The following is a 116,389-nucleotide window of genomic DNA, read 5'->3' as shown; positions in this document are numbered from 1 at the left end:
CAGCAATTCCAATGACCTCTGCACAATACTACTCAGAATGATCTTATTTGCCTGATTTCAATAGCAGAAATTTCAGTGCTTTAGTATCATAGAGAATTAGATGCAAGACAACACTTTATTTTTTGTACTTGGAGAGCAGTACCCTGGTTTAACATACTGAGTGGATCCACAGATGTCTCCAGGTTCTGGGGGCAAGTTGTCTGCACGCCTCGGGGTGGCTGCGTCTGCCCACAGGACCCGGAGACTGGATGTGGCAATTGAGTGCTACTGACAGTCTGCACGGGGACTGTCAGTCCTACTGGAGCCCAGCAGGATGCAGGGGTTGGGGGGTTTTGGGTAAGGGTGAATGGGGAGGGAGGGGGGCGAGGGGCAAAAAGAGGCAAATGGGGATTCAATCTCTTTAAGTTAATGAGTCTCTTATGTGCAGGGAGGAGACCGCTTTTATCTGAGTGTGTTGTGCTGCGAGGGAGCCCAGCTCAGACACCCAGACCCCCCCCCCAACCCACTCTCGTCCTTCCCCATCCAGTCACGCCTTTGTCTTTGAAGTATGTCTCAGGTGTTTGGTCTGCTGTCCCACTCTGTCCAGGGAGACTCAACTTTCCATAGAGACCAAACTGTCACAGGACAAACAATCCAAACTGTGTTTATAGATAAACGATTTTAGACAATAACTACAGCAGCTCCACAGTGACGTGTCCTTGCTGGATATTAGAGCATGGAGACTTTCAGCCTTGTGTAAGCAGTACTGTTGTGACTTATTGTGCTCATAGAATATTTGAGATATCAGAACTTATGGCTGTAAATCAGAAATCACCTCCATATCTCTGCCATGGCGTAAGTGTGATTATTTCACATTTTAGTTTGACTCCAAACGATAGCAACAGATAGTCTTGTTTCTCTTTATCAGGTTAACAGAACATTTCAGATTCACAATTTAAAACTCTGCAATATTATAGAAATATAATGAATTGAGCCTTAGAATTTAAATGATGCATCTTATTTTTTTAGTAAATTTCTATATACTAGTCATCACATATACAATCGAAAATAACACTAATGTTCTACCTGCTGTCACCTCAGTCGGCTGCTGTTCAACATCATTCATCTTTCTGAAATGTTTGTGTACACAAGAATGGAAGTATCAAACAGCTTGTTAGCGATTTCGAAACATACTCTGTACAGAATGACAAGCATGGGAAATTACTTTCCAGTTTATAAATTTCACCCAGAGCAGGATCGCATTTTGAGCAGGCAGGTTGATCTGTGAGTTTTAGGTCAGAGCTTTAATAGTTGGTGTTGTCCAGTGGTTTTTAGTATTTTTAAATTTCCTGAAATCTAACTCTGAATCATTTTATGGAAGCGTCAAGTTATAGAAAAAACTAATTTCTATCTTCCAACTGAATCATTACAAGACAAAATAGTATAGTTATTAAAGATCAACAACTATACTTGCTGCAGACATTTATTTGTAATAATTTTCATGTACCTTTTAAAAAAAAACAAATCACTGCCTCGACCAGATTGTCTACGGATGATGCTCGACTGCTCGGGTGAGAAATGAACACTGAGCCACACTGTCTGATAGAAATAACAAATTATTATATTTTAGGGTGAATTTTCCCTTAAAGATTCCTGCAATCATTCTGGCAGTGGTGAATCAGACAGCATGTCCTGCACCAGCAATAAAATCCAATACTTGACAATACTCATCAACTTTGGTTGGTCGATAGTTGTGATTTTGTATCTAAGGATTTGTCCTGTTCCTCCAGCCATGGGTTTTTTCGACCAGACTGCTCTGTGATGTCTGTTTGACAGACAGGTGCCCATCCATTCAGCTCGTACTCTTATCACCTTCTCATTAACTGAGGCAGGGGCAGGCCACACATTACCAACACAGACACCGTGTCTACAGTGCAGCCATTAGGCCCAACAACAGACCCCTGCTGGGTTCCTGGCAGGGGGAGCTTGTTAAATGTGTGGCCTTATTGTTCTCCCAAATTGGTCTGTGACTCTAATTGCCCAGTTAGTCCCCTCTTACGGGCTGTACTCGTCTACCCAAACTGGAACCAGCCTCCACTCATCAGATCGGGCCGTAAAAGAAAACAAAAAACATTGGCTGAACTGTGGCCGATGGAGGGCTGTGGCCGGCTGGGAGTCTGGCCAATCAGAATGGGCTTTACTGTGGCATGTCTGAAGCCTGTCTGAGGCCGCAGGCTGGGTGGGATAGAGACCTCTGATTCATGAGGGCCCAGAGGCATCAGGAGCAGATCTGCATCTAAATCTGGAGACAGACGACATCTAAACAAACGCGATGATGCTGTAACGTGGTTGTTTTGTTAGATTAAGAGGCATAAATACAGGAGACAATAGAGTACGAGACAAATTAGCTCTTACGTCTTGGCCGCTGGTCTGCGTCTCAGGACGGGATCTGTGGAACTCTTGAATGGGATGTTGGGAGTGTGTAGATGTTGCCCCGGTTATTTTAAAATATGAAATTCTATTGAAAGAAATCCCGTTGAATATTTTAATATGTATTATTTCAAAAAGAAAGGACAGAACTGATGCATATGTCCTTAGAACATCGTTTGCAGCAACATTTTAAAATCGCATGAACCCATTTTAGACAGTATAACACAGATCTTTGTTTTCGTACAAGCGCCAGTTGTACAGTAGCTGATGCTGAAATGTCTTTGCATCAAACAGGCAAGCGAAATAAAAGCAGCCTCGTGGTATTTTGCATGTGGATCTGAGTCTGTGTTATTGGCACATCAAAGCCAGGTGAGCGGGAGAGACGCTGCTTTGCTAATGAGAACCGGAGGCCCTGCCGAAGAAACCCTCCAATTAGGAAGCAGGAGCACATGAAAGGGACTGGCAATATGAAGGAGACTGTCTGTCTACGTAAAACATCAGATTTCTCTCCAAAGGAACTCAAAGATGATTGTGTTGTCTTATTCTTCTCTTCATATCAGCCTACGGAGAAGGGGGTGCATTTTATTTTTCTACCTTTTTCAGAAAAGTTATTACGTAAGAAGCGAACAAAGTAACACAAACGCACAATTGACTTTCGCTGGAAAAAGTCACGGGGTGATAAGCATTACATGTCAGCCACACATTGAATTCACACACAGAGGGTTAAGGCTGTTAACTCCTTTTTCATGAGTTTACATTACTGTCTCATACCTGCTGCCCTTTAAAAGCAAATGAAGCAGATTCAGCCCTGTGTTATCCTGGGCCTCAGTCTCTCAGTGAAAGCTGGGGCTGTGATTGCCCCCCCCCACCCCCCCCCCCCCCACCTCTCCCTTCTCATTCTCACAACACCCTCCATCTGCTAACGGCCCCCCTCTCTGTCTGCAGTCATCTCAAAACAAGCCGTTGTCTCCAAACACATCGTCTCGGTGTCTTTGATAGGTAGTTGATAACAGACGAGAGACTTGATGGGGCTGGCTCAGCACCTGTATATAAAGCGAGCTGCAGCAGTGACAAAGCCATCCAAGGACAGCACTGTCTCCTGACAACACCATCTGATCTTTCCATCTCCTGGATTCCCTGGATTTTTTTGCGCCAACTCTTTCGGCATGGCTCTGTTCTTCACCCTGGCTCTCCTGGCTGTGGCACATCATCCTTTAATGGCATTTGACATGGGGCAGTCCACTCGCTGCGTCGCCATCCCTAACCAGATGAAGGTCTGCAAAGACGTAGGATACTCGGAGATGCGTCTGCCCAATTTCCTGGGCCACAGCAACCTGGAGCTGGAGGTGGTGCCACGGTCCGAGGACTGGAAGCCCTTGCTGCAGACAGGCTGCCACCCTCAGGCCCAGGCCTTCCTCTGCTCCATCATCGCCCCTGTCTGTCTCGATACGTAAGTAGATTCTTTTTTTTTTACTTATGTTTGTCCATAAATTGCCCAATAATTCACTCCCATGCTTTCCTGTGTACATTGTTTGACATTCTGTCTTTCTCTCCCTCAGTTTCATCCAGCCCTGCCGCAGTCTGTGTGTGGCAGTGAGGGACAGCTGTGCCCCAGTGCTCGCCTGCCAGGGTCACCAATGGCCAGAGGCTCTTGAGTGTGACCGATTCCCTGCTGAAGAGGACATGTGCCTCACTCCCCATGCAAAATTAAGTCACTTCGCCAAAGGTAAGGACCACAGTCTTATTATTATACTGTATTATTACTTATCCCTCATCAAGTGCTTGACGTTCATGTTGCATGTTATTACTTCACATGCCCTGTAATTTTACTAAATTATGTTTGCTTTTTTTTCCCCAGATCTACCTAAACCTGCTTGCCAAAACTGTCCAGCAGTGGAAGAGGCTCCTGCAATGGAAACAGTCCTGGAGGCTTTTTGTCATTATGACTTCGGTAAGAGTCCGAATTCTCTCAGAAAGCTGTGGCTTGCTGATGTGTAATAATGTTAGTTGAGTACAATTTTTCAATCCTGTTTATTAATTTATTTTTCTCTCTCTTCTCCACAGCTGTGACCGCCAAACTCCATCGCCATCGCCTTCCCACGGGTGAACCAGAATTTGAGGTGGGGGGCCGGGTGGAGTTTATCCAACAGGGACCTCTGCTGCCCTACGACACAAAGCTCCTCCTCCAGCAGTGGCTCCTCATCAACCTGCAATGTGCCAAAGTCCTTGTGCGCTCCGGACGATCCCAGCTGTACGTGCTGACCGGCTCTGTGCAGCCGGACGGAACTCTGGCTCTCACACGGCTCTTCCCTTGGCACAAAAAAGACGCAAACATTGCTGTGGCCACTCGGAAGTGGAAGCACCACAGGTGTTAAATGGGCTGATACTTAACAAATGAAAACTAGAGCTCTGAATCAATGATTGAATTGTAGAATCACATAACAGTTTAAGATTATATATCAAGGAGGGGTTTTGGGATGGAGAGTTTCTTAACATTGGGTGTTAATGAGAAATTGTCCAGCCAGCTAAATGGAAAAAGGACGAGAGCTGGACTCAGCTAAACATCAGCACTATCTGCTTCCCTCTGTAGCTCTCGGTCTCATCTCCGTTCTTGCAGCACATTGGAATTAAATGCACTCAACTCTTGTACATAGTAATAAGTAATGTAATGTAAATTGATTGTAAATTCTATTTTCTATAAGGATATTGGTGTATTTATGACATCTTTTTGATGTGTATTTTTATAAGAAAAAGATGACAATAAAATCTTTGCGTTGTTAAACTATCTCTGATGGCTATTTGTGATTATTAACAATGTTGCAAATAAATGCACCGTATGAATGTGTGTGTTTGTGAAGGGATGAATGGCAAAACTAGTGCAAAACATTTAAGTGGTCGATATCATTTACCGTTTGTTGTCGATCATATTGAGTCGTTATTTAATGCATGCAATTTCATTTTTAAACATCAAAGGGTAGAGGTTATTTATAGGTCTTCTGTGTCTGTTGCTTTCTTCTCCCTCATTTCACCATGAGATGGCACAATACAGGAGAACCAGAGCAGCACAGCACTGTTTTTTCTATTGTGTTGCCATACCAAGTATTAGTATTGTACTCACAAATTGGTCTCCCCATAATGTAGAAAGTGATTCAAACTGGTTGGAATGACTGGAGACTGTATTCATAGTGGATGCGTGTGGTGCTGATCGTACAATGTCGCACTAATGAGAAGATGAATCACTTGCTTTACATTTGAATGGGCCTGTTTTCATGACCAGGCTGAACAGGTCTAGATGGAGTTACTGGACAATGGGGTCATTCAAAAACGCTTTTTCACAATACTAGTTCCCTGCACAGATAATGAGCTGTCCTGCGGTTTCAAATAAATGATGAATGCTTTCAAAGTTCCCCCTGTTGGCCGTTAATTAGCTCTGTATGAGTTTGTTCCGGGGACATGTTTTCCCTCGAGCGACAAATGAGTAGCAGTGAAGTTATGGCGTCTTTATTCAATAGCATGCAATAAAAATGGTATTCATCACGATTTAGATTTTACTGCTAAAGCCAGATAAATGCTTTGGAGATTTAAATAGGACTAACTTACACATAATGTAGACAGTTACCAACAGCCTGCATCTACTTCTGTATTCTTTTATTTCCTAATTATCCAATATGAGAATTTGTTGTCATTTATCCCATACTGTAATGTTGTATGTAATTTTAAATTGACAAATTGCCCACGTCCGTCTTCCGTGTGTTAGACAGTTTCCGCCTGGAATAGTTGTTTCTGCTCTGGGCCGAGCGGATAACTAAGCCAAGCATATGACGTGCAAATTCCGTTTTTTTTTTTTTAATCACTTGGTATGCTTTATAAAGTCATCAGTGACATCATTATATGACTTAGCCCCTGCTAGACTTACTCTATTAGCAAAAGAGCTCTTCTCGTCATCTCGTGCATCATCTACAAAGGAAGCATGAAAAAAGGTAAGATGAAATGTCAAATGGAATTTAATTTTAAAGCAGTGTTATCATCTTGGTTGACTTAATTTTTTTTTTCTTCCCCAGTTTGGTTTACCATCCTCACACTGGTGTACCTGGAGCATTCCATGAGGGTTGGCTCAGCTCCGATCTGTGCTTACGGACAGGCTGGATGTCTCCTCCCTTCCCTGGCCGAGCTCTTTGATAGGGTCATACAGCACTCTTCAAGAATGCATGGCATCTCCAGTGATCTGCACTCTGAATTCGTAAGTCCTTTTTTTCAACTCTGGTCTTGACATCACCATCCATCACCCTTCATTCAGGCCCAATTCATTCATCATCAATCATTCCTGTTTGGGCTGGCCATTTTTTCAAGCTAAGATATCACTGAGTGTGTGTGATTTGTGTTTCTGTCTGTGCAGGAGCAGTATTTCCTTCCCAGCAAAAACCTCATTGGTAAAAGGAAATGCCACACATACGGAATACTGACGCCAGACGACAAAGAGAATGCCCAACGGATAGGAGTGAGTGTTCATTAAGTATGTCATGGTTCATGCATGCACAGAAATGATACCACTGCATCTTAACATCAAGACCATGTTATTTAAAGGTTCCCTTTGTAAGATTTAGGATTAAAGGGATCTATTGGCAGATATTGAAAATAAAATAATCCTAGTGATGTTCTCACTAGTGTGTTTTATCTAAATTGTACGAATTGTGGTTTTCTTTACCCTAGAATAGTTTCCACAGGTTCTCGTTCATGTTTTAGAGTATATTCAGCTGCAACATGCAACTTCACCACTAAAGTCCACACAGTGAACCATTAACTTTTGTCAATTGCAGCGAGAACAACTGACGGAGGTGATCCTGAGGCTGCTGGGGGCTTGGGGTGACCCCATGTCCCAGTTCTACCAGAGCATGTCTGAGGATCAGGATCAAGATTTCAACCACTACAGCTCCAACAAGGCACTGGAAGTCGGTGATATGGTGCACGAGCTGAGAGATGGAGTGTCTAAAATGGCTGAAAGGGTAAGAACAAAATATATAACAGAATATCAGTAGAAAATATCTGTTATTTAAAAAAGTTTGTGTATATTTAAAGTTCTGTGCCATACCGTATGCCTCTTTATTTGTGCTTTTATGAAATGAGTTGTGTCTCTTGAATCCCCCCCCCCCCCTCAGATGAAGCTGCTGGGCGTGCTTGACAACACTGTGGGTTTCATTTCCCCTGAGAGTTTTGTCCCCCTCTCTGGCATTTCCTTCTACAAACGGGGAGAGCTCAGATCAATGGACCATCATGATCTGCTCTCCTGCTTCCGCAGAGACTCCAACAAAGTCAAAAACTATCTACAGATCCTGAAATGCACCACCCTCCCTGGACTGGACTGTTGATAGTCACTGCAAAACAGTGAAGTACGATGCCTTTGCTTTTACCTACAAATCGGGATCTTACTGCATGTCCTCCTGTCCTTTGTAATGTACGAAATTAAATGTCAAAAAATAAAAGCTAAGTAAACCTACTCTATCATCGTTTGTCATCTTATGAATCGGGAGCTCTGCAGGTGTGCTGCAGAGTGCTTATTATAATGTAAGAGGTTTTGCCCCAGAGAGACACAGCAAGAATAATTAATGAGGACAACTGGATTCACTGAAATACTTTATTTACAACCGATCTATGCATTTAAGTTCATGAAAAGAAATATTTACAAAATATATCATGAGTAATTTGACTTCAAGAAGGATTTTGGGTAATATTGTAGAGATTACCAAAGATGAGACATGCAATGAAATCATTCAGAAATCGCTGTTCGCCGCTTTTCTCCACAACTGCTCAACCAATTGACTTCAAACTAGGTTGTTTCATTGGACCTGAGGAAGTGCAGTGTTGAGAGTATTTTGGCTGAGCGGGTTGCACATTTTAAACCACACACGTGGTGCACAACTAAGACACCATCAGTGACATTGTAAAATGATGCTATGATGATGCAATGCTAGTTACTAGATGGAAAATAGTCTAATTTGTAAATGCAGTAAATGAAGTGACACATTTTCCCCTTTAACTGATTGTAATTATAATTGGAGATTAGGAATCCTCCTGGAAAGACTTGTCAGTGTAATAACCATGAAATTGATCATCCAAAGCCAGTGAAACGCAATTATTGACCAAGCAGTTAAGCCTAATCATATTTATGTTTTAACAAAACAATCCCTTGCCTTCTTGACAGAAAAGTTAACATTATCAGTGTTAGTTTTCACAGACAGCATATTCCATCCACATTTTTTAAACAATCCTCCTGTGGAAGTCAGAAAGTCCACATTTTACTCTCCACTCATCACAGCCCCTCATGTGTCTCTGACACTCTTGTGTGGTGGTGATTTCTGTGTCTTTGCACCAGTGTTATTCTGAGGTGTTTCTTCCTCTTCCTCTGCGAGACCTCGGGCCATGAGCTCATCCATCGGGGAACGGGTATTATGAACCTCCTTCTCCTTACAGTTTCTCCACTTCATTCGTCGGTTCTGGAACCAGATCTTCACCTGAAGTGAAATAATCATTTTAGTTAAATTTCTGTCGTCCAGTCATTGTTAGCCATGCCAGTGGTGTAGATCTGTCTGTCTACAATTTAGGGACACTCGGAAATATCTCAAATACATGCAGACATTCATGTTGGCCGGTGATCCTGAGATTTTCGCTCCAGCGCGACTATAAAGTTTCTATTTTTAGCTTTGAACAATTGTGTCTCAACAGTTATTGCCAAAAAATCTGGTTTAGAAATTCAAAGACCCCTACAAAATCAATTGTCATAACTTTGGTGATCCTGACTTTTTATTTAGTGCTGTCATCGGTTCAAAATTTCAGGTTGACTTATAATTTGGTTTATTAACAAATCATTACAAACTAATGAAATTTGCTGCAGCTTGAGCTGTGCTTAAAATGTTCGTCTTAAACAGCTAATCATCAAATGTAAACCAAATGGGGAAATGGTTAGTATTATACCTGATTAGCATCAGCACGCTAGCATTATTAACACCTTACACAGCCTGTTAAAGGCAGCAATGTTGCACGTTCATTCAACCTAGCTGTTCTGTATAAGAAGTGCAAATAGGGAATGGGGAAATGTTGTTGTTTGGCCTGTATGCCAACCAGGGAGGTAGTCACAGAGTCAAATCGATGAAATGAGTCTGAAAAGTGGGACACACGCTGACGCTGTTGTGTTACACATCATTGCTCTGATCCTAGAGTGCCAAAATGCTATGGGTCAATTGTGAGCATTTGATTATGTAGCTTAGCCAAGACCACCACTAGTTTAAGCCAATATTTATCTGGATGTTGCTGACTTTTGTCATGCTTCTGCCCCCTCACATTTACATGCATGTCTTTTAGCTAATGGGCAGTCTTCAATTGTTCGTCCCAAAGTGAGATTTAGGTTCCCTCATCAAGATTTGATGATGAAAACGAGCGGCTGTCTTTCAGGATCTGATATCAATCATGCAAAGTTTCAGGTAATATACACATTCGATTACCTGTGACTCTTTGAGACTGAGATCAGCTGCCAGTTTGTTCCTGTCTGTCTTGCTGATGTACTTCTGTCTCCGAAAAGTTCTCTCCAGCTCCTTCCGTTGTTCTTCTGAGAACACAGCCCTCCTAAGGATCCCTCTGCGAACTTTCGGGCTTACATCAGCAGACCACATCCGAAGATTTGCTCCCTCTTTAAGATGAAAGTGAAAAACAAAACTTTATTATTGTCAGTGGGAACCATCCTGCCGATTTTGAATTGTCAGTAGTTGATGCGTCTCTGGGCCATGTGCATGTTGTCACAATAATAAATTAGAGTGTAAGGGGGAGAGAGGGTACATGTAGCAGCATGGAGAATACAAACAGCTAAATTAATATTTAAACTGCCAAGATCAGATTATTTACGGATCATTTATACGGGATTTAAGTCAATTGAATTCCAAAGTAAAAGATCAGATTCGGTCAACAACCGCCCTGTATACATTTTATACCAACCATTACCCCATTTCCTTCCTTTTCAAGCCAAGATGATGCCTGTTTTTGTCACACTCACTTTATCACTCACTTTCAATTCCTCTCCCTCTGTTTGCCCAATTTAACAAACTGGGGGTGACTAAAGAGAATAGAAAGCCATTTCAACTGAGAAAAAAGCGATTTGGTGACCTGTGAGGAGCAATCCCACGCTGCTTCACTCACAGGTGCACTCACAACAAAAGTCAAGTGGAACAATTTATCCGATCCATTCAACGTTGCCTTTTTAATCTGTACGACAAATCTGCACATAGACCACCTCTAGGGAGCACATAAGAGGTTTCGACATGCTTCTCAATTCTCTATTGGGACTCAATGGCTTTCACTTAAATAGCTGATTACCAGGTCATTCCTGGGCAACGTGTGTGTCTACCCTAGTGGGCCAACTATAGAGCCCTGGGGGACCCCAACAATAGAGCCGTTCAATGGAAATGCCATTACTCGATGAACACTAAATCTTTTCACTTGCAGGTATGAAGCAAGTTTGTATGTGAAGATGAGCTCGAATAAGTCTATAAAAGTCACTTTCATTGAATGCTTTATGTCCTAGTCAAGAGGTCTCCAATGGGAAGGAATGGGAGTTGAGGGACAGGAGAAAGGAGGGGGGTCAGCGAACCAAACCCTTTAGCCACACAATGGCCGGGGGATGTTCCTGGTCCATCCCTCTTCTGCAGAGAAATGGGCAGGTTTTTTGTGCTTGGCGGAGTTCATTGCTGCAATGAAAAATTGCAGTGAGGTCGCGTGTGGATGGTGGAGTGAATGTGCCAATTGGTCACAGCCTGACTTGGCATTGTTGTGTTGCTGGGCACTGTGGGAAAGTGTCAGCCTACTAAGGCGATTCCAGGGACCTGTGGGATGAGGCCTTTCTGATTTGTGCTTTTCTCCACAACTCTTGACAGGCATCATAGGATGCAGCAAGTAATAACTTCCAATTGCTTTGGGACAATGCCAAAATAAGACAGCTGCTAGTCTTAATACTACCCAAGTATAATGTTGTAACAGTGTACTTCTACTACACAAGTCTTAAATTAGATGCACTTAAAGATTTCAAGAAATTTTAAGCATTTCATTGTTGCTTTGTCCAGGATGTTTTCAATTTTATGGCAGGCTTAAAATCTTACTTGAATCTGTTTAAATGTACAACAAAATTCATGAATGTGCTGCGGGAATATTAAACTTTGGAGCAATCTGCCTTACTCAGCAGTAACAATCTGCACCTGGTAATTATGATCTTCATATGACAGAAGACAAGATGTTTATTAGCTCTGCATATCTTTGCCAGTAAAAGTCTGTATTTGCAAGTGCAAAATAGGGGGCCCCAGTGACTCAAAAGCCTTGCAACACAGCCCCCCCGCTCCGTCCTGAACAGCCGTGAATGGTTATGAATAGAGCTGTGCAGAGTTGAGTGGAGAATTAGTTCTTTGGTATTGCATCAGTAATTAGCTGTGGAGAGCATGGGAGACCGGGCTGATGCTAATGCTTAGAGAGTAGCTGAGGCATTGCTGATGAGGCATAAAACACTCACTGGAGAAGACGGGAGGGGGGCTGGACCCACCGCAGCATGCCAGCAGATACTGGGGGCTCCGCAGGAAAACACTGTTGAGTACACCTGCAAAGACAGATAGGGACAGTCAGATATGGTCATGAAATATCCAGGTGTGACATATGGTCTTCAAGGGACTCTACCTGGTTCGCTGCCAATTTCTGAGGCAATATTAGTCCCGCTCTGCCTCATTTTATTGGTTGTTTTTTTTAATCTACTTTTTTAACAACAGTGCTGAGCTTAAGGCGACGAGCACAGATGGACCTTCTACTTTTTTGAATTATGGAATTTTGCAAAATTGTATCTTATTTGAAAACTAGCTGCAGAGGAAAGATAGGTAATCCAGTCTGATAATTATTTGCTTAAATTATGCTTAGGCAATCAAAAGGAACATGTTGTGATTGGAGGTTTCAACTATTTCTTGCATATCTTTATAGTATTCTAATAGAAACATTTCAATTTTCCTTTTCAAAACATTTGCAGTTGTTGTATTGTTAGAATTTGGCTGAGATAATTGGATCTATTGGATCAGTACATCCAATTATCTTGTCTCTACTGAATCAATTATTTGTTGATACTACTGGTATTTATTTAAATGTATTACCAATTTCAAATTCCAAATTTAATTTTTTTGAGTTTATAACTAATTTAAAATATTTGTTTTCTTAAATTTGCCACACATTTCAATGTTTAAAAGGAATTTTGTAATTTGGAAAATGAATGTGATAATAAATTATACACGGATTACATAAAAAAAAGGGAATAATGGTAGTGTGTTAATGACTCACGCCATGTGTAATTGTGATCTCTCTTACAACATAGCCCTCTTACAAGACATGTAATCTACCTAATTTTAATTTAAGAGCTATAAATAATTTCCAATCTAAAATTGAAGAAATGCCTGAAGCTAAACATTTTTTATCTTTATATCAAATTAGAGCCGTTTAGAAGGAAGAAATAAAATATTTGTAGAAGCCCAAAATTGTCATTGTGTTAAAGTATAACATTGTAGCGCCACACATTTACAACCCTGTCATAACCCAAATATATTAGACTTAGTTTAAAAAGTCTGTTTGCTTAGAAAGGAAGAAATCAGTTCACCTGAGTGTGGAAGAAGTTGTCCTCCTAGGTCTTTCACCTGCTGGGGACATTGGGCCTGGCTTATGAAGGCTCTATGCTCATGGCCCCAGGTTCTTCTGGGATGTTCACATGCTGCTCGTCTCAGGTGTCCCCCGGTTGTCCCTTCCGAGCGGGCTGTAGACGTCTGCAGTAGATTGTCAATGAGAAAGCTCTTCCCCGAGCTCCCGAAACCCGGTAAAGCGGGAGGAGAACCAGGCATATTCCTCCTGGTGTAGCTCTGAACTGAGACCATCCTGTTCACACAGTGACCCGAACACTCCAGCTCCCTCTTCAGCAGTCACTGCCCAGTGACACTAAATTCTCCTCTAATCCCTTCTTGAGTGACCAGGCCAACTTCATTAAACTCTGGAGAAAACAAAAGTTCTCTGCTCTTCCTCTTTCGGGCCTGCACTTTGCTACAGGGCTGCGTCGTGATTGGCTGAGAGGGTCTAATGTGCTTCTCAATTCAGATAAGGCTGGGGTCCTCTCTGGAGTGGCAGAAGGTGGGTCTGGTTCATTCATTATGTCAACTAGCCTATTAAATGATAGACACCAGAGACAATGAACTGCTGGCAAAAGTTTAACATGCACCAAACAGACCTTTATAGTAGTAAATAGTTTTCTCTATTCTCCGGACTCCTCAGAGCTCAGTCGTGCTTTAGACTAACCTCACAGAGGTTCATTAACAATGTGCTTTTATGCTGTTTCATTTCAGAAACATTTAGCCTGTGAGAGCTTTCTGAATTGTTAAATAATCCAAGGGTGACAGAACACATTATTGTGAATAAATGTGTTGACAAAATAACGTGTTTACAAAATAACATGGTAAAATTATAGGAAAAGTTGCAAGAATCTAATAAAATAAAACTTCTAATCTTTTTATCTAAGAAAAAAACCTAACCTACGGTAACTTCGTACTGCCTTACAAGATGACTTGATTTTTTTAGTTGGATGCATTGCATCACAATTTTATTAATAATACCACTAAACAGTGTTTTTATTTTTTAAAAGTATTAAAAATAAAACTTTTTTAGAACATTTTATGAAATGCTAATACTGAATTATTTTAATAGATGTAAATTCCTCACACTACTCAGACTTATTGAGTACATTTTAATTTTATAACATGACAGCATTATTTTATATTGTAAATGTCATTTAAAGTGAACAAAATTGATTTAACAAGATTTCATTAATGAAACAACCCTCCTAACCATTACTTGTAATAATAATTTCATTTAGACTGTGAAAGGCTATGCCATAGGGTCAAAACGTATTGTACATTTATAGAGGGATTGGTAGGATCCTGGTAGGATTCAGCTCTAGGTTGGCAGTGGTAGAAACCTGTGGCTCGACAGGCAGCAGATCAAACCACCTAACACTGATATTTGAGGTTACAACTCGGTCACACGTATGCATGTGGTGATGTTTTGGTACAAACATGTCGAATGAGAAGCTTGTGTAACCTTTCACACTGCAACTAATGATCCTCAACATCATAATAGAAAGTCCAACAAGAGAGGCGACGGACCTGGAGTTTAGGCACAGTAAACAGGCATATCCGCACTGGTCCGGGGTTCGTGTGTGTGCGTGCGGGGGGGTGTTGAAGCAGGGAGCTGCAGTCTGCGCGTGTAGATACCTCATGCTGAGCATGGAAATTGGCCCAGACAGCTCAGCCCATTGTGTGATGGCCAGGGAGCCAAAGGTTGCTTGTAATCAAATTTGAGGTTTTTATTCCTCAGACTGGTGGAGAAGGCATAGCGCTCTGTCACTTGATGAGTGTTAGCAAATCTGTGTGCACTCTCTACTTTTGTGTAGCGAGTGTGTGGTAACATGCAGCACATAGTCCTGTGACAGTGGTAGGTCCCAGGCTTTTTGTGTGGTGGACTCATTTGTTTATATGCCACACATGGAAAACAGGAGGGACAGATGGCGTTTCAGTGCTAGTAAATGCATTTGTTTTTAATTTGAAAAGTTTTATGTGATGACTTTTAGGAGTTTTGTTTAGTTTATTTGTACAGTCACACTCTCTCCTATTCGAATAGCTTCTGAACAACAAATGAGAATCTGTGGCAAGTTTAAAAGTTGTTCAATGCACCTCAAAACTAACGACCTGCCTTAAATGTTCCTGATAAATCAGATATCTCTCTGCTTTCCCTGATGTATTTTTGGAGGGAACAAATCTCACACGACTGTGTGCACACTTTAAAAAGGCACAGCTAAGAGCGTATCATCATTAAGATTCACCACTTCGTAATTAGTCAGATTCCAATAGAGCTCTCCAGGAGAGGGAGGTATAATTAAGCTATTCTTAAACGGTAGGTCTTGGAAACACCCTGAAGCAAGTTCATGTGAATTTATTTGATGTCCATCTCTTTTAAGAAATGGAGGGAAAAAACAGGGGTCCCTTCTTTCAGAATCCTCACAATGGCCCTGTTGAAAGCTCGCACTCTGCAGTCCGGCTGAGATCCCTTTTCTCTCTTTTTTAACCCCACTAAAGCTCTTAAAAAGATACCGGCCCATTGCACACGCAATTGATATTCCACCACTCGAACTTAATATCGTGAATGGAGGGCCAGGCTCTATGAATCAGGAAGACAATGCGCTTAGCTTAGCAGCAAACTGGCACTTTGTGTGCGGTGTCTGTGCCCCTGAGGAGGAAGTTTCTAATGTGAGCCTCACAATTGTGTGTCTATAGAGTTCTAATGAGCTTCTGTATGCTGAGTGAATGGCCGTGGGCCTTTCACTACGAGGGCCCAATGAGCCAGCTCACTGCACACATTCACAATAGGATCCAGGGGGAATGGGAGTGGCTGTGTGGAGCAACCGCACTGCCTGGGCAGTCTATAAAAGATCAACCCACGTAGAACCAAGTTACGATCAAGGCTTTCTTCATGTTAAGCCGATTACGGTTTAAAATACATATTTTTTTGCCAATCTTCGTTTCGTTTCCTGCTTGTTTATGTCTTTTTCTCATCCCAAAAGGTTGCCTTTTTAATATGGTCTTTAGAGTGGTAGAATGTTTTTTACTGTTTACTAAATGGAGCTTTTGCAAATCAATGACGTAAGCCAGCTCAGTCCTATAGCTGGGGGGTTGTACAGAAGTTCATAAAAGAAAAAAGTACCTCAGCTTGTGGCCTCTGCAACAGTGACACAAATATTGAGCAATTAATAGCATCGATATTTAGCTCCTGCATTGCTGGTGCGCTTGGTAAAATGTTTGGAAAAACTTTAATAAATAGCTACTATCAGTCCATTCTTTCTACATTGAGGGTAGCTCGGGACGGGAGCCAATCACAGCGGACATCATGCAAGTGACAGGCCACCTCCAGTCCATCCCAGGGACGACATGTTGGGACAAACAAACATACATTTTCAAATGTACAATTATGAGCTATTTAGAGTCTTCACTTGACGTCACAGTCATTAAATCAAAGACACATAAACTAATAAAAGATACACAAAACCCATATAGACGAGTCTTGTTTCACCCTTTCCTTCCTTTTTGGGTATGAATTTCACACATTTAATGATAATAAGGCTTTTTATTTTAAGCTCTATGAATCTTTTTTTTGCAACATGTGGCAGATTTGTGATCAGGAGAGTTTTACCACTTTACAAGTATTTTTTTCAGAATCGTCTTCACAGTTTGGGTTTTTCACAATATAACAGTATTATATCCCTGTATACCAAAATAGATAATGCCACTGTTCTAATATACAAACGCAAATCATCAGGGTACAGATAAACACTTCCTTGGTCCCAGACATCCACAAGTTGAAACGACAATAAACCAGTAAGGGAGGTCCTGCGCTATACAGCATTTCCTTTCTTTAATATTTTTACATGATTCTTTTCGATCAACATTGTCTGTGCACTAACTTTCTTGTTGTCCACATCTCAGCTCATCATGTATTAAGGCCTGAGATGGTCCCAGGGTGACACTGTCTGTCTGACCTCAGTACTGCTCCTCTGTGGCTGCAGTACACTATCATGACCCCAAGATGGCGCTGGGAGAACGAGAACCGTCTATTTTAGAGGATTAGTGTGGCGGATGATTTAAAAAAAATCTACTTTTAGAATCAAACCTTTGTTTAACATTGTCTTATTTTTTAGTGAATGACACATTGTGCCTGAATTACAACTTATACATTGTGGATTTGCAATGACACATTTCCCAATGTAGTCACTTAAGTCACATTTCCCTTTCATATTCAAATTAATCTTATGAAGTCAAAGCCGGGCTCATGAATATGAAACACATGATATAGCAGTTGGATGTACGGATCCCTTGGGCACACATTTTTTAATATGACTCATGGATGTCAGATTTGAAAAAGAGACAAGGTCAGTATAACATGGGAGTTATGCAACAGATGAATCGCAGGAGAGCCCTGTGGGAACAGTAGCTTCTCTCTGCAGTTCATTTAAACCTGGCATGGCGACTGTGAGCCATTTCCATTCTATCTGTGGCGTGTCTGTGTGGTACAGCTATGGCTCTAAGTGATGAGACGTTTGTAATGCATCACCCATCTGGATCTTCAAGAGCAGAGGAACAAAAGGACTCCCACTGTCCCTCATGTCCTTGCCCAGAGAGATTTGGTGTGTGTGTGTGTGAGTGTATGTGTGTGTGTGTGTGTGTGTGTGTGTGTGTGTGTGTGTGTGTGTGTGTGTGTGTGTGTCTGTGTGTATTTGCAGGCACGTGCACAGCAAGTGTGTGTTATCACTGTGTGCTTTTATAACTATTCATTCCTGGCTGGGCGCTTACTTTAATGACGCTTATTTTCCTGATGGCACTTTAGAAAATGACAACTTGTGGGCAATAAAAAGTAATTACATTTCCCCACGTCTGGACCCAGAAGAAATCTCGTAGTATTAATAATGAAAAGATGGGTGGAGGGCCCCTCACACAGCTGATGTGACATTCTGCACGCAGAGCAATTGGCTGCCTTTGTTTTATCCACAATAGGCATCCATTAGCTGCTCACTGTTGAACTACGAGCAAGCTTTAGATAAGAGCCTGTTTGCCAATATATATCCGTTTTAAATTAATTAAAACAAAACCTGTTTTGGCCTTAATGAAAACCGTAAGGAAGTGGAGGCGGATTGATATGACAAATATGTTGGTGTTAAATGAGGCGCTCAGCATGGAGCTCTGCACCACACGCTTCTGGAACTGTCCCTATAATCATATCTGCTGGCCTTTACTTGTCAGCCTACTTCAACAGAGCAGCTCAGCCAACAGAAGAGTGTTTGATCCAGGGGTTGGCCACGGTTGCAGGCAATTGATTCAGTGAAAATGTAACTGTTTATCACCCTTCAAATAATCATCTCTAGCAGAGCGTGGCTGCTGATAACACAGCAATGTTGAAAAAAATTTAAATTGCAAGTGCCTCCATGGATGAAGAAGATACTAGATGAATAAACAAATATTCAAAGCACAAAGCATCTGTGTTCTATAAAAAGACATTAACAGGGGCTGAGTCACACAGGCAGCCGAGCACTCACTTTTCATTCGTTTTCATACCACCTGCCAAACAGGCAAACTTGGACTTTACAGGATGACTTAACTAATTGAAGAAAGGGAAATGTAAGTGTACAGGAGGTCGTAACTCTATGAAGCATTTATGACACTTCGGGTGGACTTGATGCTTGCAGACAATTATTTTCTCTAACCAGCTTCTATTCTCACACGAGGACGGAGAAGACAGATGGTTGAAAAGAGCAGTAAAGGAGGCCATCCACTTCAAACTGGAACAACCATTTCTGAACAGAAAAGAGGGGGGGTTACTGATCAGCTGCTCATAATGCCCTCACCCTGACACCCCTTTCCAAGCAGTTAAACCCACATTTACACTTTGATTCATAAGACTCTACAGATGATTGTCATGTGACCTTGACCTCTTCTGTGACCCACTGGTGAGGGCTAAATGCTCGGGGAAATAAAGTGAAAAATATTAACTATCCTTCCTAAATTACTAACTAGTTAGTTAAAGACTGGTAATTTACTAAATAAAGGTGCTTCTTCACAACATAAATTCTTCTCTGGTAAAGGCTTAGTTAAAGCTTGGCTATGAGATGATAAGTTCACCAATGTTCAGCAGCTTCAAGAACTGTGTGGCTCATGGGATATATAGGCAAATGAACTTTGTCCAATGCAAATTTACAAGCCAGGTGTGGCTTGATACAACTCCTCTGTAAAGACTCTTCACCCTGATCCAAGTATAGTCTTCTGGTGAGGGTTTGGGTTTCAAGGGACTCGGCTCTAATGTGGAGAACTAATTCCTACCCTACCTCTTTCTGCAGAAATACATAAAGGTGATTTGAGTGTATGTGCACGATTCTGTGGAATTCTGTTCAAGATTCAAAATTCAAGAGAATGTGCCATCAAAAAAGCTTATTTCTGATTGATCAGGGTTTCAATGGCTCCTTGAAACAAAAACAAAAAATCGACATTGTGCAAAAACAAATTTCTACTTAATCTTCAAACCGCAAAAATAATAAAACACTTTTAATGAAAGAAAAAATGCTTTCCATCCAAAATTAATCAAGAATTGTCTGTTTGATGCACACATTGTTTGATTGAGGCAAAACCCTTATACATGTCACCAACACAAAGGTAGTGCTTGAGGGGTTTTCTCATTAACCCACCATCTCCACAGGACTCAAAGAAACCACCAGGGGCAGATCGCGCATGAGCTCTATTCCAGTGCATTTTTAGGGTCCTCTGTTTCCTCATATTGCCGCAAATGCACATGGCTTATTTCTGTGCTTGTTGTTTTCCTTCTTTTCTTCTTTTCAAGCAAGGGCTTGGAGGAAGCTCCAGATGGAGGAAATGTATTATTTATCTATAAGAACTAGAAAATTGAAGCTCAAATCATTATTTATTTCGTGGAAATCTTATTCTAACTAAATGATGTGCTTACCTGAGGACAAACGCCCCAAACGAAGACATTTCTTAAAATTTTGAACAAACATTTCACTTGGACTCAATGATGACCTGATTAGAGCGTGGAGATCAAAGGTCACGGCCAATGTGACCTCACAAAACTCTTATGCCTTGATAACACCTCGAGAGAATCCTGGCACAAATGTTCAGTTAGACTCACAGATTAACCTGTAAGGGACCTTTGATTAGTCAAAGGTTGAGGTCTCTGTTCCCTCATGATGGTTTTAAGTCGGTCTTCAGGAATTTTTTCACATTTTGACCAGTTGTCTCTTGGACACAAAGACGAACTGATGAGATTTCAGGTCACAGTGACCTCATATGATTCTGGGCAAAAAATGTATGTAGCCAAAAACCACAGGAGCCACAACAGGGCTTACATGCAGTGGCAGTGGTAATTATTTTTACCTGTAATTTGAACTGGTTGTTTCAAAAGGAATTTACAATTTTTGCTCTGTATACATTTTCTTCTCCTTCCAGTAGGCGTGGTTACAATCAACACCAGCAGCCTGGTTTTGGATCCACCAAGGCTTTCCTCGCCTCAGGCCACAAGAGGGCTTCATTGTCCCTCTTTCCGCCTCTCTCTCTCACTCCTTCTCAGTGCTTCTCTTCTCCCCCTCCTCCCTCCCTCTCCTCTGCCTTCCTCTCCCTCCTCTCCTCTGGTGCGCAGCTCTCGCTCTCTTGCTGCTGCTGCTGCTGGAGCGTCTGCTTTGTGACTCCTCTGTTTTCCACCTGTGCCGATGGAGCAGACCGCGCTTTACATGGACTAATCCACACACTCGTGACGCTCCTTCTTCTTCTTCTTCTTCTTCTTCTTCCATCTGGATTTGCATTGTTTTTCATGCATTTTGCATCATCTTAAAGTTGTGATGATGCCTCCGCTCAACATTGGGGATTGGTAGAAGCCGTCGGTGTGCGAGCAGGGTGACAGCATCGGTCGCATGTGATTGAACAATCTACCGTCTCTCGGGAAGTGGATAAAACATGGACTAATATCTTTTTTTATACATTCACCATGGGATTATTACAGCTATTTCTGGTCCTCGGCATTTTCTGCGCCTCCCCAGGTAGGACACGATGCTGTCATCACCACGCACCGACACTCTCTGGCAACATGTAGCCAAGCAAAGATCTGATGCATGATTTAATGATGTGTTGTTTTTGCGTGTGTGGACACTGTGTGCTTCTCACAGACAACCAGACCTGTACTTGATTTATTGTTTGTGCATTGTACTGAACACTGTCCTCTCCTCCCCTGACAACCCCTGTGTTTTTTATACAGCACCACACGTGTCCTTGCCTGCTGTTAACAATGACAATAATGTTGTTCTGTCTGTCTCTCTGTGTGTGTGGCTTGTTTGTGTGTGCACATTAGTTGCAGGTTTTGGGGTTGACCCTGCCCTGCGCATTAGCGTGTTTGATGAACTAACACTTGGAGAAGGGTTTGATGGAGTTACTCAGGTCCAGGGCTTCCACAGCGAGTCCAGAGCTTTCCACTTCCAAGGTACAGTAATCACACACTCACCCACACACAAACACACATACACACTCCTTGTGGTTTCCCCTCATAAATGGAACATACAAATTGTTGACAAAAACAGCTTGAAATGAAAACTGACACAAAATCTGCAGTGCTGCTAATGTTTTTGTTTTAACATTTTCTTGCGAGACTAACAGGATTGCATAAATTCTCTGAGATGCCTGATGAAGGGATCGCTCTCATAATGTCAGATCATGCGATGATATTATTACCACAATATGCCTGCAAACGGTTATTACTCTCCCTAGTTTAACTGTCAGGGGGCCAACATACATACATACAGTGGGTTTTCAGTTTTCCTCGGGGGGGGCCCCATGCTGCCACCTGCCTGAACAATAGGCAGCGGGTTGGTGGGCTGAGCAGAGAGGGGGGGGGGGGGAGATGGGTGAATCACGCAAAGAATCATAAAGACTGGGGCATAATCAGATTAGGCAGGGACAAAACCCTGTGTTCGCAGAGATGTATGATGTGAGTCTGGAGGGTGAACGGGTCCCCTGCCACAATATAGCCATGGGTGATCCTCTGGAGTGTGTGAACAGTTTCTATACCCAGAAAGTATGAATGTGCGGAAGAGTGAGTCAGATGCCCGTGGTGTCTGCTGTAAGGCAGGCTACATATGTTCTATATGTGGCATTCAGCTGTGGGCATAATGAAGTTTTCAAAGCTGCGCCCGTGCTTTATCTTTTCTATCCGCTGTTTTGCCCGTGTTACATCATCGTCATTTAATGTCAGACACTTATTACAGTCCGAAATGAGAGTGTTAAACGGTGTCCTCACAGGGATGGAGATGTCTAGCACAACCCCGCTAATGGTAGCAACAGAGGAAATTGCTTTTGGCTCCCAGAGCAGTGGGAAACCGAGGATGTGGCAACACTTAAATCCTCACGAGGAGGATCTCGACACGGAATCGCGAGATGTACCAAAGTGACAATGTTGTTTTTTTTTGGGGGGGGGGGGGGGGGGGGGGTCAGAGAAACACCACAAACATTTGTTGACATGTCTCTGCTTCTCCTCTCCTCCATGCGGATGTATCTTCTCATTCCGCGGCACAGCGGCTGAGACAGCTGCACTTCTTCTGCACGGAGCAGCAACTCCAGCATCAGGCCATTTGATGTCCTCCGCGTAGACAACACTCAGAAGTGCTGTATAACACAGTCAGGTGGTGAGAGGCAGGGAGGAGGAAGACCATGAGGAAGAGTTGGAGAAAGAGACAGAGCAACAAAGACAGCCGTAGAAAGAAGCTCCCACCGCTTTTGTCATAACATGAAAAAAACAAGAGGGCTTCGCAACTTGCACCTCTCCATCATTACTCTCTGTTTTCCCTCTGCATTACCTTTGCTAAGTACATTCAGTCGCCGAGGCAGAGCAGGCGGCGTGTTATTTATGGCAGTGCTAGCCTCCATCCTTCATTTGGGATGTCTATGTTAAGTCAATGATGCTGAGTGAGGAGGAGGAGGAGGCAGCAGTGAGAGGTGTACCCGGCAAAGCAAACCTGGGCCTGCTGCTTGTTTGTGATCAGGAATAGACAGGGACACACAAACACACACACACACACACAAACAGTACTGTAGATATGCAAGGGAGATAGAAGGAAAATGAGGGAGAATGGAAGAGAGAGAGAGAGAGAGATAGGGAGCAGAGCTGTCTGGCAGCTGTTTGATAGACTGTGCCGATTCCACATGTGTGGATGCTTGGCTGCTTGGGACCAGGAGACAGGCCCACAGTGACATTCCGACGCTCATTAGATAGCAGGCAGAACACATCCACGGCTGTCCCCTGCTCTGCCTGCTGCCTGAAGGGCTGGCTGCTATCTCTGGGTGTGGAGGCAGGAGGAGGGGTTGCTGGTGAGAGCTGAAAGTGAAGGAGAATGTTATTCACACTATAGGAATGCGTAGATGGATAAATAATTGTGGACGAGCACAATGCCGTTCGCTACAGCAGCCGAAGTATGTTGTTTTCTCTGTCGAAGTCGGGGATGAGGAGAGCAGCGAGCGGGGGGGGGTGATTGTTGTTAAGCGCACCCCCGCTGGTGCGTCTGAAGGTAGCTGTCAGTTGCTACATTGCCCGGCATGAGGAGAGGTGGACCCTCAGGGAGAGAGGGAGAAACGCCCCGGGGCCGTTCGCTCCTCTCATGTCCCGGTACCAGGTGATGCTCAGCCCCCACCGGCAAAAGAAAAAATCACGACATCATTAGCACCCCACACCCGCCCACCACTTTTTTAATATCGAGTCATTGAGATATCTATCTGTCTCTGTATAAACAAGCAGGGGGGGGCCACACCCAGAAGCACTCCCTTCCCCCAACAGACATGCACCAACACTCTGCCTCTCTGGCTACGAGCAGATGGACCAAACTCAGTCGAAGTGCAAACAGCACAATTGCTAGAAGCATCCATTCAGCTGCAGCACAAGGCTCCCTTGTAATTGTATCTCTCCGTGTGTGTGCTCGTGTGTGTGTGTGTGTGTGTGTGTGTGTGTGTGTGCATGTGTGAGTCCTGTCTGTCTCAGAATCCTGTTTTTGCTCAGACTGTTTGAACACACCGAGGTGAGGTGTTTCACTGTATGTTGTGGTGATTATGTCGATGACTGAAGTGTAACAGGATGGAAGAGACTCATCTATAATATAGGAGCAGATCTTTTTGTGTGTGTGTGTGGATGAAAGAGGACAGAGGGACTGTGTGTGTGTGTGAATGTGAGTTATTCTGCTTTAACGTGGGTGTGTGTGTCTGTGGACAAGTGTTTGAATAGGAACAGCAAACGTGGGTTTCCAGTGTAGATTCAAAGATTCAAGCTCCAGTGTAGATTAGCAGCTTCTGAGCACGTTGAGTGGCCAATGTGTAGCTAACACCAGACTTAAAGAAGGACAGGAAAAGAAAATGGAAATTTACCAATAAGAATCAACGTCTCGTGTAACTCTCATTCTAAACTTTATGCTTAACGGAGCTTTGAATAAGCAAGTGTTATATTTTGCTGATTGTAATGTTTCAGGTCCTGGAACATGAGGTTCTGCAAATCATTGCAAATCTCTCCCAATAGAAAGTAGAAAGAAGCTATATGTGATGTAATATAGAGAAATGTGGTTGCATCATGCAAAAAAATGCACATACATGAACAAAGTGAATAAAGTGTTTTGTGGGTACAATGTTTGTTTTTTAAAGCCTAAAGCTAAAAATCTATCCTACAACAGACCCTTAAAACTATTTCAGAATACTTCAAAAGCAGTTTAGTGAAGCAGTTTTATGCTGTGGAAGAGAGAAATTAGAAAACTGCAATCGAAAAACCAAAGTGGGCAGCTTGTAACAAAGGTTTGATATTTGAACATGTAATTTGTATTAACTAAAAACCAAGCTAACGTGGGTGATATCACTGTAATACATGACGAGTTAATTAACCTTTTCTTGTAAACTGGGGAGGATTTCAGTTATTTTCAGATATAAGCAATGAGTGACAAACAGAACTGTGTTTGAAACTGTTTTGCTTCGGTTCAGCCCAGTTTGGGAGTTAATATTTTATTCCCTGAAGGTGAAGAGCTTAAAGAATGGGCTTAAAACAATGCTGACATGTCCAAATGTGCCTCAACTATAAATACCCAGAACACACAGTAGAATTGTTAGCAAGCAACAAGGACCTCAAATTTGTGAATTGTCAAGGATCATATCGATCTTTTTGGACAATCTTCCTCATTATGTCTCATAAAAAATCAACACCCATTTTCAGAAAAGTATGACATTTCTTTGCAGTTGTAAACTTAGGACTTAATGAAAGACGGAATAACTCTGTGTGGCCTTGTGATGGGTCTTTTGTGATTAAACAACTAGAAGGACACTCAGTGGAGTGCATTCCTCCACCAAGGCCTAACAGTTGCCTTAAATTCAATAAAGCTGCACCCAAATTCCACACAGTCATAACTATCTGTTCCCTAACTGGGACAGATTTTTTTTATTATCAAGAGCCATGAATAATTCCCTGGGAAAACAAGATAATCACAATTCTCTATTTAAATATAAGAAGATCACACTTCCTTTGATTAATATACTATCGTTTTTGTGTATATTGTTTGCGTCATAAGCAGCACACCCATTTTTCTCCAAACTGTTGACTGGCATCATCCCCCAACTCCCCGTGGTCAAAGTCTGTTTTGCTTACCGCCTTCTGAGGCAGCCTGATCCCATGTTCCACACAGGAGCACCGGTGACCATGTAGAGAGAGAGAGAGAGAGAGAGAGAGATATTTCTATCCCCCCAGGGCACTTACACAGTTGGGTGGCTGGGAGCCTGTCATTAGCTCTGTGTATGTGTGAATGACAGGTCACAGGAGGAGGCGATCTGAGAATTGGGGGGAGAAATTGCCGTCCAAAGCAGTCCTGGAGGTGCCCTTGGCTCAGTTTAGTATTTGTTCCAGGAGAGTGGAGACACAGTGGGGGGAGAGGGGGCGCCGAATGCAGATTGAGTGAGCAGGGTGGAATATTCAGGAGCTGTAATGACCAGTTTTTTGGGGTCGGCCTATGCAGCAGTGTACGTATACGTGCGTGTGTGTGTGTGTCTGTGTGTGTGAATGCATTCATCTCTGTGGTTTTGTGGTAGCCCCATGTTGCTGCATATCTCTGCGCCCGTCTCTCTCTATTTGTATTGACTCACTGTTTGTGTGGAGCTGTATAGGCTACAGCCAAAATGTCTGTAGTGCCGTATCTTTCTTTGTTTGTACATGTCGTTGTCTACACCTGTTCACTAATGTGCACATGTGTGTGTGTGTTGACAGTAATGAAAGCTTTGCAGTTTGCTGCCGGAGGAGAATTCATCATTAGTCTAATCCCTCTGGAGAGATATTTCTCTGCCTAACCCTCCCACATATATTCCTCTCAGCTCAGGCCAACAGATAAAATGTGTCCTTTGGAAATATGCTCTATCATTATTTTTTTTAAATACAAAACATTATGCAATCAAAAAATTTGAGCATTTCCACCCGGTTTATTGTAATACGGTGCTTCTTCCTCTGCTGATTGGATCACAGTGTTTATCCTGACCCCTCTTGGCTCCCTGTGTTTACTGCGTTACGCAACGGCTCGCTGGTGGAAAGATGACTTCTTCGCAAAATGTTATTGAAGAGTTGTCGGGGAGATGTAGGAGGTGTTATTTTGTACTGGAGTCCTCATTATTCACATCTGAAAGTGGCTATGATCTTCTTCTAGTATCAGCAACACAGTTTTATTAGTCCCAGTTTCCTCTGGAAGTTCATTAAATTAGAAGCCAAACATGTAATGCAAATAAAAATACACTTCAGACTATGTTATTTTTACTAGGGGGGGGGCACTAGCTCTTTCCAGTACAAAAACTCTCTCACTCTGTAAGCACAGGTAGAAGTGAAAAGCAGTGTGTGAGAAAGGGATTGTGTTAAAGCTCGGTATAGCTGCGCTCTCAAGCTTTGCTGCAGGCACCTGTTCTAAATACTCAATGTGTGAGCAAGCGACCGGTGCAGCACCGACACTATATGTACATGTAATACTGAGTGTGGGGGTCTTACAGCTGTGTGTGTCCTAAGGGTCAGACCAAATAAGACCACATTAGACCGGTTAAGATTAGAAGTGATGCTGAGGGATGGAAGTTGTGGCCTGAGTGTGACCATTAAAGCACAATGTACCCAGGAGATAAGATTAGGCTGTAGCCCAAAGCTGCCCTTCCTCCGGATGCTGTTGAGCTGGAGGCTTTTTGGAAATCCCTCTAGTAAAACTTTTTACGTCTCTCTGACAAGAGCTGTGCTGAAAATCTTTTGCTGATTGGAACTGTATTGCTCCATCATCATTTTAAAGCTATTTTGTGTCAATATCTCACATCAGAGTGGTGGTTAAAGGAGCAGGTGGCTGCCCCAGCCAGGCTGCTGCCAATAGATAATCGACCAAAGGCCCCCCCCTCTGCAGGGCCACATTGATTTGGAAGGTGGCCCCCTCATCACTGCACAAACTAATCTACTGCTCCTTCATGTAGTTTTTAGGGAATGGAGAGCAGTGGCGGTTCTAGAATTTGCCTAAATCAGGGGTTGTAAAGGGGCCATCATTTACAGGGAGGGGCCAATTATGTTCAATATCCATGCACACTTTTCATTTCTTGTTTACTGTTATATCAATACAAATATATTGAAATATCTTTCTTGTTTTAAGCACATTGTGGAAATCAAAAAAATGTGTAGAAAATAATATGTTTATTTTTGTTAGTTTTAATGTTTCTGGTATATCTGATTGATCTTTGTTTGAAGACCAGATAGGAGTGTTGAGATCAATACGCTTTTTCCTACAAACAAGTCTACAGACCAATCTCATGACTCCATCCAAATGATGCCGGCTCCGCCCCCTCTACAACCCCCACAGACCCACTTGAAGCAGCCCCTTCCCCTCAAAGTACAAAGATTGGTGATGAGAGTTATCCGCTCGTAGATCAAACGTGGCGGCCGAGCTGTGGAGCAGCCCAGTGTAGCGGTTTTCTTCAGTCCTCCCCATCCCCCCCCCCCGCCTCATCAACCGTCGGACCCCGCCCTGACACCTGCTCCCACTGCGCTCATTTTGCCCGTGATTAAAATGTCAGCGTTCCCTCTGTTCAACACAGCACATTGGGGTCAGACTGACCAGCACGCTTTGTTGCCGACGTTGTGAATCCTCTTTGGCTTGAGCTTATCTTTGTTCCAAAAGTGGAAACTGACTAATTTCACATTTGTGTAAAAAATGCTCAAATTTAAGACAGACCGTTGAAGCTTTCATTGCAGCTCAGTAAACACAAAATGATATCCTATAATTATCTGCGGTTACTGTCACCAGTGGTCATTTGGATTTGGTTATTAAGTGGGATCTGTTGATGGAGGCAGATTACTGCGAGGCAGAACTCGTGCTACAGTCATCGGACCATCTGTCCCGCCTCAGCCAATGACACTGGAATGATTCTCTGTTGGCAATGCAAGATGCATGAAACGTGCCCTGTGCATCTCTGCTGCTGAGAAACAGATCCACTGAGCAGTTTTTGTTTAGACAGAATTGACTCTAAATGTATTCCTGATGGGCTTAAAAGCCTCCATCAGGGAAGAAAGGGCTAATGCTAGCACGATTAGTGCTTTGCTGAAGGTTTAAGAAGAGAAATACGAACACAGCTTCCTGTTTTTTCAGTGTCGTCATTGTGTCGCACGAAAGCGATGAGCACACCAGCCGTGGCTTTTTCTTGCTGTTTCATGTTGCATTGTGTTAATTGGCTTCTCTCACCAGCTGGAAATAATGTTAATACACTGAGGAGAAGCTGCCACGCTAGCTTCCTGGAGCGCTTAAGTGTGCCAGGGCATCTTGCATGCATCCCATAGCTGGAAGTGAACTCTTTGATGTGATTGCTTCTGAGAAACGTCATCATTTATTGATGCCTCCATTAAAGTAGCATGGAGGTCTGTGTGGAGTCGGGGAGGAGGAACAGGAGCTGACGAGCGAACAGCACAGAAAACGCCCTCGATGTCCGCAGCATCTGACTTTCAATTCACGTCAATTCATGTCAATTCATTTCAATTCATTTCAGTTCATGAGGCTGTAGCGCTACACCCTTGATCAGATATTTTATCAGGTTTTGTCGTGGGTGAATGAAATGATGTCATGTGTGACGGCACTTAAAGGGATAGTTCAGCCAAAATTAAACATTCCCTCATTATCTACTCACCACTATGCCGAGGGTGGGGGGGCTGGGTGGGGGAAGAGTTTGTGTCCACAAAAGAATTCTGGAGTTTTAGGGGTAAACAACGTTGCAGCCAAATCCGATACAATGGAAGTAAATGGGGACAGATTTTTCAAACGCAAAAAAAAAAAAAAATGCACAAAAAAAAAATAAAACAGCCAATTCCTCCATACTGCTCCTGTGGTGTCTTCAATGTGTCTGGAAACCCCGGATATAAAATGTGTGGATGTATTGACAATGTATGGGAACACATTGTCCACACATTGTCAATTGATTAATTATTCACGCTATGAGACATTTTAAAGGAACTTTTCTGTAGATTTTTGTTCATGCCACTTAGTGTGTTTCGGGGCTTCAGTGTTGAATTTTCATTTATGAATTCAAATTTTTCCAGAGAGTGAAAACATTAAATATTTAGAGCGTATGGCCTGTGAAATCCCAAGCCGATGTTCAGGAGTTCTGTACAGCTAATTCTCCTGTCCGACGACTTGTGTTCCCAAACTGACTGACACGTTTTTGAATTTTCCCTACAGGGTATTTTAACATCACTCTGTTAAATTGGTGTAATTAACAGTGACATAATATGTGTCTCTATCTAATCGGTGTTTTCATTCCAGAACTCTGTTGTTTAAATAGAGTAATACCAAGGAAATGATTACAGTTGGGAAAAATCTCTTGATTTTGATAAAGATATTGCATTTTTATTTATTCTCATAAATTATTGAACGCATCATCTGTATATTTTGGTTTGTGTGATGTGTTTAAACAGCTTTTCAGTGGCATCACCCTGTCATCAATATATTCATTGTCAATCTGTACAAGACGTGGTGTCTAATAATACCTGATCTTTCTGTCTTCTCTCAGGTTCCTCCAGGGAAGTCAAGGCTCCCGCTGAGGTCTCTGAGCGAATGGTGCACAAGCTGAGAGGCAAGAATGAGTTTACTGTGCTGGTGACCCTCAAACAGGATCACCTCAACTCCGGGGTCATCCTCTCCATCCATCACTCCGAGCACAGGTAGGATCTGTTCCTCTTTCACAGCACATTCTGTTTGAATTATATTATTATATACAGGAAGTGTATTCCAATATTAATTTAAGATGTAACGCTTGGATATACCATTGATTGTTTATAACTATATATGTTGATTGATTGATTTATTATTTATTTAAGCCTCGGAAAACACATTGAGGAATTAGACCCTCATTTACAATGGTGCCGAGGGTACAATGAAGAGTTAATACATTGAAAGAAAAAAAAAAAAAAAGAAGAATGGAATAAATATGCATATATATATATATACACAGTAATACAAGGGAAAAGGTCATAAACAATCATTTTTGACGATTCAATAAAATACTATGGTTGAGTCAACTAACAGTTACAATCACTGCAGGAGAAGTCAGTTGTACATGAGATAAGATTTGAGAATTCCCTTAATGAAATAAATAAGGATGCCATGACAGATTTACAGCTGAGACTGACCCACGATTGGTCGAGAGTGTGTGTCGGCACAACCTACATTCTAAATAACAGAAATGCATACAGATGAAACATATTTAATTGGTGTTATATAAAATATATACAAATGCATTTTGGAAATGTAAATATTGTGAAGAAGAAGAACTATGGTCCAAAATGTCCCATGGAGTACTGTAAAGCTGCACTGATAAGCCATAATTTAAGCTTTTTTCTGTTTTGCCACATCAGCAGTAATCTGTAATATGTGGATTGAAAGCTGAATATTTGTATTCGATGAGCGTTTAGTTGCGTTACATACCAGTCGAGTAAACAAAGCAAATCATCCTGTACGCCGGCGTATTATTCACAGGCCATCAACGATCCGAACATTGAGTCTGTAATCGTGGTTCGAAAACTAATGGCGTACTGTATCTGCAGTTAGCATGCTAATGTTTTCCATCAGTTTGTGGCGGCTGAGCCGTTGGATGATCAGGACCGAAATCTGAATTCCACATAATGCATTGATGGAACAGTTAGTGCATTAAAGTCAGTGCTGAGCGTGCGAGCTCAGAGGAATGTTAATGACTCTCCCCTCTCTGCTGATTAGCTTTCCCAGCCGTTCATATGTAACTAAGCAGCGCTGCATGACATAGCCATTGCATTTATGGAGCCAGGATGAATGTGCATGCATGGCAGGGGGAGAGAGTACATCCATTAGATATGCTTTGCTGATAAATCAATTTTATTGCCTCACATGCATGAATCTGTAGTGTATTCTTTCCTTTTTTTCACCGGCAATAGTTTAACTAAGTCTTTGAAGGCAGACGTGATGGGTGTATATCGGCAGCTCTCTCCATCAGTGAAACTATGCAGGCTGAGTCTCACTGCTGTGGAGAAGAGGATTCTCCGTGAATACTAATACTCCAATGTAAAGAGTTGAACCTCTACATGTGGGCCATTATTCTGCGTTGCTGATGTTGCACCTAACAGCCATATAGTGCCATTATGCTTGACTACTGATGTGATTAAATTCTAAATGGTGTTGCAAATCTGGATGGATGTGAGTGTGCGCTGCCTGGAAATGAGTGATGTGCCGTCTCTCCACACGGTGCTGAGAGGAGCTCTGGTTTAGACACTTAAATGGTGCGTGCAGGTTTCTGTGTCGACAGACCCAAGTATTTTGCTCAGACTATTGAGACTATGCTGCATCAATACATAATGTGCAATGTAGTTAACACCAACCTTGTCATTGTGCGGCTGTTACTTGAATCAGGATGCTTGTATTTTGTTATTCTCCAGGTTTCTGGAGCTGGAGAGCAGTGGCCAGCGCAGCGAGGTGCGTCTCCACTACCGCACCAAAGGGCAGCAGGCCCACACCGAGGTGTTCCCTTACAGCCTGGCCGACGACCAGTGGCACAAGGTCTCTGTGGCCGTCAGTGCCTCTCACGTCATACTGCATGTCGACTGCAATAGGTAAGAAGCTGGAAATTTCTATGCAATGTGCGCAGCAGTGAAGAGGAACTCCTCCTCTTTCAACACATCCTAGTCTATGTCTCGTGGAGAAAAGTTGTATAAGCCCTGGTTGCGGCTCCTGAGGGAGATATGTGAAACCTTATGTTTTCCTCAAGTAATGCCATTTGAGTCGGTGTCTTCTGGGGCTGAAGTCAACGAGTTTAAAATGAAAAACATGGAGGTGTGTAGTGAAAACAGAAATTGGGTTAACCCGACTTCCTTAGCTGCTCGTCATCTCTGCTTGAGGCGAACAGCTTAGTACTAACACACCTGAATGAATCCCTGACCAAACTGCTTGTGCTCCAGTTAATGTAGGTTATTGACAAAAAAGAATGAAAAACCCCATGTCAGATTCTCTCTTTTCCATATTGGTTTTAAATTCTTGAACATAACATATGTTTGGTTTTAGAAGGATAGTATTAATGGGGAAGGTTCTCTGATTTCATGATTGATTAAAACAAATTAAAATGAAAAAAGTCAATGTCATTGTGTTAATGAGGGATGAGCCAATCCAATCCACTGGATTAGTATCAGCCACAGCATGACTGATCCACTTTAAGTCCAGTTTCTATGTCAACATCATTATAAACAGTCAGTGTTTTCACGTGTTTTCATTCATTCAATGGGGAAAGAGACACCAACTCAGTTTTAATACATTTTCTTTACATCATTTTTTTTTCCAATTAGTCACAAAGTGAGAGGTACAGAATTTGGAAAAAGAGAACACTGGTATTTGTAATTGGCAAATTAAATGCCACATAATTTTGTAATGTTTTCATGAAGCTATTGTTGGTCAGTAAGCTCTAAATGGAGAATAAACACAACACGTATATCATACATGCCTGTACATCCATACATATATGTTTAGCTTGAATACAACACATTTTCTGTCTCTGCTGACAACAAAACAGTCCTTTGTGTTGATGTTTACAGTTGCTTAAATGTTGTAGAGTCATTTCTACACATCCTTTTCACCAGACGTCATGCAGACTGGCCTCGGAATGGGTCAACAAATGTCAGCTTCACTACCTTCCTCTCAGTCAGTCAGTCTTTTTATCAGGGATCCATCATATTGCTGTTACTAAGACCCCTCATCATTTCAGCTTTAGTTGTTTACATTCAACTATTAAAGGCAGTATAAAGGCAGCATAAACCATTTTTATATAACACGCCTGTGTTCTGAATTCAGAGGCGACGTCAGCATCTGGCCGACCTTCACTTCTCTCCCTTTAACAACGATCTGTGATCATCTCCACTCTAAGCTTAGTGCCGCAAAAACAACACGCCTCCGTTTGTATCTTTTATAAAGAACAGCATGAAAGAATAAAGGTACATTAGAGCTGTGCAATAAAACAGTTTCAATAATGTACTGATATTATTGCAATTTATTTTGAAAGCATTATACTAAAATCTCAACATATATCATTACAATGCTTATTTATTGTGCGAGGAGATATAACACATTACGGTTTAACCCTAAGATTTGTAAAATATGTTGCTGTTGAAAAATAGAACCTTCACTCAGGAGCAAAAATCTGTCTTAAAATTTAAAATGAATAATAATGTCACATTTGTGACGGTAAATATCAATATGGAATAATTTCAATATCTAACATTTTTATCTTGATATCATTATGGCCATATTGCCCAGCCATAACTTGCATCATCCCCGTCTTGCAGCTGAATAACAGGGAACGGAGTTAAATGAGGGTAATTTTTATCAGAAATTGAAAAAAAAATACATTATGATATTTCACAACCTCTGCTAGTATCTCTTTGAAAGCGAGAGGGAGGAAGTAAAAAGCAAGTGTGCACATGTGTGCAGGCGAGAGAGGCTGTGTGTGGACTGAATGACAAAGCTGAAACCAAAGCTTAATTTGGTGATTACTCTGTGTAATTGAGTGTATTGTTGTTGTTCAGCAGTTAAATGCACGGGGCTACACTGCAGACTGTCGTCTCTGCTGACGGCAGGCGGCTTGGGTCACATGCACCCTGAGCATACCAGCATCGCACATGCATCTGCTGTAGGGAAGGGTTGTTACTGTTTATGTACGAGGATCTTCCTTGGCACAATGAATGAAGCAGACGGAAACACCATGTGTATCACGGAGAGCATGCGGCTATGTATAGCCTCCTCGGGAGAAAGAGTTAACAGAACGATTTGACAGGGCAAGGCCTGCAGTGTGGTGGGGACATGGTTGTTAGAAATCAATGAAAAATGGCGAGGGATTGAAGATGAATACAAACTTCCAGGGATTCCTCCAACAGCTCTGCGTGTGTTTTGCAGGATTTACGAGAGGGTGGTGGAAGCGCCGTACATGGACGTACCTGAGGATGCATCCTTCTGGCTCGGACAAAGAAACGCCGCTCACGGGTTCTTTAAGGTCAGCACAAAACTTTCCCTCTCTGAATATGAATGTCGGTGCACGTCCCTATCTGGGTTATTAGAAAACAACAAATTATGCAGAATGGAAAGAACAAGTCATTTGTCGCAATCTCGGTTTATTCTGTATCTTCTGCTTCTTCTTTGTTTGGCTTGTTTGGGTTTTATTTATTATAGCTGTTGGGTTTAATTGCATGCATTTCTCAAGGCTTACCATTTTAATTTGAGGGTTGTTCTGCCCGTCCTAGGAATTGACTTTTTTCTTCTTTTTGTCATTGTTGCTCCCTTTCCCTTAGTCTGCAGCTAAGCCCAGTGCAATTATCTCAGCAAGTCCCACAACGCTGATCTGGGAGAAATCATTAAATAGCTTCTGGACCATGCTCATTAAGCTTAGTCTATGGTATTGTTTATGAGACTGAAAGACACACTGTATATTGCTTCTCCCAGACTGCTCCACACTCCCAAAATTTCCCACCTGGGGAGACATGTTCGGGCAAAATGTCACCTCGCCAGCATCTATAACAATTTTAATCAGCGTCTCGCTCTGTGTTTGATGGTGTGTAGATGTGTACCTTTGTGTGTGTGTGTTGATGCTATACACATTGTGTCCTGGCCGTTGAATTTCCTCTGTGTTAATTGGTAGATGAAAGAAGCCTCGGAGGTCACCCACTAATCTTGTCACGTAGCGGCATCTCTCCACGCTGCTCTGTGAAGCCGTGATTAGTTGCTAGGACGCCACATCTCCTTTAAAAACACACTGCTTCATTAGCACACATGCGCTCACACACACAGAAACAGTACGATTGTATGTGTACGCTAGTGTGAGCCGAACCCGAGGAAAATCTCAGCCGTAGCATTGTTAGTAAAGATTTTAATCAGAACTTGCATACCTGTACCTGTGCTTCACAACCTAATAAATACACATATATATATATATATCTTTATAGTCTACACACACAGCTAAATTACTGTATCTTTCTAGGGACACATTTGTTGAATTTCATGAGAGATCTGTCATTTACACTTGATTTGTAAGGTAATGTATCCCAATTTTAAAAAAGCAGAAAACATTTTACATTTTGACGTAGGCAAAACTAAATGTTACAAGAAACATACAAACCAGAATTTGTTTCTCAGTCAGATTTCATTCCAACATTATTTCTTTTTAGCCTGGCAGGATATTTCCTCTCATCATTGTTTGCATCGTGTAGAAAATTAATAGAACTTCACCCAAAGTGATCCAGCTTCAATTCTGCCACTTGCTGTGTTGGACAAATTCACATTTCCTGTGCAGATGGGGCGAGCGTCCACGTCCCACGTCTTACTTCCTGCATGGTGCTATAACAGAAAGTCCCTGACACTGAAGGATCAATTTGGAAAAATTGTCTCTCTTCTTCTCACTTGACAGAAGGTGCAAAGCAAAGTCTGGCAACTGGTTGTTTAGATGGTGGTGCGCTAGAACACAGGCTCTGCTTAAAGTCAGTTAAATATTGTGATTCAATATCCCTTTGTTAGTGTGTTTAATTATCTATTTTTATTTGAAAATATATTATTTTCCATTATTTGTAAATTTGTATTATTCATCATATTGTGTATTGACAGACTTTTATCCAGCTAATAAACATATCATTAGATTTTCTGAGAACTGTTTTCAAATCATTAAGTCCAAGGATAAGAACAGAATCATTTTAAGCCAGTGAATTTGGTGGAAATAATGATTATCCATTTGTGAATATGAAATTTACCCCACAAGACCAGCAAGTTTATAACAAAATAAATCATTATTGTTCCAATTAAAATATGTTATTAAATTCTTGCAGTTAATTTCAATATTGTAATTTTAATCAATATGATTTTTTAAAACTGAGACCAAAAGGAGTTGGAACATGTGCAATGATAAAATGAAATTATCACAGATTAAGTAAGATCAGATCATACCAGATAAGATACGGTGTGATACAAAACAATACGATAAGAAACGATACAATATGATGTAGAAATGCAGTTACAAAAAATAACAATCTGGAATAAATTAGATACATATAGAAATACTGTATACAATAGTAGGCGGTTTTTAATATGTGCAATACAAAGGTAAAAGGTGAGTAACTTGGACACAGAAAATGTAGTAGAGCCAAACCATCCCTTTAGAACAGCCCAAAAAGCCTCTTGGCTGAATTTCAGTTCAATCCATCTTTTCCAATCCAATGCGATTAGGGATGAATAACTTACTACATCTACACTACACCATTAGCTAGTGGATCATTAGAGGGTGGCTTTTGACTGTCAATTATATGTAGCTGGGGTCAAATCTATAAAAAGAAAAGACTGACATCTCCCTACTTCTCTTCAGCTCTGTATCAAGACAGAGTCGCCATATGCTCTCTTTACAGTGATCCAATCAAACCTAGAGGTTTTCATTTAAATCCCTTTATAAGTAGCTAAACCTCACCCATTTATATTTCATTTCCCTCTGAGATACACGACATTACTGGAGATAAAAGCATACATAGTAAAAGCACAGTAATAATTACAGTACGATAAGGTGTTCTGTCGAGACGTTGTGGGACCAGCGGGCGATGGCTGCAGATAAATATGTAGCTTTATAGTTTCATTACAAGTTTTGATAGACACGGCTCCTATCTGCTTCCATTTCAGCACGTCGCTGTGACGAATCAGCACATCATTTCTACAGGATTTTAAATTTACGGCCGGTAAATTGAAGTGGGAAGACAATTTAAAAAACAATTTCTCCTAAGTTGCCCCACTCCACTTCTGTAAGAGAAATACATGCACTCAAGGAATGAAATAGGCCAGGTTGCCATAGCGACGTAGCATTTGTGTGTGTGTGCGTGTGTGTTTGGAGTTTGTACACAGGTCGAAAGGCTGCCGGTCAGGGACTTATGAACCAAATTGAATCTGTATCTTCTATTTCTGCTCATCAGAGGAGATTGGAGAAAAAATGTATGATAAAAATCCCGTCTACCTGCTGAAACCTGCACGTCACTCGCTCTCTCGACTTCCTGTTGGTGTCCAGTTAGGAGATGATTCATCTCACAATTAACTTCTCCCTCTCTCGCTCCCAGACTGACTGCTGTGTCACTGTGCTCCGCTTTATGATGCAGCAGTTACCAAGGCTTCTCATAAACAGGGTTGTTGGTTTTGCGTTTGCTCGTCCGGCGCATGCTTGTGCTCCAAGTTATCTCATGTGGAAAATGCACCGCGAGCACGCTAAAGACACCACCCCCCCTCTGGGTCCTTACCCACTTAGTACACATTAACATGCGCCATCTCATTTCTTATCGCACTGCCTGCTCTCTCCGTTCGGTGTTATTCTCCGTCATTAAACGATCTGTTGTGTGTGTCTGTGTCCAGGGGGTGATGCAGGACGTGGAGATCGTGGTGATGCCACAGGGTTACATCTCACAGTGTCCGGACCTGAACAGAAGTGAGTGCTTACTCTAACTCTTACTTAACACAACCCAAGGAGTATTTCGCTGAGTGGCTAATTTCATTTAAATTACCCCTGGCACTTATTTTGTGAGGCTTTGATTTGTTTTTTATTTAAATTCTTGAAAGGCTCTTTACTCACTGGAGTAAAACAGCTTTAAAAGGGCTTTGCAATTAAGAAGCAATTTTCCCTCAAAAAACTTTGGATAATTTTGCAAATAGTCGATAAATCAGCAAGAGGGGGAGATTCCCGCTTTTTGCCTTGATGCCTTTTCGTTTAGATTCACTTGTGCTGTACATTTCACAAATGACAAACTGTATTTAAAGAGGACTTTTTCAAAACAGATAAATGTGCAAAATAAACTAAAGAATATCATTGAACTCAATGTGTTATATGTGTAAAATGTATAATCTGTAGCTGTTGGAGGAACCAATCACACACACACATATTTAAAGAAGTAATTAACATACATCAATTAGATAATTAATGTATACCTTAGTTTACCATGATTTTAAGTTCTAATTAGTGAGACTCCTGAGAAGCGAAACATTTTGACATTGAGCTTTTTTTTTTGATTCAGATATTTGTCAATGATTTCAAGAAGTTGTTGCTCTTTTCCTCCAACCTTCACTGTAAATTTTGGAATTCTATATAAAAAAATCTACATTTTGTTGTTATCTTTCAATTTCAAACAACTTGACACATAACATGGTTCTTCCTTTGGTTCTGCCATATTAGTTTCAAGTGATTTCAAGCGATGGCAAGGTTACAAAGTTTGATTTGTAATAATAACATCATTAGACAGATTTCAGACATCATCGGGTGCACTAAATGAGTCTGTCTCTTGTATCTCAGCTTGCCCAACCTGCAATGATTTCCATGGACTTGTGCAGAAAATCATGGAGCTGCAGGACATCCTCGCTAAAACATCCAGCAAGGTACAGTAGTGTGACGGGATCTGTCCCACTTTGTCACAGTAATTTATATTTTATGGTTTGTTCTATAAAACTGTTCTGTAGCATAACATTCACTGCAACAGGCAGTCAGGGCCATGTTAACAATAGACGTAGGCAATTGTTGAAGTCTGTTGTGTTATGATGCAGAGAATGTGATTGTGAGTGTGTGTGTTTCTGTGTGTGTGTGTGTGTAAAACCTGTTAATTTTCTGCTGCCACTCGATTACACTTGAAGCTCCTTCTATGACACACATGGAGGCCCACACTCATCCTCGCTCATCTTCTCTCCTTCTTGCTGTTGTTTTTGTTTTTTCTCTTTTCTTTGGGTGGGGGGGGGGGGGTATCACGAGCAGCTGTCCAGGGCCGAGGAGAAGATGAATGGACTGGATGGCTGCTATTGTGAGAGAACCTGCAGTGTCAAGGGGGTCGTCTACAGAGAGGACGAGGGCTGGACAGATGGCTGCAAGAACTGCACATGCACGGTGGGGCGTCACACACACAGGATCGACTGTGTGCGTGTTTGTGTGTGTGTGTGTGTTTGTATACTAGGTACATGAGTGTGTATGTTAGAGTAATATAGAGCAAGGCTGGGAATTGTGTTTGTACGTGTGCGTGTCTGAATCTGGGATTAATGTGCTTGTCATACTGTGTGTGTTTGTGTGATTGTATGTCTACAGGCATGTGAATGTGTCATAAAAGAAATAGATGTGTGTGTCTGTGTATGAATGTGTGGGTAAATGTGATTGTATGGGAGTGTATATGTTGTCGTGTTTGTGTCCAATGTGCGTGTCTGTGAGTCTTCGAAGAAAGAGAAGGAAGAAAATGTATTTTTCATCCAGTCTGCATCGTGGTTTGTTGTGTGTTTGTGCACGGCTCAGTTTGTGTGTATGTGACTGTCTACATCCAACACAGACACTGCTTCCATTGTTTTCATTGTCTTTTTTTGTTTTGCACCCTTGTTCATCAAGTGTGTTGAGGTGGGGGGTGTTTGGGCATGGTAGAGGTGCAGAGTGCAGGGTCCTCTTTGTCAACAGCTTGTATTTTCATTATTTCCTTGAATTAGAGGTTGCCCCAGTTACCCGAAAAATACAAAAAGATAGTGTCTTTAAAACTTGTGCGACAGTCTTCAGGATTAGACATCAACACATCAACCACAGGGTTAGGGTAAGATCCTCTCATGGGCGAACTTTGTGCTGCATAAAGTTTGAAAAATTGCCACAAAGAGAATTAGAAGCTATGGGAGATCTGGGGCTTGTACCACATCAGCAAACAGATTTCACCCCCTTTCAGTCTCCTCAGCTTTTGGTACATGAGACTCATTCGCTGCAACTGAAGTCCTCCGACCAGCCAATCAGGAGCCTTCGCGCACCGCTACCCAACGTGCAAAAAATAGGAAATCACATATATCTCAGTGCACCGCACCTAATTGCTCTTGACAGATGATAATTATCATCAGGGATTTGTTCTGCCCACTCATCCTATGAAATCGCTCCATCGCCAGGAACGGTGTGTTTCCATTCCTGGGCTGCAATTAAGAAATTAGATGGGATATGTTCCTTACCTTATGTCGGGCAATTAGCCGTGACCTTTTAAATTCAAAGGTCATGCATTAAGATGTTATCAATTATGTGCATAAGGTTCAGAGATGTTGCTGTCACAGAGCTTTCATCCGTGGAGGCAATGTTAATTATAGGCACAGCCGGGGAAGAGGAGATAACATTTAAGACTTTTACATGTAGGAGTTCCGGTTGAAATCCGCTGCAGGTTATGAGTCAATTTACAACGGGGACTTCTATTTTAAAGAGTAAACACACCCTTGATTTTCTAATAGTATCCTCCTCTACTGCAACTCAGGAAATATTTATATATGCGCCTTGTCACCCCAGAATTTGCAAAAGAAACATTTACACCAAAATCAATGAGTTCTAATATAATTCCAGTTTGACGTGCACATTTGTACAACTGACTAACAACAACTATATCTTGTTGCTGTACTGCACTGTACCAACGAATGAGGGAATCAGATCCAAAATGAAAGAGGTTTTCATATTAATAGTCCTGCACCACTCAGTTATATGTAGCCTTGGTACAACCTACTTTAAGCTGCAGGCTGAGACTATATAAAGATGGATGACAAGTTTCCACTTCCTCTCACTATATAGAAATGAATCTAAAATATCCTGCTTACTAACGCGTACAGCTTGTGCATTTGGAACACAACATACGCTGACCAATCAACTGTCATCATGACATTTCACCTCGTATTAATAGCATCAACTAATCTAATTAAGATCAATCTTATGAGAAGCACTTGAACAAACATCAGTGAGATAAGGATGACCTAAATTTACTGACACCATCTTTGAGAAAGATTTACATGACGTGTACGTTGACCTTTTAGTTTGGTCCCATCCATTATCATGGAGGAGGCATGAGTTACTAAGAGATGATCACTATGCCACTGTATGTCACCAATTTCAATTTAATCACATATGTACAACAAGGAATTATGTACTGATTGACTTTTTGAGAACAAAACATAATGGCAAAGAAACATTAGCATTCCAAATTAAAGAAAAGAGAATACCACAGCTGATGTCTGTATCTCACTGTTGGATTGTCTTGCATGAATCTCATTCTTCTTAATTTGAAAATAAGAGCTGAATACTGATCATGACAACAAATCTGCACAGATGTCTGATGAAGATGGCTGGATTTCTAATTGGTGTTCACAGTGGTGAATCAAAGAATAAACTCGATGAGCTTCAGTTGTCTTTAGTTGAATATATGAGTTTATTACATAAACAGTGATCTGTTTACAGAGAATATTCTTGATCCGACCAACACGTATACCAGCAGTCAAACCCCAAAAACGTATCTCACGTAATCTCTGTATTAAACCTTATGGGAGGGAGCAGATAACAATCTTATCCCAAAGCTTAGGACAGGATGGCATAAAATATAAAACATCCTTATGTTCCAATTCTTTAAGATTTCACATACACAATATTAAAGGTCGTAAAAGATTTATCAGTCACACATTGCCTGTTAATCAATTGTTCAAAGTCATTGACCTGTCTGCTATTATACTGAGCATTTGTTTTTGTACAATCGTTCTTGTACATATGATTCATCTTAGTTGAATATCATCTGCAGGTGTCACTCACCTGGATAAAACACTATTTTTGTAAACAATGTACATGCTATAAAAAACATAAAATCTTTAGCCTAAGTCCACTAACTAGCCTTTTTGGGTCTTTCACCTGTGGTATTCTTTTTTATTTCTGTAATTTTTATTGACAAAATAAGATTGTTATATAAGATAATTTATATATATAAATATATATATATTTATATGTATATATTTACAGTATACCTATTGATGGCACCAGGTAGATACATTAGGAAATAATATTTTATAAATAAATAAGCATGTACAACAACTCAAAAAGGAATATCTGCCGAGATGATATCTTCTTTTAAAAATTCCAGATATTGGTGAAGCATCTCTTGTTACCTTTAAATAACCTGTTCCTCTCCCTCCTCCAGAACGGCACGGTGCAGTGCGAGGCCATCTCCTGCCCCCCCCCTCAGTGCCCGGCTGCCACGGCGCCTGCCTACTTGAAGGGTGCCTGCTGCAAGGAGTGCCAGCGTGAGTGAAGTGCCCTTAACCCCGTCACCCTCCCACACTCTCACAATCATGGACACGATTGCGCACCAACACGTTCGCACCACAGCAAAAACAACCTCCACCGCCGCCACCGGATTTAGAGTACACACATCACGCCTCCACAAGTGCTGCCTAACAATTGACCAGGGCTCTGCTGTGTTGCTAAGTAACCTCCTAACATGCCTCTTGAGATGGGTCCATCCTTTTTGCATATACATGGGCCGATCAATTATTCACTAGTGGGCTTCAAAAACACAGATGGCCAGCAGTCACACAGACGTGAGCCAATGAATCTGTGATGCCTGCGTGCGATGTGAAGTGCTTCCTGTTTGTGACGGACGTGACTGTGGGAAAAGCGAAGAAGAAAGAGACGTTAAATGTTTGAAATGACGATCACTGGTCTTTTTAAATGTCAGTTTTTCTAACTTTTGAGCACAGGCGTTCTTGCTGGATAAATAATGCCGTTTCATCACATATCCACATAGAGGGTCTGTCTTTTTTTCCCGTCTTTTTTTCTAACAGCAGTGAACTCCTATTAGCCTCTTCACAGCGACTCTCTGCATCTCCTATTCGTTCAATTCCCAGCTCAATAAAAATAGATTTTAGGGGATATTAACTTTTCTCACCCCAATATTATTCTGATGTGGACCCAAATGAGATGCGATGTACTTGCTGTTAAAATGCAAAGAGAGTTGCGGGTCAACGTCATGAACAAAATCCAGCGTAGATATATATTTATTTATATATTAAGTAAAGGTGGATTTATTATTTTGTTCTGGTTTAAATAGCTGATCTTCTCGCCTGTGTGTTACTGAGGTTACACACAATATGAATGATACAAAATTTTTGCAGAGTTGTGTGCATGCCGACTCTAAATGTAGTAGATTGTGTGTTTATAGTATTTATTTGCAGATTTGACTCAAGCTTCACTTTCTCACCACACACTCCCACACACGGTTGCCACTTCCCTCGCGAAGAAAATAAGAGAAGAGATTTAACTCTTTATCAGAAAGACGCCGTTAGTCTCAGATTCTAATCAGCCGAGGTCGGCATCGCTTCCCCCGACCCGAGGGGTCACAGCTGCAACGCAGGGGTTTAAAGTATGATGCGGGAATCTGCCGCCGTGTTAACACAAACCTAAAAACACACAGCAGGTAATCCCCTTAAACTCAACACCCCTATGCTCACTTATCTCCAGCGAGGTAGACAAACACACACACGGCTAATTACGCACGCTCCGGCTTTGGAGTGAAGAGGGCTGCAGGTCCCCCCCCCCCCACTACAAAGACATGATTCGCTCTCCAAATTAAAGCCTTATCTGGCAGCACAAGGCCTCACTGGGAGGAGTTCTGAGTCGGTTCTTCTTTTTTTCTTTCTTTCTTTCGATGGTCTGTCAAGTCAAACGTCAAATGGCTGCTTCAGAAGTCCTTTGCTTTCATGATGCCCCGGTTTGTGATAGGGCCCAAACCTGCGGTGTCAATCATCTCTTCCCCGGTATCGGTCGGAATCTGTCTGGCCCCAACTTCTCATCGAATGCATTTTTCTGCCCTCGTTGTTAGTTCGGCTCCCATTTTACATTTCTCTCTGCTCGCTCTCTCCTCACGTGTGAATTATCTCGACACGTCCTCAGTAGCGTCGCTCATCTGGCTTTGATGATAGGCTCGATCTGGTTTGACTTTATTTACCTCAGGAAAAAGCTGAAAATATCAAGGACAGATTGTATCTTACAATTAAAAACGATGTTATATAAGATTCCTGGTGTTCATCCAGTGTTTGTGTCCGTAAGCGAGAGACAGTTGTACTAAAATATGGAATAATGGAATACAGACAAATAAGTTAAATTAATGATGAATGAATTCGAATGAATGAATGGACTTCCAGGTGTGTATAAGTTGAATAATTCCTTTACCTCATTTCTGGAAATGCAGAAGCACATGGACATCAGCACAACGTGGCTGGACACTGTACTCTCTCTGTCTACTGCATGGTGCACTAGAAAAAAGTCTCCTTCACATGTGAACTTACATAAAACACACATCTCTCCAAACGCACTCCCACTGACCATATACGGCACAATCACACAACTGACATTACAGGCTACTGCTCAGTAAAGCACAATTACACTCTTTACTTCGAAAACTCTGATTTAAATCCAGTATAGTAGCATTCATAATTCAGTATTCACGCACAATCATTATACTTCTGTTTCGCTACTTTTATCCATCCTATTACTGCTTATGCATACTAGTACTGCTCGTGATCATGGATCATGGTGGCAGCTAATCTTGGATTATGATCACAATACAACATGATTGCCGAGACATACAACATGCCTACTTACATATACTATCATTATAGAAAATGTTAATAATTACTGCTCCCCTCATCTCTGTCAGACGCTCTCTTTATATAAATACTTCAATGTTACACCTCTCCATTTATGTCAAACCCCTGTCTTAACATTTGTTATTCGGTTGCAATGCGCTGCTACACGTCGCCTCTGTTGTATTTCTGTCTGTCCTGGGAGAATGATCCCTCACCTGAGGCTCTCCCTGAGGTTTATATGTCCCCCCCCCACCCCCCCCACCCCTTGTTAAAAAAGGATTTTTGTCCTCACCCTTGCAGAGGCTTAAGGGCACAGGATGTCGCACCTTGTTAAACCCAGGGAGACAGATTGTGATTTGGGAATACAGGCTGTACAAATTCTGTTAAGTTAAATGATTTTGCTCACCTGGAAATACAGTAGCACATAGGAATCAGCACAACGTGGGTACACACTCCTTTTGTTCCTGAATGGTGTGACTTTCTCTGAGAACCCACTACGATTCCCCAAAATGCCTGTGTGCACCTTAGCGTAACCACCGATTAACCTGCTAATGTATTACAGTTCCCGCACATGAACATTTATCAGCTGAACCCCATTGAGATTATGAATGAACAAAATGTTAACACAAAACGATTGCTCAGTAGCTGTCTTTTTTGTCTTTCTCTTTTTGATTGTTAATTGTTCACTTGTTTTCCAGACACCACATGAGGCATCATCCATTACTTTGTGACGTCTTTCAGGCTCAATAATTAATTGACATTCTTTGCTAAATAGTGGAATATTAAACCGTGAATTTGTTCAGCAGCAGATCACATTTGAACATCTTATGAATCTAAGAGCAAGACATATTTTTAGACAAGCTCACAATCATTTATTTAGGACTGATGCATTAAAGATGAGACGCAATCATTAAATAGAACAGAAACCCAGACTACTATCTCACAAAGGCTGCCGAAGAAACGCGGTTTTTCAAATGAGCAATGTGCTTTTATGTGTTTATCTATTTTTCATGTGTTTATTCCTATGTGCACTGATGGCGTGTCTGTGTCTTCTTACCAGCTGTCTGCATGTTCGGAGGAAGGGAGCTGGTGGAGGCTGATCGGAAGGCTGTGCGCGACTCCTCCGGCCGGTGCCTGTTGTTTGAATGCAGGGTGAGTCATGTCAACAACACACACAGAAAGAGTTAAAACACATTAGCCCGCATTTATTCCAAAGGATTCCGATCACGATCCTCCCTAGGAAGAGACACAGTAATAACTGATGTAACAAAGCACTCCAGCAGCTCTATCAATTTCCATGTTGCGGTGCATGACAGCTTGCTAAATACTCATTCCACAGCTACCTTGGCCCACCCCGGGAAATATAAACCAAGCCCCAGCGAGCCGGCATTCAAGACTGTCCACTTCTGCTGAATCTCATTGATCCGACTTGTCATTGTTACCGCCACCGAGGAGGTTATGTTGTCGTCTGCGTTTTCTTTGTTTGCCTGTTAGTCAGCAGGACTCCACAAAAACGATTGAAAAACTTGGTGAAGGGATGTTTTATGGGTCAGGAGAGATTTCCTTAACATTGGGACATTTGTGCTAATTTCTCAGAGAGCAATTTTGGGATCTTAATGAAACTGGTATTTGGTGCAGATCAAGATAAGAATGAATCTACTGAATTTGTATCTGGTTTCATAAGAGGACTGTTGAGCTTTGTCTGAGGAATACGCTCTCCACAAGGAGCCTTTCTATTTTTCTTTGTTATCTCAAGAAATGGGTTCAACCCCCTTCTCATTAAGTTTACATTTGGGGACCAGAGCAGTGAGCTTGTCAATCACAAGATTCCACAGCCATTCTTCAGCACCAATCATCAGACATCATGGGGGTCCCAAATCATATTTATTCCCCAATTATTCAGATGTGTGCTTTTGTCTTCCTGACGCACCAGATGGGGGGGTCCATCGCTTTTGGGAGTAATTCGCTTGATGACATTACACCAGGCAGGCCCAATCAATCACTGGGAAGTGATTTGAAGTTTTTAATCGCCCAGCTCGGTCATATCAAGCAGCTCTTCCATGAATTCTGCAAAGCTCCATAAGTATCAGCCGTTTCAGAGGGCCGTATGGCTCGCTTGCCCACACCTGGCCCATCTGTAGTCCCAGTTTACTGACTGGCATTCTGAGGCAGATCAAAGCAACGAGGATGGGGAGCTCTGTCAGTCGGCCCGCTGCTGCACATTTCTGCAGGCTTCCTCTGGCAGCTGCTTGTCACATCTCTGATCTTCTGTCTGCCTGCTGGCTGCAAGTGAGGGAAGAGGTTTTTGGGTGGTGGGCGGTAGAAAGGTGAGGCTTGTTAGGAGGGCGGTTTCAAGGCTTTTTATTTTAAAAATGGCGTTTTCAAACTAAAACTATCTCTCTCCCCACAAACATTTTGAACATGACCAATCACGAATACTGGGCATGCGTGTCCCTGCATAAACTAGAACTGTCAGAGGTTGCTGGTATAATAGCTCATTTCCTGCTGCTGGTAAACAAGGCTAACGCCGGTTGTATTTTCTTGTAGAAAAAGGCTTTGTGACCCAATCTGCAAACGGTGAAGATCTGCTCATCCAGAGTAAAACTCAGCCCCGGAGTTTTCAAACTAGTCAGCAGCATTTACAAACTTCTCAGTTGAGGCTGCGCTACATCTACAAAGTCGTGTGGACTCCCGGTGTGTCCGTAGCAGAGTTGATACGCTTTCAAATGAAAGTATAGATAGTATGGATGTAGCCTTGGGGGGAAGTTTGTCTGTGATTCCATGTGAGTGTAGAGATCGTGACACCTCGTGGAGCTGGCAGCTGTATAGGTTGGGTTTGAGCTTTTCTCAAATATTTGTGCTCCACAAATACGATGGAGAAGGTCTATTGTTTTTGTCCAACTGTGTCTGGTGTTAATGTCTCTAAATTAGCATCAGTCAGAGGGACATGGATGAGATCATTAGAGAGACCTGCCAAAGGCATGCTGGGTAAAGGACCCCCCTAATTAGGTTTTACACTCTGACTAAACACACATGCAGAGATAATCCAGAAGATTGATTCAGTGTTTGTATAATAAAGATGTGCTATGAATCACAATGTAAATCATTGTGGAAAACAGGAGGGAGGAAGAAGAATAAGAATGCCTTTTTCTCTCTCTTCCAGTGAAGTAGTTTTGGGGGGGGGACTGCTATTGACCATATGAGTAATTGGCCTGTAATGAAAACACAGGGAGGAGGGAAACGAGGAGAGCGAGGGAGGAAACAGGATAGATGAATAATTAGCTTCATAATTACATCCAAGCCCTTAGTGACCCAGAGGAGCCCGGGAGGAGCTCACAAGGATTTTGTCTCTGCTCATCACAGGACAGGACGATGCATCGAGTGGTCCCCAGCGAGCCGTGTCCTGAGCTCAACTGTCCCGAGTCGGAGCAGATCACCTTGAGTGACAGATGCTGTAAAGTCTGCAGAGGTATGGAGGGAAACATCGACCTACGCTGCTATGTGACTATACCACCCCAGCTAACATTATTGCAAGGCAAAACAGAAGGACATATATAGGAGATATATTCATATCTGTTATAGTTTTCAACAAGAAACCTGTCATTATTTAATGGGCATTTCTTGAATGGCAGCATTCAAAAAACATATCCAAGAATTTACGATTGTCTCACAGACAGTAAAGCAAAGTTAAGAAAAGCAACATCCTTTGTGCACCAAGGGAAAATAATACAAATATATATATATATTAGTAAGAAGTATAAAATGCATTCCTTCAATAAAATATGAATAGCAACTTGATAATAATAATAATGATAATACATTTTATTAGTATAAAGCTTTTCAAGAAAATTCAGACACTTAATATACAAAGGACAAAGGATATACAAAGGATATAAAGAGAATGACTAAAATACACACTTAATGAGGGAAGATTCCAAATTCTCATGACCCCTTTTACAATATCTTTATGTGCTCAGGTGTTTCTCTCAACATTTGATTTTTTGACAGAATAAATCAGCATCTCCAAATTATTGTTTGTGCAGAAAGGAACTGAAGTCAATCAATTAAATCCTAAAATAATAGCACAAATAATGTTTGATTCGTAAGAAATGGATTTAACATTTAGGAACTAACGCTTAGTTCATAGTTTAATTATTTTATATTTCCAATAGGATGTGTGTTCTTTTCATGTTGATGAATCAGAGATGAATGTTCATTTGCCGTAATATGCCAAGGAAAGAGGCCACAGTCAGGCTACTTATGCCACAATAACATAACCTTTCCAAAACCCCCAGCATGCCTCCTCACTCGTCTCCTCTTCTCTCCTCTGGGTCTCAACCTTTTACTTTCCCATCCCTCCTGCAGGTCATGACTTCTGCTCAGAGGGCCATGGCTGCGTGGAGCACTCAGACTGTGTGAACCTGGAGGCAGGAGACTGCTGTGTCTGCAAGGACGGCTTCCGCCCACTACGAGACGATAATGCCTACTGTGAAGGTAAGGCATGGCTCTGAATAACAAACCCCTGACTTTTAGCTGAAGTTGATTTGCCCTCTATAGTGGATATGTGGTTGTTTTCTTTCTGTCAATGTGCCCGGACCGGATGAAAAGGGGTCATAAGGGGATCCTGTCCTTTGCTTTTGGGACATGGTGGTTTCACCTCTGGGTTATTTTTCTTGACAGAGGAAGAATTTACAGTTGTCGGGGTGATCTGACTTTTTGGTCTGAGCCTGATCTGGTTCAGCTTTGTGAAATGAGCGCACAGCATATAACATATTCTGTGTGTAGCAGTCAGCACAGCCAGGAAAAACCTGAGAACCTGAGAATGTGCAGGTCCTGGAAGTGAATGTCTCTGAGTCAGTCATGCTCAGGGGATCACATTATTTGTGATTTCTTTGGATCTTTTATTATTTCAATGATTTACACATTTACGATTGCAGGTTCTGCCATGGTCTCCTCACAGTCAGTATAACTAGTACAGATGGAGATCTCACAAATGATGTTCCACCTTCTAAAAGTCAGTATTTGCTTACGAATAGAAGATCAGTCCATCATTGAGCATCAGATACAGGAATGCCTGCAACTATTTAAGGCGTTTAGCATGTCACATACTAATAATCAAACTGGTAAAACTTGTCGCAGACTGATTATTTGGTGTTATTCTTTACATTATGCTCTTTGCTATATAGTGAACAATGTGAAGCTGAGCCCACATAACATTGTTATTATTTTTATTTTTAAAATACTAAAGGAAACCACCAGACCTGCTTCACTAAACATTATACATTTGACTGAGAGATGCCACATCACTCTCTGCTGACTTGACACTTGCAAGCTTAATATTACTGCCAAGTTTTTATATTTGGACAGTTATTGTTAGTTTGATGGAATTTTTAAACCTTAGCTGTTAGAGAAATTCAAATGCATACACCTCCTGTTGCAAAACATAATGTAGACATTTTGCTGAATAACCATGACAACACTTTGTTGAATTCATTCTTTTATGGCATAATCCTTTTGTGATGGGAGGCTGTAATCCTCTCATTATTTTCAGAATGCATTTCCAGAGACCAATGTATCCTTCTCTGTAAGTTGATTAATTTGCGATATAAAAACCTGCTGAGGGTCTCAGCGTCTGCATGTATCCAGTGACACTGTGCTGTGGCAGCGATTAAACTCGTACCATCTATCATCAGCCAGGTCGTTCATTACTGATTGCACGCTGGGGTTGGGATGGCTCCAGCCATGTTGCACTTAAAAGTAACACACAATGCGATTGATTGTATCAGCGATGCTCTGACAAGGTTTTAGCTGATTGCCTGCTGCATGTCCCACATTTGATGATCGGAAAACGCTCTGTATCTTACTGAGCATTTCATGTTGATGGCCCATTTTAAACATTCACTCGTGAAACTGATGGTGCTTCAGCTCAATTTGTCACGACACGTACTGGCTGAAGTTTGGCTCAATTTAACCAGATGAATCATTAAAACACGAGTGAAGTGCCCGTTCTTAAGCTGCCTGTTTGGATTGAACTGTTTTCTTGTCCTCTGTTAATGCTCCGGAGCTACTTTATAATTATTCCTTGTCAGTAGTGAGTCCTCCTCAAACAGCTCTACAATAAACTGTCACTTTTAATTGTTTGTGTACTAGATGTTGGATGCTGAGCTTTTTTATAAACAGTCTATGATGCATATAGAAGTTAGACAACCTTGTGTTCATTCTACCTGGTTTATCTGCAGTGAAGATTTTAAAGTCATAAAATGAACCGGAATTAGCTTTATTACTGTTGACGTGTGTGGTTTATATGTACTTCTATTAATGATTTACTGAAATGGTGTTATTCATTTTTGTACATGCATGTCGGCAATATCAGAGGCGTGTTTAACAACTGACACAATCTTCAGAGTCAAGTTCACAACTTTTCAAAATAAAAGTTTTAAAATTCCACTCAGTATAAAACATTGCAGCAACAAAATTAACAATCTGCTTTTACTTTATAGACAACTTGCCAAACAGGAAGTTTTGCTGGCATTAGTAGTTAGTCGGTGATCTGTAGCAGGCAGTGAACACAATGTCATAGCTGTTGTAATGGAAATTTACTTAATAACTTCTTAGTTTATGCTTAAAGCAAACATTCCAATCTAGGGTACAGCTCAACATAAAATGTATGGTGCACCCACTGTCTAGCATCTGAGCCCATCATCTATTCATGTCTTGCAGAAGTTGATCCTGAGATCACGTGAATTCTAAACTGACCTTTTGCTCTACTCTGGTTTAACTGTGTTTGTCATTTGTTTGAAGAACCCAGCTGACTGACACAACACCCTCACCCTACATGATACTCTTTCCTTTCCAACACATTTAGGATGCAGCCTATCAGTCACACCTTTACAGAAGATACTTTCCAGACACAGAACACTACATTCACACAAGCCCCTCTGCGTATTTTGGGGTCAGGAGGTAACCCACACAGAGACACTTAAATATGAGCACAGACACTTCACATTTCATCAGCTTGCAACCTCCACCGTGCCTGTGTGATCCTTTCTGCAGAAAGCTTTTACAAATATATTTACAAAGAAAACTTGTCTCGGAATCTCGGTTTGTTGACCAACAATTCCACCACACTGTTCATCTGTGGTATCAATGAGCAAACGTGAGCAAAGATATTCAGTTTTTCTTCTGCTTATGTCCTCGATACTTCTGTCCATACACCACCTTCTTGATCTTCCTTTTTTCATTGTGGGTACTTGCAGTTTTACAGCATCTGTTTGTGAGTACATGCCTTGGTCCTTTTTTTATCGACACTCCACACACTCCCCATAATATCTTTTCTCTCACTTTCAACAATATGAGGCTAAAGAGTCAATGGAGCGACCGAGTGTTTTTGTAACCATAATCAAGCTGCGGAATTAAACAGTGGTAGTTCACAACTTCTGTAGATCTCGCATTACTTTACAGATGGGAGCAGTTGTCCAGATAATGAGGCTTAAGGAATCTGCATGATTAAAGATGCTATCTGTCTTAATTTAATGGGAAGTGATGCTGTGGGCTGTAGTTTGTGATCAAACGGACATTAACAGTGAATAGCCGTGGTCTCTTTGAAAACATAATTCAGTCACTGGTGGAAAGTGATTAACATTTAATTAAGCTGATGGGACTAAAGTAGAATTCAGATGCACCTGTACTCAACTATTTCAGTTTGATGATTTCTACTCATACTCCACTACATATCAAATGTATAACTATAAGGAATTAGAATGGTGAATACACTCGAAATATGGAAATATACAAAGCAACATGTACTGATGATGTGTCCCTAGTCAGCTCCACTTAAATCTCTTCAGTGATAGTAAACTGAATACCTTTGTCATTAACGTGTTTTAAAAATGTCTACTTGGGCTCGGGACAATGTAATGGGTATTTTTAAGTATTATTCTTGTTTTATAATTATAATTTATTAATTTGCTAAGGAAAAGCTAATTATTAAATAAGTATAAAAATAATAATTTGTTGCAGCGCTCATCCATCAATCAATTTGTAATGTGAAAAATGTGTTGCTGAAACGACAACCTTATAAAGTAGTTGTGTGTTTATCGTAACGTCCCAAGTGGCCTAGAGAAAAAAATCTTTTTGTAACTGTGTACACAATTTGAATGCTTCTCCTCCAATGTTTTGAGTTTATTTTGACCCCAGTGGTTAGAGTGGGAAGAAGACAAATCAAATTCGTTGGCAACAGCTTTAAACACCCATTTAATTCAAGTGTAGACTCTTAATAGGTCTTGAGTCAAGGCTACATTTTCGTTCCACACACGCGTTAACATTTTAAAACACACAATTAAAAATGGCCTTGTCTTTTCTTTGCAGCTCGGTAGATTTTAGTTTCATTTTTATCGCTGGTGTAATATCCAAGTTGACCAAAAGCTTTCAGCAGTTCATTGTTGTAGAAATCATAGAGCTGACCATCCCCTCACTAGTGAGAGAATAAGTACAAGCTGACAGACTTTGGCTTACAATATCAACACTTCAGCCCCAGACTATTCTTCTCAAGAGCAACCTGACTCGCTATGAAATTGGATGGCAGTGTTTGTTGTAAGTGTTTGCATCAGAGGCGACAGAGAGAAACCTGAAATTGACTCAATTTGCTGATGGAGTTCTCTCAAAAGCAATTGATTTTCTCTGTGTCTCTGTAACTCACTTACTAAATATATATATGATTGTGTGTGTGTGTCCTGTGTGGAAAATGAAAGAACACTGTAGCCAAAACACTGAGGATCCCGCGGATGGGTGAGAGAATGTTTGTGTTCATATGATAGGCAAACTATTTTGCGGCTGCAAGGAGATGAACGGAGAGAGATGAGTGAAATTGTTCGCTTTCAATTCTAGAGGAGTTTCAACGCAGCCGGTGCATGTGAGAGGAGGTGAGACGTCCAACTTACAGGAAAGGTTGTGTATTGAACACAGCAGGGAGATGATAAAAAGACACAGGCACACACACAAACATTTGTTTTTTTAATGTCAGACACTTTCACACACATTTCTTTGCGGGTCTTGTCAAACGTAAAGACAAACATCACACAAAGCGGAGACGGATACTAGCTCTTTAAAACATTCCTAGGTCAGAGATGGGCTCAAAATAGCCGATGAGATCACTTCTGTGTAAATTTTTCATAGAAGCAGCAGTAGGGAAAACTCAGGGGGATACTAGCCCTGTCTTTGTGTAAGTCTGTGTGTGCGTGCAGGTGCATGTCTGTGTGTGTGTGTGCTTGAGTTCTCAGAGAACCGCTTCTTTCCCTCCATCCTCTCCTCACAGTGCCGTCAGGCTGGAGGCCTAGTTTGCAACATGCATGCATGTGTTTAGGGCAGAATTAGACAGAGGGGCGAGCAGTGGAGAAGTGACAGACTGTGTGATTGTCTCTAAATGGAACAATCAGTATAGTTCAACGTGTTGTGATAATACCATTATTCATCACGGCATTGGAGAGGACTGCAGGCAGGAAGACATCTCCCATTGTTGTCTGGCTTTTTGAAATGCCCTACTTTAGGAATTGCTCAAAAAGACAGACTGTTGTGTTATTTTTTTTGTTTATTTTTGTCTTGTCCTTGTGGGAAATGTGAAATACAAAATGATACTCTGGAAAATAGAGGAAATAGGAGGAGACAGAGTAGGCGACAGGATTTTACATTTATGTAAAGTATATCCTAGAAAGTGTTATTTTACTAAGTTATTTTATTTATCAGGGACATTATTAAATTTATTATGGTTCATGTATACAACAATCAGGCACATGCATATATAGCCCATCAGCTATAATCTGATGAAGAATTAACCTTCTGGGGCAACGGCCAATATTTTGGTGCTTTTGGTGTAGACAGATAACTGAGTCAAAGTTCTGTCATTCCCATTAGACTGTTTACAGTCAGAGTCAAACGTTTTTACACTCAAAACACAGTGATACCTTTTGTAGGTGTTTAAAATCTGATGTAATTTTTAACTCATCTATATTAACGGCTATTTGAATGCGGATAAATCAAAAAGCTGACAGCTGATGCATTTCGGTCAATGGGTTCCGCCTCTTTTTCTCTCCACACGGACCGTTTAACAGCAGGCCACCAAAGCCTGCTCAAATGTGATTGGTCAAACTGGAAACAGCAACCAGAAGGCTTCCAGTCCCATAATCTTGTCTCTCGCCAATAGATTCTGCACCTTCACAAACAGAATCTGTTTACAGAGATTAGTAGTTATGTAACAACGTAAATATGAAAGGCTTGGTTCACCCAAATTGTATTTATCATTTTCACACTTACATAATCTGGTATTTAGCCAAGCTGGCAGTTGTGGTTTGTTTTTATTCTCACCAGATCCGACTCAGTAAGTTGATATTTCTATAATTCCTGACTTCCTGATCTTTCTGTTATACTCAGACCCAAATCTGAATTTGCTGCTGTGTAGTATTGATAACCTTCCAAAAAAAGAATTGCCCAACAAACTTTACAGATAACTTTGGTGTGAGAAGTGTCATTGACCACTGCCACACCCCTGACTGCCACATGTTGTGTAGTTTTACCGAGTTAGTCACTCATGACAGCCACCTAGTCGGAAATCATTCTGTTGGTTTGTGAATGAAGCGTGGATTCACATTATTCACATGTTATAAGTGAAATGTCATAAAAGATTACATAGAAAAGACATCATGCATTTCATCAGATTGTCCAACACTATTAATATAAAAGTATTTCATAGTGGTTTTAAGGAGGGGATGTTTTGTCCCGAAGGTGCTGAGACACTAAACAAAATGTTGTTATTATTTAAACTGGGTAGTTATTTAAAGGGTTAAAATCCTGGAAATGTATGAATATATGTTTTATGCTTAGGACTGATTCAAAAAATAAAGCCATTGAAAGTGAAAAAAGCATATTAATATTTTGTGTTTTTATGAGGTTTATTGTGGGGATGTTTTGTGTCTTGAAGGTGTGGAGAGGACGTTTCTTAAAGGAGCACTAAGGTTTAATGATGTAATTCTTAGAATTTTTTTCAAAAACATATTGTTTTCATTTAGAAAAGTCTGAGTGATCTCCTTAAACAACCGGGCAGTTAACCTTTTAGTGAACATGAAGTGGATTCAGCTGCTTATTATTACACATTTGATTTGCTGTGGTTATTGTTTACAGCAGCAGGATGGTGTATATGGGGCCCACTTAATATAAACTACAGTGGCCGTGTTTATCATAATGAAAGAATATGTCACCCTGTGCAACGATGTGGTTCATTGATGTGTTTTTAATAGGTGTTGGGCAAACAATGGAGCTCTGTGTTTTAGAGGAAATTGTGATATGAGGCTTGTTAGAAGATAATAAGACAAATATTAAATATCACCAGACTTAAAGTATTTAACAAATCCTCCAGCAATGCCTCTTTCAAGAGTGGTGTATGTGTATGTATTTATGTTATAGGGGTGAACCAGCTTTTACTTATAGCATAAATGAAAGACACACTCTTTTGTTTGTCCAGTAACCAGATTATTTACTTAACGTCACATAAACTACACTTGATATAATTCATGTAGATCTGATAATGTCAGATAACCGATATAACTGAATAATAAACTCAAGGCTGTTTGAACACAGAATGGTGTTTTATCACCTGTAAGGCATGACTGAGTGTGTGAGCCACTGCGATTGCCACTGCCGTCTTTTGAATGTCAAAAGGTAGCAGCAGGCTAATTGGCAGTGACTGAAGAGCACGGCCTGCTCCCAAACCCAATCACTGTCGGGATGAGCCCAGCGCCCCTGGGCTCCCCACCTGCTAGTCTCCTGACCCTCTCACACACACGGGCAAACATGTACGCACCCTGGCTGGCCGTGTGTTTGTTTACACACACCTGACCTCTGTGACCGCACTGAAATGTCACCCAAAACAGACAATGCCCTCATCATCCAGGCGGTCCCCTCCAGTGCAAATAGCAGTATCTGCTCACCGCTCGACCAATATCCTTCAAATGACACGTGGGTCTCCTCTCTGCTCCATCCTTTCCAGATGGGATCACACCTAATTCCTCCACTGCCTTGTGCTCAAGTGGAGTTTTTCCCCGTAGGGCTGTGATAGAACCTCTACTTCACTATGTATCAGTGCAGTAACGCACTGTTTAGTTACAGATTCATTTGCAGATTCAATTTTGACATTAAAAAAAACTTGGTCTTGTAATCTTATTTAAAACATCTTGTAAAATGTGATGCACGGTTTTACATTAAACTACAAGTATTTAAGATTAGCTCCACTTTAACAAGCTGCTACATTAACATTATGCTCATTGATAATGATTCACAGCAATTCAATTACATTTTCATTTGCTACTGGATTAAAATAAGATATCCTGCTGGATTTAGCAGTTTTTCATGGTTATTCTCCAAGATTTAATATTGTATGATGAGCATCATCATCATCATCAAAATATCGACATAATGACCATTTTACCCGCAGTGGTCACCAGCTTGATTTGCCTTGTCAGTTCGTAAGGCATTCTGCAATTTCATCTGCCCCTTTGTTTTTAGGGGGGTTTCTTAATACACTACGTTGTTTGAAGGGCTAGATGGCCACTACCCCTACATCACATAGAGAAATGGAACAACAGTACCCCATCACAAAACAAAGGGGTAGGGCAAAGTGGTGGGGCTAAGGGGTGAACAACAACAATGGAATAGAGAAACAATATATGTTGCAACACAACTCAGCCTTTTATAGAGCTCTGATAGCCGCTTTGCCCGCAGACCTCTGGTCTGCGGGCGACACTCGGTCACAGACTGACGAGTGATGGACGATGATGCTCCATCGATTTACGCATGGTGTAAAAATCTTCCCCAGATTAATGACACCAGTGATGGAGAGCAAAACCCCCATTCACGCTTACTGCATATAAACGTGACCGTTTTGTCCCTATGACGCACTGTGCTTCATTTAACTCGTGACAAATCATGGTGTCAAGTGCCTGGTTAATGTTATATATGTAGACACACACACACACACACACTTGAGGCCTGATGAATGTTTGCATGAAAAGACAAGTAAATGGTTTTTGACTAGATGAAAGTTTATCTTTTTCCACATTTGGAAATTGTCTGGTTGTGCGTTGAATTGACAGGAAGAAGAAAAGTAACACACATTCTCACATGTTGTAACTCCACCAGCAGACGCACATACAGAACAAACACACTCTTCCTCCTCCACCTTTTAGTTGTTTGATGTTCAAGTTGTTCATCTGAAGGCAGGTTCACAGTGATTGATCACAATGTGAGAGTCTGGTATTTAGACAATGAATCTCTGAATTAAAATTTTCACTCGCTAATGGGATCCTTTCCATTCCGTCATATTAATTGGCTCTTGCTCCTGCCCAAATTGTCAGTGACGTTATTGCATGATTGAGCCGGTTTATTTAGGAATCAACGTTCTAATTTATTCAAATCAAAAGACACAAAAAAAAACGTATTATTAGAAGATTCAAGATTGACTTTGTGGTTCATGTTCAGGTGATGTCTCTGAAAGTAAAACTATGAGCTGCTCTGTTTTACTAAAAAAAAATCAATTTAGTCTTGAGTTTTTTCCTCACTGTGAATTTTCTATAAGATAATTTAGAGTAATGCAGCTTTTTACAGGGTCTTTACCTGACACACCCAATAATACAATACATTAATACTCAGGCTTTAGCACGTAGAAGAAAATCACTAAACCTGAGCTGTGAACAAAATAATCAACTAATGTAGAAACTTATCAGTGGATTAAATGATTTGTTGGAACCGTAATTAATTATTTTTGAATGATCTGAAACAGAGAAATTGCAATAAATATGAAAAATTATAATTCACTGCTGGGAGAATGGCCTTCTAATAAAAAGGACTGTAGGAATCCCCTTTCCCAAAAACATGAACCAAAACGACACCCAGAATCCACAGGGCTCTCAGGACTCTGTCCTATTGGATGTTTGACCTGAGTTTCAGGTATGTTTGCAATTATTTGCAGCAGAGACAAGGTCCATACACCGCTTATGGGAGTAAGAAGTCATCAACATCCTAACGGTTTTAGTTGAGATGGTTTTAATGTCCATTGTTCCCGAGTAGAAGAAGGAACGTGTGAGCCATCATGGGTTTCTAGTAATATATCCCAATAGGCAGCGGCTAACAGGAGCTAACAACCCACATATGGAGAAAGCACTGCCATGAAAAGTCTTGAAACCCTAGGAGTTGGTCGTCTCCATTTTAACAAACGGAACAGAAAATGCAGCAGAGTCACTTTGCTATTTTGCTGGGAGTAATATTAGAAGCCTGATACTACACAATTATTTTCCACCAGCTACATCTCAATATTTGATCTTGTGACACAGCCATGAACCAATAGCGTCCTCTGACACATAGCTCCACCCATGAGGGACCATGGCCATCGTAGTGGAGATTATTTGCTGAGTGGGTTAGATGCTGTTCGGCCGGCAGGGAGGGTGCTTTGTCTCTCCGCTCTTCCCTCAGATTGCTTTATATCCGGCCACGAGGGAACCGGCTACTGAGGGATATCAGGCAACATTTTTGGCAAGCCTCGTCCCTCTGCCATTTACTTAAAACCATCTGCTTGAGTAAGTGAGCTGGTAAGGGGAAGGGATGGATAGTGGAGAGGGAGATAGAGCGAAAGAGAGATAAAGTGGAAGGCCTCTGGTGGAATGGCACACATTTGGGTGTCTTTGTGGGCCGTCCAATGGCAATGACGGTTTTATCTCCGTACTGCCAGACCTTGGTGTACTGCTGTATGAACCACAGATAGTGAGGCCGTTTCCCATTAGAAACTAAATGCTATACAAGCAGGGAGGGAAACACTGTAATTCTCTCTATTAACATGCTGTTCATATAGTTGTGAAATTAACAATAATGGGATTTCTTTTTTTTTGTCAGAACAGTTATACGACACTCATGCCTACAGTGTGTAGTATTGCTCTGCATTTGAATGCGTAGATATTAATACTCAGGGTACAGAGACAGAGACATTTAGAGTAAACATTAGTACTCTTTAGAGAAAACCACAGTCCTGATGCCTCTTCTGGGTTCACTGCTGTTCCAGAAGTCAAATCTTTTCATTCAGGGTTTCTTTATAGAGGCCTCTCTGAAAATGAAAAAATCCTGGGGATATCTGTATGTACTCTAAGATAAATTAGGATTTCAACCTTTTGTGATTTTTAGCTACGCTAGTGTCATGACTGTAGACATGGCAGTTGGTTTACCACTAAAGTTCAGACTGAAACATTCAAAAACATCTCAAACAACAACAGGCTGCCATTTAATTTTATGCAGACATTCATGAGCCCCAGAGGGCTGCTGTCCCACTCAATGAACACAGAGAGTATAGGTGTTGCAAACCTATGAGTTAATAAAAGAACAGAAAAGCGGCTGACAGGGACGTGATACAGGTAAAGGTCTAAAATGTCAAGCACAAAAGTCAGTCAGGATCAGGCAATTAAAAAACAGAAAGGTGTGGGCCATGCAGAATTTGAAAAGCAAAAAATTGGTTCATAGACGAAGTGGCAGCATGAGTAATGATGTGAGAGCATGTTTACATGGGGGTAGCAAAGACTGTCTGGCAACTGAGGAAAGGCAAGTGTATAAACAGGGGACTGGAGGGAGACACATGTCCAATCACAAGCCTCACCTGTCGATCATGACAGTTCCTCATGTTTAAATTCATTGAATAACCAATTCAAACCAGAAATACCTTTAAAATATGCACTTGAACCACTCGGATAAGAACGACCAAATATGACAGAAATCATCTTCAAGATAAATTTATTTGATATTCACCATTTAGTTTTTGTCCATGACCCATCTACCAACATGGAGGAGACAGGAAATGGACAGGAAAGATACGGTAGTGATATGACCAAAATAAAACAGGAAGTCCAATCACGATGCAGATCATGAGTTTTCCGTAAGCCCCTAAATCAGCTTGACATTTTTAGTTTTTAGTCAAAAGCCATCAGATACTTTAAGATGTCTCGAGCTGGATTTAATTATGTAATTAGTAACTATGTTCAATGGTCTGTATTTATATAACCCCTTTCAAGTCTTGAATGCCATTCACCCATTAACACACATTAGTACAGTGCATCTATTGGCAGCGCTTTTTTCTATGAGGGTCAATTCAGGGTTCAGTATTTTGCCCAAGGACACTTCGGCATATAGATTGGGAAGACTGGGATCGAACCGCCGACTTTTCTGTTCATGGTTCTTTAATGTTAAATGTTAGGTTATATGTTAAAATATCTAAACCAGGGAGCTCTGATTTTATAAAACGTTCTAAATACTACATTATTTCTATCCTGCTGGGATTGTCGCCTTACAGTAGGAACTAAAACTCTATAAAGATTCCCACTCTCCACGGCTATGACTATGACAGAGTTATTGCAAAAAAAGAGAAGGACAAAATCCATATTCTATTCATTTAACGCGTTGCAACAGCAGCCTGAGCACTTGGGCGATAAAAGCCGCCGCTGACTTTTGGCCGGCCTTCTTCGCTTGATGCGTCACGAGTGTCCGTGTGACAGGCCAATCAAGAAAATGGAGTGCGTTAATGGAGATGGAGATTGTGCCCCCCCCCATACATACACACACATGTACTTGTGCTGCCCCTCATCATCTCACCTCCTAACATATTGTTTTAGCGAACGTAACTGCTGTCAGCAAGGGCGGGATGGATGGGGTCTTACAGTTAATAGGCTCTAAATCATAGCGGCGTGCAGGGACGGCCAATCAGCTGTCACCTAAGACCTCTGCTCAAGGTTACCATTGTGGCTGTGGACGGACTGAATTTTCTCGCTCTTATGCTTTCTGTCTTGCAGTGACAGTTAATACCTTCTGCTGCTTTCTCTTCACGTCTGTTCCTCTGCCATCTAAATCTCTTTCTCCTCTGTTCACACACAAACACCCCAAACTGAATCTCCCTCTTTCTGCATTTTCTTGTTTAATCCTCCACTTTACCTGCCCTTTTCTGTCCACCTCCTCCTGTCCTTCTTTTAGGTCTCTCCTGCTTCATTCACCCTCTCCCCACCCGCCACATCTCCCCTTCTCTGTCTCCCACTGCAGTACAGCTCGTTGTGACTCTATCTCTGCTCATAATCCACTGCCTCTCTTTACCTGTGCTGCTATCTGCCCTTTTATTTACTTCACAATTTCTCTGTTTTGCTCTCTCCCTCTCAAAGCCAGTCACCGGTTTTAATTAGGCTCCATTCATTTGCTGAAGGACACGAGCACTTTCATAGGTGGCCAGCGATTGTCTCCCCGCTTCATTTATCCGTGAAGCCTCTGAATAGATGGAGGCAGCAAGTATTGATGAAAGCGTGAAAGGAGGAAGACCAAGGAAATGTGAATGCCACAGTTGTAGGCAGGTGCTAAGCTCTTAGTGTGCAGGGTGGTGGGCGGCGCTCTACCCAAGGACATGCAGGCTGAGTGAATGCCAATGCAGATCTATTGAAATTCAATATCAAGTGCTCTTCGCAAAGGCATCTGGCACGGAACATATTCGGGGTGAATGTCCTCTTGTGCTCTCACAGGAACTGAATACAGTGAATGAATAATAAATTGATAACGCTATGGACTGTGTAGCTTGTTTTTCAGAAAGTGCTGATATTTAACCTGTGCTATGACCGGGAAGGAAGAGCACAGAAACACGGCCGAGTTTGTTCGGCTCGACTTGGATTTACATCGAGTTGCATTCGGTTGCATCACATTATCAAGATTATTTTGTTTACCCTAGCGTTGTGCATCTTGTGCCTGATGATTTGGCATGCAGTTAGACCCCAGGAATAGCTGTTGCTAGGGAAACAACTAAATATGGATCAAAATATGGAACCATGAGAGTGAGAAGGAAAAACAAAAGACAATCTAATAAATTATATTCTTAAAGCTGCACTAAGCAAGCTTTAATTACTACAGGACAGGAAGCCTCTAAAGCAAACACACAAACACAGCCTTAATATTCAGTTTATTCATCATGTTGCACGTTTCACATTTCAGATGAAATCAAAGATTTGGATTCAGAACTGGGAAGTCATAGTCCCGCCGTTATTGCTGATGCCCAGCAAAAGTTAGATAGAATGAGAAAGTTTAAATGCCCTTGTTTACCATTAGCTTTTCAGTTGAGTTGAAGGCTGATACTCAAGCATTGAATGTCTCGGCGCTAGTTCCTCAACATAATGCAATGGATCCTGAGATGGGTTGTGCCGGGAAGGATCCACCTGTTTGAGCTTTCGTTTTTTAGGGATAGGAGGAAGCATTTTTTTGGCTGCATTTGAATGAGCCTTTGAAACGGGACAGCCTAGTCTTACTGTTGTGATTCAATCGGTCTTCAAATGCAGCCTCCGAAGGATGCAGCCCCTGAATTGAGACACAGCTATGGACAAATACATAAACTCTAGGCCTCACAGCAACAGAAATGTGACGAAAAGCAAATACATTAGTTGATGATAAGTATTATAATGATAAATTGTGAAATTAAAGGATAATATAAATGCTTGGATGGTTGAAGGATCCACCCTAATGTAGGATAGTTGGACTCAGCCTTTTACATTATGTGCTAACTAAGTATTGTGGCTAAGCATCCGTAAAGCTGAAGAGCTGGTTCTTAATTCTCAGTGGGTCTGGCACTAATGACCCTTGCACATTACACAGTCAGTGTTTATTGTGACTCTGCAGACTCACGCTGGTGTTTTCAGTCATTCTGGTGCAGGGGCGTTTCTAGGTTTCTGAAAGATCCGGGGCTTAGCCCAGGGCCAAAACGTAACTGCGCATGCAATTTTTGAAAATAATAACAAATAACAAAATAAACAATGTATGCAGTTTATTAATACCAATGGTAAAAATATAGATTTTCACAAACTTCCCTTTGTCTTAACAAAAAAGTGCCTCATTCATAAGCACCAACATTAAACATTTCGATAATAAATGAGTCACATAGTCATATATGTATTCTTCACATATTTGTATTAGTTTCACAATAGTAAACAATGTCTGAAAAAGTATACAATGCGGAAATGCAGAAAGATAAGATGTTTAAAAGGCAAGAGCCTTTTAAACATCTTATCTTTCTGTAGTCATGCGTTTGTCTTTGTTCATTTCTTTTCTTCTACAGTATATCTGTCTTTACTTTACACTTTCCATATTGTGTATATTTGTATATTTGTCTGTGTATTATTAACTGTTACTCTACATGTATTGTCTTTCTTTGTTCATTTCTTGTTTGTAGTGAACTTTTTATTTTCACTCGTTTCACTGTTTCTTGCTCCTTTCTTTGGACCTTTGTCCTTTGAGCACAAGTGGGTATCTCCTCGGTTTGACTTGGGCAAACCGGTCAATGACTTCTGGTCCATCACACTACTAGTCATTAACGTTAGCTAGCTAGAGCATTCTAGCTGCAGACAAAGTACATGATATACATTTGCATTCAATTATAACATTATATACATTTACCATAAGTAAGGTTTTCAAAACGTTTACAGACATTTTAATTACTGACATATAATAAAGACATTGTGAAATCTAGGGCTTGTGCTCACTACTCACCTGTTGTAAACAGTGAGAGACTGGCTGCTGAAGTGTACTGACGCACTTGTTGCTCTGTTCTCGTGCGGTAAATGAGGGGCGTTCAAGGACCGTCGGAAAGGTCGATTTTTTTCGATTTTTGTTTTTTTTTTTTACCAAAAAATTAGATCCGGGGCTTTAGCCCCGAATAAAACAGCCTAGTGACACCACTGTTCTGGTGGATTAGACCTGTACACGGGTTGACGTGGGAAGGCTCGGACTAATGTGTCACTACTGAATGTACAAATTATAATGATAACATAAGAGAAAATGTATTGATATGTCGCAAGATAATTGAGGAATAAAACACTAGAACGTGATACTTGGCTGAAAAGGACTCAAGTTGTTTGTCACCTGTGAAGGTTTATGTATAACCTTTATTTAAGCAGGAAATATCATTAAATCAGGATCTGGTTTTCACAAGAGACCTGATTACAACACAGAGAATAAATACAAACACTGCCAGACTTAGACATATACAGCATCAAAGACTTGGCTAAATAGAATTTAAATAGATTAAAAGATAAAAGTTTAAAATAACCACTGGGATGGAACGTTCAAGTCTTAAAATCGTCTGTTATTCTTCACATTATGTGGTTCAAAGTAGAGGAAGGCAGTCTTCCTCACTTCAGTATTTACCTCAGGGGTACGTAGAGTTAAACAGGCCTGAGATCTGGTCTGGTGAGCAGTGCTTTTAAATTTGAGAGGAGTGATATTCTGTGACAGCGTTCACATGCCATGTTATGAATAGGAATGAAGAATGTGGTTCTTTTAGCCTGTTGCTACTGAGGACCAGTGTACGTTTTAATACCATTCACAGTGATAGAGTTTGATATTTATCTTCAGTAAAAGGAGCTCAATGAAACTGCATCGAGTTGTTCTAAGGTAAAACATGCAGCATATGAGTAAAAGATATAATGTCAAGCACTGACATGATGACTGTCAAATAATTTTCTGACGTCATGACAGAAACATGCTTCATTCTATTGTATCAATTCCAGATTCTTTACTATTGGTGTTTAGGGATTTAAAATGACATATACTGGAAATTGGTACCAGAAATTCAAAGTGCGTTGACACTCGTAGTAAATCTACTTACTTTGCTCTGAAATCAAAGACTGTTAATAAAGATGGAGATCGCATGTCCACTTCCTCCCACTGGACAAAAATTAAGCCAAAATATCTCAAATTGGGAGCCATGATCTTGTGCTGGTGACGTCATTTAAAGCCACAGTCTGCATGGTTTGGTATAGAGGTCTGATGCAAGCTCTTGACCAATCACAAGCCAATCTTGACGTCTCATCCTGTTTTTACAGCATCAAATAATCATTTGAAACCAAAGTTACTGGAAAAACTCGATAAGAATCTAAAGAACCTTAAAATGACAGAAACCGTCTGCTAACATGGAGGAAGCAGGGTTTATGACCTTTACTGCAGCCAGCCACCAGGAGTTGATCGAGATATTTCTGCTTCGCATTTCAGGATCTGTCATGTTGTCCATCTTTAAACCCCAGTACAATAATAACCATATTCATATTTCTGTCATAATTCTGTCTCCTCAGTGTCTGTTTACAGCTTTTAAAACTGAAAGTATAAAATAAAGGGCAGAGATAAACTGAATGACGAGTAGTTGTCTGGAGCAGAGCAGCTAAGCCACCATGTGGAGTGCTTTACTTTAAATAGATTGAAAATCGAGTGGTGCAACCTTTAAGTGCTTCAGTGCCCACCTCTCATGCACCTGCATGTCGGTCTGCCACTGATAAAGACAAATGGCCCTTTCCTACTGGCTGCACAGGAGCCTTTAGGAACCTTTTGTAGTAAGAGACAGCTAAGACAAACAAGGTGGTTCCCAGCATAGAGCGGACACCTAAGATATGGAACAGTGGAATAGTGGGAGATGTCACAGTCTGGATATATACTTCCTCCTCAATAAAAATCAAGCCTGTCCTCGCAGGAGGAAAAATAGCATCAGTTAATTCAGCGAGTGGCTCAGAATAACAAATGTTAGATTAGACTCAAAGTTATTATCATTGAGCAGAATATAAGTGCAGAGACAATCAAATGCAGTTTAGCATCTAACCAGAGATGTATGTATGAATACACTAAGACATATACAGTATGTATATATGCAGTAGTTACAGTAAGTTATTGCAGGTATCAGTGTAGGCGTGTAAGTATGCAGTGTGGGTGCTTCTCTCCATAGAACTAGGAAGCATCATACAACATACCTTCAGATACATACAATATAAACACAAACTCAGTAGAGCGAAGACCTCGACCAAGGCCCGACATTTAAATTCACTAGATCCAGATTTTTATGTGGAACTACACCAAATTCCACACACTCAAATATCAGTCTCCTCAACATGTCAGATTTTTCTCATTGAGATCCAAAAATCAAAGAAAATGTATACGGCACTGTTAAAGACAGACAAACCAATACGCAAACAGACATATGGACAGTGGTGAAGACATAACCTCCTTGGGAGAGGTAATTAAACGATAAACCAAGACATCTACAGCATGTGCAGTTTTTACAGTAAACTGTTGCAGGTATAAGAGTGGGTGTATACATTTTCTATTTGGGTGCTTCGCTCCATAGAACTAGGAAGCATAATACAGCATACTTAGTATTAAAAATAAACTAATTAAATAAATTTTCACAGTAGATAATGAAATATCGCCATTTACAACTCATTTCAAAGGGGGAAACTGCTGCTGCTGCTGCTAGTGAATGTCCCTCATTTAAATGGGGTTTGATATATACACAGCAAATTAAATAAATTATGATGCTTGAACTCAAGGTCTGAATCTCCATGCTAAATATTGACAAAAAAACCAACTGATTATTATAATCTACTAACAACAGTTTTTTTTAACATGAAGGTCAATTCATCTTTGTGACCTAATTGACTATACATTGATGTTTTAATGAAAAAGACTAACAGATATATTACCAGATGAATCTGCAGATAATGAAATGTCACCAGCCTGAATATACAGTGTGACAACAAACCACCTCTAACTCAGCTTTGTTGTCCTCCTCTCTCCTTCTCCCTCTCTTCTCCTCTAGATATCGATGAGTGCGCTGAAGGGAAGCACTACTGCAGGGAGAACACCATGTGTGTTAATACCCCCGGCTCCTTCATGTGCATCTGCCATACTGGTTACATCAGGATTGATGACTACTCCTGCACAGGTGAGCTCCTCTGCTGCCCTTTCTGACAGACTGGAATCAAGTGGGCAAGGTGCTGGAGGAGGCTCCTTGAGCTTCAGCTTCCAGAGCAGAGGTTTCTAACAGACCTGAGGTCGTACAAATGAGGATTATACTTTGTCACTTCCTGGGTGTGTAGATTCAGTAGGAGGACGTCTCTCCAGTTATCTACTAAATGAGCTTTCAAAGAGAATAATTTCATTTCACTACAGAAAGTTATTGCCGGTTAGGAATAATATAATTTGCATTTGTAGTCATACACCGGAGGATGATAACTGATTTCATGGTAGTGAATTGTGCAGCCAAGAGGTGCAAACACATCCAGAGACTTAGAAAAGAAGCAGCAGCCTCACATTCAGATATAAATTTAGTGAGTTATTAGAGTTGGTGTGTGGAGAACAGTTTCTATACTGCTTTTTCGTCGATGATCATAAGGGAGCTGGAGCCGATCCCAGCTGACACTGGAAAGGTCGCCAGTCCATCACATGACCAGTATAAGCCTGCTGCCGAAATCATGTGTTTTTGTTTACAGCACATCGACATACACAGTGTTGTCTTTCCAAGTTAAATGTTCGACGCGTATGGAGAATCTTTGTCATCCTAAAATATCTAAATTCCCATTGGTTTTGATTCACTTCGCAAAACCAAAATGTCAAAAGCAACCCGGACATTTGAGCTCTCGTTCCTCTTTAGAAAAACAATCTGGAAAATGTCTGGAGTTAAGTGCATGTCTGGAAGCAGCATCCATGCTCCAATTCACACCTGTGGGCAATTTTCGGGACTCCAATTACCCAAAGCTGTTTGTCTTTGAACAGTCGGAGGATGCAGTGAAATAGGAAATCAAGTTATGAGGGAGGGAGACATAGTCATCAAGTAACACCTGCAAAACACACTGAAAAGCTGAACCACGTGTTACACCTCCTCTCCCTTCTTTAGCCATCATGCTCTCAGACGGGGCCGGGTAGGACACGTTTGTATGTTAATGTCTAACCCTGCAATTATGCACAGTCTGTTCATTTAATATGCGTAGAGATGAATGTCAGAGTTTGATTTGCTCCCATTGGTTTTGCTCTGATTACTCGCGTCACGTTAAAACACACACACACACACACACACACACACACACACACATACACACACACACACACACACACAAACTCAAATCAATATCGGCCTATAATTTGGCACAAGCTGGTCGGGAAAAGACTGAACATTGAGAGAAAGTTGATTGAGCTGCTTTGTGTAGATCATAAAGCGTATCCGTCTGTCGTTCCTGCTTTGATTCCACTTTTTGTCAGACTCCATAATTACTTGTATATATTCTATAAAAAGCATTGATAGAAATCTCTAAGCTCTGTTATATTGTGGGACAGGTCAGATGTTTTTTATTTGACACATTTGAACATTTTAAAAGTGACTTTATCATTGATAAACAACACTCTTCCCTCTTGCATGTGTTAATGTATACAGTCTTCATCGGGCGTGTGAATTCACTCTCTGTGTGTGGGTGTGTGATAAGAAAGTCCCTGAGAAACTGAGAGACTGTGAGTGGGGGCAGCAGATACTTTTGTTCCTGATCAAAGTTGAAATCAAAGTGAATTTCCAGGGTTTTTCCTGGCCAGAAATATGACGGGGCCGGTACTTCGCCGTCAGAACACATATTAGTTGATGACACTTTCCATCGCCAAGCAATTTTTATCAAACGCTAAACTTAAACAATAAGCGGTTTCCACCTTACAAACATTTTGTCTGGGGGCAGAGGCTGCTAGAAATTTGATTGAGGCGGCTGCAGGAAAAAGCCTGATTTCAAAAGCAAGACAGATCAATCTGGAAAGAGCCACATGGTCGACTCCCAGTTTGCTCTCTGTCTGTGTTGAAGAGATTGGCGTCGTAGCCCCACGTTTATAACCGTGTCTCCCACAATAGTTAATCAGTAGATGAGACAAACTAAAATACACATAAGAGAGTTAGACCTATGGTAAATTATCGTGACTGATTGGACTGTGTCAAATTCAGGTGTATATTTAACATATGGTTAAAAAAAAAAAATGAAAGCTAAGTTCTTATTCGCCTCAACAAAGGGTACAAGCAGTATGAGCCTTGTCTTGTTTAAGGCTGAGCTAACACTGCAGTAGGAGCAAAGAAAATTAGTTTAACACAAATCATAAGGCAGGATTTAGTAAGCCCACTTCTCAAAACAGGCAACGAGCTGGTTGACTTCACTAAACACATCACATTATTGTTTTTTGATTAAAAATTGGATATATATGAGAGATGAGCATCCTGCATTCTAAACTTTGGCTGGCACAGACAGTAACAGCAGTGGTTGTGGACATTAAGTCAATGAAATAGTCTTAAATGGATCAAGGACACTTTTAGTCTATGTATTACACGAAACAGATGATATATTGTTTATAAAATATTATTTTGGAGATTGCACGAAATAAGTAGGAGGGAGTTGCAAGAAACTTCCCTTCCCGGATTGCAAACATGAATATTTCGGGCTCATATATTCTGCACATACATAAAGTAAACTCAGGCAAAAATCATACAACTTGTGGTAACTTTTAAGGTTCAGAATTTAATACGTGGGACTTTTAAGCTCATGACAAATTCTTGCTCACCGGTCTTATCCAAATGTGCTTTGGATCAAAATCTGGCTTAAAAGATGCAATAAATCTCATCCTCATGAGACCCTTTGTGCTCACTTTAATTACATTTCAGTTCTTCTACACTATGCTCATCTAGTCAAATTTACACAGGAATGGATTTTACCTGTTGAACTTGCACAGTGTGTGGGATTTCTTGGCTTTCTCACAGTCAAAGCTTAAAGGAATCTTTAAGCTTAACATAAATATAGGACTTTGTTTCCTGTATGTGAGGATATACATGTATATATTGGCTGATTTGATTGATGGATACTTTTTTTCTATATAATCCAAACCAAATGTTATCGTGCTGGAGATATGTAATTATTGCAAAGGAATTTAATGAGAAGAAACAGAAGGTAGGCGGTAACATCTGTATAAATCAGATACCATGATTTACTGGCTGTAGGGAGTTTCAATGTGTTTTCATGTCAAGAGTGAAGAATGCTCCGGAAACACTGAAAGTCTTAATGAGAACTTTTGAGGTTGGCGTGTGTTTTTTTAACAATTGTAACTTTGTTATTCTGCCGAATGCAGAGCTCTTAAAAAAAAATCAGTTATCATCATCCTTCGTATAGAATAACACAATGTCACACCACAGCGGCAGATCCGTCTCATTCCCCACCAGTTGTTTGCAGTGTGTGAAACATGACGCTAAGTAGCTCCCTGTGTGCATCATCTCTGACGAGGAGGCAGCATGCTGCATTTCCTCCATGTCTGTAATTAAAAAAGCAATTTGCACCGATGCAAACTAACTCAGCGGCAGCAGACTGAAGAGGGAGGCTGCCGCCTGCGCTGGAGGATTTGGGCCCGCAGGCTTCCTGCGGTGCCGGCAGAGTTTGAATTAGAGCCGTAAGACTCGCCAAACAATACACGGCTGGTAAAGACTCCCATTTCCTGCTCCATCATGCCCCCCCTGCAGAGTTTGTCTTCCCCCTTGTCAATGGAAATCAGGAAATGATAGAGCAAAGTTAAGGATTCGTGACTTTGTGTCATTTTCTGGAAAAGCGTCTGAAAGGCATAAAGTGTTAGATTTGAGATTGAGGAATCGATTTTAAGGGAGAAACAAATTCATCTCTTCTCTTGTGCCCTTGTGATTTATTTAGTGAGAGAGACCTCCCTGCTTACTCAGTCCCTTTCTTTATTATCTTTAGACAACCACTGTACCTTGTGTTATTTCACTCACGTGCACGTTTTCTCTAATCTTCTGAGCTGCGGGGGCAAGTCTTATTGTTTTACTCGTCTGTCTTTCCTCCACTGTGTGCTCATTCTCCACATTCACAATGAAGATTAATACCTCCAGACCCAGTGGATTAAACTGTGTCACTATATTTTATGTAGTTTCCTATTAAAATGCCTTCAAGCCACCACAGTGGAATACACAGCTCTGCGTCTCCTTATAAAAGTCAATTTGTGTGATTAAACCGAGGCTTATGCGGAGGCTTGATGTAATGACTTTTTTTTTTTTCCTGCTTCGGTCAAATTAACGTCGTCATCTCCCCACTGAGTTATTGGACTATCAGCACTCACTCATCCATGATCGGGGGGGGGGGCTTGATACTCAATACAATCACTACTTTATAGGCATGTCTCTCCTTTGAGAGCCAAACAGAAGCTGTTGCGAGACCTGAACTCCAAAGACTGTCCACACGATCGGGTCCGGACTTTCTCCGGAGTTTGTCTTTCACACATGAATCAGGAGGTTCTCCACTCAGACTTGCATGTTTTTGTAAACAGCACATTGACCCTTATCTCCAAAGGCTCTCTTGACATCTTCACAGGTGTCTTCTACTTGTATGGCACCGCTTCTTCCTCCCGAGTTATTAGAATATTTTTGTTTCCATCTTTGCATCTGTTGTGTGTGAAAAACCTCATCCAGGTGCCCATTCGCTCGCAGTGAATCCTGCAGAGGATCTCCTGCTGTGCTTTCTCATCAGCTCATTCAGCTATTCTCCGGAGTTCTTACTGGGGGTTTGTCAGAGAAACTCTGCAGGGAGTCTGGAGGCTCTCAGTCGGACATTTGCGTTCTCACATACAGCCCCTCCGGACAATGACTGGAGATTACCGGTACATGTCTGAAAGCAGCGTGAGAAAACTGAACGAAAAAGAAACAACGAGTGCACAACATGCTCATATGTTGAGTTTGGTGTCACCTCTGCAGTGCTGTCGTCAGTAATTGACAATAAAAATGGGAAGATGCTAACCCACTTGCTGCAGGAATCTATTGCCTGTTGCAATTGAACATCTGTCGGTGTTTGAAAGGGCTCCAGAGGGAGCGAGAGAGTTGCATGTAGATGACAAATTACAGCTGTGGAAGGAAACATTAAACCAGCCCCTTCAGTATCTATTGACATTGTACATTCACATGATTAACAGGCATTTTTATCATCCTCAATAGCTCTCACCAATTAACGAAATCGCAGACTCAGCAGAAACCACTGTCCCCGTATTGACTGCTATATCTCCACATGTGTTCCCGTGTTGTGTGCGAGCTGGTCCGCCTGCTAAAGAGGATTAAGTCGACTGTAGTTCATTTCATGGCTCAGTGTTAATGTGCAGAATAGTGGATTAAAGGAGTGATTCGCAGATTTAAGTCTGGGGCGGAACAGCACGGAGGCCTGGTTATATTTCTCCTCAGCACGTCAGCGTATCGGTAAACTCAGATAGACGTCCATATTTTACATCAGAACCTCCTGCATGAAGGGAGGTTGCAGGTTCAAATCCCAGCTGGTGGTAGACTGGAACGGGCAGACTTCACAGGCTTCTTCAAATGAAATCTGTTCAAGCAAACTTCCTGCCGCAGCCCTGGCTGCGTATCAAACGGAGCCTTTAGCAAATGAAACAAGCGCAACTTTCTTTTGCCACTTTATTTGACTTGCTCTTTATCCTTGATCTTGAAGGTCAAGATTCCTCCTCCCTCTTCCCCCTTTCGCTCTTGGACTTTTCCCCAAAGTGCCCGAGGTGCTCCGCGCTCTGTGAGATTAGCAGCTAATCCATGAAAGGTAGCGGATGGTTGTGCTCTCCCTTTGAATGATATTAAAGAAGGCTGTCCTGAGGTGTGCGTGTATCCTTCGTGTGCTGGTCCAATGTGTGTGCTTGTGCCCGAGGTGTGTGTGTGCGGGGTGTGTGTCCTTGGCCTAATCCTGTGATAACCAGACCTGGGCGCCTGAGGCAGGGGAACGGAAGGAGGGCTGGGCAGGGAGGAGAAAGCAGGGATGGATCGGGGCCAGACGTCGAGCAGGGGGTCCGTCAACAACAGAGATCAGTGGAGATGACTTTCAGTCTGAAGACTCAAAGAGTCTGGTAGCTGAAGGGGATTCTAACACCAGTTTCTGCCTCTTTTTCCTTGATATCCAAGGATTTAGCTTGAATGGAGGAGTTTCCTTGTGAAAGTTATTGTGTGTTTACACTCAGGGTTTAACCCCATGACACATTGTATGTATCCTGCGGGTCCAGCACTCGAACAATGCTCACTAGCCCTGCCTGTAGTCACAAACTCTATAGGGTGGCATTAAGTTTTAGGTTTTATACATTTAAAATTTCTAGTCCAACTACAGCTCTGTTGCTAGGCAGGAAGCTAATGATGCCGATCATGGACATCCTCTGTAGACCAGACCATCTCACTGTGGTTCAGCCTTTGCGATCTGCACGGCCCACTGCACCCTACACAGGTTACTCATTTGTGATATTACCTTTTCTATCGTCTTGTAGCAGAAAAATGCAGAGCCACAGAAAAGGCTAAATATATATGTAATTTCTTCGGTGACTTGCTTATCATAAAATCACTGTCCTCTCAAAGGCCTGTAATGGTGAAGTGTTGAGGCGACAGTATTTTAAGGGAAAGCAGTCTGAGGTCTGACTTTACTGAGGCTGGTGATGTTTTGGTAGAAGGTGGAGGGAGTGGAGCTGCAGGAGAATCGGATGGCTAGAGAGATCCCTGCTGACAGGCTGTACATAATTGATTGTTTATCTGTCTGCTGTCTGAGTATCAGCAGTCAGTGAGGAAATACCTACTCACACACACACACACACACACACACACACACACACACACACACACACACAAGCAATTTAGAGATTTAGCTGGTGATCACTTACACTTACACCATGTACAGACGTATAGTAAGAATAATAACCTAACCCTCCTAAAAAACCAACCTCTAGGGGCAACGGACAATATTTAGCAGTTTCAGGTGTAGACAGCGGATATCCAATAAACTCTTCCATTGGGCGTATACAGTTTACTGTCCAACTAGTTTCTTTTATCATACACGGGTTGAACGTTTCTCCAAAACAATGGAAACTGTGGTAACATTTGTAGGTGTTGTAAGGTCCAAAACAATATTTTTCGGTCAATGTGCATCGCCTCTTTTACTCTCGACACGTAATGTTTACCTGTGGGCGACCAAAGCCTTCTCAAAACCAGGAGGCTTCGTACCACAAAAACATATCCCTCACCTTCACATACATATTCATATATGTTCAGAAAGACAGCTAGTTTTATGCTCTGGCAGATGCGAAAACCACCTTATTATCCTTTTATCGTTTTATATACCCATGAGAAGACTTAAATTCTGCCCAACTCCAGGCGAGTCCAAGTGTGTGTGTGTCTGTGGTGCAGCAGTAAGAGAGGAGTGGCTGCCCCTCCTAACAGCCTTTCAATCCATCTCTCTCGCACGTGCACACATACATCATACCCTCGATGGACGAGTTCATCACAATGTCACTTTCAATTTGGATGAGCCTCCGGTCTGTTCAGGAGATATAATGGATTGGATGATGGCAGGAAAACCGGCGACGTGGCTCAGGTCTCCTGCAACAAGCATTCAGATGTTTGATCCCCTCCCTCGTCAGGTGCTGTATCTTTCAATCCTCAGACCTCACGTCTTTCGCAGTAACTTGCATTGGAAACGCTCTAGGTTGTGGGAAAAATATAAATAAACACTTTTCAAAGAATATTGCATCTCTGTTGTTGGGGAACACTCCAGAGATCTGCTTAATGTCTAAACAACATGTGCCAGAGGAAACAGCAGAGAGAAATGATATTACTTCTATCACAAGTCCAAACTGTGGCCCCCAGATTGGCTCCAGTGTTTTCCTCACAGTCTTACACTTTTTCAATGGGACTCAGCTGATGGTGTGTCCTTTCAGCAACCTCTATAAGTTCTGTGTAAAATTTAAATATATACAAATAATGAATAAGAAGATTTTCTGACATTACTACTAAATGTTTTTAACAGACCATAGATAGGGAGATAATTCTGTTCCCAAGAGACAGATTTTCATGTTGAATCTGAATGTTGAAGTTATATTTATGTGTAATCTTTAACAATTTAATTTTTAAAAAGTGATAACTATTCTTCTTTTATGTTTTTCAGAGGAATAAAAAAAAAACAGCCATTGTGTTCAGGTGTAGATGAAGGATGTGCATTTAAGTGCCTTTAATTATTTCAATGTTTGGTTGAAGTTGATCCAGAATCAAAGGATATTTTCACTTGCTTTTTGAATTTGAGTGTTGTAGTTACGGCAGGGATTATGAATAAGAACCTTAGAAACATTTCACTGTGTAATAAATACATGACGGATGCTCGAGAGGATAAGACCAGAGGAGTTGAGTGGGTCAGTATTGTGTGATGGCTTCTAGTTTAAGGAGGGTAAATATTTATGTGTGGTGGTTCACAACATTAATATGCAACAGTGGACTAAAAATGAGGGATTTACCTGGAGCGAGTAAGCTGTTTGTCAGCAGTAATATAGACTATAAACCACTGATATGTCGATAATATTCACTGATATAAGCCTTTCACAGACATGTCCGTATCAGTGTTTTATGTTTGTAAATATGTGATAATATGAAAATATTTTATTTTGCGTAATAAACAAGGCAGCATTGTGCATTTATGTTTCATTTTCCATAAACATTATTATTTTCCTAATTCAATTCATGTTATTAGTTGTAATTGTGTCCTCTTTTAATGTATCGTTATTTATACTTAAGTGTATGGTTAAATTGTTAACTGTTTTTGTCAAAGGGTATGATAAGTACATATGAGGAATCATAATAATAATAGATAAATCAACCAATATATCATTAATGGTAATTAGTACTAATACTCGCACAAGTTCCCAACAATTACAAGAAACACAGGATATGATATGAACAGACAAATAAGGAAACTTATTTTCAGATTGTCTCAATATTTAATTCCTTTCTAAAAAAGGTACTTATTTCGAAACTATTTTTGTCTCTGTACAAATGTTGATGCTGCTTTTTCCACTATTATGTGACCTTATTGATGTCTTATGAAAGTAACACAAGTGGAATCGGCCATATTATCTTAATGGTCTGTTTTCTATTGCATCATCCACAGAACTTTTCATGGTAACAGAAAAGACACTAGGGACACACTTTATTTTTTAAGCACAGTACCCTATAAAAAATGCTCTGCACTGCTTTTGAATATACTTCCACGTCTTTGTGTTATATTCCTTAAATATAACCTACTACTAAATATAGACTTTACTGCCTGTGTGAAATCGTCCACTCACTTTTCCTAAAGTTTTTTTCCCACCCTACAGCTGTTTTAACTTGTTTTCTGCTCTACTCAGCACTGACTTTGTGGTATTTCTTTCACATGGTATCATTACAGCATTTGTACCTGGACTGTTTGATTTGTGAAGCAGCGTAGCAGCATATCCTCCGGGCTTTTATCGCATTGAATTTTTTCACCTTTGCGTCCTGCATCCTGAGGTGCGGAGATTTGTTTGCCAGTTGGATACAGTGCGTCATAGCGGTCTGTGGTCATCAGTCAAGCTAGTCAGTGATTCATAACACAACTGCACCATCTAACTCAAGAGCAGCAGCAACGAGAGCTTGGGAGTCCTGCTTCCTTTGGTGCTTAATCACCAAATGTTTCAATTTACAGCACATTAAACTACAGGGCCAACGGCTCGTAAATGCAAAATACAAAACAAGATGGAGCCTTTTTAATGTTTAGGTACAAATCAGAGTATTTATTTTCCGCTTTAATGAGGCTCAGATTTATCATCGAGGAATCCCTCATTTTGTTTCAAACAAATGTGACGAATTAAGGAAAAACATCTCTGACAATTTCTTTTAATGACTCATCATGATGAGAGAAATGGCTTGTCTTCCAGCCGGCTGTTTGTCTCTTATGACTAGTTCACACAGCTGTCGTCACTATCAAGTTATATAACCCAAGAATTAGTCTGAAATCTAATTTCAGGAACGTAAAAGAAATAAACAGCTGGCATTGACCGTTCTTTATATTTATATCAACTAAATCAACAATCGTCTGTCGGTATATGGAACGAACATCAACCTCTATGTGTGTCCCTAGTGGCTATGGGGAGTGCAGTGTTGAATCTAGTGCGATTTGAACAAAGTATTAGTTGTGCTTTGCAGATGTAAGGATTGAATGTTAACTGCCACTGATGCTTGTTTTCCACATGTGTACAGTGGGATATACAATACAAATGCCTGATTGACTAAACCCTGTTGTGTTGTCTTGTTCTTCAGAGCATGATGAGTGCCTCAGCGGACTCCACAACTGTGACGAGAACGCCTTGTGCTTCAACATGGTTGGAGGCCACAGTTGCTCCTGTAAGCCCGGCTACACTGGGAACGGAACAGTGTGCAAAGGTGAGCATCATATTTATTTATTTGTTTTGATAGCTCATTGACTTTAAAGACATCACAAAATGTTTAAACAGTGGAGATATTTTTGTGGGACGTAACCTCACCTTACTTCACTTTATTACATTTCATTGCAAGGTCTACAGATAACGAATAAAATCTGCCACAAAAAATGTTCCCTTCGTAAACACAGCTCAGGTTATTGAGGCTCATCCATCCAGAAGAGCCTGCAGTCATTCAGTTTGACATGTTGTGCCTTATTTAGGTTTTGTTCCAAACATAAACAGACCACCTTCTCTTACTCCCGGGCCACACTGGATCTTGTCTTTCATTTTGGTGCCCATGTTATCAGGTTAAAGTGGTCACACTGCCCATGTTAGATGAAGTCTCCCCTATTTTCTTAAAGTGCTGCAAAATATTCAATGAAAACGATCTTTCCACACAGTTTCAATGCGCGTCTGCTAAATATGTCAGAAACATAACATATTTGCAGCTCTTCCCTTTCAAAGTAAGAGCCCTCTAGTGTGACGTGACTTTTGACAGAATCCATTCATTTGTTTTACAAAATATTATTATTTTGGTTGCAGGACCAGAACAGCTTCATAGCTTCCTTAGAGGCCACTCATAGCTGAGGAAATAGATTAATCCTACCAGAAACCTCACAAAGCCGTCACAAAGCTGCCTCTATGAACAACAGTGAGACGCAGCAGATCAGTGACGCAGACGATTTTGTGCATAATGAATATTATCATGACAAGTCATACAAAATTAGAATTTTACATCGGTAATCCAGGGATGTCCATGAAACTTGCCGAGTTAAAACATCTTGTTTAGTTCAGGCACATCCATGAATTCGCTCTCAAGTCAACTCATCTCAAATTCATGTCTGACATTTGAAGGTTCCTGTCTCCTCATCACCACCACATAAACTGTGTTGTGGTCGCTCCTGCTGAATAGCCTATGAGCCAGGTTTAATGGGCCTCTCTCTGTTTGCTCTTCTGTTAGTACAGAATTGACTTGATCTTAGCTGGTTGATTAATCATAGTGATTAGGGAAGGGACTCATTGGTTTTACACATAACAGAAGTTTACTCCTCATGGGGAGTTTACCACACATTTTCTGAGAACACTTTTCGAAGGATCAAAATTCCCATTATATTTTCAAAAAGCTGATGTCGTTAAGCAGCTTCTTTTCTCCAATCAATGAGCTACAAGCCCTAATTATTTAGTTTTCTATCGAACAAAATTGTAGTTAATCCTCAGAAAGAAGGAAAGTGACATTTTTGCTTGAAATTGCAAATAAAAAAAAACGAATTGCCAAGCTGCTGATTATTATTCTGTCAATGCACTAATTGGTTAATTGACTAACCAGCTCTAAAGTAACCCTAATGGCGTCAAAGTGATTAGTCATTAGTCAATCCTGCTTCAGCTAGAGAGGGTGGGGGAGGGGCCTGATGAATATGTGGTGCTGGGAAGTCTGGGATCCAGTATTTTTGGATCTTGAGCCAAAGTATTCATGATATTAAATTCATGATTTAATTGTGTCTCTTGTGAGGGCCCCAACTTTACAGAAGTGCAATAACTGTTGGTAGAAATTAGAAACAATGTGTTATCCTCTTTTTTACTGGATTGGATTTTTTTTTTTTTAATCCTTCTTATTCTTTGCTCTATTACATTAATTTCCATTCAACTCATGTCAACTACAATGACTTGTCTGTGTTTTGCGGACACATTAACTGAGAGTCTACCTACGGATAATGAACATTTTTTAAATTAACCTTGGTGAGACGCATTAATCACACAGAATCATTTGCACGAACCTGTAATGAATCACATCACTAAATTAGCTCTTATTCTGTATGCAAATACATATGCTGCTGCTGGTCTAATTACGTAGTTAGTGCTCGTTAATCTTAGTGAGAAATGGCTCTTCTCTTCTCGTCTACCTCTAGCTATGTGTGACGGCTTGTGCCAGAACGGAGGAACCTGCATCTCACCTAACAACTGCGTTTGCCAGCAAGGATTTACCGGGAAGAGATGCGAGACAGGTAAGGACTTCATTTTATCTCCACTCCTACGATTTATCTCCTCTAAAATAGCTCGAGGAGCACTTCTGACTGGATGTTTAAGTCGGGGAAGAAGAGGGGACGTGAAATGAGGGGGTGTTGCTTCTGGTCCAACGGTAAAAAGGACAAAAGAAAAGAGGAGAGATCAAAGGTGTTGCTTCTTTTTTCCTTGGCGTTTCTGGGCTTTTGTTTAAGCAGACAGTAATTATTCTTACTTTGTGCAGCTGTCTTTGCTTCTGACCTCCACAAAACAGCTGATCTGTAAATGCTGAGATCATTTCAGCGTGCGTGTGTGTTTGAAAAGTGTTTGTGGCTGTGTGTGTGTGTGTGTGTGTGTGTGTGTGTGTCTGCTAGTGCATCAGACTGTGTGGGTCTGTGCTCCGTGGTGAATAATGAGCTTGTACCTCCTCCAATGGCCCGGTGGAGGATTTGAACTGCAGTTGCAGCAGTATGGGAATTACCCTATATTACAGCCCATATTAATCAGCATGGCGTTCCAACTCGTAGGCTCCGCGCCACAACCCAAACTACAGCCGCATCAATTCCTAATGCACAACATCTGATTGGGCACGATAGCTAAACCAGGTATTAAGTCAGCTTGTGTTTACAGCAGAGGCTGTATCACAACTTGCTCTCGTGCATGGAAATATGTCATACACAGCGTTATTATAAGACTCAGGGCTTTGGATCCCATTCAGTGTGTTTACCCCTGCAGCACTAGCGATCTAACGTACCCGAGGAAGACCATAATCCTGGTGGTTGTGTCCCGGCTGCACCATAGATCTGAGCCACAGCAGCGACGCCCTCCTCACGGCCCGATCCGGCCCTTTGTGGGGTGTCCTTCAGGAGACAAGCGGCAGAGCTAATGGAAAGTCAAGTCATCGCGGCTTGTGTTTGAGTGGAGCAAATGCGGCCTCTCTGCTTGCTCACTGGTTCAGGTATTGATTGTGCATAAAGGATTTTTTTTTTTTTTTACGAGGCGTCCTTTTTACTGCCTATCTTAAAGTAAATGAATATCCTCATGCCCTGAGATGCTGAGGAGGATGGGAAAGAGAGAACGAGTGTGTGTCTGTGTGTGAGAGAGACACACAAGACACACACACAGACACACACAGAGAACGTGTTAACACATCTAAACCATAATGACTTATCCTCCTCCCTATTTTGCAGCAGAAAAGGTTCTGAGGTCCTCGTCCCTCAGTAATGGCACGAGAGCCAGGCAATCACACATTTCATTACCCTCCACACTATTTTAGATCCCTGCCCTTTTTCTTTCTCCCTCTCTCTCTCTCTCACAATACTCTCTTTTGTGAGTGTTCTGTGAATCAAAAACATTTCCAACACAGTCCATCCAAGGAGAAATCTAAGAGTATGGACCTGAGTTTTGTCCAAGGTGATTCTTTTCATCAACGGATGGCTCAAAGACAGACATTTGCAAATACATTTCTTTGGTTCAAAACATTCTTTCAGTTTTTATCAGATTATTTATGCAAAGATTGCATTTGGAGAAGGTGTTTTCAATTGTGCATATTTTCAATCACAACAGAAACAAGTAACTGTAAGTCAGCTAGACAATTGTGGTCACAACAATGAGAACAGGTCACGTCTCTCTGTCTTGATTTATCAAGAATATTGCCAGTCATACAGTGTAAACCGTCATTTTTGAATTTTGAAATTTACCGTGTTGAATATGGTATATTTTCGGGGTCCCATTCAGTGACGTATTTCTCTCCTTTAATCTTCTCTTTCTTCTCCTACTCTCTGCTCATTTGTCCCTCCATGAAGTCTGTCTTCCATTTTTTATTTGTACATTTTATCTTTTTTAGTTTGGTCCATGCCCCATCCATTAACATGGAGGAGGCAGTATGTATGGCCTACACATCAACCAGCCACCAGGGGGCTACCACAGCGCTTTGCCTTTATTTTTAGGGAGCTTTCGTATTATCTATCTTTATTATTATTGCTTGCAACCCTATGCATGGTTGGATGGATGGATGGATGGAAGTTTCGTGCTGAAGTATATAAATATATAATTCGCCAACTTATATTTCCACTCATATTTGGTGAATGCTTATTTTGGACCCGTATGCAAGAGACATTTCACAGCCACATCCGACTGTCTGACTCCAACTGAGCAGATACAGTTTTACCTTTAAATACATCCCAGATATCTTTAAGTACTTCTAACATCTGCTTTGAGTGAGATGTCTGTCAGGTGGTACCTCTTTAGTTGTTATTATATCTAATTGATATCTCCATGTGAAACACTTATAAGACATTTACAGAAAATGTAATGGTATAGTTAGGCACTTTATTTCTAATTCATCCTGACTTGTTGGTGTCTATCTATTAGATTTCTGCCTTCACTCCATACACAAGTCAATTGAATATATTTATCTAATATGTATCAAATTCCTCAAATCTCTTCAGAATCAGCTTATACAAAAAAGATATATTGTGTTAATTGGTGATGTTTAGAGTTGCTGACTGATTTAAAAAAAAAAAAAAAAAAAAAAATGTTTTACAGAACCAGGTAAGATGTTTCCCAGTTCGAGTCTCTATGCTAGGCTAAGCTAAGTGTTGCCTGGTTATAGGTAGTTAACAAGTCATTTTTTCGTGGGAGAAAAAAACAACTTAAATATACCTCCTATATTTCATCTATACCTGTAATAAGATGAAATAGATATCAGTGAGAAAATGTGTTTCATTCTAGTTTGTGTTAATTAAACCTTTAAGACGTAACAGCAGAACAACTGTTTGCAAACGATTTCCTCCATTAATACAGTTGTCTGTTTCTTAATCACTCAGTGACGTTAATCAGCGGATGAGTGATTGGGAGCTCTGGGATCAGTCTGTTTTTTAGGCTCTGTGTTCTTCATCGAGTCTGATTAGACTTTGAAGTTTGGGGACGCAAACACATCAAGCTCATGTGCACACAACTCTTGCACACTCCTCAAGCCTCAAGCAACAACATGTTTGTCACCACAGCTGCTGCTGCTGCTGCTGCTGCTGCTTTGTGCATGTCCCTCTCTTTCTGCCCGCCCCCTCCCCCACACCCTCCCACAATCCCTCCCGATCCCACACGAGTCGGGAGGGATCGGTGACAGCCACTGTTGTTGTTTCTTTTTTTTAACTCTTGGTTTTATAGTCCAGGACCAGTGTCAAGGTCCCTAGCTACCGGGCTAAAGCCTCTGGCACTGTTTAGAGACTTCGTCAGTCTTTCAGCTAGTAATGGGGGGGGGGGTTACAGCTTCTTACTGGTTCCTCAGTGTGACTGGAGCTCCCAGTGAGGGAAGAGTCTACTGGAGAAGATGTATGGAGGTTAATGTACTGTTGGATATGCTGCTCCAGCATGGGAGTAGGAGGGGGATGGAGGACAATAGCTAGGGGAGAGGAGATGGAGATGTACGGGGAGAGTGACAGATCCAGAGAGAGAGAGTGAGAGAGGAAAAAGAGCGGTAACGACTGGATGGGGGGGGGGGGGTGAAAGGAGGTGAAGTGGAAAGGAAGATACAGGAGGATGTTGGGAAAAACTGACAGATGCGGAGATGGAGTGGGAAATGCAAGGAGCGAGATGGGGATGGAGGGTAGAGAGGTTAGTGAGTTTCCTGCGCATTTGGATGCGGAATGAGGCTGACAGAGTCGGTGCTGCTGCAGGAGGAGGAGAGGCGGAGCTGGGTGGATGAACATGGAAAAGCTTTCACTGAGTCTGGGCTCACCACCCCCCAGAACCCGGTGAGCTTTTAGAGGCCTCCCCGGGGACGCCACCACTTCTGCTGCTGCCGCGGCAGACTGGCGGCCTGTCATGAGACACCGAGCGGTGGCTCTTCAGGGCGGGGCTTGATGCACGCGCACGCCACCAAGCACGCCAAACACATTCGGGCGTGGGAAGACGCCGACAGTTTGCTGATTGTCAACCTTACGCCTCGTTTCTAATAGGTTTTTTTCATCGTGTTGGTGCATACATGTGCTGTTCTGTGTACATTTGTGTCTGACTGTGTGTAATTGTGCACGCATGCGGATGTGTGTTAATGTGTTGTCCCTCTCTGGTGTGTTTGCGCTCGCTGACTCGTCATTACCATTCAGGGGGAATGGATTGGGAGGGACAGGGGACACGCAGTGCTGACAGACAGACACCAGCTAGTGGAGAACTCTGACACATCATGAATTATGCAGGATACAGCTGTGGCAGGGCACATACACTTCAGTCATGGATATAAATGTACACAGGGCCAGCCATGTAAGGCTTGCCCTGAACATGCAGCATTGTTGATGTTGTAGCCCCGGGCTGGTATTATTTCCTATATGGCCTGAGTGAGAGATGGGCAACTGCTGGAATATTATGTTTATGTTTCAGCCATTTTTCTCCTTATGGCTCGGAGAAACAAAAAATAAAAAATAACTGTAAGGATGTTCAGAGGTATTAAATGCTTGTTAAAGCCTCTGGTGTTTTTAACCTCCAGTGTTTTAACAATACATAGAAGAGATCTGTTACAAAATGTAAGCACATGGTAAAGAACAGGAAGATAATTATTTTTCCAAAAATATAAAATATTCCTCCAAATTCAGTGTTTAATTTATTAATTGACCTTTAAAGGATCCAGTTGTCATAAGCAGATATTTGAGATGTTTTAGCTCCTTCTCTGGCTCAGGTTGTCCTTCGCTGCCTGACAATCATGGATGTGTTAAAAAAAAAAAAAAACACAAGATACAGCTGCTGTATGTGACTCCATTTCGTTTTTTGTTTTTATTTGGATCTATGTGTGTAAATTTCTTAAAGTTCTTCAGGTTTCACGTTGAACTTGTAAATGATAGTATGGTTAAAAAATAAACAGTGGAACTAATGCTCGGGGGGGGGGGGGGGAATGAAATGGGCAAGATAATATTCCTATGTTATTGAAGATAAATGCTTAGGGATATATGAGCAAAAAGCCCCAGCTTTCAAGATTGCTCTAAAAAATAAGGATAAAATACAAATTAAATTTAAATCAAATGAAGTTGACTTTTCTGTCCATTAATGTACAGTTCTCAGTGTGTAGGTTTAATATCATTGCTCTGGCTGGCTTTTATAACTGATCAATATGAGAGTGACAATGGGATTTGTCAGATTTGTTCATTCATACGTCATGATCGTTTGATTTAAAGGGTTAAAGACAATCCTCTTATCCCTGGTCATTTCCCAATCCTCTGTCATAGCCTATAGAGCTGTTTAATTTAATGTTTGCATTTAAAAGAGCTTCAAAAAAAATGTAATAAACAACCAGAAAACATCACAACGCTGATAAAAGACTTAATCTTTAAATGTAATGAACAAACCCATTACCTCTATTGCAGTTGCGTCTGATAGTGGTCAGTCTGGTTTGGATGAGTGGGCTGGAGGAACTCGTGAAGCCTTTACTGAATGTGCTTTTATGATATGAGCAAGAGTCTTCATAACAGGGGCCTTACTGATCACATGAGCTTTAATTTGCTTTTAGGAAACAGGGCTCTAAAGATTATTCCCAAGCTGAGTCCGTGCATGAAATAATTGGACATAACATCTGTGAACATCCTCTCCCCCGTTCAGATCAGACGCATGTTTATTAAGTGAATAGCTGAACTGCTCCTACGAGATGAATGGGGAGGTTGTCTTAGTATTTCCTTTATTTCCAGCTCATTACCTTGTCCTTTCAAGCCCCTGTAAGCTTGTAAGGATGCTTGGCCGCTAGTTAAAATTTTCCGTCACCATGCCATCAGTTCTGTAACTAATGGCCGTCTCCGCTGTCCTGGCGTGGCCTCTCGCTAAAGTTTCCTCAGAGGATCCCGTTGGCCGCTGAAGAGCATTTGATCAGATGCTGAGATGGACACCTCCCGCTTTTCATCTCTCCATTCATCTGCCGTCTTCGAGCACTTTTAATCAGCGGCGCCGAATCACGGGGAGGCCAGTTTAGCATCAACAGTGTTCTGTAAGGACAAGGAGAAAGAGATAAAAGATTTTTATGTTTGGTGTTAATGATGCCGTTTAGATTTGTGACTCCTACACACTCCAGGAGGGTTGTGTTCAAGAGCGCCATCGGGGAGCCTCGGCGCATAACACCTACACTGTAAATTGATGTTTTATCGGTCGGCAAAACTCTCATTTTCTCAAGTCGTGATAATTTACCGGCTTGCTTCATCTGCCGGAGTGATACTCTCATAAAGAGACGTGATCTAAAGAGGAGAATGTTATGTTTATGTGAGTGAAATAGCACTTTTTTGAATTTTTAATCAGAGCATTGATTTACTTTGTTCTGCCTTTGGGTTTTTGCGAGGAAGTGAAGGAAAGAACATTTATGGACAAAGAAAGCCGAGAAGTTAAAAAAGTGACAGAATTTTTTATTTTTTGGTAAAAGCGATGAGAGGAAAGGGTGGCATGGGAACAGGAAGCTAAAGGTTGACGATTTATAACGAGTCATAAAAATGGAAGAAGAAAAAAGCAGTGAAAAGGAGGACGAGAGGAGAAGGAGAAGGATACAAGTAGACGGCCGTGAGTTCATGAGGAGACTTGAGAGAAGCAGTGTGAAGCCCCGAGGTCACGCTGGCATATTGACTCGGACAGACAGCAGAACGGGGCCAGACAAACAATTTGTTCCTCAGGCCTCATTTACATTGATGTTGAGCTCCAGGAAGCTTGTCAGTTTTCAACAGAGAGACTCAGTTTGGGGCAACTGTGGCTCAGGAGTTAGAGCAGGTCGTCCCCTAACCACAATGTCGGTGGTTTGATCCTGACTTCTCCAGTCTACATTCTAACTGTCCTTGGGCTGAACCTTAAATTGCCCATGACAGCAGTGCTGAGAGTGTGTGAATGGTAGAAAAGGTGCTGTGTATAGTAGCCTGCTGTATGAATGGGTGAAGGTGGCTTGTGCTGTGAAGCACTTTCAGTGGTCGATAGGACCAGAAAGGGGCCGTATGAATACAGGTCCCCTCTGACTGATGCCCTGGAGACCCTGGCATTGCCTCTGCAGAGTGACACACATTCTTTAAGATGATTTTTTGTGTGTTGGTATGCTTGTTAGGGAGCAAGATTACACAAAACAACTGAAGAGGTTTCCTTGAAACTTGGTGGGAGGCTGAGGTATGTGTCAGGGGAGGACACATGAAAGTTTGTTAAGTATCTGGATCAGAGGGCGAATGTAGGAATTAGTTATTTTCACTTCTTTTCACCTTTTTTAGATTCAACACCAAATAATTACTGGATCTTGATGACAACAATCAGGCATGTTAAGGCAACTGATATTTACGAGTGTGTGAAATATGGTGCAGATCTAAATAAATAATTTCCATCTAGTGAATTTAAATGTGGTTTTATAGAGGGACTTTGACGTTGTATTTGATTTATAGACCCGACACATATCCACCAAACAAAGGAAACTAAGTCAATAAATCATTACGATACATACTTATAAATTAATAGATATATGATATATAGATGTGCCACACATGCCTCTTATGTTATAAATAATACAGTGAATAAAATAATAAATTGGACAGAAGATCAGTTGCTCCCAGTTGTTACTTTGCCCTTGTGTCATTTTAAATAGCCACAGTGTCTCTCATACCGTAGCAGGTAAGAAAGAACATCACAGACTCATCAGAGTTGAAATCTCCCCTGGGCACCTCCCACCAGACGCTCGGGCACAGGTAGTGAATATTTTAAACCATATTCATTTTATTCCACCGCTTGACAGCTCCCATGATGCACCGCGGCAGCACTCCCTCTCTCCCTCCTTTGCTCCTCGATTTACCCACAAGGCCCGAGGCGCTGTGACTGTTTAAGCTCAAGCGGCTTGTTTAAGCACAATGATTATGTATTCATTATTTATTTAGAGACGGCCTTACAAAGCACTCACTCCATCACCCATAATTAGTGTGTCTTAATTAGGCCCTGCTAATGGCCGGAACTGTCGTTTAGCTGAGCACAACCTGCTGCGTCTACCTAAATGACACGTCTCCCAGGGAGAGCTCGCTGCTGCAGCTGCTGCACTGCAGCACACTGCACTGGCACTGGACAGCTACACTGGCTTAAAGGACAACGCTAACAACATTGCGTGTTTTTTTCTCTGCTGAAGCACACAGATCTGCTCTATTGTGAGGAAACATCTCTATTCAAAAGTGAAAAATCCTGATCTTATTATGCAACTGCTGTATCTGTGCATACACCTCTCAAGAGTCCACATAAACAACATGAAGCAGGGACTGTCTCGGTTCTATCTCTGACTGACAGAGACACGGACTAACAGCGTGTTACACATTAAGAGCCACAGAACTAGAACACACAATAGCTTTCTAGAGTCTCATCATCTTGGAAATATATCTTGTGTTGCATCTTGGCTCGCTGAATGAGCAAGCAAACATCCACCAACACAACATGTCAGCATACGGATGCATATTTATAGGAAAGCTTTAGTCCGCCGTCCAACTGATCGATTGGTTGCTCAACAGAATCTGATCAAATTCTCATTTGTTGCACCAACTCTGTTTCATAAGGACAAAAGCAGGACATCAATAACCTTCCAGGATTATTTTTTAACATGCGACAGACTATCGGGGAAATCTGTCCGGTTTTCTGCTGTAGGTTGAATATATTTATGTTTATTAATGTTTACTTGGTTTCATGCTTTGTGACATCACGTAAGCAATGTAGTTGGAGTAGATGCATTTTGTTGAATGGCCCAAAAGTATTTTAGTGGGACTTTTTTAGTGTGAGCACACTAGAAATGTCTTAATTCTGTATATCTAGTCGAATAATTAAGTTGAAATTATTGAATATGCTGTTAATAGTTGCTTTTTGTGTTTATTTGAAATTCACTTAGGCTAAAAGGTGTGTATTCTTAAGTTTATGTAAAGATGACAGCAGACCTACTCAGCTGATGTCCCCTCACCTGCTACAGATTCATAATAAACCAAAGGTATTTTCTCATTGTGTCCCAAACGTTTAACACCACATATTGATTTTCTTATTTACTATTTTAGATGGTAACTGAAAACATAGGAAATCTTATATTGTAGAGCAGCGTGCTGAGCATTGATCTGCTCAGCTGCTCCTGTCACCAGTTTCTCTCACCCTCTCTCACAAAGACACATCCGATAGACGACGGAAACATCTGAATGTCCGACAACAACATGATTTGGTGAGTGAGAATTGATTACAAGCAGTCACTGGAGACACATGTGGTGATGCATTGTAATGGCAGTTGTTATCTGACGTACTCCGAGCTGTCCATTTGTGGTCAGATCACTCAAGAGATGTTAGTTAAAACCATGTCAGACCAGGAGTCGCTGATTTGGTTTTCACCGCCTTCTCACTTGGAACAGCAGCTGTGGCTGTCGTTGACACAAGTGGATCAAACCAAGTGGTGGCTTTAGGATTTTTCTAAATCTAGGGCCTTACAGGGGCCAATTATATGTCCAACATCCGTGCATAATTCCTGATTCTCTGAGGTGCAAATTGAAGTCAGTCCTTGTCCAAGCACTTTGTGAACTTCGAAAAAGCTTAGAAAATCAAATTCACAATACAGTCTCATATACATTCTTAGTAAGTGACTAGTTTTTTAAAGAGCTTACAGCTGGGGCCATTGCCCCCCCATGGCCCTGCCCCTGGATCCTAGCCTGACCAAAATAGTAATATTATGGTCTGGAAGAGCAGGATGCTAATTGCTCAGTAAAGCTTAGGCTGAGATGTGTGATTCACGAGGGTTTGTGACAATAAGTGAAAGCTTTAAATGATATTATAACTCTTAATGTAAATATAGTGATTAGTTAAGCTTAGAATGCTTCTGCTAACCCAGCTCCTTGGCTCTATAGCTACAATGTGAAGTAGCTGCTTCCAACAGAGGTTTGTTTATACTGTGTCTCATTTCCCCTGTTGGCTCAGCTGTCAGTCAAACACATCCATCCATCCTCCCACTCGGAAGCTAAAGCAGCAATTCTCATCTATAGAAACCTTTTTCTTTCTTACTTTCAAAAATAAAACAGTCTTTCCGAAATTCACGTTCACACATGTTTTGACTGCAAAAAGCAGCCGTCAAATTCTGGTTTAACTTGGAGGAATTTAACGGCTCCAGGTAAGTGATCCGGAGCGATTGCAATCTGCGCGCGCTTGCAGCTACCGATTGTTCACCAGGCTCGTTTCCAATTTGCCACAAGTGCTCATCCACTCTCCCATTCAAGTGCTCGCAGATATGGATTTGCGTTTCGGTGTCTGTTTCATCATCAGGAACCCAGTGTGAAACTCAATTTGCCTCAGGTGACTGATTGATTATTCGAGTCCATACTTTCCCTTAATGAAGACTGAGGACCAGTGACAATCACTCAATTACACGTTACGGTATATAAAAAAGCACGGGGATCCACAATCCATTTCCATAACCAATAAAGCTGTGTATACACTATTATTGACTGCAGCCTTTTCTCTCAACCGTCACTGTAAATGTGATCCGACATGACAAATTCAGCTCATTTTTAAAATCCACTTATCTTCAAATGCTATCTGACTGGAGAGCAGGAGGGACGGCTCAGTTGAGATCCAGAGATGTTTTTCTGAGTAACTCCTCCCGCTGCAGCCAGTCAGGATTATCAGGTAGACCTCTGCGGAAATGGAAATCAGTTTGAATTAGGTTATTGTACGGGTGAATGTACGTGTGGCAGCAGGAGCTGGTTCTGCACTGAGTAATGCAACGCAGCAGAACTGTATGCCAACCCCCGGGGCTACCTGTCAGTCAAGGGAGGTAAGGAAGGAAGGAAGGAGGAAGGGATGAGTGAGTTAAAGCAGAGAACTGCACCTGCCCAGGATCGGAACATTGGAGAACAGGAGGATTGAGGGATGAAGTAGAGGAGGGCAGGGTTGGCTCAAAGAGCAGAAAACTGCAGGGATGACGGAGGGGTTGATGATGGGGGCATCGCAAATTTGGAACGCAGATCGACAGGTGAATTGAAAATGGCACATGTGGAGGGGCGAAGGCAGAGGATGAGGGAGGAACGGAGGGGGGGTGCACAGCGGCTTAACAAGCCCAGGAGGCTGCAGAGGAGAGACAGTCCACTTTACTTTACTTTGTCTTCTCAGAGCCGCCTTAATAGAGCTCTTGTTTCCAAGGTGCCACTCAGGATAACGAGTAGGAAAACTCTCCAAACGTGGCTCTTTCTCCTCCTCCTCTTCCTACATCTTCCTTCCGCTCCTCCTTGTCTTCTACTTCACCACTGTCTCTTTCCTATTATGCCCGTACTCATCCTCCTCTCTTTGTGTGGCTAGTTCTCTGTCAGCCACCATGTCTTTTTGTTCACCTCTGAAGGTAAATTCAAAATAACTCTTCCTCTGTGCCCTTGACCTCTCTGGGAGAGATTCACAAAGATGGGTTTTATTTTGTTTGTGTCATCTCTTTTCATTTTTAGCTAGAGCGGAGTGAGGGAAAACATGACATGATTTAGCAAGCGACAATGCTGCACTATTCACATCTGTGATTTAACAAAAGCAAAAGCCTCGCGATTCAGTCGAGACGGAGCTTTCAAGCGGTGGTCTTGTCTTATTGTCATTTTTGATGACTTAATTACAATGATGTCTATTATCATTTACGCGGGATGATAAAAGAGAAGGGGGGAGACCTTTTGCGAGCGCGCTGTATCTCTGCCGTACCTCACACATTCAATCTCGTTGAGTCGCGACAACTGCGAGTTTCACGGCCCTAACACACAGCAGCGCTTTTCAAAATTTGACTAGACAGCAGCCTGAGAAGCATCATGGCGTAAATTGCAGCTGACAGGTTTGGCTCAGATTAAAAAACAAGAAAATGACAAATCTTTAGTTGAGGGTGTAACCCTCTGTTGTTGTAGCCAGACACTGGAGCTTTTTAAAACGCCTGAATGAAACCGTCTGAAAATAACCCATTTGCATATTTTTAGATTTGCTTCACCATCAGCGTCTGTTATAAATAGTAACTGACTGCTCAGTTCTACTTTGAACAGTCTCCTACAGCCTTATTTGGGAGAGGAGGATGATTCAAACTAATTCTACTTGATTTCTTAATATACTGGCAAGACACCTCGTGCAACTTTGCCCCTTTAAAGCCCCCCCGTGCTTTTATCACACTGACATTCACAGGCAACAAAGAGCATTGGACGTCTGTTGTCGGGAGGCAAGAGAATTTAGATTTTCAAAGATAGGACATTTACAGCATTAGCTGGAGACTCAAGCGTTTTAAGAAGTGTCCTTTTAACCTGCTGTTGCTGTGTTGTTGGGGGGGGGGGGGTGAGGTGCTCCGCTCTCACCGAACAGATGTAATTAGACAAGATAGTGGAGTGTCCGCTCTAAACCTGTCTCTGTGTGGAATGAACTGTTCTCTTGGTCTGTGTTATATATATATATAGCTCTGTAATTCAGCTAGATAGAACGCATTACAGCTTCCAACGTTGTGCTTTTACTTTGAAGAAACCTTGCCAAAGAGAAAGGGATTGTATAAATGTTGATGCCATGACAGAGATCAGCAGCGGTCACGGGTCAGTCCGCCTGCCTGTGATAATATGCTATGTTGAGATAAACAAAATCGAATTATTCAAATTATCTGGTGCCGATATTGACTTGTGGTTGTGGAAGTCTACCACAGCAACAGATGCAGCTTTTTGAACCAGACCAGTGGAAAACAGAAACAAAGTTAGTTCATTTTTTTTTTTTTTTTTTTGCCAACCTCAGTCCAATGCGGGTAATTTTTAAACAGATAAACCCCTACTCTGTGGGACATTTGATCAATGCTTAATCTGCTGCAGAAATTCTATTAAAAGGCTGAGGGCTCATTAGCCAATAGATCTTAATCCCATTACTGCCTGGGCGGTGGGGTGGGGGGGACATGGGACCGTCTGCATGTCTCTCTGTGGGGGGGATACGGTTTCAGGCAGTCGTGGAGAAGGTCAGACACGGCACACTGCCATTTTCATAATGAGAGCGGAGCATCATGCACCATCATAAAAAAGCCATCATGGGCTATACGCAGACACATTTAATCACTGTGCAAGTCTGGGCCCAACATATTTAGCCCCACTGTGTAATAACAGGATTTATACCCTCTCTCATGTGGGCCCGGCCCTCGGTTTAATTAAATTTAAGCTGAAATATCTGAGCGATCTGTCTCTCATGGGCATATTATGCTCATTGTTTGAAAATTACAGTGTATTGTTCTTGGCTGATGTTGTAGGAAAGTTGCAGGGTTGCTTGTTGACATGCAAAGGGCTGAACGTTGGCCAGTTGGAAACAGAAAGGAAATGCAGATAAAAGGAGACGAAGAGAATCGGGCAGGAGCAAAAAATTACAATTCACAGAGAGGGGAAGTCGGGGGTGCGTAATCTAAGACAAGAGCTGAAGACGGAGGCAGAGTCGGGGATTGTTCCTGAGTGCAGCTGTGTGCAAACAAAAAAAACGGCTCCACCTATCCACAGCCACCCACGGGCCACGATAGAAGAAGTTTCAGACTCTTTACTGAGCTTCTTCACACTTCACATCAGAGAAACTCCTTACCATCAAGCAAAGTGTAATAAAAAGCCACAGTATTTGTGTGCCTGCGTGTGTCAGAGGAAGAGACTGTGTAGGATTTCAAAAACACAAGCCTGGGACATGCGTTGCTTCTAAGAATAGTCTTGTTATATTAGTTTCATTCATTCCCTGCTATCCTTTATTGATGCACATGTCCGTCTCTGGCCATTCAGCCAGGCTAGATCAATAAAACCCATGCACTGGATTCACTGTGATGCCAGACACATTGTTTTATCAATTATGAATCAGTCAATTGCAAATGCCTATCAGGCAAGAATGGAGCATATTTCTCAAGACAAACATGATCCTGATTGAATGTGCTTCTCTTCTCTTCTCTTCTCTTCTCTTCTCTTCTCTTCTCTTCTCTTCTCTTCTCTTCTCTTCTCTTCTCTTCTCTTCTCTTCTCTTCTCTTCTCTTCTCTTCTCTCCTCTCCTCTCCTCTCCTCTCCTCTCCTCTCCTCTCCTCTCCTCTCCTCTGCTCTGCTCTGCTCTGCTCTGCTCTCCTCTCCTCTCCTCTCCTCTCCTCTCCTCTTCTCAGATATTGATGAGTGTGCGGACGGCTTTGTGGAGTGTGATAGCAAATCTACTTGTGTCAACTTGCCCGGCTGGTACCACTGTGAATGTCGCGATGGCTACCATGACAACGGCTTGTTTTCTGCCAGTGGGGAATCGTGTGTAGGTCAGTGGCCCACCCTTTATTTTACACAAATATGTCATGTCTGGTGGAGAAAAGAACAACTTTGACTTGTCCTCAAATTTTAAGAAAGCAACTTTGAGTCAGGGGAAATTTAAATTTTCACACAAATCACAGCTAAAACAGTTCCATTGGTAAAGGTCATATTGTGAAAACATCAATTCGTCATGAAAAATAAAGTCATAGATGAGAAGAAAGTGTACGAGAATAGATTTGTAATTTACAAAAAAGAAAAATTCATAATACTACGAGTATCAAGTCGGAATTGAGAGAAAGTCATAATATTACAAGAATAATGTTTAATAAAAAAAGTAATTATTTGACTACACAAAAAGTCTAACCCTTACCCTATAACGAGAATAAAGAAAATGGAAATAAGCAGCGAACAATCTCATTGTTTCTTGAAAAAGTATGAAACCTCTTTGAATATCGTACAGATGGAACCATGATCACCTCCCAGTCGACCACTGCCAAACGTTTCCTCCTCCACAAAAAAGCAATTTCCTCAAAGTCTGTAATTAGTTATATGTGAAATATACTCAAATATAACTTAACACAGGCGACAGGCTAATCTTCTGATATTCCTGCTCTAACATGACAATAGCCTTAAATTATAACTTATGACTCAATTAAATCCCATATCTTTTTTTTCTTTAAGGGGTCCTAATTCTCTGTCGTACATTAATATGATTATTAAAATAAAATTTTAAAATGTCAAAATGTTTATGTTTAAATGTCTCTTATCTTTTGTATTCGTTATTTCTATCAACCAAATTAAAAGCGCTAAAGACAGCACATTTTAATTGACCAAAACTTCTAAATCTGTGAGTCACCCTGCATCATAAATTAAAAAAAATCGGATGTTTTCTTGCACTTGTGTACGTTATGGTATTTTTGGATAGGTGCGTCATTATCAGTGCCTCTTTCTCCCCAACATGTCAGTTTTCTTTTCGCTGCCTATTCATTTTCTGTATCATTCTCTCAGATGCAGCCTGTCAGGAGAAGTGTCAGCTGTCAAAACGGAAACCCCCAATCTACACTTGAAGCATCGCCTGTAACAATAGTGCTAGCGCTGCTCCACTCGTTGACCCCACCCTGGCTGTCAGTTTGAGCTGAAGGAAGCAGGGGGGGGCATATTAAAGGCATTCTCAAAAATCTGAACCTGTCTGCGTCTCACAAAGCAAAGTTGTAATTTGGCCCGAAAGTGGGTTTCTGGGTTACATTAGAGCTGCATACTGTGGTGGTTTCCTTTAGATGTGGAAGATGTTGCGTTGCTACATTTTGCTACAGTAGCGTTTGAAGCCTGCGGGCGTGTTGAGCAGCTTGAGAGAGCACAGAGCGGGTCAAACACAACAAAGCGTGTCGACTCATTGAAACGTGTCGAGTGTGTAGCCATATTGCGACAGGACAGGCTCTTTTACCCTGTATGTTTGTTTCCAAAGCAACATCACAAGACTTATTCTAAGAAAAACACAGGTCGAGCATGAGAACAGTGTTATTTGTGCGTTTGTGTGATGTCATCTTCTTCTGCGCCCTCCACAGACATTAATGAATGCAAGACGGGGAGGAACACCTGTGCCAACGACACGGTGTGCTTCAACCTGGACGGAGGCTACGACTGCCGGTGCCCCCACGGGCACAACTGCACCGGCGACTGTATCCATGACAACAAGGTTAAGCACAGCGGGCAGATCTGGGTGCTGGACAGCGATAGGTGCTCCGTGTGCTCCTGTCAGGTGAGAACCAGAGGGAGGTGGACATGGAGACAAAGAAAAGCTGAGAGAGAAAACAAAGCAGAGGGGGACGGGTTAGGGGAAACAGGCAGAGAGGTGGATATGACACAAAACAAGCCGAGAAGCATTGGAACAGAGAAAATGTGCTCTGTGCTTTTTATATTCGAGTAAGGATGTTCTCTCTGTGTTACTGCATGTGAACCCAACTACTCGTTCAATTTCTTCTCCTTTGTTTATTCTCTCTCGGCCTCAGAGCAACAAGGCAGTTGTCAACCTGTTGCCTCTTGTCCTGTCAACGCGCTGCTCATCTTTAAGCAGTCGCTGACATTTTGAAGAATACTGTGTTTTCAAGTAGATGAGGCGTGAAACCAACATTTTATTGAATTTGTGACAATCACTGGATTCACTAACTCTGGATAAATACATAATAATATTCAGATTTGGACATTTTGATGTGTAAAACTGCATCTGGTTGACATTTAAAAGGATTTTTACAGTAAAGTCCCAAATCCAATATATCTTTGTCAATGTTTTATTCACTCAGCTCAAGCAGTCATGATAAGTAGATACATGTTCTTAAAGCCGCACCTATGAATGTCTTATATTCACAATCGGTGAAATCAATATTTACAAAGTGATAGGGATCAAAGCGCCAAACCACCCAGAGTGCTAATTATTCATAATTATTGCCAACTGTGTGGTCCCCCAGTAAAGTTACTGTATGGTACAGTGCTGACTAACCCAAACAGCAAATTAGGTCTTAACATACGTGGAGAAAAAAGTTTATATGTGGCCGGAAATGTAAAGCCAAATAAACTCAGTTAATAATATGTCAATAATTTGATCATACAGGATGATGCAGAGGTATAATTCATTAATCTAGATACTGCATGTTCTAGCAATTTCTGTTATGACTGGGATCTGATAAGAGTGAGCAAAAACATACATTAAATACATGTGGTGCCCACAAATTTAATCCACACTTGAATGTCAGTGAGTAGAGCGCTTACCTCCACAAAAGCAAACGGTCCCCTCATGAATCCACATGTATCTGCTAGATGCAGATTCTCATTCGGATCTGCACCAAATCCCACACACTCAAAGGTATCAGTCGCTATATACCCGATTTTTTCCCATGAATTATTTCCTGGAAAATGAGATTTGGATGGACTCTCTCTTGCAAACAAACAGATCAATCAACAAACAAACTGGACTGACCCAGTTTCCATCCCCTTATTTATTTTTGAATACATCACTAGTTGTGAAGAATCCATGGTGCATAGAAATATAGTCCTGATGGAAATAGTGGAAGAGAAACATAGAGTTCCACGCCTCTCTGTTTTCATTGACCGGCAGAGAGAGCAACAGTTTATTACCCAGACAAAGGCAGTGCACTTTGAGCTGTGAACGCAAATGTTCAAATCTGTTGAACTGGACAATAAGCTCCCAACAACCCGAGTTCATGTATTGTCTCTTTGAGGTGATGTACAACCAGACAACCAGACAAACCAGCTGAATTGACATGTAACACAAATACAGTGGAAGAACGTCATCAATATATTTATTGGAGTACTGTGGTTCCACAACAGTTTTTAACTACTTCCCACATTGACCATAAACAGCCCAAACTTTTTGAGAGGTCCACCACAGTGACTCAGGCTTTTCACATAGTTGTTTCGATTGATTTTTGACGGCAGGTTTCTGGAAACATTCGATCTCGAAAACTCAACCCATTGTCCCAATCTTCCCCCCTGAACATCAGGTCACGGACCAGTCACGCTTTGCATTTAAGCATTTCACTCAACCTAATACCGAGTGTCTGGCAGTAGTGGAAGGTGATTATAGTGGATTAGTGTCGGTAGTGAATGATCAAGCGGCAAATTATTCATTTGATTACAAAGGACCAGGGCAGAAATGGCTCCCTAATTAAATGAGTCATATTAATTGATTGGAGAGATTGAAGAGCTGCCTGTCAAAATTAGTGATATTGAGCAGCTGAAGGAGCAGAGGAGTAAACATGTTATTGTTTTGGCGGCGGGCAGAGGCACAGCTGGGTATTAGATGGACTGCAGCAACTAAGTTACAGGGGAAACCAAGGTCAAACATTAGAGAGAAGACAAAGACTGGGTGTTGTCCACAATGACATCTCGGTAGAGTTCAGTGTTTCAGTCTGCTGGGAGCAGCAGGAGGGCGGGGAGGACCGCATCAGCGCATTTGGTGGAGGTTGCTAATTTCTTAAACATTAAAAAAAAAATGTAAATAGATTTATTTGATTTGCAGGAAAAATCTGGGGCTCATTGGCGACGGTAACGAAAAATCTAAGCACATTGAACATTTTTTTATATTTTGTTTTTATGTACTAATATTGATTTACTGCAGACTGCCCTATGTTCAGGTCAACATGAATAAATTGTCTCTGATCAAAACATTGATTTTTGGTAAACACACTTTTATTGAACCTTTATTTAAGCAGGATAGTTTCTTTGAGATGTAATTTAAATAAATATAAAACAGTCCCATGTTCAGAACTCTACAATAATGTTAAATAAATCAATGGATTTAATGTAAACAGGATTTATACCATGTAAAAAGGATGCACATGGACAGACAGTGAGATTACACTGTGTTGCATTGTTTAAAGTGTTTGGTGCAGTTTTGTGGTTTCTGAAGGTAACAAGAAGAAGTGACCTGTGATAAATCTCCTTGGAACTAAACGTACTCTTCCTGTTTGTAAATAACACCTAAAAGAGAATCGATATAAAGGCAACAAGTAGGACCTGTTCGTAAATTCATATCTTACCCACTGTATATCTAGTATAGTATTGTGTCTTAGGGCCTGCAGATTATCCTGTCATCCCCTTTGCAGTTTCTCAAGGGCCAGACTGGTGTTTTCAAATATTTTATTTTTTCTGCCCATGGCTCGAAAACCAAAACATAAGTTGGTTTAAAATCACAGTCCAAGAAAATCTGTAAATATCCACATTTTATGATGTAGAACCAAAGAATTTGGGACATTTTTGCTTGAAGAAATGTTCTCACATGTGAAAAGCTCCTTAAATCACTGGGACAACAACAAGACAGTAAAGTAATTCCTCCTCAAACACCACACTGACGACCAGGAGCTCCTGGAGAACTGCTCTGCATCAGTTTCCAGAATATATATATCTCATGATCGTGTGTTTCAGCCGTAGCTCTAGCTGAGAAACCGAATCAGCTTCAAAGCAGTTGCTCGGGGATGGGCGACACAGCCTTTATTACAATATTTACGATCAACATGCATATTTAATGATCCCATTAAACAAATGGCCTTCTCTGTGCGTGTATATGAATCTGTGCACACGACCCTGCAGCCCTGTGATGTTTCATTTCTTGCTCACGTGATGGTGCGTGTTTGTGCCCTGCGCCCAGGCCGGCCAAGTCATGTGCCGCAGGATGGTCTGCGACTGCGACAACCCCAACGCCGACCTGTTCTGCTGCCCCGAGTGTGACCCCCGCCTGAGCAGCCAGTGTCTGCACCAGAACGGCCTGCTCACCTACGGCAGCGGGGACACGTGGGTGGAGAACTGCCAGCAGTGTCAATGCCTGGTGAGTACAGGGGAACATATGAGGTTTATGGAATTTACATCGCAGGAATTCTAATCAAAGTTTTCATCCAGAGACATTGCACGGCGAGAGCGGAAAAACATGAGCGTCCACTGTTTTGGTGAATGGCAATATTTATCATGCTCTTGTGCTGTATTGAATTTGTCCATAGTAGCCTATTACACATTTCTAATAAATGTGAATTATTTAATTCTATCATTCTTTTTCTTTTTTTATTCTATCTGTGGCCCGATTAACTATGATTATTACCATATATTTTATATTGTCTTTGGCCTATAGGCTGATATTGTTTTTTAAGAAAGATACAAAGAAACAAAGAAAGAAATCTTAAGTTTTTATATTGTTTGTTAGAAAAAGACAGAATCTTTATTTTTATATAGATTTTTAGAAAAAGCAAGACATATATCGTTTTTATATCGTTTTTTAAGAAAGAAAGAAGGAAAGAAAGAAATAATCAAATTTGTATATAGTTTTTTATCCAAAGAAAGAAAGAAAGAAAGAAAGAGAGAAAGGTGTTAGCCACAAAGAAATGCAACAAATATGCCAGTCTCCATGGAAATGCTCTCAGATAGAGAGATGTGCTCAGTGAAGAAAGTCAAGGAGAGAAGTTTTGTGGCGAGAGTGAGGAGGAGGTGAATAGGAAAGGTTGCAGAGCAGATTGTTTTTCATCTCGCAGCAGAAGAAAGGGAGAGAGGGTGATTAGTGACATTTTTAAAGAATTCAAAAAACCCTCTGCATTTGTCTGCTGTGATGGAATTATACATTTCAGTGAAGGGTACTTCCAAGGTTAAGAGAACGGGAGGTTTGAGTTTCAAGAGTCGGAGAGTGTAACTGTGTGCACCTTATGTGTGTGTGTGCGTGTGTGTTGTTTTGTGTACTTCCTTGTGTGTGTGCGTGAAGAGAAGGTTGTGTGCTTTTGTTGATTGATGACTACTTGCTGCAAGTGTGTTTCTGTGGCTTTGAGTGTCCTCTAGGTGCACTCCTATTTCTCACACTTAACAAAAATAACATTGTGTACTTTTTTGCAGTTACACACACACACACACACACACACGTTGCTCACCCCCCTCTTCCGTGTCGATCTTTAACAGGTTTACACACTGCGGCTGTTCCATCAGCGGGAAAGCCTTTCAGAAGTGTTCCCCAATCAACTTGACACCGGCAATAAATCCTTCTACCTGTGACGCCCCTCTCACTTTACAGCCAAATGCATATTAAATGCTAATGTCGTGCTTTACATCCTGCCGCACGGCCACGTCTCACCCACACTCGGCTTCAACGCACACCCACACCAGTGTCACCCCTTCTGCTCAGTGACTCACAAATCATCTCCTCTGTGGAACTCAAGACGAGCACTTTACAACTCCTCTTCCTCTTTTCTTTTACCCCCCCCCCCCTCCCCTCACTGTTTGTCGCTTCTAAAGATCACCCGTACTCGCAGCTAATGTAACTTGGCTGCACTCTGACAGATTTATGGTCTGGAGAAGAAAACAGCGATGCCATTTCCATCCCCCCCTGTCCACGGCCATCGTAGCGCGGTCCAGATGCCCAGCACCCGAGGGCAGGTTTCTGGATTTCTTACAGCAAACCATTACAGAGAAGCTTGAGAATCACTGCCCAGCTGAGAGGCGGTGGCGTCTGCGGGGAAGCACAGTGGGCTGAAAATGGGTTCGCTCGGCTTCGCTCGCTCTCTCTCTCTCTCACTGTCTGCCCTTATATGTTGACACAAGCAGACACAAACGTATTTGGGAACACGCTAATCGCATCTTTTATTCAAGGTATAGTCGGAAGAGGTGTTTACTTATGGAGGTTAAAGGTCACCTTTCCCGGAGTGTTCTCGTCAAGCTAGTCAGTGACAACAAATTAAAGAATGACAGATAGAGAAAATTAGTCAGAGAATAAAATACAAAATAATATAAAACAAAATACTATAAAAATGTGATTGTCTGATTATAACATCTGAAAGACAGTCAAGATGCTTTTAGGTTTGCAATGAAGTTGTAACATTTTCCTTGAATTTTACTGGAGGGGCTTTAATGTGAGGATGCAGATGTTCTACACATTTTCTGGAACTTTGATAGGGCGAGGGCCGCTGTGGTTCCAGTGGCGTGAAATGAACCTTGAACACTGCTACACTCAGCCGAGCCACGGCCATGGAAGGCTCAGCGGGGGGGCCTTAAAATACACAGCGACAGCGGGCGGACAGCCAAAATACTTTCCCTCTCCAGACCGAGATGCGACTCCTCCTCTGATAGGCGTGCAAAGATTTGGAGTCCAGAACGTGGCCTTGGCAGACGGTGCACACCTGGGCCACTTTGAGATTTGCTATCTTGTTAAATCGCCAGAAGATCAGAGAAGCATTGAGTTCCCCAGCGACTGGAGGTCGAGGCACATGAAAGAATGGAGCGCGCTAATTCCCAGTCAAAGATAAATGTCACTCGATTTGAATATGCTGGAGGCCTTTTGTACCATTACACACATCCTTACATCAGTCCATGTAAAGGCACTCGTGTTAAATTGCAGTGGGATACCGGGGCGACTGATTGAATCCAGATTAAAAACGATAACCTCCCTGAAATATCAGAAAGCAAATGAAATCGCCGGCTTCAGTTTGACTTGGATCAAGTGAGCACGCCACACTTGTTCTCTTTTAAAGGCGGAAAAAGAAGCTGATTGTGCGGCAAATCCCTTTCTCCTCTGTGATCACAGGCCACATCTGCATAAGGAGACAAATAGGACTGTCTCCCTTATCGCAGTGTGGGGAAGATACCGAGGCTGCGCTTGGTGTCTCCCTCTGGCTCCAGTCAGAGATTCCTTCCCCACTTCAGTTGTTTACACACTACATGTAGGGAGAGAGTGGGCATAAGGGCTACGTGAGCAAGTGCTTTGCAGCCGAGCTAATTTACAGCAACATTTCTGAAATGCTGAGCCGCACGATTTTCAGTGATATTAAATGTCCGCAGTGGGACACTTGCATCAAGCCTCTTGTAACTTTATGTGTGTGTGTGTGTGTGTGTCTTTTGTATCTCCTTGTGTGTTTGAACATATAAATTCCTTGCTCATATTTCATGCTGCATTAAGGCGTGAAGCAGAGAACGCTCACAGATGACAGCGTAAGCAGAAGTGGGTCAGGCCAGAATGATATAGCATTACAGCGGATAGGATTTGTAGAATTGGTCAAAATTTATTTACGACACGTTTTCTCAGGCCAAGAGAAAATGGCAGCGGGAGAAATCCAATAAGGCTTTCTGTGCTGAAAGTTTGCTGAGAGATTAATAGAGGGACGACAACAAGAGGTTTGGGGGGGGAGGGGGGACCAGAACAAGTCAATTAAAACACTGGAGCATTTACCTCCACCGTCTGCAAAAAAATGCTGACTGCGTTGGAAGAGTGCTCCGCTCATCTATATTTTCTAGGTACCTTAAGAACTTTCTTTTTTTTAGTAAGTGGAGTCGCTCCCTCTAGCATGCAAATAAAAAGCGTCAGGAGAAAACTGTTTTTTTGAAAGAGTCACTGTTTCGCCACGGACAATACAATAGTGAGCAGGGAGGGATTCTCTTTTTAACTTTCCCTCCTTCTCTCTGTCTCTCTGTCTCCAAATGTTCCCCCCCTCCACCTTTGCAGCAAGGGCAGGTGGACTGCTGGCCTCTGCCGTGTCCACCCGTGGACTGTGAGTTTACCGTGGTGCCCGAGGGCGAGTGCTGCCCCCGCTGTGTCACCGACCCCTGCCTGGCCGACACCATCCGCAACGACATCACCAAGACGTGCACGGACGAGCACAACATCTCACGCTTCAGTGGCTCCTCTTGGATCAAACATGGCACCGAGTGCACTCTGTGCCAGTGCAAGGTAAGGTGCCGGCCCTGCAGGCGGCATATTACAGTTTGAGGAGGTCAGTGGCAGATCAGACTCTGAGGGAAAATGTTTTGTGAATCGAGACACTGTGGTGCAGACTTTACTATCTATAACACATGTTGTAATCTATGTGCACACAAAACGTATGCACATGTAGGAGACATATTTACCCAAATTTTAATGGAGTGAACAAAAAAGGAGATTAATAACATGACTAATCCCAATAACTTAGTTAAATAAAACAAGGTTATAGTGATAGATGTGACCAATGCTGTTTTCTGTCATAGAATATAATAAACAAAAGATATGATGATCCATTTGAGAATAATTGGCTTTCAAAGGAAAAAGTCATGTATTTTGTCCCATGTGCCATTTATATTTACCGAATACTGACAGTCTCCTATTACTGCTCTTTTTATTAAATCAATAGTTAAACATTTTGGGAAATGCACTTGTTTTTTTGTTGCTTCCCACGACTGTACCTGTGGCCCAATTCGGAGAAAGCCTCCTTAGCAGGAAGCGGTCTATGCATTACTGCATAGACGGCTAAGGCCAGACCGAAATAAGACGGTGTGGTCTCCAGAGAATATCCAGGATTTGCATCTCCAGCTTGCTCCGCCTTTACTGCTGCTGCCTAGCAACAGAGCTACATTTGAAATTTGCACAATAAAACATTTTAATGCCCCTTGGTTTTATAAAGATTTGTAAGGTAAGGTTGAGTATAAATAAGATATATATTACGAGTGTTGTTATCGGACATTTTGGTCTTTGCTTGCTGTCGCCATTATCCCTTTAAAGAACAGTTTGTCAGCGCAATGTATACTGGGATAGGTTGGCCCTGAGAAGATCCACTCATTGGAGCTTTCGTTGCTCAGGGTAGAGAAGACGCATTGGTTGGCCATATTGGAAGGAGCCATAAAAGACTGACACCATCAGCCTTTAAATGAAGCCTCTGAATTGAGACGCAGCTAATATCTGTCTACTACAGCCAGCAGCCAGTTAACATTTTACACTTTAAAAGAAGACTGGAATCTCGAAAGCTCATTATATTACCCATTATGTCCCTCATTATGTCCGTACAAATACCTCTGTCATAAAAAGTACTAAAAGTGTAAAAATAATGGGAGATATAACTACCCGAAGTCACTGCTTGTTGCCTGGCAACCTCACAGCGATGACAAGTCGGCTGTTTCCATGTGTTATACTTACGCTGGCCATGTGCTGGCTGTAATTCCGTATTGTACGGATATTTTATATATTTTATCTTATTTTATTGATATTTGTATCTCTTTCTCAGACATAAAACAATAAATGAATATTCCGGAGAATGTTGAACTGTCCCCTTAACTTAAGAAGAAGTGAGACCTCGGACCCAGAGCATCCCGCTCTGAGAAACCATCAGTCAGCTCCTCGTCCTCTGGTTCAGCTCCAGCTGGGGGTCTCTCTCCTCAGCTCTGTGTTAACCAAGCAGACATGTTTACACATGCAGTGCTTACAATGTATGGACCCTCAGATAGTCTTATCTAGAAAACTGGGACACGCTCGTATAATTGGTTCTAGTAAATCAGGTGGAGTTTGCTGCCCTCCAAAACTTTTTGTTTTTAAGAGTTGTGGACTTTTGTAGAATAATCCCAGAGAGTAAACTATGCAGGTGCACAGCCACTCCATTACCTGTTGTGAGCACAAATTGTTTCCCCAGCTTCAGCACTAATCCAGCAGCAGCCCCGACTGAGTCCTTATCCAGAGTCTTTAGGAGAAAATATTCCCCCCCCTGCTTCCCTGGCAATGATCTCCACATCTTAGAAAGAGGACAGCAGACATTCCCGACAGACACACTGATTAATATTCAGTGTGTCTGCCAGCTTTCAAAAGATGTCAAAGATTTAGATTGAATTCAAATGAATGAACTCAGACTAAGGGCACTTTCACATCTACCTTGTTTGGTCCGGACCTTCAGACTTGTCAGCTCAGCCTGAACCAGAGAAACAGTTGTGAAGGTGCCTCAGACCAACAGACCAAAATGTAATCCAACCAAAAGGTGGATCTTGGTCGGGAACAAACTAAAAAACGATATGTTTGAATGATGAGGACCTTCATTCGGCACATTTGAACTAGTGTCGAGTTCTACACCTGTAGTTGATGATTGTTTTAATAATACCATTCTCATATTACCGTAGCAACTAAATTAACCATAGGAACCAGTCAAACAATTTTTTCCATTCAAAAGGAGAGACAACCAATCAATGTCAGGTGTAGGTAGCTGAGCTCCCGTAGAATGAACACAGGACGTACATAGGTCATACAAAATTATTTAGTGTATTCACTAAATTGCAAAGGGAAACCAAAACTAACTAGATATAGTTCCTAAAAAAAGATATACACCTTCAGATGAGAATATGCCCCTAGTGTTTTTAAACCTTGGCTCTTTGGTGATATAACACATCTAGCACCGTGCCTGCAAACCTTCAGACAACCAGGGAGTTTATCAGCCTCCTAAATTGAAAGCAGAAGGACTCTGGGACCACTCGCGTCTTGAGTCTCAGTGGAATGTATCGCCACGCTGGATCGCTCGGTGCAGACATTACGCCCGGAGGAATCCTAAATGCCAAACTGAGTCAGAATGCCGCAGCGCCGTCTCCACCTGGAAATATTATCAGCGGAGCTTCAAATGCCTGAGGTTAAAGTGTGACGATAATCCACTCATGTATTTCTTCTCTCTCCTCTCTCTTCCAGAATGGACACATCTGTTGCTCAGTGGACCCCATGTGCCTTTAGTCCTGGCAGATCTGAAGGCACCTGTACAGTGTTTTCCATGAAAAAAAACAAAAAATAGTATCACCGCCCCTGTGTCTCTTCACTGTCCTCCTCACAGGCGTGGGTCAAACGGTGGTTGCGTATTAGGATTGGAGTAAGTGCTAAACCAGCTGGATGGGGGGGAGCTGATCATATCACTTCACATTGTAGGATACAGACAAATGTACAAATTTACCCTTCAGGTACTTTTCCGCAGGTTTCTTTTTACCATACTCTACATGGGGATCTCCACCCACCTGGTAGCTCATTGAAAAGCATTAAAAGTGTTTTTGCAAATACTCTCGTGACCCGCGTCTGCCTCCTCAACTCTTCTTTATACCAAATGCAGATCTATATCATACCAAACCGACGATGGACTACTGTTCCCTCAAACTCACTCTCTCTCTCTCTCTCCCTCTCTCTCTCTCTCTCTCTCTCTCTCTCTGATCTGTCTCAACACGTACAGTGAGCCTTTAAGGATCACTGTCCCCTCCCACTCTGAACCATCGCCACATGAATCTGTAAGATATTACTATTACTGGCATGACTGTGCTTGATGTCCAGACATTTTTGCTGATTTCTAAATTCTTAATGATGATGATGATATCTTAGGTAGAGTACAGGCCGTTAGCATAAGGTTTCGTTGAAACATTTATGAGTCGTCTATATTATGTGGTGCTTTGTAGATTTTGGTTCCATTTCTCTTTTTTGTAATTTTGTTTCTTTCCAAGCTTGTTATTGTGCAATAGTGAAATAAAGTATTTCTGTTTACATTTATCTCTTGACTTTGCTTTATGTTATCATTATAGAATAAGAACTAATTTACTCAACTACATATAAATATTTGGTTGTAAAATGTTAATTGGTCAAATCAGTTGGCTTATGACAGCTTTGAAACTCAGAAGTACTTATTAATGACTTATTAACTTGAGCTGAAGTGTTTGCTGAAGTTTATTTTGTCTTGTCACATAACAACTGAGGAAACTCCATCTGCGCGTGAAGCTCAAGAACAACTTTTAAATAGAAACAATAGAAATAGTGAAAAAAAAGCGCCACCTTGTCAATGAATTACAGGAATACAATTAACATGAATTCTTCCACCTTAGTTTTTTCCCCTTATTTGTGATAAAGCAATAGTGGTGGTGATAGATTTGTTTAATGCAGAAATTGGCTTTGCTATTTTTAAAGGATGTGAATATTTCTTCCGTCACTTTCCATCATTACACAAATGAAATATTTTCACATATTTAATACTTAACAAGTCTGTTTAAAACCATGCTTCCTGAAGGATTATCCCACTAAGAAAATCGATCAACATTATCAATTAAACTTTATTTGTAAAGTGTCTTTCACACAGGTTACAGTTCAAAGTGCTTCACAATTGACTGATAAGTCAAGAATAAGACAAAACAGATAAAAAAGAAAGATGGTGACAATAAGCTATCATAAAATTGATTTCAAAAGCTGTATAAGAATAAAACCAATTTAGAAATTACAATGAAAACAGGGTAAAGACAAATAAAATGGAATTTGCACAATAAGCTACCTTTACTTTTAAACCTGTATGTATAATGCCTACCATATGTCCTAATTATTTTTAAATCATTTTAACTCAGGAACTTGATTGCACTTTATGAAAGTTGCACTTGTCTTTTAAAACTGCAGATATGATTGGAATGACATGAATAAACTTGAAACCTGGAATAAAACACAAACTAATAATATTAAGTAGTATTAATATGATATAGTCTATAGTTAGTAGTGTCAAGTGAATAAGTATAATCACTGATCCAGTATTAGCAGCGTAGCACCATGATTTGGACTATAACAGAGGCTCCTTGTATTGAATCCACAACCACATCTCTATATATGGATGCACTCTCTCAGTTGTAGTTCATAGATTTTCCTCCTGCCTACCATTTTTTTTTTTCCTTCCGAGCCTTTGGAGATGGTAGTAACACTTGTAACACAGAAGAGCACTTACAGCTCCTAATATAATTATCTATCAGTTCACAGCCAGACAAATGAGTTGAGCCTGGAGATGGCTTTATTTCCCTGTGGAGCAGAATCTCTCCTCCTGGCTGATTCGCTGACTCTACCTCGCAGCTGCTTAGACTAATAAACCCACAGTGTAATACGGCCCGGTTATATTGCGACGCACTCTCCGCTCACTTCTTCTTCTTCTTCTACACCTCTCACCGTCCCCCGAAAAAACTTTTTACCTCATGTGCTCTGAACTCATCTCTGAGTTGAAAGATAGGACAGGGGACATGGGCAGCGGGCAGTGGCAGTTCACAGCGGCCACTAGTAGGTTGGCAAGGGCACCATCTGTCCTGACTGCTTTGGTCCAGTGGCTCCTACAGTAGCTGGTGGTGGCAGGAAGCCAGTGGGCACCTAAGTAGTGGTAGCACAGCAGGGCGGCGTGGTCCTCCAGCTGGCTTCTAAATGTCCAATTTTCCATGGCGGTGCTGAACCCTCTGCAACAGATGCTCAGACCCACGGGGAGCCCACTTCACTGCCTGTCCTATATTCATTGTTAATGACCACACATAAGATTGTGATTGGGACCGAAGAAACCAGGCAACAGATGAAAAGTCACTTTAACTTGAGCGGGGGAGCTCGAATTGAAAAAAAAATGCGTCAACGAGAAGTATTTTCTGTCGTATGATTTTTTCTCCCTCTGTCATTCAAGTGGTTCTAATTGGTCTGCAGAATTCAGCCCGCTGTTGGAGGAGTTTCGGTGGAGAGAAATTATTTCTGTCAAAGAGAGAACAGGAGCATGCAATTACTCAGAGTACTCATGTTTTGATGTGGCATTTACCATCTTCGCAGGAAGCATTGGGCGATCTTAGCGGGCATGAGGGGGGGGGGGGGGGCGCCGTCAACCTTGTTAGCAAAATGACCAAAATGCATGTAGCTGCAGAGAGAGAGAGAGAGCAGGGCAGAGAAGTTGTTTAGTTGAAAATGTAAATCTAGTCTCCTCTGACTCTTTTGGGAGGTCTGTGTGTGTGTGTGTGTGTGTGTGTGTGTGTGTGTGTGTGTGTGTGTGTGTCTGTCTGTCTGTCTGTCTGTGTATGTGTATGTGTGTGTGTGTGTGTGTGTGTGTGTGTGTGTGTGTGTGTGTGTGTGTGTGTGTGTGTGTGTGTGTGTGTGTGTGTGAACAGGCTGTGCTCTGCAGTCGATAACTTTGTGTCCCAGATTTAACTGTGGTGGCAGCTGCAACTTAAATATTCAGGATAGTCACCAGTCATTCAGAGGCGACTTCAACCGGTTTTGCACCCTGTAGCGGAAACTTGATATATATATATATATATATATATATATATATATATATATATATATATATATATATATATATATATATATATATATATATATATATATATAAACAGGTAACTATAAATATATATATATATATCTTTATATATCATTACTAATGAACATGCTTGGCATAATTGACATGTTAAAACATAATTTAAGATCAACCGGATTTTAACAATCAGATTACTTAGACCAGGGGTCTCAAACTCAAATTACCTGGGGGCCGCTGGAGGCAGTATCTGAGTGAGGCTGGGCCGCATCAGGTATTCCACACAAAAAAAACTTTGCTAAAAAAATCCAAACTTCTCTAATGTCATTACTAACAGTTATTTAACTTCAATGGGTTCTTCTGAACATGAATAGAATATTGAAGAACACGAACAGTTCTTGTAAACATGGCTTCTCTTGCCTACTTCTTGCTGCCAGAGACCTGGCAGCGCTTCCTCTCACATAGCTGAGCCACATTTGGCTTGAGGGAGGAAGCAGTTGAGACCCTCAGTATGGCTTGAAGATGATCATCAGTAAGCCTGGACCTGTACCTGGACTTATTGAAGTTCAAGGTGGAGAAGAGCTTTTCACACAAATATGTGCTCCAAAAAAGGCACATGGTCCGCTTGAACATTCGGGAAAGCTCAAGGAAGCTGGGGTTCAATTCTCACAAAAATTGCCCCAGCTTGTCTTCCTTTCCACTCACCTCCCTGAACTTGGCTTTGAGGTCAGAGTTGCACTGCAGGCTAATGAGCTCCATTTGAAGCACAGGAGGGGCGTCTTGCACATCAAAGGAGAAGGGATCCGCAAAATTTTTGTAAAAGTCGCTCTGTGCGTCTTGAAGTCTGCAAATCTATGATCAAATTCCTCCTGTAGCCTCACATTTTTCTATACATTTTTGTGCTTACTTTGTGCCGGCGTGTTGGCTTGCCTGCGTTCTGGGACTTATTTGAGCAGATCCGGTACCTCTCGTATCGAAAAAAATATGAACATTAAAAAAAGTTTTTTAAGAAATGATTAAAATAAAATATAACAATATAATGTAATCACTAGAAAATTACGGAGCCCCTGTTGACATCGGTGGATGAATTACTAATTTGTGGCCACGCAATAACAAGATAATCTAATAAATTATATATAAAGCTTTCTTAACAACAGCATCACAATTTCATAAAATAATAACAAATGCAGACTTCTAAGATGAACCAAAATAACTAGCACATCGTCATGTACAGTCCGTGGCTCGGTGCGTAAATGTCACCACCAGAGGATGAGGGAATTTAAATCATTAAAATTCATCCACACATATCAGGTGTAAATAATAATGTAAAACAGCCCAGACTGTAAAATGTAGATATTAGCTCAATGACGTGTTGTAAACTGCTGCGGTTTAGAATAACCTGTCTGCGTAAAGAAGCTCCCAAAACCTCACAGCGCAGCGTGTGCATAAAGGAGCCGTGGTGTCCCTTGAATTTGCCTTCAATTTAACAAATTGTGTGTGTGTGTGTGTGTGTGTGTGTGTGTGTGTGTGTGTTCCGTTCCGCTGGACACAGAAGTCGCCTTTGCTCAAGTCGCCACTTTATTAATCACTGACATAAAGACTGATACCGTCACTGCAGTATAGCCTAAATAAGTCCCACTGCATTGTAAGTGGCATGTGTGTGCTGTTTTAAGCGGCGTTTTATGTGCGTTCCGGGACCTGTGCTCGTCGTACCTGCGCTGTGATATGTACTTAGCGTTCCGGCACCTTGTGATTTATAAATGAAGCACTGGATACATCATGACCTGCGCGAAAGAGGGCAGAAAACTATGAATTTCACCCTCCTGCACCGCACATCCAAAGCCACTCTTTTCTCTCCCGGCTCTCTCTCTCACTCACTCTCACACGTACACACACACACACGACCCCGCCCCCCATGTCACTCACTTACATGCTGCGTTCACTGGTCAGGAACACAGTAGGAAACCAGAACATCATAACATTGTCCCACACAGCAGCTAACAGCGGAGCTGCTACAATGTTTGTGCGGGCCGCACTAACATTAAACTTTCATATTAAGGTGGGGGCCACAAAATATCGTCCCGCGGGCCGCAATTGGCCCGCGGGCCACGAGTTTGAGACCCCTGACTTAGACAAAGCACTAAATATATATTAGATTACTAGATATACAAATACACAGTTTCATAAATATCTTCATTAAAGTTTAACTCACTATTTCTCTCTGGCGCCTTCATCTGCATCATATACTCTTCCACTCGTTCAGTTATCATGGGAATATCATGGTCGGCATGGTGATTCCAAACTCCATCTGCTGAGGAAGACTGGACAGTGCAGCTAAAAGCTCAGGAGAAAGTCCCACAGGTCCACTGCCTCGAGTTAGGATGTATATTAGGAATGTTGCAACAACGTTCATCCCACAGCACCTTTACACTGTTTATCCTTTTTGTTCCTGTTTCAATCAATTGTCCAAATAATCTGTCAGTACCAAAAAGTTAATTTCTTCAGAGTCTTCCAACAAAGTTTCCAAAGACAAAGACGTCATTTCACTCTCAGGGGAAATGAGTTTTTCATGAGTTCTGCTTTTAAATATTCACACATGTTCACTCCCATACTCTGCTATTCTTGTGTCTCACGTCTCCTTGAGTGGAATACACCATTAACAGAAGTGACCCTCTGCACAGACTTTGCATTGACTTCCATTCATTGTTGAAAGCCCAACTAAAACCTTATCCCTACACTTAACGATGACCAATTCATGCCTAACCTTTATCTTAACTTAATCACAATTCACAACTTAACCATAACCTTAACCAGGACCTCAGAAATTATGTGCCGCCTCATTAGGAACAGGCTTTGGTCTCGATGAGGATTTCTAGTCCTGACAAGGTCCTGACACTCACAGACACGCACATCAAATTATTATCAGCAAAAGTAGCTCATTTTTTCAATAGAGGATTATCTCCTAACGCGTGTCACATGCTGCTCGAGTCCTTGCACCGTTCCAGCAGTGCAGCAGCTGAACTACATTTTCACTGATAGATTCTTCACTTGGCTTTCCTAAAAATAATTTACTAAATTATGAAATAAAAACGTAGCCCCTTCTTCCACAGAGGAATAGTGAGGCAGACATCATTATCACAAACCGGTGTCTGGAAAGTCGCTCCTCCAAGTGAGTCGTCGGATGTGTTGAGAGATTAATCTGACCCACGAGTTCCTCTGTAACGTATCAGAAATCTGCAGAGGGAATTGCTGATGAATTTGGCCCCTGGGGACAGAAAACATCTCGGGCTTGGAAAAGGGACAGACAGGAGGGGGGGGACTGACTACCTGGCTGGGACTGACTTCACTGATAAATTTCACAGGCTCTCCCAGAGCCACAGAGCTGTCAGCACAGAGTGATGGGCCAAGCCAGGACGTGACGCGCTGATCTAATTGGAGGATGGCTCAAAGACAGTAGAGGAGATTCCAGTCGATCTGTAGCTGCTCTTTCCTCCTCTGGGGTATTTGTCTGGTTAGATGTTAGTAGGTGCAGAGATAGCAGTTAAATTTCGTTTGTCAAAAAATATGTCCGTGTGCATTCCTGTGGTAAAAGATATATGCATTGACCTTATAGTAAATAATGTGGCAAAAGTTAAGTCTTAAAAATGTGATTAATGGCAGACTGAAATCAACCATGAATACAAACCAACACAAATGCATCCGTCGCACAGAGGAAGTAGTCGATACACCCATAACACAACATGACCATCAGGCTCCAACACCCCCACAAACATTTCTGAAACTCCAGTTTTGATGTGTTCTGTCAATTACTGCATGGTCCTCCAAAAATCAATATCTCATTTCTCAGCTCTGTGGCAGACTTGGAAGAGGCCTCAGTCAAACAGCTAATACTCTCTGGCAATCAGATAAGTTTCCTCAGACAAACAAAAAGAAACAGTAAGACCTCAGGTGTTTATACAGTTGTGTGGTTTTCATAGAGTGGTTTTATTTTTTTAATATTTACTTTCATAAACTGCTTGAAGCTCTTATTAAGGACAATTTGCAGTGCGGTCTAAAGCTTCACAGGATACATGTCCACTGATGATGGACTGCTGCAGAGAATAGATACCAGTATCATGGTCACAAGTTAGTCCATTCAACTGCCTCTCCATCAAATATCTTCCATCTTGGCTGTGCAGTGTATTCCCTCAAACCTCTGGTTCACACTTTTTTGGGTTTCTGCTTAAATAGTTGTCATGTCTGTGAGATGTGATATCAAAGTCCCTTTCTCTTCTATTCAAAGACAGTTTCATTTGACAAATCTACTCATTTTCTCACAGCGAACAAGTACTCAGATATACTAGCAGCTCTGTGAGGCTGTAGAGCATCGAGTTCAAATCACTGCTGGGCTAACATCAACAAGCTAACACGCTCACAATGACAGTGCTAATGTGCTTAAATGTTTAGCAGGTGTCATGAACTGCATATAAAGATGGACGATATGACTGCTTCCCAAAAGTGAAGCCAAAGTGTCTTGATCACTCCCTGGTGGCTGGCTGCAGTACAGGTCATAAACCTGCCTCCTCTATGTTAGTGGATTGGACATGGACCAAGTACAAATTAAATTAGGTTTTCTTGGCAGATGGTTTCTGTCATGTTTGGTTGTTCCCATCACACTAATATAAGTTCGGTTTAAGTTTGTTATTTGATGCTATAAAGACAAACAAAACATCATGATTGGAAGCTCACAATTGGTCGAGTGCATGTGTCTGCGGGATCTTGCTACTGTGCTCCATCCCTCGATCAATAGTCAAATACCTACTTTAAATATTCAAGATGGCGGAATTCGTATCAGGGATATGTTAGCTTCATTTTTGGTAAATGAGAGGGAGAAGGGAAGCATTCTTCCATCTTAAAATATATGTATTTTACTTTGGATCAGACTAAAATATACACCAGAAGAAATTACCATAATTTTAAACATCAATTTTTTCCTTCTTTCGTATCCCGCAATGATCTTGTAATCCCTCAGATTTATCTGACTTCCCCTTGGAGGGGTCCTATCACAACACTGGGGACCATTACCTTACACCAATTCTGTCCGTGATAAGTCTTCCTCCGACTTTTTCCATCCAATCTACTGCTCATTTACATGTATACCTGTTCTCTAAACAAATCCCGCAGGGGGACAAGACAAATAACAAATTCAAACAGTTTCCCACTGGCATAAATTAAACAGTAGATAGGACTCATACTAAACTGAGCCCAGTGTAATGTGTATGCAAGCTACATATTCAAGGGTCCTTGTGAAATCGGATCATTATTTCTCATATCACCCATATTAATTGGGTCAGCAGCTGCAAGAAGCTTGACCTTAGCGGTTGCCTGGCAACAGTTTCCCAAGCATGTATAAAAAAAGTAATAAAAAGAGGGAACTTTTCTCACTGGGAATTACATGACGAGATTTATAGTATATAACAAATGTATTAAATTTATTGGTAACACAAGGTTCAACAGACATTCAGTACACTGAGCAAACACTGACAGGAGATGCCTGTTTTAAAAAACACAAACACACAGGAACTAAAGAAAGTGTCAACACAATAAAAACAATGAGCAACTGTTAAGCGAGACACATTACATGACATGTATATTCGACTCTCTTCAAGTCCTAAGAGGTTCTGCCCTTTGGTTAAACACTAATATCTAATGTCCTCATAGAGCTGTAATGTATAAAAGGATAATTACAGAACCAAGAGCTGGAAAACAATTATGCTAAATAAAATGACCTCTTCACAGAATGGCCTTTGTCAAAAACAATGTAGTAAACACTTCACAAGCTGCACTGCACTCACACACACACACACACACATACACAAACACACACTAACACACCATGTACTATTAAGTATTCTTTGCATACACTAATAGTCGCCTATGCCCCCACAATGAACACACATGCCCTCACAGAGCAATGTATAGAGTGTGAAGAGTGCCACTGCAATAATTATACAGTTTAACAGTGCTTTATTATAATTTATAAAACATGTAACAAGTGTACAAAAGCTATTTGAAGCCATATTTATCTCTAAACCAAAATAAAATCAGTTATAATTCTAGCTGTGAAGTATTAATAAATAGTGTCAACCACCTACAATTTCCATTTAGGGTTTGCTTCAATTTAAAGAAAAGTCTCTTTAATTTAAGATATTATAGCTGATTCTCATTTAAAAATTAAATCAAACCAACCCCTAGAGCAGCAGCAGGAGCTCTGATTGGCTCCAATAAATAGCAGTAGGCCAATCAGAGCTGGATTAGGTGGCAACTATTTAAAATGAAGATGTTGTCTTTAAAAATGGATTGAACCTGGTATTGTAATCAAAAACATAACCCCAGGAAATATCTTCAAAGTCTTCTTAGTAGTTAACATATTAGCAATACGATATTACAATGTTTATAATAAAATCATAAACCTACTATTTTAATTGTTCATCATTACTTGACTATATAAATCCCCATCCATTTATTAACTGATTATAATCAACCACTGTAAAAACACTGTAGTATTCTGGTGGCAGACTCCAGGCTTCCCTTCCCTGTGGTGTTGGGGGAACGTTATATCTTCTGTGGGGAAACTTCAGCAACAAAGCAGGATAATATGACAGTGAATAATG

General features: G+C 41.4%; 3 protein-coding genes across 4 annotated transcripts; all 3 read left to right on the top strand.

Moving 5' to 3' along the window:
• The first annotated feature begins 3,575 nt into the window (after nt 1–3,575).
• On the top strand, nt 3,576–4,784 carry szl (sizzled). Its single transcript, XM_061077382.1, has 4 exons — nt 3,576–3,859; nt 3,969–4,135; nt 4,268–4,360; nt 4,474–4,784. The coding sequence occupies exons 1-4, from the start codon at nt 3,576–3,578 to the stop codon at nt 4,782–4,784; spliced, it is 855 nt and encodes a 284-aa protein (XP_060933365.1).
• Nucleotides 4,785–6,379: 1,595 nt separating this feature from the next.
• Nucleotides 6,380–7,775, top strand: LOC133009715 (prolactin-like). Its single transcript, XM_061077253.1, has 5 exons — nt 6,380–6,389; nt 6,471–6,649; nt 6,806–6,907; nt 7,227–7,412; nt 7,566–7,775. The coding sequence occupies exons 1-5, from the start codon at nt 6,380–6,382 to the stop codon at nt 7,773–7,775; spliced, it is 687 nt and encodes a 228-aa protein (XP_060933236.1).
• Nucleotides 7,776–21,051: 13,276 nt separating this feature from the next.
• On the top strand, nt 21,052–106,408 carry nell2a (neural EGFL like 2a). 2 transcript variants are annotated; one of them, XM_061076934.1, is made up of 20 exons: nt 21,052–21,103; nt 21,418–21,540; nt 30,135–30,285; nt 32,029–32,202; nt 34,529–34,625; nt 38,000–38,072; nt 38,931–39,013; nt 39,384–39,512; nt 42,580–42,682; nt 46,086–46,177; nt 48,389–48,494; nt 49,391–49,519; nt 67,704–67,829; nt 78,033–78,155; nt 80,101–80,196; nt 94,287–94,427; nt 95,985–96,178; nt 99,584–99,760; nt 103,403–103,627; nt 106,367–106,408. In XM_061076934.1, exons 1-20 carry the CDS (start codon nt 21,052–21,054, stop codon nt 106,406–106,408), a joined length of 2,436 nt encoding a protein of 811 aa, XP_060932917.1. The 2 variants fall into 2 exon arrangements, with proteins under 2 accessions (XP_060932917.1, XP_060932916.1); XM_061076933.1 differs by having other exon boundaries at nt 21,412–21,540.
• The last annotated feature ends 9,981 nt before the right edge of the window (nt 106,409–116,389 follow it).

This window comes from Limanda limanda, chromosome 8, assembly GCF_963576545.1.
Source record: "Limanda limanda chromosome 8, fLimLim1.1, whole genome shotgun sequence".
In the NCBI taxonomy this organism is placed as follows: domain Eukaryota; kingdom Metazoa; phylum Chordata; class Actinopteri; order Pleuronectiformes; family Pleuronectidae; genus Limanda; species Limanda limanda.
The sequence above is the reverse complement of the archived record's forward strand: the minus strand, read 5'-3'. Positions and strand labels throughout refer to the sequence as shown.

What these genes read in the sequence shown, in the direction of transcription:
- szl (XM_061077382.1), top strand. Translation starts at nt 3,576, where the DNA reads ATGGCTCTGTTCTTCACCCTGGCTCTCCTGGCTGTGGCACATCATCCT. An exon ending in GCCCCTGTCTGTCTCGATAC is followed by an intron (nt 3,860 to 3,968) that starts GTAAGTAGATTC and finishes TCTCTCCCTCAG; the next exon opens with TTTCATCCAGCCCTGCCGCA. An exon ending in TTTTTGTCATTATGACTTCG is followed by an intron (nt 4,361 to 4,473) that starts GTAAGAGTCCGA and finishes TCTTCTCCACAG; the next exon opens with CTGTGACCGCCAAACTCCAT.
- LOC133009715 (XM_061077253.1), top strand. An exon ending in GTGATCTGCACTCTGAATTC is followed by an intron (nt 6,650 to 6,805) that starts GTAAGTCCTTTT and finishes CTGTCTGTGCAG; the next exon opens with GAGCAGTATTTCCTTCCCAG. An exon ending in TGTCTAAAATGGCTGAAAGG is followed by an intron (nt 7,413 to 7,565) that starts GTAAGAACAAAA and finishes CCCCCCCCTCAG; the next exon opens with ATGAAGCTGCTGGGCGTGCT.
- nell2a (XM_061076933.1), top strand. Translation starts at nt 21,052, where the DNA reads ATGGGATTATTACAGCTATTTCTGGTCCTCGGCATTTTCTGCGCCTCC. An exon ending in CTGCTGCAAGGAGTGCCAGC is followed by an intron (nt 42,683 to 46,085) that starts GTGAGTGAAGTG and finishes TCTTCTTACCAG; the next exon opens with CTGTCTGCATGTTCGGAGGA. An exon ending in GAACGGAACAGTGTGCAAAG is followed by an intron (nt 78,156 to 80,100) that starts GTGAGCATCATA and finishes GTCTACCTCTAG; the next exon opens with CTATGTGTGACGGCTTGTGC.